Source organism: Phaseolus vulgaris, chromosome 4 (genome assembly GCF_051622355.1).
Source record: "Phaseolus vulgaris cultivar YP4 chromosome 4, ASM5162235v1, whole genome shotgun sequence".
Taxonomy (NCBI): Eukaryota; Viridiplantae; Streptophyta; class Magnoliopsida; order Fabales; family Fabaceae; genus Phaseolus; species Phaseolus vulgaris.
The window spans coordinates 48,245,585-48,388,422 of NC_143501.1; the positions used below are offsets into that span (position 1 = coordinate 48,245,585).

At 31.6% G+C, this 142,838-nt stretch overlaps 14 protein-coding genes and 2 pseudogenes across 20 annotated transcripts in view; 1 reads left to right on the forward strand and 15 right to left on the reverse strand.

Moving 5' to 3' along the window:
- Positions 1 to 248, reverse strand: part of LOC137837996 (rust resistance kinase Lr10) — a 6,668-nt gene extending 6,420 nt beyond the window's left edge. Inside the window, 1 exon segment of the mRNA XM_068647192.2 lies at positions 1 to 248. This exon segment is cut by the window's left edge and continues 18 nt beyond it. Within this exon segment, the coding sequence (XP_068503293.2) occupies positions 1 to 82 (82 nt within the window). The 5' untranslated portion in view covers positions 83 to 248.
- A 14,073-nt stretch (positions 249 to 14,321) lies between these two features.
- Positions 14,322 to 15,422, reverse strand: LOC137838905 (uncharacterized). The gene has a single exon (XM_068648115.2). The coding sequence runs from the start codon at positions 15,420 to 15,422 to the stop codon at positions 14,322 to 14,324; it is 1,101 nt and encodes a 366-aa protein (XP_068504216.2).
- A 3,492-nt stretch (positions 15,423 to 18,914) lies between these two features.
- On the reverse strand, positions 18,915 to 20,084 carry LOC150028142 (LEAF RUST 10 DISEASE-RESISTANCE LOCUS RECEPTOR-LIKE PROTEIN KINASE-like 2.5 pseudogene; annotated as a pseudogene).
- Positions 20,085 to 22,099: 2,015 nt separating this feature from the next.
- Positions 22,100 to 25,102, reverse strand: LOC150028143 (LEAF RUST 10 DISEASE-RESISTANCE LOCUS RECEPTOR-LIKE PROTEIN KINASE-like 2.5). The gene is made up of 3 exons (XM_090301619.1): positions 24,322 to 25,102; positions 23,763 to 23,795; positions 22,100 to 23,379 (listed from the first exon to the last, which is right to left on the reverse strand). Exons 1-3 carry the CDS (start codon positions 25,076 to 25,078, stop codon positions 22,289 to 22,291), a joined length of 1,881 nt encoding a protein of 626 aa, XP_090157745.1. The 5' UTR covers positions 25,079 to 25,102; the 3' UTR covers positions 22,100 to 22,288.
- A 1,585-nt stretch (positions 25,103 to 26,687) lies between these two features.
- On the forward strand, positions 26,688 to 29,410 carry LOC137836508 (triacylglycerol lipase 2). The gene is made up of 9 exons (XM_090301625.1): positions 26,688 to 27,157; positions 27,271 to 27,325; positions 27,408 to 27,446; positions 27,532 to 27,610; positions 27,710 to 27,805; positions 27,887 to 28,229; positions 28,315 to 28,452; positions 28,552 to 28,591; positions 29,275 to 29,410. Exons 6-8 carry the CDS (start codon positions 27,948 to 27,950, stop codon positions 28,585 to 28,587), a joined length of 456 nt encoding a protein of 151 aa, XP_090157751.1. The 5' UTR covers positions 26,688 to 27,157; positions 27,271 to 27,325; positions 27,408 to 27,446; positions 27,532 to 27,610; positions 27,710 to 27,805; positions 27,887 to 27,947; the 3' UTR covers positions 28,588 to 28,591; positions 29,275 to 29,410.
- A 1,817-nt stretch (positions 29,411 to 31,227) lies between these two features.
- Positions 31,228 to 35,988, reverse strand: LOC137837997 (LEAF RUST 10 DISEASE-RESISTANCE LOCUS RECEPTOR-LIKE PROTEIN KINASE-like 2.5). The gene is made up of 3 exons (XM_068647194.2): positions 34,904 to 35,988; positions 32,989 to 33,024; positions 31,228 to 32,626 (listed from the first exon to the last, which is right to left on the reverse strand). Exons 1-3 carry the CDS (start codon positions 35,670 to 35,672, stop codon positions 31,527 to 31,529), a joined length of 1,905 nt encoding a protein of 634 aa, XP_068503295.2. The 5' UTR covers positions 35,673 to 35,988; the 3' UTR covers positions 31,228 to 31,526.
- A 2,449-nt stretch (positions 35,989 to 38,437) lies between these two features.
- Positions 38,438 to 43,829, reverse strand: LOC150028144 (LEAF RUST 10 DISEASE-RESISTANCE LOCUS RECEPTOR-LIKE PROTEIN KINASE-like 2.5 pseudogene; annotated as a pseudogene). The gene is made up of 3 exons (XR_016520530.1): positions 43,358 to 43,829; positions 40,738 to 40,773; positions 38,438 to 40,362 (listed from the first exon to the last, which is right to left on the reverse strand). The product of XR_016520530.1 is annotated as an LEAF RUST 10 DISEASE-RESISTANCE LOCUS RECEPTOR-LIKE PROTEIN KINASE-like 2.5 pseudogene (transcript).
- A 2,661-nt stretch (positions 43,830 to 46,490) lies between these two features.
- Positions 46,491 to 50,806, reverse strand: LOC150028145 (LEAF RUST 10 DISEASE-RESISTANCE LOCUS RECEPTOR-LIKE PROTEIN KINASE-like 2.5). 2 transcript variants are annotated; one of them, XM_090301617.1, is made up of 3 exons: positions 49,872 to 50,806; positions 48,151 to 48,186; positions 46,491 to 47,691 (listed from the first exon to the last, which is right to left on the reverse strand). In XM_090301617.1, exons 1-3 carry the CDS (start codon positions 50,617 to 50,619, stop codon positions 46,592 to 46,594), a joined length of 1,884 nt encoding a protein of 627 aa, XP_090157743.1. In that variant the 5' UTR covers positions 50,620 to 50,806; the 3' UTR covers positions 46,491 to 46,591. The 2 variants fall into 2 exon arrangements, with proteins under 2 accessions (XP_090157743.1, XP_090157744.1); XM_090301618.1 differs by having other exon boundaries at positions 46,491 to 47,515; positions 49,872 to 50,632.
- A 4,857-nt stretch (positions 50,807 to 55,663) lies between these two features.
- LOC150028146 (LEAF RUST 10 DISEASE-RESISTANCE LOCUS RECEPTOR-LIKE PROTEIN KINASE-like 2.3) lies at positions 55,664 to 59,725 on the reverse strand. Of its 2 annotated transcripts, none has more exons than XM_090301613.1 (3): positions 58,755 to 59,725; positions 57,355 to 57,390; positions 55,664 to 56,993 (listed from the first exon to the last, which is right to left on the reverse strand). In XM_090301613.1, the coding sequence occupies exons 1-3, from the start codon at positions 59,563 to 59,565 to the stop codon at positions 55,894 to 55,896; spliced, it is 1,947 nt and encodes a 648-aa protein (XP_090157739.1). In that variant the 5' UTR covers positions 59,566 to 59,725; the 3' UTR covers positions 55,664 to 55,893. The 2 variants fall into 2 exon arrangements, with proteins under 2 accessions (XP_090157739.1, XP_090157738.1); XM_090301612.1 differs by having other exon boundaries at positions 55,664 to 56,984; positions 58,755 to 59,706.
- A 2,344-nt stretch (positions 59,726 to 62,069) lies between these two features.
- Positions 62,070 to 67,580, reverse strand: LOC150028147 (LEAF RUST 10 DISEASE-RESISTANCE LOCUS RECEPTOR-LIKE PROTEIN KINASE-like 2.4). The gene is made up of 3 exons (XM_090301614.1): positions 66,808 to 67,580; positions 64,695 to 64,727; positions 62,070 to 63,237 (listed from the first exon to the last, which is right to left on the reverse strand). Exons 1-3 carry the CDS (start codon positions 67,574 to 67,576, stop codon positions 62,129 to 62,131), a joined length of 1,911 nt encoding a protein of 636 aa, XP_090157740.1. The 5' UTR covers positions 67,577 to 67,580; the 3' UTR covers positions 62,070 to 62,128.
- A 13,116-nt stretch (positions 67,581 to 80,696) lies between these two features.
- On the reverse strand, positions 80,697 to 84,791 carry LOC150028148 (LEAF RUST 10 DISEASE-RESISTANCE LOCUS RECEPTOR-LIKE PROTEIN KINASE-like 2.5). The gene is made up of 3 exons (XM_090301629.1): positions 83,848 to 84,791; positions 82,294 to 82,329; positions 80,697 to 81,917 (listed from the first exon to the last, which is right to left on the reverse strand). The coding sequence occupies exons 1-3, from the start codon at positions 84,644 to 84,646 to the stop codon at positions 80,818 to 80,820; spliced, it is 1,935 nt and encodes a 644-aa protein (XP_090157755.1). The 5' UTR covers positions 84,647 to 84,791; the 3' UTR covers positions 80,697 to 80,817.
- A 3,529-nt stretch (positions 84,792 to 88,320) lies between these two features.
- Positions 88,321 to 98,542, reverse strand: LOC150028149 (LEAF RUST 10 DISEASE-RESISTANCE LOCUS RECEPTOR-LIKE PROTEIN KINASE-like 2.1). Of its 3 annotated transcripts, none has more exons than XM_090301627.1 (3): positions 97,662 to 98,542; positions 89,977 to 90,009; positions 88,321 to 89,521 (listed from the first exon to the last, which is right to left on the reverse strand). In XM_090301627.1, exons 1-3 carry the CDS (start codon positions 98,431 to 98,433, stop codon positions 88,416 to 88,418), a joined length of 1,911 nt encoding a protein of 636 aa, XP_090157753.1. In that variant the 5' UTR covers positions 98,434 to 98,542; the 3' UTR covers positions 88,321 to 88,415. The 3 variants fall into 3 exon arrangements, with proteins under 3 accessions (XP_090157753.1, XP_090157752.1, XP_090157754.1); XM_090301626.1 differs by lacking the exon at positions 97,662 to 98,542 and adding an exon at positions 94,566 to 95,808; XM_090301628.1 differs by lacking the exon at positions 97,662 to 98,542 and adding an exon at positions 91,809 to 93,543.
- A 1,351-nt stretch (positions 98,543 to 99,893) lies between these two features.
- LOC137837998 (26S proteasome non-ATPase regulatory subunit 13 homolog A) lies at positions 99,894 to 107,024 on the reverse strand. The gene is made up of 6 exons (XM_068647196.2): positions 106,759 to 107,024; positions 103,667 to 104,113; positions 102,318 to 102,398; positions 102,015 to 102,211; positions 101,805 to 101,904; positions 99,894 to 100,504 (listed from the first exon to the last, which is right to left on the reverse strand). Exons 1-6 carry the CDS (start codon positions 106,906 to 106,908, stop codon positions 100,319 to 100,321), a joined length of 1,161 nt encoding a protein of 386 aa, XP_068503297.2. The 5' UTR covers positions 106,909 to 107,024; the 3' UTR covers positions 99,894 to 100,318.
- Positions 107,025 to 110,490: 3,466 nt separating this feature from the next.
- On the reverse strand, positions 110,491 to 115,446 carry LOC137838907 (LEAF RUST 10 DISEASE-RESISTANCE LOCUS RECEPTOR-LIKE PROTEIN KINASE-like 2.3). Its single transcript, XM_090301215.1, has 3 exons — positions 114,603 to 115,446; positions 111,860 to 111,916; positions 110,491 to 111,566 (listed from the first exon to the last, which is right to left on the reverse strand). The coding sequence occupies exons 1-3, from the start codon at positions 115,387 to 115,389 to the stop codon at positions 110,491 to 110,493; spliced, it is 1,920 nt and encodes a 639-aa protein (XP_090157341.1). The 5' UTR covers positions 115,390 to 115,446.
- Positions 115,447 to 123,694: 8,248 nt separating this feature from the next.
- Positions 123,695 to 128,279, reverse strand: LOC137837999 (protein SAR DEFICIENT 1). Of its 2 annotated transcripts, XM_068647197.2 has the most exons (7): positions 128,058 to 128,279; positions 127,809 to 127,884; positions 127,173 to 127,722; positions 125,338 to 125,498; positions 125,040 to 125,237; positions 124,845 to 124,944; positions 123,695 to 124,254 (listed from the first exon to the last, which is right to left on the reverse strand). In XM_068647197.2, the coding sequence occupies exons 1-7, from the start codon at positions 128,156 to 128,158 to the stop codon at positions 124,007 to 124,009; spliced, it is 1,434 nt and encodes a 477-aa protein (XP_068503298.2). In that variant the 5' UTR covers positions 128,159 to 128,279; the 3' UTR covers positions 123,695 to 124,006. The 2 variants fall into 2 exon arrangements, with proteins under 2 accessions (XP_068503298.2, XP_090157234.1); XM_090301108.1 differs by lacking the exons at positions 123,695 to 124,254; positions 124,845 to 124,944; positions 125,338 to 125,498 and having other exon boundaries at positions 125,046 to 125,237; positions 128,058 to 128,231.
- A 6,304-nt stretch (positions 128,280 to 134,583) lies between these two features.
- Positions 134,584 to 138,141, reverse strand: LOC137838000 (glycosyltransferase BC10). The gene is made up of 2 exons (XM_068647198.2): positions 137,347 to 138,141; positions 134,584 to 135,491 (listed from the first exon to the last, which is right to left on the reverse strand). Exons 1-2 carry the CDS (start codon positions 138,052 to 138,054, stop codon positions 134,850 to 134,852), a joined length of 1,350 nt encoding a protein of 449 aa, XP_068503299.2. The 5' UTR covers positions 138,055 to 138,141; the 3' UTR covers positions 134,584 to 134,849.
- Positions 138,142 to 142,838: the final 4,697 nt, after the last annotated feature.

Here is a 142,838-nt window from a genome sequence, read left to right on the forward strand (position 1 = left end):
TGTTGCTGTTACTGCTACCAGCTGGAAGAATAAGTGTTGCAGTTAAAGAGAAGAGGAGGAGTAGATGGATGTGGAAAACCATGAGTTTCAATGCACATGGAAATGGTAAAACTTGAGGTAGCTACTTCTTAAACTTAAAGGAGTAGGATGTGGGAAAAGTGAAATAAAATCACAATTTAAATAAGATAAAAGGTCATAAAAGATTAACTTTATTTATTTGTTCTCATCTTTGCTTTCTTTTCAGTTTATAAACAGCAAGAAAGGAATCACCCTAGCAAGAGTCTTTGTAATTAAGGGAAATGACATATTTTATTATGCCATTTAGAACATTAAACCTATAACATTGTGTAGAGAACAATGTGTTTTTTTATTATAAATTACATTGTATATAAAAAAATTTATGTGCGTGTAATTAATATTTTAGTTAATAAAATAGTTAATATGAGTATTGTGAAGCAGTGTGGAAAGTGATATATGCTTTTTTGACGTGGTTGTTAGAGGTTTATGGGAGACAATGATAGTCCCCACACGTTCTTTTTTTGACCACTAAAGCAATGCAATTATAGTGAAGGAAGACTTGTAAAATAAATAGTAAAGGAAGAAATTTCCTCACTTTTAATTACATTAATTTTATTTTATTTTTTGTCCTGTGATTTAGATAATTTTATAAAGGAAAAAACAATCTAGATAGTGTTTCAAGGAAAAAATAATATATTTAAAAAAAATGATAAAAACATATTTAACCTAATTTTTAAAAAAGGTAGAAATTTAGCCATAAATAAATCACAATATCAGTTTAAAATATGATAATATAATAAGTTTATAAAAAAAAATCTGATATCATACTCTTCTTACTTTTCTATTATCAAATTTTAATTTATAATTACTCCAATAATGTCTTTCTTGCATATTGTAAAACAACTTCTTTAATATACTAATTATCTTCTAATGCTATGTCGATGAAAGTGTGTTTTCTTTTTCTCTTTACCACTCTTGTATGATGTATAATTTTCTCTTATTTGAAACGACATATTTTAATTAAATATCAAAGCTTCTTAGCAAATCTTTTACTTTATGTTTGTAAATGTACATATTATTCGCAGACAATAGAAAGAAAAGTGAAAATGTAATATATAAAATATTTTGAATTATCTTTATTTTATAAAGTAATTTATGTTAACATATTTTTATTCGGAAATATAAATTTTTATTTATTAAGATTTGATAAGATATTTTTTATTTTAATTTAAAATTTATTTTAAATATATTGACTTATTCTCTCCACACAAGCTGCAATTTTGCATCTCGTAAAGATAAAGATAGAAAACTGAGATATGTGTGCGTGTATGTATATAATAAAGGTTTCAATACTAAAACTGAGACAAGGTTGTCTCGCGTCTAAAAAGTGTTTCGCGTCTAAACCGTGTTCGAGATCACAATTTATTATACATGATTCAGAGCAAATCTCACCTCATCGAGTAATTAAAGTCTATTATTTAATATAGTATCAGAGTCATTTTGAGTCTATTTTAACGAGTGTTTGTTGAGCTTATCAGGCTACCCGCTATCGGACTGTTATCGGACCGCCCATAATATGTTATCTCACGCACGAGCTATCATTCTTGACGTGAGGGGTGTGTTGGAGATCCCACATCGTCCTAGAGATGAGGACAATTCATTATATATAAGTGTGTAAACTTCACCTCATCAGTCGATTTTATGGAGTTAAGTTAAGCTTTTGAAATAAACTGAATCAAAAGAAATTGAAAAATGGAAAGCTAGATAAATGGATCATATTACATCATATCTTTTTTTTTATCAAAAAAAAAATATAATAAAGGAGGTACTTCAGGGTTACCTCAACCCGTATAAAAAAAAAACCATAGAAGCCAATACTACATCCGACTCATATATCATAACCATGAAGCCAACTCCAACACCTACACAACAATCTCAGACCCAACTATGCCAATGGAACAAAGATAGCATCTACACATTCTCATTCTTCGGTGCCTATTCAAAACTAGGTGCAAACTAAGTGATTGTGGCCACATAGCATTATATACACCAATAAGCATTCAGAAATAATGATTCAGAGACCACGTGCATTTTCCTAGATGTTCCAGCACAACATCAGCTTATATAGGCATAGAGATTGCCACATGTCGATCTGCAAACCGCTTCATGCCTTCATTTCCCCCCCTCCACCGAATTCTTTACCCACACTAACCGAACAAGCTTATCCAAGTTTCCACTCTTCATTGCTCTGCTTACCTTGCGGGCTGACTCTCTAAAGCTGCATATAAAGTTGTTATCCAAGAAGTAACGCAGCTGCCTTAGTATATATTAGCATCTACTCCCCCTGCTCCTTCATTCACCAGTTCTGACCCCAATCAAGATGCCCCTTAAACTTTCTAGCAGCTCCTCTACCTGTGCTAACTTCCTTGTAGTTACCCTGCTACGCACACCCATCCAACACCACCTCTTATTTATCCATATTAACAGCTCAATTCTAGCATAGGGTCTCCCTTCCACATGCTAGTTTGCTAATAAGCAATGTCTAGACATTGTTCATCTTCCCTGGACCAGCAACGGCCTTAGACGTCTACACCTTACAGGTCCACCTACAGAATTCATTTGACCACGTTCCACTCCTTACTTCATCTACATACCTAACACCAAACTCCCTATACCCTTACTAGCCTTCCTTCACCCATCCTAACCAACCAATTCCTATCATTCTGCTTCCAATATGCCTTATGTAGCATGTTTCAGCAACATACCACAAATGATTTATGTACTTCTTCATTTCAGCGTACATGCGTCACCCGAATAAAAGGTTGACTTCCGATATGATCGTGCATGCCACTCTACTCTGCTCCATACACACAACCTCAAAAAGAACTTATGACAGATGCTACTTCCCCCAGCTCTACTCCCTCCACTAGACATATCTCCCCTTTTTATGTGGCATGCATAGCCCACACTTTTCAGCATATGCTTACAAGTCTAAAGACTATAGCAGCCCAATATTACCGCATCACCACAGCAAAACTTAACCTGCATACCCCAAGTAGTCTACCTCCTGATAATTAGCAGCAGCTTTTAATACAGATGACAGGATTCAGATGCCAATCAGAGAAAGCATAATTGAAGGACCAGCCCTATGCTTCAGCCACAACCATGATCTCAATTGAACCAATAAGAAAATTTCTTCTGCATCCGCAATCTTTTGTTTAAAAATGATTGAGTTCTTTGCTCCCATATACACCTTATAACTACCGCCTATATACCTTTCCAAACTTGATTCAAACTTGATTCTGCTTGGTAGTCATAAAGGATAAGTGAAAAACTCTCAAAGTGGTGCTTCAAATCCTTATCTTGGACAAAGAGAATTCCTATTCACTTAAGGCACTGGGACCATACTCGTTGGGTAAGGGGACATTCTACAAACAGGTGTTGAGCTGCCTCTTCAGAAGCCTGACAAAACACACAAGTCAGAGAACTCACTTGCACCCCTCTTGCAGCAATCTGTCCCATAGTCCCTTCCAGGCAGTAAATAACACATTACGTAGGGCTTTACTTTGCCACACAGTTTGAAAACACCATCAACCATACTACTATCAGAATCAGCTAAGCATACATAAGCAGATTTGATATGAGTTGGATTGATCATAGACACTTTTAAACTCTTGAAAACAACATTATAGGAGAAGGATAGCAACAATTTAAGGATCAAAGAGTGCTTAAAACAAAGGAAACGAAATTCAAACCACAAAACAACAAGCTGAAAACAGAAATGGAATCAAGGAAGCTTAAGGAGTCATCAATGGAGTCATAGCCTTCCAAAATGATGATCCAAACTCATTAAGAGTGCTATTTCCTTGTACACAACCATGGAACAAGATATAAAACGCAATTGAATACAGAAAACACAAGAACCGAACAGAAATTGAAGAACAAGCTAAGAAATACAAAACCAAACGGTGAAAAGGATGAAGAACACTAAAACAAACCAAACTACCGATTGAAATTGCAAGAGATGAAAGAATGAACACTTATTGGATGAAGCTTGCTGGATTTGAGAATTTGGAACTGCATCACGCCACTTGGAGTCTTGTTCCAAGATAAGTGAAAGGTTGCTGCCACTTGAAGCTCTCCATTGGCACACAAGATAAGGCAAAGGAAGAAGGAGACAACAAAACTCACAATTTCTCTCTAAACTTGAGTATAGTTTCTCTACATCTAATTTCCAATTCTGAATTTTACAAGAGCCCACACCTCTATTTATAGTGTGAGGGTGCTGAAAAATAGGTGGGAAAATTCAAATGAAACTCATTTGAAATTCCCACAAAAAACGAAGTCACATGGGAGGTGTGACCTTTTTCTACTATGACACCTCCTAAAAACTACACCTACACCTACTCTCCTAAGTCACATGGACAATGTGACTTTATTTTACATATTCACACTCCTTTATTTAATATCCACACCTCCTACAACTATACAAGAGTAATTCAAATGATTCTCTTTTATTTAATGCTTGGCCTTGCCCCTCATGGGATGGACTTGGGCTTTTTGGGCTTTGGCCTTCTTGGGCTTGGGCTTTGGGCTTGGGCCCCATCTTTTGCAAAGACTAATAAGAAGAACTTTAAATGCTTTGGCCCTTGTCCATTTCTTCTATTGATAACATCTTTTTGATTCTCATCAAGATTTAACTGAGAAACCCCCCAATACATCCTCTCCCCACACCAGCAAGTCTGGTTCCTCCCTATCCACATGGCCTCTGGAAACATAACTCAGCAGCTCCTGTTCTAAGACAGATTCCCACTCGTACCTTACCCTCCTCCACCTCAGCCTCCATTACCACACCGACTCTTCCCATCCACCAACCTCGCCTATTGTCATCCCCTGATCCAGCGACAAAGAAAAGAGCCTAGGATACATGTTAGCTAGGTTATTGGTGCCAACCCAAATATCTTCCCAGAATCTAACTCTATTTCCAGAGCCAACTTTCCATCGAATTGCTTTTTGGAACCAACCCCCTTCTTCTCCATCTCCACATACACAATAGAGATCTCGCCACCACCGTGAATGAAATTTCACAGCGTTTTGACTCCGATTAAAGTCCATCCCATATTTGGCAACCAGAATGTCTTTCCACTTACCTTGTTACCATTCGCCACCTCCATTTTGCCAACAGAGCACTATTAAAGTTTCTGGGATCTCTTATCCCCAATCCACCTCCATCCATGGGTTTACATACATTCTCCCAACTAACCCATCATATTGATGTGTGATCTCTTTCCCAAGCCCACAAAAACTTCCTCTGGATACTAATGATACTATTACACACCGCCACCGGAGCTCTGTAGAAAGAGAAGTAAAACAGAGGAAGGGCAGAAAACACAGATTTGATGAGACAAATTCTTCTCGCAAAAGATAAAAAGCGTCCCTTCCAAGTACTTAAACGAGCACTTATCTTATTCAGGATTGACTCCCAAAACTCCTTCTTCCTTGGGTTACCACCTACTTCTAAACCCAAATATATGAACGGTATCCTCATTATAGTACAATTTAGAGTTTTTGCATAGCATTGAAGGGAGTTTCTCTCAACATTTATTCCTGCTAACTTAGACTTGTAAAAGTTGATCTTCAGACCAGAGACAACCTCAAACCACCTGAGAATAGCTTTAATAGTAATAACATTCTGGAAAGTATCTTCACACATGATAAGAGTGTCATCCGCGAACAGTAACAAACAGAATTCAGCCTCATTCCTCCCCACTTTAAGACCTTTAAGCATATTCTCCTTTAACCCTTGTCTAACTAGCCCAGCCAATCCTTCAACAACAATGAGGAATAGGAACGAGGCTAAGGGATCACCCTGTCTCAACCCTCTAGATGGTACAAATTCCGTCGTAGTGTTAGAATATATGGCCTTAAACGAGAGGGGGGTGAATTGTTTAAGAGGGATTTTCGCAAACTTTGAAGGCATAATGAAAATCAATGCTGAATTACAAAGAAAGAAATCAAAGAAACAAAGAACCAAAACTGTTTCAAGATGATATCAGAAAAACAATCGGTTGTTTCTTCGAAACAATCGGTTGTTTTTATCAGCAGTTTATAAAAACAACTTAAAAACAGAATTTAAAGAGTTAAGGGTAAAAGATAAGCAAGCAATTTATACTGGTTCACTCTTACACCAAGAGCTACATCTAGTCCCCAAAAACCACTGGGTATTCCACTATGCAATCAAAACCAGATTACAAACACCATACACCAAAGTAGTGACCTTGAACCCCTCAAGAAACACACTACCTTTGGCAAACCACACCAAGAATGTTGATCTTGAACCCCTCAAGAACACACAACACTCCTTGGCAACACAATTACAGAAATACAGTAATCAAGGAAGAAGGGAATAGAATACACTTGGGTATTACAAAGCTTAAAGATCAGAATTACAACCCAATCCTATTCCACACACTTAAGAATGATCCAAAGCTCTTTCAAATCTTGGAAAAACTGTTTTGATAAACTCTTTCTGTTACTTTAAGATTAGGAGCGTAAAACCACCTTTATATAGACCCACCAAGTGGTCAAAAACATTTAATAAAGGAGCCAAGTTAGTTAGGATCATTTAAAACATATTAAAACCGCTTAACAGAATTCTGTTAAGGTTTTCAGGAAAACAATCGGTTGTTTTGTCGAAACAATCGATTGTTTTGGTTTGACAGTAAAGTCAACCAAGTTTTTCAAAAACAGCTAAGGTAAAACAACCTTTTGTTAGGTAAAACAACCTGTTGAATTTTTGACAGCTTTTTAGAAAACACATCTTTTCAAAAGGTTAAAGATTCAAATGAACTTGGATCATCTTAAGGAGTGAATTAACAAGTTTCAAACAACTAGACAACACACACACACCCAGCAGCAAGGTCTTGAAGCTTTCCTCTTGGATTTGGAGACATCAAAGCATCTTGTTCAACAATCTCCCCCTATTTGATGAAGACAAATCCCTCGTTTGTTTGTGTTGTTGTTTTTGAACTTGAAAGGTCATGCAAAACAGAATTTGTGCATATACAAAGCAAGTATACCAGCAGGATACCAAGGCACATAAAACTAGTTTTCTGCATAAGCCTTTAAGCAGAAAAACCAGTGCCAAAAATGAGACTTGTGTGCAGCAGAAACAATGGTGAATAATAACATGGCAGCAGCAGAATTTAAACCATGATAAAACCAGATAACACCAGAGTGTATCAGTAGCACCACAACACATAAAACCACACCATTCTCCCCCTATTTGTCTTCTCAAATAGAATGAAAGAAGGGATGCAGACAACAGAATTTCTAGCATTGAAAACCAGCATATAGCAGCAACATGATAAACTAGAAAACCTGTGTGTTGTAGCAACACCATTGCAGCAACAAATCTTTGATACCATATCAGAATTGCAGCAAAATCTATGGTGTATCAGAGCTATGACAGCAGCAAAATCAAAGTACCATAGACCCCATAAATTTCAGCAAGGAGACCACAATTTCTCCCCCTATCTTATCTTCATCCAGCAATTCAAGTTGGTCAAATGATTGCTCAAGAGGTGGATTTGGTAGAAATATTCTTTCTTCTGTTAAGAGCAAACCTTCCAGATAATCCAAAGATACATTCACAAATATTCATCAACCCCTTGATCACCAATGTGGTTGCCATTCATAAAAAGCTTTGAATTTCAAGGATGACAAAGAAAATATCTCTTTATGATCTAATTCAGAGTCACAAAGAATGCATATTTGACTCATAATGAGTTATGAAAGAAAATAAACAGTTGTAATCATGCATAAGAAATCATAACAGCTTTATTCAAATGTTCCAGAGGTAAAACAATCAGTTGTTTCGTGAAAACAATCGGTTGTTTTTCTGAGACAGCAAGAAAATGTTATTTTTCAAAGCAAATCATCTTTCAAAGTGATGGGAAATGCATAATGAAATACATTCATACCTTTGCATTACCTTAAGCATGTTTAGAATCTCATTTGGTCTTATGAAGCCAAAAGCATAGGATGAACATATACAACTTACTTTACAAAGGATGAACATATACAAGTTACTAAGCCTCTCATACCACACTGCCTTGGAGCTTGCTTAAGCCCATACAAGGCTTTTTTCAGCTTGTATACATGGTTAGGATGTTGATGATCTTCAAAGCCCGATGGTTGTTCAACATAGACTTCCTCATTGATGATTCCATTGAGGAAAACACTCTTAACATCCATTTGAAACAATTTGAATCCCCTCAAACAAGCAAAAGCCAGCAACAACCTTACAGCTTCTAATCTTGCAACTGGAGCAAAGATTTCACCATAATCTATGCCTTGTTCTTGATTATAACCTTTAGCCACAAGCCTTGCCTTGTTCCTTGTGATTACTCCAGATTCATCCAGCTTGTTTCTGAAAACCATTTGCATCCAATGATGTTCTCCACTGAAAGATCCCTTGGAATTCTCCATTCCTTTGGTAGCTCTTCCTGTTGCAGAATTTCAATCGGTTGTTTCGCAAAATCAATCGGTTGTTTTTCTGGACAGGATTTCAGCTTCTCCAAGGTGATGTTCTGCTCATCTTCTTCTGGATAAACCTTTGAAGAACTTTGATCATTCTTCATCATAGCACCTGTACTTGAAAGGTCCTGTAACACATAATTGATGCATATACAAGCAAGTATAGCAACAAGATAACAAGACACACACAAACCAGTTTTCTGCATATACAATATTAGCAGAAAAACCAGAAAAATTGAAGTAATCAAGTGTTTTCAAGTGCAGAGAAGCAACAACATAATGCATCAGTTTTAAAGCTATCTATACAACCAAATCAAGCATAAACAGCTCCCCCTATTTGATCTACAAATAGACAATGAGAAGTGTTGTACAAAGCAGAAACCAGAATGATAATATAGTAGACCAGCAGTACAAACAATGTTGACATTTCAAGAATAGAATATGTCATAGAGCTTTCAAGAAAACAAGTAGATATAATCTTTTATTATCAGAAGCAACAACATAATGCATCAGTTTTAAAGCTATCTATACAACCAAATCAAGCATAAACAGCTCCCCCTATTTGATCTACAAATAGACAATGAGAAGGGTTGTACAAAGCAGAAACCAGAATGATAATATAGTAGACCAACAGTACAAACAATGTTGACATTTGATGAGCATATATTTATTCACACTCATTAGCCTAATTCATAGATTATTGGACTATAATAATAAATAAATCCATTGTTTTAATTAATATTCTTATAATTGGGTTTATTTGGGCCTTAACTATTATTATTGTTAATTTTGTGTTTTTAGAGTAAATTATCCGGAGGAAGCATCTACCTTTGTGAATGGGCCAAATATGCAAAAGTCCAAGTTGCTTCTTGAACCAAAACAGAAAAAATATTATGAGGAGAAGAAAGAGAAAATAAAAGCTACAAGATTCTAGAAACAGAATTGGAAGCAAATCTTCTGCAAAATAAAAAGAATTATGGAAAGATAGAAACTTGGAAACGGTTAACAAAATATAAACTACAATATTCTCTCAAGATCCTTGGAGCAGAAAAGCCTATAAAAGGACACAAGCATCAAGGAGAAAAAGGGAGAGCTTCATAGGGTTTTCTTAGTTTATTTTCTTCTTAGTAATTCTTTTGTTTTGCCTCCGCATGGAAGGCTAAACCTTTTTGGTTGGTTCTTTTGTAATTCCCCATTGAGTTCTGAGGTTTTGTTCCAATAAAAGTTTCGATTTTTAATTCTCTATAGCAGTTGTTTTTATTGTCTAATCTCCTGGAAAACTGGTTTTTGTGAGAGGTTGTACTTGAACGCATGATTGAGAGTCTTCCTTATCTTAAACTTTGGTTTCTTAGTTAGTTCGCATTGTTCTTAGTAATTTCTTGGGCGCATGATTCAAGGGAGAGGAGGTAAGCATTCCCATGGAGTATACGCATGGAACAAAGTGGGTATTGATTAAACTAGTAGACGCATGCTTTACTAGTGAGTTTCAGTTGAATCAGATCGGCGCATGTTCAATCTGGTTTAGCTCTGTTGGAGGATTGAGAAAAGATTAATCTTTAGAGAACCTGTGAAGAATTCAATGGTGGAAGAACTTGGGATCAACCGCTTTTTATTTGCTATTTTAATTTCTTTTATATTTTTTGCACAACTATCTCAAACCCCCTTTTTCATCTTTATTGTTATTGCTAACTTTTATTGCTTGCAGATAGATTTTAAACCCTGATCAACTGATTTTACTATTGGATTCGTTGGGAGACGACTTGGGGACATTTGTCCACAATTATACTATTATCTCTCTAGTGTTAGACAAGTCTACGCTAGAATCATATTAATTTGACAGCAAAATGACAGCTATCAACATTTCAAGAATAGAACATGTCATAGAGCTTTCAAGAAAACAAGTAGATATAATCTTTTATTATCAGATTCCGAGGCACACTCAATGTATATTTGTCCAAAAGCAAGATTTAAAAAAGAGAAATAGTTTAATCATGCATAAGCAAACTTGGCAGCATTATACAAAGGTGCTAGAGGAAAAACAATCGGTTGTTTCGTGAAAACAATCGGTTGTTTTTCTGTGACAGCAATTTAAGCATTTCACATATTCAGAATTGACAGGTAAAGATGAATCAGAAGGATAGACTTCGTATTCACATTACATAGATGAAAGATAAAGAAATCAATCAATATTTTTCATACTACAGAATTAAAGAAAAATTCAAGAGAAGAAAATAAAAACAAGGAAAGTCTTATCCTTTTGACAATGTAGTTCTTTCAATGAGTCATTGTCCATAATCAAGTAACTTCTCTTGGCATTCAAGAAAACTAGGATTTGTACTCAACAGTAATTGGAAGTCCATAAAGAATCTTTTCCCTTTAGCAGTCATTCTTCAAGTCCAAAGAAGGTTTAGGGTTTAGGGATTTGTACTCAACAGTAATTGGAAGTCCATAAAGAATCTTTTCCCTTTAGCAGTCATTCTTCAAGTCCAAAGATGATTCTTGGCTGCCAAAGATCCCTACAAGAAAAGATTAAGAAGCAAGATTTGGTCCCCTTATGAATTTGGGTCCTATGATGTTAGTAGGAGTCTTAAGAACCTTAGAAACCTTAGGAACCCATTTCAAAATACCTTTAGGAACAAAAAACCTTCTTACTCAGCAGAATCTAATAGTGTGGCCCCTTTTCATGCAGTAATGACAAATTTCAACCAGTTGTTTCGATAAAACAACAGGTTGTTTTTCAAAGAAACTTGAAAAGGGTTTTGAAACAGATTTGTTCTTGCTGTTTGGATTAAACCCCAACCCCAACCCAGCCTTGCCAAAAACACATTTTTGAGAAGCAAGAACAGTTTCAAGATTGGATTGGCCTTTGGAAAACTTGTCCATGGTTTTCAAAAGATATACAACCTTCTTTTGAAGAGATTCACAATTTTCACAAAAACTTGAATCAACACACTTACAAGAAGAGTTTTGGTAAATCATTTCCAAATTTTTAAAATCAGTTTTTGAATTGTTCAACTCTTCTTCCAAGATCTTGACTCTATTTTCCAATGAGTTGTTCAAATCTTTCAACCGTTTATTCAAAAGGGCCAACCTATTAGCTTCTTCATGAGTCTCATTGAAGGCCTCAAGAAGTTGGCTATAGTTTTCAACATTAATGGAAGAGCTTGAACTTACACTGCTTGTGTCACTTTCTTGTCTTGTCATTTGACATAAGATTGCTTCTTCTTCATCACTTGAAGAGGAGCTTGATGAGTCATCATTATAAGCTCTTTTTGATTTTTCTTTCTTCTCATGCTTCTTGAAGTTTTTCCTTTTTTTGTTGGGACATTCAGTTTTAATATGACCCTGTTCACCACATCCAAAGCATGTATATTTGTTAGTGTTAAACTCAGTAGGTTTCTTGTTATCATACTTGTTGAATGAGTCACTTTTGTTGTTTCTCTTCTTTAGGGACTTGCTGAATTTCTTAAACAACAACCTAAATGTTTCCTCTTCACTCTCATCACTTGAGTATTGATAGTTTTTGTTCCCAGCAGATTGACTTGATCCAAATTCTTCTTTTGTCATAAGACAAACCTCTTTTCTGGATTCTGAAGAGAAAGATTCAACAAAAGATTCTTCTTTGTCCATCAAGGCACTTCTTGGATTCTTGTGATACTGTTCAAGGGTATTCCACATTTCTTTGGCAAAACTACATTCTAAAACCTTGAGCGATTCATTAGAATCAAGTGCAGATACAATGATGTTCATAGCTACACAATCAAGATGTTCTCTTCCAGAAAAAAACATTTTCAGATATAGGCATGAGATAGTTATTTGTAATAACATTCCAGATTTTTCTATCTATAGATTCAACAAAGAATTTCATTCTTATGCACCACAATTCATATTTCATACCACAGAACAAAGGTGGTTTGCTTAAACAGGCACCTTCCCCAAAAAGAAAACTTTTCAGCCATTTAAAAAAGATTTAGGATCAAAACTGAATATCTTTCAAGAACCAAGCTCTGATACCAATTGTTAGAATATATGGCCTTAAACGAGAGGGGGGTGAATTGTTTAAGAGGGATTTTCGCAAACTTTGAAGGTATAATGAAAATCAATGCTGAATTACAGAGAAAGAAATCAAAGAAACAAAGAACCAAAACTGTTTCAAGATGATATCAGAAAAACAATCGGTTGTTTCTTCGAAACAATCGGTTGTTTTTATCAGCAGTTTATAAAAACAACTTAAAAACAGAATTTAAAGAGTTAAGGGTAAGAGATAAGCACGCAAGCAATTTATATTGGTTCACTCTTACACCAAGAGCTACATCCAGTCCCCAGAAACCACTGGGTATTCCACTATGCAATCAAAACCAGATTACAAACACCATACACCAAAGTAGTGACCTTGAACCCCTCAAGAAACACACTACCTTTGGCAAACCACACCAAGAATGTTGATCTTGAACCCCTCAAGAACACACAATACTCCTTGGCAACACAATTACAGAAATACAGTAATCAAGGAAGAAGGGAATAGAATACACCTGGGTATTACAAAGCTTAAAGATCAGAATTACAACCTAATCCTATTCCACATACTTAAGAATGATCCAAAGCTCTTTCAAATCTTGGAAAAACTGTTTTGATAAACTCTTTCTGTTACTTTAAGATTAGGAGCGTAAAACCACCTTTATATAGACCCACCAAGTGGTCAAAAACATTTAATAAAGGATCCAAGTTAGTTAGGATCATTTAAAACATATTAAAACCGCTTAACAGAATTATGTTAAGGTTTTCAGGAAAACAATCGGTTGTTTTGTCGAAACAATCGATTGTTTTGGTTTGACAGCAAAGTCAACCAAGTTTTTCAAAAACAGTTAAGGTAAAACAACCTTTTGTTAGGTAAAACAACCTGTTGAATTTTTGACAGCATTTTAGAAAACACATCTTTTCAAAAGGTTAAAGATTCAAATGAACTTGGATCATCTTAAGGAGTGAATTAACAAGTTTCAAACAACTAGACAACACACACACACCCAGCAGCAAGGTCTTGAAGCTTTCCTCTTGGATTTGGAGACATCAAAGCATCTTGTTTAACACGTAGGACTCCCATTAACAAGAACTGACACAAAAGCAGACTCTAAGCAACCCCTAACCCACTCAATCCATTTGTTATGGAAGCCCAACTTGTGTAGCATATCATATAAAAAATTCCACTTTACCGAGTCGTACGCTTTCTCATAATCCACCTTTAAACATAACCCACTTTTCTTGTGCCTCCTTATCTCCTCAACAACCTCATTAGCAACCAAGACACTTTCGAGCATTCCTCTGTCCTTCAAGAACGCTGATTAAGTGTCGTCAATGACCAATGGGAGTACTTTCTTGATTCGACAAGATAACACCTTGGTAACAATTTTGTATATAGCACCTACTAGTGAAATAGGTCTATACTGATCTAGGCTTGTTGGATCTCTGATTTTTGGTACCAAGGTTATAAAAGACGCATTACACCCCTTTGGGAAGCACCCCATCTCCTGAAAACATAGGACTGCTTCCATGATGTCATCCTTAACCGTGTCCCAGTTAAACTTTATGAAGTTAAAGTTGAAACCGTCCGGTCCTGGACTCTTAGAGCCCTCACATTGCCACATTGCTTCCTTCACTTCTTCCTCCGTAACATCAGCAATCATGCTTAAACTAACCTCCACAGGTAGAGTTTTAAAAGGAAACACACCCAATGTAACCGCAACCTGATGTGACGCCTTAAACCTCTCTTAAAACAAAGATTTTGCTTCCCTTCTAACAACAAGAGGATCCTCACACCACGTACTACCTACCATAACCCCTTTGACCGAGTTTCTCATCCGCCTCCATCTTATAACAGAATGAAAGTATTTGGAGTTGATGTCCCCATACTTAGCCCAATTTGCTCTGGCTTTTTGCCTGGATAGGGACTCCAACTTTTTATCAACCTCCCTCAAATGGCTTATAAGCTCCATTCTCAACCTCTTATCACATTCATCAAGATCCAAAACATTATCTTGGACGTCTAAATCTTCTATTTCCTTTAACAGCCTCTTCCTATTGGTATTCAAACATCCAAACACCTCCCTGTTCCAAACTCTGAGATCGGCCTTCAGAATTTTGAGCTTATCTTTGATTTTGGTCAAGCTATTTCCCTGCACGGTATAAGAGCACCATTTTTCCTTCACCATCTCCTTGAACCCAGGCTCCATCTGCCACGCATCAATAGTCCTAAACGGGCTAGGACCCCAATCTTTCAGCACAGATTTAACCACAATCGCACAATGATCTGACACCACCCTCGGTTGGACGTATTGTTTGCACTCTGGCCATTTTTGAAGCCATTCCTCCGACACAAAAATTCTATCAAGTCTGCTCTTGGCTGATCCATTTGCTTTGTACCAAGTGTACTTCTTTCCAACAATTGTTATTTCGAAAAGTAGATTCCTCTCAATGAAACTGTTGAAGCCAATAATTTCACTTTTTTTACTGCTACCTCCCCTAATACCTTTCCTCTCACCTTCACTTCTTACAGCATTAAAATCACCACATAACCCCCAAACCATATCTTGATAAGAAGATTTTATACTTGTCAATTCCTCCCATAAGGCAACTTTATCAACCATGTTACAAGCAGCGTAAATATTGACTACAACACAATTTGTTTTCGACTTTAGATGCTGCCCAAAGATAACTATAAAGCCCTTGCCGACTACCTGATTAACATAGCTAAATGTATCTTTGTGCCACATTGATAAGGTACTCCCTGCTCTGTCATCACCTTCATTATGTATCCACCCAACATTACAATCCCCCCATAACGCAAAACATCTAGCATCCGATAAAACCATGGTTTTTATTTCTTGCAAACATATAAACTCCACACCCTCCTTTGCAATTAATTGTTTGATATAGCTAGCTTTAGTCCCCCCTCCCCGCCCTAAACCTCTTATATTCAGGCTGAGAATAATCATAAACAGCCATTAGTATGCCCCTCCTCAGATTTCTTTACAATTTGAAGATCCCTTTCCTCCATACGTTTAAATTCAGTAACCAACGCATCCTGTTCCTCTAAGCATTCCATTCCAAGTCGTTTCCCCGCTTCCCACAGTACGATTGTCTCATCTGATTTCTCTTCCATCCTAATACGGTTATTACATTTCAAAATTTCACTATCGGATACGTCTTTAAGATTCATACATACCGTCGATGACGAGCTATTCCCGTAGTGCACCGCCCCTGCTCCCCCTTTAGATCTCCATTGTGGCTGCCTACTTGTTTCCCCCATTTCCCACATCGATCGTAACTTGCAGACCTGCGATGGAGTTCTATAGCTTCCCCAGTCCATGCCCTTTCGCATCCTCAATTCCCACATTAGCACGGTCATTGCGATTGATGATACTTGTCTGTGGTCCCTCTTTCATATGTGTTGAATTAAGAACACCATGGCACCCATCAAGATTGTTTTGCAGTCCAACCGCTACCTCCCCCTCCATTGGGATTTTTCTTCTTGCACATGGTTCCCTTCTGCCGCCCTTACTCATGTTGCTTCCCTGTGGTTCGAGATCTTCGAAATATTCTGCTCCACACCTTTCGTCATTGGAATGGGCTCCAGGAATTGGCGTTTGGGCCTTGTCCATATTGGGCCTAACACTAATCGCACCCAAGGCCCCAACTACTTCAACTAGGTTTTGCACCGCACTTTGGATCTCTGGGCATGCAAAGTTGACCTGTTGCAGACCCGAAAAGCCTGCCCCACCTTTAGATATCGTCTGCACACGTTTTACCTTTTTTTTATAAGGAGGTCCACTTTTCATCTGTTTATCATTCCTATACCCGGAACATTCTTCTAAAAAGTGACCGTTTGACTCCTGCTTTGACCTTTCCTTTCCCTCCCATGACCTCCCTTTTTCCTCTCCCTCGAACTCCGATGCCCACCGTGGCTCCCCTTCTCCGCACCTCCCATCGGCATCATTGCTCCTCATAGACAACACAATCTCTTCGACAAAAGACTCTATTGTTGAAACACTCTCGGACGACAGATAATGATTGTAGGTGCATCGACAAATAGCATCCCCATTACTAGGTGTTTCCTCCAATATACTGATATTGTATCTCTCCCATTGACCCAAAAACCTTTTGATATTCTTACAACACTGGTATTAGGCACACGGACCTGGAGCCTTGCAAACTCGAGGTTGCTCCACGCCTCATCTACATATACGAGTTCGACTTCTTCCCCTACCACTTTCGAGAAACAGTCCTTATTCCACAAAGGCAAAGGAATACCAAAACATCTCACCCACACAATTTTATGGCTTGGTACATATGACTCCGACCAGGGTTCAATGGACTCAAGGATGCTTTCGAACCACTCTTTATTTAGCTGAATTAAGTCATCCATTCTTTCTTCCTTAGGCGTTAACAGAACCGAGTTATCACCCAAGTACCTTAGCTTGATCATTTTCATCCCTTTAATAAATTCCTCACACAATAAGTCAAAGGTGAAATCTTGAGACATATGACCAACGACACTGCTTATCATCCATTGATGGACTTGTATCTTAGTTTCAACCGTTGGGCCTTTCCATGGTCCAAGTGAAGTTTTCCTTACAGCATTTGCGTATGAGTGTTTTCCTCTCTGAAACCTCCCTTCCTCCATAGCTTTCTTCTCCTTCCATACCGCCTTACTTCTGTTCTTCACTGGGTTAGAGGCAATAAAATTCCTCCTCTCACTACTGTGTCTTCCTTTCTCCTCAAACCCGTCTCTTCTATATCTTGGTATATTAACAAAGAGTTTCATATTGCCAATACGGATCGAATCCAGCTTCTTCTCCAGCCTAGCTGCATTTTCAACATCAAAAAATCTCACAAACCCAAATCTTCTTCCCCACCTATTCAGTCTTCTTGATATGAATATATCTTTCACCCTTGCCCACCTCTGAAAAATCTTAGTCATATCATATTCCCCGTGACTACCAGGAAAATTTGAAAAGAAGAACGTAGTGTGATTACCATTACTAGCCTGACCCTCCTTCCACCTTTCCTCCCTGAACCTCTCCGTTCGACCTCTCATTGTGTTTTTTCATATAAGTATTTAGTTGGAATTACATCATATCTTGTTATTTCTGATTGATGACAACTTTCACTTTTCAACTATATCTGTATCTTGTTCTTTGTTGGCAACTTCATAGGATCTTCATGGGGTTTCCTCCATATGTTCTGCATTGTCCCAAGATGCCTGAAACTATATCATGGGTCATGGTTTAGGGTTTTTTTATCCCTCAACCCTTGTGCTCCTCTTTTTATTAAATTTATTTTTTATCAAAAAAAAATTATTCTTCCTCTACTGCCCTCGAGAGCATCTCCTCATAGTCCTTCTCTTCAAGAATCCATCAACCAGTTTATCATAGTTTAAATTCATATAAATACGTTACTTGATATAATATATCAAAAAATCATTAAATAAAAGTTAAATTTTTTAAAATTGTGTACTATTTTTTTAAAAAATAAAATCTAATTTTAAAGAAAAAATATAATTAATTTTTATATTAATTAAATTAAATACTATTTTAAAGATAAAAAATTATTGATATCTAAATTAGTTTTTATTATTAATAAGTTTTTAAATTAGTATTTATTTAGTTACCAATATTTTTTTTAAATAATATCTAATTTAATTAATATAATAATTAATTACTTTTTTTTATTTAAAATTAATTTTTATTTAATAATCTACATCATACCAATAGTGGATTCTAAATAAAATGTGTCGCACAAACAAAAACAAATGCGTAAGAGTACCCCAAATTATCTCAAACTGTAAATATTTGCAAAGAAAAACCGCATTATTTATTAAAAAGAAAAACGGTTATATGTGACAAGTAAGAGCTAGATCTAATGCACTTAATAGAAAGGGAAAAAAAAACATTGATTTTTTATTACAAAAGAGAGAGAAAACATGACTAATCCTCTGTCATAATAATATGAATCAACTTGTTATCATGTCTATATATATATATATTTGGATAGAGAACTCCTCAAGATTCTCATCAGCATCTCCTCATACTCCTCCCCCACTATAATAGGATTAAACTCAAGAAAGAGAAATAGAATTCACACATTATGTTTTTACTTCTTCCTTCTCTTTAAGTCGTGAATCCATAAACCAACAAGCATCTACTAAAAGCTTATCATCATTTAAAGTGATATAAATATGTCACTTGACATTAGAGTTAGTCATTTTAATTGTTCATTACAAAATATTTATCTAACTCAGGTCAATTGTAGCTAGCTTTTACATTCTTTTATAACTATTACATGACATTGTAGATGACTGGAAATAACCAACAATTATGTAGAACGATTCATTTTACAGCATAAATTGGAAAATTTAAAAGATATGCAGTATACTTAATTTCAGGAAATAGAGTATTTTGGAACTGATCTAGTGGGAGAAGAAAGCAAAGGTTTGGGTGGGATTTGTAGAGAATCCACGGTGTCTTCCAACATATTTATCACGTTGCTCATTGTAGGTCTGTCATTAGGAAATGTTTGAGTGCACCATAAGCCCACTATGGCCAACCTCTTTGCAATCTTATTTTCTTCTGTTGTCATCACCATATTTGGTACCAAATCATTGTCCAACTCAAGCTTATTGTATGCCCAGTGCGGGAAGTATATCTCACTTGTACGACTAGCTTCGGCATTAATGTTCTTCCTTCCTCCCACCATCTCTAACAGCATCATTCCATAACTATAAACATCAGACTTATGTGAAGCTCTTCCAAGATTTCTACTCCACATTTCTGGAGCTACATACCCCATTGTTCCTCTAGCATCTGACAAGGAAACAATACTTTCATTCCTAGGACACAGTTTTGCCAATCCAAAATCCGATATCTTTGCATAAAAATTCTCATCCAAAAGAATGTTATGTGGTTTTATGTCAAAGTGAACAATTCGAGTATTGCATCCCATGTGTAAGTATTCTAACCCTTGAGCTATGTCCCTTGCAATTTGATATATAATATCCCAACTCAAAGGTGGAACTACTTCACAACTTTTTCTATAAATGAATTTGTCAAGTGAACCATTGGACATAAATTCATAGATGAGAGCTCTGTTGCGACCTTCCGAACAGAATCCAAGAAGCGAGACCACATTAACGTGAGAAGTTCTACTAATACTAGCAACCTCATTGATAAATTCTTCACCATTTTCTTTCGATGCACTCAACATCTTTACAGCAATAGGACTACCATTGAATAACTTACCTTTGTAGACAGTACCAAAACCACCTTGTCCCAGCTTCTCTTTGAAGTTCTTGGTCATTTCTTTTAAATGTGATAATTTATATCTTTTTAGAGCCAGAGAGCCGTGAATTTTAAGGAATGCTTCAATATTTTGATTACATTTTGAAGTGAGCCCAAAACTCGCTAGCCAGGTTGATGACTTGTATCTTGCATATAGAATTGAAATTAATATTAAGACTCCTGCAATTGCTGAACCTAGAACACCTGTTAGCAGATGAGAAATTAATGTTGACATTTCATTCTCTAATCTACTTTTATCTTCAAATATAAATAAAAGAAGAGTTACGAATAGTGAATTTAAATTTAAACAAACTTTAATTTTTCCAACTCTATGGAAATTTATTAGAGATCAGTAACAAATATTTTTTGAAAACTATTAAGCACTTTAAATTGATCAGACACTACAAGAAAAATCATGAAATAGAAATCAAAATAATTAGTTGTAATAGTAACTAAATTAGAGACCATTTTAGAAACTAAAAAATAAAATGGTTTCTATATTAGTTTCTATTATTGTTAAATAGTTTCTAAATTGGTATCTAATTAGCAACCATGATTTTAGAGATCAAATTTAGAAACTAAATAATTGGTAGTTAAAAGCTTGGTTGATAATTATATACCACTTTAGAAACTATTTAACAATAATAGAAACTAATTTAGAAACCAATTATTTTTTAGTTTTTAAAATGGTCTCTAATTTAGTTACTATTGTAACTAATTATTTTAGTCTCTAAAAATTAAAAATTAGTTTCTCGGTATGTTTGTCTTTAATGTAGAATTAGACATTTAGGAATCTGGAATTCCTTAATATTTACGAAAATTAGAAAACTGATACATGGAAATAGTTATACAACAATGTGTACTTTTGTATATCTTCCATGATTATGACATGCATAGAATCATGAAGAGATAAGATAGAAGCACAAAACAATAGTATAATATTTCATGAATATTCAAGGAAGTAGGATTATGGGAAAGTATAAAAGAAAATTTAGATTTATTACCTAAAATCAGCTTCATCCTGTTTTCGAATATGCCTGCAAAAGTAGATGAGCAAAGAGGAAATCAGCAAAATGATTTTGCAGTTGTTATTTAATGTTTCTGCCCTATAGAGCATCTCCTCATAATCCTTCTCTTCAAGAATTCATCAACCAATAATGTTATCATAGTTTAAATTCATATAAATCACTACAAGAAAAACATGAAATAGAAACCAATTTTAGAGACAAAAAATAATTAGTTGATATAGTAACTAAATTAAAAATTATTTTAGAAACTAAAAAAAAAAGTGGTTTCTAAATTAATTTCTATTATTGTTAAATGGTTTCTAGTATCAATTAGCTACCAAAGTTTTAATTACCAATTATTTAGTTTTTAAATTTGGTAGAAATCATTTAAAAATAATAGGAACTAATTTAAAAACCAAATTTTTTTTATCTCTAAAACGGTTTCTAATTTAGTCATTATAGCAACTGATTATTTTTTGTCTCTAAAAATTGATTTTTATTTTATAATTTTCTTGTAGTGGATACGTTACTTGATATAATATATTATAAAATCATTAAATAAAAGTTAAATTTATTAAAAGAGTGTACTAATTTTTTTAAAATAAAATCTAAAGAAAAAATATAATTAATTTTTATATTAATTAAATTAAATACTATTTTAAAGATAAAAAATTATTGATATCTAAATTATTTTTTATTTAAATTAATATTTAATTAGTTACCAATATTTTTATTAAAATAATATATAATATAATTAATATAATAATTAATTATTGTTTTATCTAAAATTAATTTTTATTTAATAATCTAAATAAAATGCGTCGCACAAATGCATAACAGTACCCCAAATGATCTCAAACTGTAAATATTTGCAAAGAAAAACCGCATTATTTATTAAAAAGAAAAATTGTTATACGTGACAAGTAAGAGCTAGATCTAATGCACTTAATAGAAAGGAAAAAAAACATTGAATTTTTTTGACAAAAGAGAGAGAAAACATGACTAATCCTCTCTCAAAATAATATGAATCAACTTGTTATCATGTCTATATATTTGAATAAAGAACTCCTAAATATCCATACGAGCAACTCCTCATAGCACTTCTCGACTATAATAGGATTCAAACTCAAGAAAGAGAAATAAAATTCACACATTATGTTTTTACTTCCTCTTTCTATTCAAGTCGTGAATTCATCGATCAACAACATCTACTAAGGGCTTATCATCATTTAAAGTCATATTTATCTAACTCGGGTCAATTGGTAGCTAACTTTTACATTCTCTTGTAACTATTACATGACATTGTAGATGACCGGAAATAACCAACAATTATGTAGAATGATTAATTTAACAGTATACACTAGGAAATTTTAAAAATATGTAGTAAACTTAATTTCAAGAAATAGAGTATTCTGGAACTGATCTAGTGGGAGAAGAAAGCAAAGGTTTGGGTGGGATTTGTAAAGAATCCATATTCCCTTCCAACATATTTATCACGTTGCTCATTGTAGGTCTATCATTAGGAAATGTTTGAGTGCACCATAAGCCCACTATGGCCAACCTCTTTGCAATCTCATTTTCTTCTGTTGTCATCACCATATTTGGTACCAAATCATTGTCCAACTCAAGCTTATTGTATGCCCAGTGCGGGAAGTATATCTCACTTGTACGACTAGCTTCAGCATTAATGTTCTTCCTTCCTCCCACCATCTCTAACAACATCATTCCATAACTATAAACATCAGACTTGTGCGAAACATTTCCAAGATTTCTACTCCACATTTCTGGAGCTACATATCCCATTGTTCCTCTAGCATCTGACATGGAAATAATACTTTCATTCTTGGGACACAGTTTTGCCAACCCAAAATCCGATATCTTTGCATAGAAATTCTCATCCAGAAGAATGTTGTGTGGTTTTATGTCAAAGTGAACAATTCGAGTGTTGCATCCTTTATGCAAGTATTCTAACCCTCGAGCTATATCCCTTGCAATTTGATATATAATATCCCAATTTAAGGGAGAAATCACTTCACATCTTTTTTTATAAATAAATTTATCAAGAGAACCATTGGACATAAATTCATAGATGAGAGCTCTTTTCGGACCTTCCAAACAAAATCCAAGAAGCGAGACCACATTGATATGAGAAGTTCTACTAATGCTAGAAACCTCGTTCATAAATTCTTCACCATTTTTTTTCGATGCACTCAACATCTTTACAGCAACGAGACTGCCATTGGATAGCTTACCTTCATACACAGTACCAAAACCACCTTGTCCCAGCTTCAATTTAAAGTTCATGGTCATTTGTTTTACCTGTGATAATGTATATCTTTTTAGAGCTAGAGAGTCGTGAATTTTAAGGAATGCTTCAATATTTTTGTTACTTCTTGGAGCCAGCCCTAGCCAGGTTGGTGACTTGTATCTTACACACAGAATTGAAATTATTATTAAAACTCCTGCAATTGCTGAACCTGCAACACCTGTTATCAGATGAAAAATGTTGACATTTCATTCTCTAATCTTCTTCTGTTCTCAAATATAAATAAAATAAGAGTTATGGATAGTGAATTTAAATTTAAACAAACTTTAATTTTTCCAACTTTATGAAAATTTATTACAGATCAGTAACAAATATTTTGTGGAAACTATTAAGCACTTTAAATTGATCAGAGAACTGATACATGGAAATAGTTATACAACAATGTGTATAGCATTACTTTTGTGTATATCTTTTCCAAGATTATGACATGCATAGAATCATGAAGAGATTAGAGAGAAGCACAAAATAATAGTATATATATTGCATGAATATTCAAGGAAGTAGGATTATGGGAAAGTATAAAAGAAAATTTAGATTTATTACCTAAAATCAGCTTCATCCTGTTTTCGAATATGCCTGCAAAAGTAGATGAGCAAAGAGGAAATTAACGGATTCCTAGAGTGTTACGTTGAAGAATTATTCCGAGTTGGTGATGTTGATTTAAAATAATTCAAGATAACATTTGTTAATGAATAAAAAAATACAATATATTTTATAATGACAAAAAATAAATGTAATTTTACAAACACAATAGTCAAAAGAAAATAAAACAAATAATCAAGAAGAGGTAATGAATTATTTGCGAGAAATTGAGAGTGATATATGTAATTTTGTTAAATGAGAAAAAGAAGGAAAATTAATTTTAAAGATGAGGAAACGTACTTCTTTGTCAATTTTTTTATCAAATCATTCAGATTATATAACTTTTAAAATATCTTTTATTCTTTTATATATTTTTACTGTACCAAATAATTAAATATTTAACTTCATTTCTTATCCATTTTTAATTTTTTCAATTTATTTGACTTAATTAATTTTTAAATATTTTATAAATTTAAATGTCTTCAATTGAATTCTTATTTAAAGAAGATTCAACACATACCATTAGTTTTGTTACTTTTGGCAGCAGAACAGTGTTGATCTGAGCAATAGTATTGGCATGAAACTACATCTTCATCATCACCACCGCTCCTGCAACTTCCGTTACTTTCGTTGCATCTTCTGCAATCTCGTGGAACGCCATAGTAGACCCCAAACCCATCATTCAAAGCTTGTTGCAGAACTCCAGCTCCATCATCACTATCATCATAATGATTCAGAAGAGCCGCAGTGGGCAGCCACAGACGCTCCTTGCAATCCTTAAGCAGTGGGTATTCCTTCACCAGATCATCCTCCCATCCCTCCTCAAAATAATACATAGCATCCCCGCACGTCAAGTTGCGTTTTGAAGGGAATTTCGGGATTTCAAGAGGACAACCCTCGAAGAACACGGTGACGTTGTGCACTGAACCGTAATACTCTAACACAGTCTTGTTCAAGTTGACGTAACTCGGGAAAAAATCAGGAGAACAAACATCGTTGACGGTGTCTGCTAGCACCACCGTCATGGTGTGAGTGGCGTTGTCGACATGCTTCACCGTGAAATTTTGATATTCATGACGAGCGTAGCAGCTGAGCATAGCAGCTGAGCCGTTACATTGAGACGGTGGACTCTCTTCCCAGAAAGGATCCAGGATGGCGGGCACGCTTTTGCTGCAGTTGTATGACTGTTGAGCACAAGGCAGTGGCGATGATTGAGAGTGTGGGAAAGCGATGAAGAGGAAGAAAGAGATGGTGAGTGTGGTGTGGATATGATTCATTCTCACACTTCTTCTCGTTTCCCTCTCTCACACAAATCAAAGCTATAATAGAAGATCTTCTCAGCACACTCCTTCCACGAAACTACCTTCTTCTTTCCTCATACTTTCTTCACTCCCAAACAAAATACATTTCAATTTTCCCCAAACACGACCCGGTCTACTAATCCAAAATCTGATCTCTTGGGACAAAGATTATCATCGAAGAGAAAATTTTATGTTGTTTTATATAAAAGTCAAAAATTAGAGTGTTACATCTTATATATGCAAGTATTCTAATCCTCTAGCTATATCCATTGTGATTTGCAATACATTGTCTCAACTTAAAAGGGTGTAATTGTTTCAGGTCCTTTTCTATGAATGAGCTTGTCGAGAGAACCATTGTGACCTTCCAAACAGAACCCCAAAAGAGTGACAACATTAATATGACAAGTTTTACTAATGCTTGCAGCCTCACTCATGAACTCTTCCCTATGTTTTTTTGGATGTATTAACTATCTTAATAGCCACATCAAATAGTTTTCCTTTGCACACGCACCAAAACCACCTTGTCCCACACTACAAGAAAATCATAAAATAGAAACCAATTTTTAGAAACCAAAATAATTAGTTGCAATAGTAACTAAATTAGAGACCATTTTAGAAACTAAAAAGAAATTTAGTTTCTAAATTAGTTTCTATTATTTTCTATTATTGTTAAATAGTTTCTAAATTGGTATCTAATTAGCAACCAAGGTTTTAGAGACTAAATTTAGAAACTAAATAATTGGTATCTAAAACCTTAGTTGCATAATTAGATACCAATTTAGAAACTATTTAACAATAATAGAAAATAATAGAAACTAATTTAGAAACCAATTTTTTTTTAGTTTCTAAAATGGTCTCTATTTTAGTTCCTATTGTAACTAATTATTTTGGTCTCTAAAAATTGGTTTCTATTTGATGATTTTCTTGTAGTGCCAACTCTTAAGTTGTTGGTCATTTTCTTCAAATTTGACAATCTATATCCTTTTAGGATCAGAGCACCATAATATTGCAGGAACACTTCAATATTTTTGCTACTCTTTGTAGTCAACCTTAAACCTCCTTGCAAGTGGAAGATAATTGCAACACATATCCACAATTCTACTATTGTCGCACTTACACTCTACAAGATAATGTTTTGATACTAATCAATTTAGAAAAAAAAATAATAGTTTCTATAATAACTAATTTAGATACTATTTTATAAACTAAAAATTATTAGTTACTAAAAAGATATCTATTATTAATAAATTTTTTAATATAATTAGATACTATAATTTTGATAGTTAATAATAATAAAAAAAATAAAAATTTAGAGACATTTTTTCAGTCTCTAAGATGTAATTAGAAACCAATTTTTTAAGTCATTTTAGAAACTAATTTTTAGTTTATAAAAATAATAAAATTAAAAACTAATTTTTTAGTTTCTAATCATTATTTAATTAGTTACTTAAATTTTTAGTCACTATTATTTTTTAATTTAGATACCAATTTTAAATTTAGATACTAATTTGAAAGTAATTACTTGTATTTATTTCTTTGTCTGTCATTTTTTCCTTACTTTGTTTTTTCTTTCTTAAACCCTAAATTTCCTTTCCCTCCTTCTCTTCTCAGAATCCCTAATTCTAACTCTCCCACCGCATTGCACCATCGTACCGCTCCACCGCACTGCACCATCGTACCGCACCTCATCTTCCTCTCTATCTACCGCTACCACTCTGGTGGCCCCATCACAGTTCCCGCAGACTCTGGCTGGGCTCCGGGCGCGGTTGGAGGAGGAATCACTGTCGCTGTTGGACTTCATCTCGCTGAGATCGAAGATCACGTATTCGATAGAGGTCGAGACGAAGAAGAAGCTGCTTTCGAAGTCAAAATGGATGAAGGAGGTCGTTCCCGACAGTGAGAAGTATGTGCAGATCAAGAAGAAGCTCCGCGAATTGAAGTTTCACACTGTTTGCGAGGAGGCTCGATGCCCTAAATTGCAGGAGTGCTAGTCCGGCGGTGAGACCGACACTACTACAAGAACTATCATGATTCTCGGTGACACTTGTACTCAAGGTTGTACGTTATAATCCAATTATTTCACCTTCTTTTCTCTGTTTAATTATATGTTTATTTGGTGATTGGAATATTATAATTATTATGTAAAAATAATTTTTATATTTTCGTAGAACTTGATTGGAGTCAAAGGTCAATAAGATTTATGAGGCTGCTGAGAAGATTATGGTAAGATATCATAGCATATGAAATTTAAGTTTTCCAATATACTATTTTAGCTTTTCATAATTTGATCATTCCTGCTATGCAGAGTTTTGGATATATTATTGGAAGTGACTTGCATTTTAAAGTAAGTTGTTTACTGTTTTTGGAATTGATTCCATTTCTTAGTATATTATAATTATAATTACATAGAATCGATGGCCTCTTCTTAGAATAAGGTGACAGGGAGATCCACATTGTGAAGTGAAGTTTATGCTGACGACACAAGGCTATACTTGCGAAGAACACTTGGTAACTACTGTGTTTACATTTGTTTCTGTTTCTGGTCAAAATTCAACAAAATTTAGAGCCGCTGGTAGCTACTAACTTGCTTATTATGTAATGTTTTAGGTGACAACATAAGATGATTATATTCTTAACTTGCCAAGAATTAGAGTGGGAGAATTAAGGGGGCCACCTGCTCTTTTACAACATGGGCTTTACATGGTTACTAAAACTTTCATAAGCAACTATATGTCATCGATTTTGTTGTTGATGTTGACAATTAATGTGATGTTGTGGTTGCAGGATAACATAACATGGTTATTACTACCTTCAAAGCAGTCTCTTGCGTTTCTTTTGGCGGATAATGGGTTTGATGTTTGGGTTGTTAACACATGTGGAACCAAATATAGCAGACAACATACAACTTTACCACCTAATAGCTCAATTAGTTTTGTCTACTAAAATGTTAATGCATTTCTATGGTCAACAATTTTGTTTGGTTTTATTGATTATATCAGATTTATTCTTTAAGATTATTGATTGGAACTGGTCATGGGATGAACTAGTTGCATATGATCTTCCAGTCATATTCAAGTATGTGCATGATCTAGCTGGACAAAAACTACACTATGTTGGTCACGCACAGGTGAATTTTACATTCTACGTTTCCCATTCTTGTTTTTGACTTCTTCAATGTGATGCTCACTGCAGAGTGCTGGATTCCTTTGTAGGGAACTTTGATTGCATTGGCTGATTTTTCCCAAGACCAATTATTTAACATATTGAGATCAACTGTCTTGCTTAGCCCCATTGCTTATCAGATGACTTCATCCCTAGCTAAAAATGCAGCTGAAAACATCATTTTTGAGGTATTAGTTATAAAAATGCTTTGATTGTTTACCAAAAGAAAAAATTCCTTTTAAAATTAAAAAAATTAACATTGAAATTCTGTGTTTTCCTTTTTACAGTCGCCATACAATTTTGGATCTTTGAATTTAATATGAGAGGGTAAGTAAATCATTATCTATATCATTGTCATTCGTTTCTTTGCTCTGTGGCTAGGAATAAGAAGGCTGCAATGTTCCTTCCTCATAGTGTAGCCTCTTTCTTGTCCCATTACCTGATGTTTATCGAATGGAATAAACAAATAAAAAGAATAAAGTGTAGCCTCTTTCTTTGTTTTTTATCTTTTTTATTCCTTGAATGTACTACTTACAGTTAAAATTTCTTAAAAAGTTTGAAATCATGAATGAATAGCATTAAACAAGATTGAATAGCATTAAACAAGATGTGTGACTCAAAATTGTGATTTACAACATTTTTCTACCAGTAACGAAAATTGTGTTCAAAGAATTGTTTTAGAAAATGTGTTCCTAACCTTTCACGTAGAAATAATATTATCTTGAAATGGGAGATACTTTATTATCTTCAATTCAACTCTAGTATTGCTTTTAGGCTTCTGGTAAGTGAGAATTAAATTTTAATCTTTAGTTTGTCTTCCACTTGATTTGGTTTTGAAATGTTAACACTAATGGTTTAATGCTATTGTGTATTGGAATATGTTGAAGATCCTTGTTTTTAGTTTTATTCTCAAGTATACTCTTTAACACTATTATGTGGGTTACTTTTTATATGAACAATCTTTAAAATTTCAATCGTGCTAATAAATTTTATTTTATATTTTTTGACAGGTAGATGGTTATTATTATAGGTAGCATCAAAAGCTCCCTGGAGTGGCTCTTCTTGGAAATAAGTTTAAAAAAAATGATAGATAAAACTTTTTACTTAATTGTTGACTTTGTAGGGTTTGATAGACCAATAATTGTTGTTTTCTTTTACTTATTGTCTTTTCTAAAATTATATAAAAGAAGAAAAGTATAAAGTTTATCTATTGTTGTTTATTTCTTTTTTCTCTACCTGATAGTAATTTGTGATATTATTTTGTCCATGATATCTCGTGACACATCTAAGCTATTTTGATTTCCATTTAAACAATAATAGTCACACTAGAAATAATGCATAAGTCATGTAGAGAAAATGGTCTATTAATTGAAGAATATTAAATCTTTTCAATAACTCACTTATTATTATATTTTTCTATTTCTAAGAAGCATAAGTAATAGTTGGTGGCACTAAGCATAAGCTATAAATAAATATAAAATATAAAAGATTTAAGTTGACGAATTTTATAAAATTATTTTAAAATTAATGAATTTAAATATATAAATAAATATAAAATATTAAAGAGTAAGTAGGTAAATAAAATAATATTTTATAATAAAATTAAATTATTTAGAGATCAATATAGTGACCATTTTTTTGGTATTTATATATTTGGTTACTAAATGAGTTTCTATATATTTTGGTCACTAAATTAGTTTCAATGAAATTGGTTGTTAATTTGGTTTCTATATAATTGGTCACTAAATTAGTTTTTATATATTTGGTCACTAAATTGGTTTTTATTTAATGGTAACTAAATTGGTTTCTAAATTAGAATCTAAATTGGTATCTAAAATTAGCGACCATGATTTTAGTCACTTAAGACTATTAGTTTCTAATTAAGTTAGTGACTAATTTTATCATTTTAGAAACAAAAATTTAGTTTCTAAAAGCACTTCTTGTAGTGTTAGTTAGGAGATGCATAGGAACATTAACAAACATGTTATATGCTATATATGATATATGTTTTGGTTGGTCAATGTTAGTGTGATATAATCCTCTTTTCTAAAAAAACATGACAGAATCCTTTTGTGTTTGTACATAGTATCACATAGCAGCAAAATTAGAAGATTGGAAAAATAGTTAAAATACAAATACTGATATCCTAAGTAACTAAGTAAAAATGAGAATATGAATTTGTTTGTTGTTAAAATTTAATGAGGTTTTTCCTACAATGGAGCCAAAAAAATATATGTGGCATCCGGAGTGACATTATTGAAGACCAAATGATTTCTATGTTTCAATAATGTTAAATCCATACCCCTTTAATAATTGGATTATTATGGACAACATTTGCAATTCCCATGAAAAATTATCCTCAAACTTATCTTTCCACCTCTAGAGAGACCAAAGTTCCTTCAAATTTTTTCACCAAAGAGAATTTGAACTACTGTTTCTTTGACTCAGATCCCTCCAACCTCCATATTTAGAATCCAACACTTATATCCACAAACTCTGCTTTTAATAACCTAATTGTCATATTCACTTTCCAAACAAAACCCTATCATGTGCCAACACCTACACTCCAAAAAAAAACATATGTTACATAAGGCCCTAACATTCCTTATTCCTTAAAGGAATCCACATGAAAGTCCTTCATAGGAATCTTCATGCGGTTTTCTTCTATGTTTTTCTCTGTCAGAAGATGTTTGTAACTAGATCCTGGGATCATCATCGTTTGTTTCAATATTATTCACAAGATGTTCTTCTTTACTATATAGAGAACTCCTTAAGATCCACTCAAGCATCTCCTCATAGCCCTCCCCCACTATAACAGGTTCAAACTTAAGAAAGAGATATAATTCACTCTTCATGTTTATAATAAAATAAGAATATTTTAAATTAAACAATAAAATAAAAATGAATAAAACATTAATTTATTAAAGTGTGAAATATATGTTTTTAGTGTTTATGTCAACACCCTTTTACTTCCTCATTCTCTTCAAGTCGTGAATCCATCACCAACAAGCATCTATCAAGCAACAAGCATCTACTCAGCGCTTATCATCGTTTAAAGTAATAAATATGTCATTCGACATTAGAGTTAGTATTTTTGATTGTTCATTACAAAATATTTTTCTAACTCAGGTCAATTGGTAGCTAGCTTTTACACTCTCTTGTAACTATCACATGAGATTGTAGATGACTGAAAACAACCAATAATTATGTAGAACAGTTCATTTTACAGTATAAACTGGAAAATACACAAGTGAACTTAATTTCAGGAAATAGAATATTCTAGAACTGATCTAGTGGGAGAAGAAAGCAAAGGTTTGGGTGGGAATTGTAGGGAATCCACGGTGTCTTCCAACATATCTATCACGTTGCTCATTGTAGGTCTATCATTAGGAAATGTTTGAGTGCACCATAAACCCACTATGGCCAACCTCTTTGCAATCTCATTTTCCTTTGTTGTCATCACCATATCTGGTCTCAAATCATTGTCCAACTCAAGCCTATTGTATGCCCAGTGTGGAAAGTATATCTCACTTGTATGACTAGCTTCACCATTAATGTTCTTCCTTCCTCCCACCATCTCTAACAACATCATTCCATAACTATAAACATCAGACTTATGTGAAGCTCTTCCAAGATTTCTACTCCACATTTCTGGAGCTACATACCCCATTGTTCCTCTAGCATCTGACAAGGAAACAATACTTTCATTTCTAGGACACAGTTTTGCCAATCCAAAATCCGATATCTTTGCATAGAAATTCTCATCCAAAAGAATGTTATGTGGTTTTATGTCAAAGTGAACAATTCGAGTATTGCATCCCTTGTGCAAGTATTCTAACCCTCGAGCTATGTCCTTGGCAATTTGATATATAATATCCCAACTCAAAGGTGGAACGACTTCACAACTTTTTCTATAAATGAATTTGTCAAGTGAACCATTGGGCATAAATTCATAGATGAGAGCCCTCTTGCGACCTTCCAAACAGAATCCAAGAAGCGAGACCACATTAACATGAGAAGTTCTACTAATGCTAGCAACCTCATTGATAAATTCTTCACCATTTTCTTTCGATGCACTCAACATCTTTACAGCAATAGGACTGCCATTGAATAACTTACCTTTGTAGACAGTACCAAAACCACCTTGTCCCAGCTTGTCTTTGAAGTTCTTGGTCATTTGTTTTAAATGTGATAATTTATATCTTTTTAGAGCCAGAGAGCCGTCAATTTTAAGGAATGCTTCAATATTTTGATTACATTTTGAAGTCAGCCCAAAACTCGCTAGCCAGGTTGATGACTTGTATCTTGCACATAGAATTGAAATTAGTATTAAGACTCCTGCAATTGCTGAACCTAGAACACCTGTTAGCAGATGAGAAATTAATGTTGACATTTCATTCTCTAATCTACTTTTATCTTCAAATATAAATAAAAGAAGAGTTACCAATAGTGAATTTAAATTTAAACAAACTTTAATTTTTCCAACTCTATGAAAATTTATTAGAGATCAGTATGAAATATTTTGTGGAAACTATGAAGCACTTTAAATTGATCAGAGAACTGATACATGGAAATAGTTATACAACAATGTGTACTTTTGTGTATATCTTCCATAGAATCATGAAGAGATAAGATAGAAGCACAAAACAATAGTATATATATTTCATGAATATTCAAGGAAGTAGGATTATGGGAAAGTATAAAAGAAAATTTATATTTATTACCTAAAATAATGAGCTTCTTCCTGTTTTCCAATATGCCTGCAAAAGTAGATGAGCAAAGAGGAAATCAAAGGATTCCTAGAGTGTTACGTTGAAGAATTATTTCGAGTGGATGACTGATGTGGACTTAAAATAATTCAAGATAAATTTGTAATGGATAAAAAACACAATATATTTTATAATAACGTATTTAAATATATTTCGCTAAAGTTTAAAATCAATTTTAATACAAAAAAGACAAACACAATTGTCAAACGAAAATAACACAAATAATCAAGAAGATATGATGAATGAATTATTTGCGAGAAATTGAGAGTGATATATGTAATTTTGTTAAATGAGAAAAGAAGGAATATTAATTTTAAAGACGATGAGACGTACTTCTTTGTCAAATCATTCAAATTTATAACTTTTAAAATATTTTTTATTCTTTTATATATTTTTACTGTACCAAATAATTAAATATTTAACTTTATTTCTTATCTATTTTTAATTTTTTCTATTTATTTGACTTAAATTAAATTTTTAAATATTTTATAAATTTATATGTTTTTAATTGAATTCTTATTTAATAATGGTTTTATTAAGTTTTTAATTATTTTTTAAAACACCTTGTTGTGATTAGTAATTAGTAATTGCTAATTTGCTTATTGAGTGGGTCAAGTGAGAACATAAAGAAGCAAGTACCTAATAATTGTAGGGACCAAGAGAGAGAGACACAGCAAGACGAGCAAAAATGTGAAGTCAACCAAAGTCTGGTCAACAAAGGAAAGTAACTGAAACCTTCCAGTTATTTTTTGAGTAAATATGTGTAAGCTAGCAATATATATAATAATTAATGTTTAAATTTTATTTTTTAATTAAAATATCCTAAAATTTAATTTGTATCCTCATTTATCTTAAAATTTATCCCATATATAAATAGATATTCTGAATTTTAATTTTTTTATAATTAATGTTTAAATTCTTATTTTTCTTAATAAATACCTAAAATTTTAATTTTGCTATAATTAGTATTTAAAAGTAAGTAATTTTTTGTAAATAATATTCTGACAACTTTGAGTGAATTACTAATAATAATAATCGTGGTAGTAATAATAATAATAATAATAGTATCTTAATAAAAAATATTTATTATAAAGAAGTATATTTATAAAAAATATATATATACTTTAAGAAACGACTACAGTAAATCTAAATTTTGAGGTGTGTATTTATAAAAAAAGATAAAAAAAATAAGAATTAACTTGAGCAAAATCAAAACTAAAGATATTTATTTATAGATTGAATAAAATTGAAAATCAATTACGACAATTAAATTTTGATGCCAGAATTTATAGAAAATGGTAAAAGAAAAAAAAATATTTGACACGTAAAAACATTAATTTGACAATCCATTATAAAAATATACATTAGTATTTAAATTAAGTTGTTTGATAGGTGTAGTAAGTTTATTTTAGTGTCATGTAATTCATAGAAAATAATTTTGTATGCAAAATACTCTTTCTTATGATTTTTAATTAAAGAAACCTCTTTTAAATTGTTTTCATAATGTCCCAGGAGACTGATAAACAAGAATCGAAGTGAAATTGATGTGATTGGAGTGTGTTGTGGTTTTTGGGTGTATGAAGCGAAGGTAGAACAATAGGAAAACCCAAGCTTTATGGGACTTGGTGTGGAAAGAAACTGTGGGAGGAAGGATATAAGTCATTGTAAAAGAAAGCAAAGGAGTTTTTTTAAGAAAATGAAAAATGAAGTGTGGATTGGTAAGTGGTTAGTGGACATGGTGTAATTGCAGGTGTTCCAAGACTGCACTCAATTTGCTGTGGTTATTGTTGCATCAAAGTGGGAAGTGAGTTGCTAAAAAGATGAATTTGTATGTAAGATATGAGAGGAATAGAGAAGATAGAAGACATACTTTTACTGGGAGGAGAACAGTGTTGATCTGGGCAATAGTATTCGCATGGAACTACATATTCATCATAACCATCGATCCCGCAGTTACTTTCGGTGCATCTTGTGCAATGTTGAGGAACATCATAGTAGACCCCAAACCCATCATTCAAGGCTTGTTCCAGAACTGCAGCTCCATCATCACTATCATCATAATGAACCAGAGGAGCGGCACTGGGCAGCCACAAACGCCCATTGCATTCCTTAAGCAGTGGGTATTCCTTGAGCAGATCAACCTCCTTGTATGCCTCCTCAAAATAATACACACCACCCCCGCACTTAAACTTGCGTTTTGAAGGGAATTTCGGGATGTCAGAAGGACAACCATCCAAGAATACGGTCACGTTGTGCACTGAAGTGTAATACTCTAACAGACTCTTGGACATGTTCTCGTAACTCCTCAAAATACCAGGAAAACAAACATCGTTGACAGTGTCTATTGGCCCCAGTGTCATGGTGTGAGTGGTGTAGTTCACCTTCTTCACCGTCAAATTTTGATCATAACCAGCATAGCAGATGAGCTGGGAAGATGGGTGGGCGCCGTTACATTGACGCGTTGGACTCTGTTCCCAGAAAGGATCGAAGATGGCGAGCACGTTTATGTTGCACATGTATGACTGTTGAGCACAAGGCGGTGGCGGTGGTTGAGAGTGGGAGTGTGGGAAAGCGATGAAGAGGAAGAAAGAGAGGGTGACTGTGCTGTGGATCTCATTCATCATCGTAGTTCTTCTCATTTCCCTCTCTCAGAGAAATGAAAGGTATAGAAGAAGCAGTTCTTCACACCGTCATACATACCAATTATCCAAACACTCCTCCCACGAAACTACCTTCTTCTTTCTTCTTACTTTCTTCTTACTTTCTTCACTCCCAAACAAAATACATTTCACTATTCCCCAAACACGACCCGGTCTCTCCCTCTCTCCCTCATTCAAAGAATTCGGTCAACGCTTATTCGAATAATTTCTACTCAATTTTTTTATTACATTTCTCTATAAATTTCTATACTATCATCTCATCTTAATATTTTCTGTTCCAAAGAGTATGAATTACACATCATCAACGCGTAATTTTTGTTTGTTACTTTAGTTCTAACCTAAGTTAGGAAATTAGGTTTTTCTTCGTAAATTCATTTGTAGTAAATTCGTTTGTTCTAGGTCTCTGCTCTGTTTTCAAGTTTTCCAATTTTCTCAGAATTTGTGACGTTTTACTAAAGCTGTGATCCACACCCTCTATCAAGACGATTCTAATTTTGTTTATTCGTATAAATATAAATGCATGAGATATAAGCAATGTGATGCATGTGAAAGGGCATGGTCCTTCTTTATGATGGAAACTTTACATTAAGAGGTCATTGATCATCAACCAATCTCTCAAATCTCAACCTTTATACACGCAATGAAGAAACATTTACCAAGAAGAAACATTTGCACGCCTATTGAAGAGCAGTTGTAGGAAAATCAGAATCAGAACACACCATTTCATCAAATTCAGAGCATCATGCTTCTTCACTTTTCAGAGTCAACCTCAAGGCTCAAACCCATAATTTTCATAAGAAGAATCCACCTCTGGGATTAAGAGAAACAACCCATGTGGTGTTGGCAACTAAGATTTTGCAGTTGTTATTTAATGTTTCTGCTTTTTTTTTTTTTCTATTTTGCTTATAAGATGTAGGTATATAAACACATCAGCGTTCATCATAAAGGGAAGAATTACATGTTGCAAAAATTTGTGTTAGTTGTTAGTGAAGTAGCTGCATGAGCTGTTGCAGATGATTTACAATGCCCCACTTCTCTGTTGATGCTGCCCCCACAATGGATCATCCAAATTTATATGGGACAAAGCAATGGAATCACTTATTTGGAATCACCTATTTAGGGTTTAGGGTTTATATTTCTGTGGAGCTAAAGAAAAAAATGCAAACACATTTTGTAAATCTATTGTATGTTTTAATTTTTTGTTATAAATTAGATGCAGAAATTTTTTTACTTCAACACCCCACTTTCAACATTCTTCCATTCTCTAATAATTTTTAACACACTATAATTGATGGCCCTCAAAAAAGACTTCTTAAAGGAAAATGTTTTGAATTGAAGACTCCTTCTCTCGAATAAATCTTCAAGATCAGTAAACTTAATGGTTTTAGGGAACCCACTAGACCTGTATCAGTGCACAAAGAGGACATGAGAAGAAAAAATAATAAATATTTACTATAATATTATAAAAGATGGATAATGATATAGAATGATCAATATTTTTTTTATCCAAAAAAAACCAAAAAAATCAATTCAATATAAACAATCACTTGCATGACAATACAACATACCTCTAATAACACATAATATTTTTGCACTAAATATCTAACAATAATGTAAATTTATTTTGCAAATTGTTTACTATATCTAAATTAATGATTATTTTTTTAATAATACAACACGCCATATCATACTAAACAACCTCATTTAGAACCTAGAACCTATTTAGAACCTCTTTATTGTAGATTTTTTCAAATTTTGAACAACATTATTAATGTGAGTGTTGATTTACAATGTCCCACTTACAAATACACTGGACATCCAAATTTAATGCAATGCAGTTAGTTGTTTGGGGTCAAGGCAATCAATGACCTATGTTTTTTTTTCTTTTCCAATTATAATCTTAGGTAACAATTGCTGTCACATTTATTTCCACAAATATTCAATATCTAATGTGTGGTCAAACTCAAAGATCAGGGAAGAAAAGTAAGAGTAACTGAAACCTCCCTATTATTATTGAGTAAATATGTGTTAGCTAGAAATATGAACTAATAATTATTTCATTATAGTTACCATATTCAATTGTTATTAATTCTTATTTTTATGTTTTACTTTGTTTAAACACTACACGTTTATTTTGTATGAGAAACACAATTAAGTTTAGTCAAAAACATCTCTAACACAAATCAAGCAACAGGAAATAAACTTTATAAGGAAGAACGATCATAACTGAACTTATAAGAAATTTGACGTAATTTCTAAACAAAAATTTTAAAACAATAAACTTTTTAGATCTTTTGCGAATCACATACAACACACTATAAGAGTAAAGATTATTACAAATATCTGAGCATTAGAATTACTCCATCAAAATGATATAAGAGTGAATCTAGACTCAATAGTGAGTGAGACTATACCACTAATAAAAAATTATTAAATAAAAATTAATTTTGAAAATTAAAAATAATTAGTTGTTATAATAATTAAATTATATACTATTTCAGTGACTAAAAAAGTTATTGGTTTCTAAATTAATTTCTATTATTGATAAATAGTTTCTAAATTGTTATCTAATTAGCTATCAAGGTTTTAGCTACCAATTATTTAAATTCTAAATTTGGTAGCTAATTAGATACCCATTTAAAAACTATTTATCAATAATAGAAACTAATTTAGAAATCAATAATTTTTTTAGTATGTAAAATAATATTTAATTTAGTTAATATAACAACTAATTAATTTTAGTTTCTAAAATTGGTTTCTATTAAATAATTTTCTAATAATATACCTATCTTGTGCCAACACCTACACTCAAAAAAACATGTTACAGAAGGCCCTAACAAACATATGTTACAGAAGGTCCAAAGGTTCCTTATTTCTTAGAGGAATCCACGTGAAAGTCCTTTGTAGGAATCTTCATGCGGGTTTCTTCTATGTTTTTCTCTATCAGAAGATGTTTGTAACTAGATCCTAGGATCTTCATCGTTAGTCTCAATATCATTCACAAGATGCTCTCCTAGTGCATTAAGAACTCCTCAAGATCCACCTGAGCATCTCCTCATAGCCCTCCCCCATTATAACAGGGTAGATTACTGGAAACAACCAACAATTATGTAGAACGATTCATTTTATAGTATAAACTGGAAAATTTAAAAAAATATGCAGTGAACTTAATTTCAAGAAATAGAATTGTTGGGTCATGGGCCTGGCCCGATGTTTGGTCATTTATGAATCCTTTCCCGACCTGTGTATCTAACATTATGAGAGAGTACAAGTCAAGGAATCTCAATCAATCAGACTTAATCATCCTTAATTACTCAATTAAGACAGAATCATGGCTAAAGGTGAAGAGGTTACAATTTAGTCTATATATACCTGATTATGCTCTACAGAAAAACAGATCATCTAAACATATAATAAACAACACAGGGAGTACTCTTAACTCCTATTTCATATTATACTCATTATATTTACGCTCTTAATGACTTGAGCGTCGAAGTGTCATCGTAGGAGGAGCTCCCTCTCGTTTCCACAAGGCCTTGCTCATCCAGATTCTGACCGACCTTAAGTTGGCTAGAATAAGAATATTCTGGAACTGATCTAGTGGGAGAAGAAAGCAAAGGTTTGGGTGGGATTTGTAGGGAATCCATGTTGCCTCCCAACATATCTATCACGCTGCTCATTGTAGGTCTATCATTAGGAAATGTTTGAGTGCACCATAAACCCACTATGGCCAACCTCTTTGCAATCTCATTTTCTTCTGTTGTCATCATCATATCTGGTGTCAAATCATTGTTCGACTCAAGCTTATTGTATGCCCAGTGTGGAAAGTATATCTCACTTGTATGACTAGCTTCACCATTAATGTTCTTCCTTCCTCCCACCATCTCTAACAACATCATTCCATAACTATAAACATCAGACTTATGTGAAGCTCTTCCAAGATTTCTACTCCACATTTCTGGAGCTACATACCCCATTGTTCCTCTAGCATCTGACAAGGAAACAATACTTTCATTCCTAGGACACAGTTTTGCCAATCCAAAATCCGATATCTTTGCATGAAAATTCTCATCAAGAAGAATGTTATGAGGTTTTATGTCAAAGTGAACAATTCGAGTATTGCATCCCTTGTGCAAGTATTCTAACCCTCGAGCTATGTCCCTTGCAATTTGATATATAATATCCCAACTCAAAGGTGAAACGACTTCACAACTTTTTCTATAAATGAACTTGTCAAGAGAACCATTGGGCATAAATTCATAGATGAGAGCTCTCTTACGACCTTCCAAACAGAATCCAAGGAGTGAGACCACATTAACATGAGAAGTTCTACTAATGCTAGCAACCTCATTGATAAAGTCTTCACCATTTTTTTTCGATGCACTCAACATCTTTACAGCAATAGAACTACCATTGGATAGCTTACCTTTGTACACAGTACCAAAACCACCTTGTCCCAGCTTCTTTTTGAAGTTCATGGTCATTTGTTTTACTTGTGATAATGTATATCTTTTTAGAGCTAGAGAGCCATGAATTTTAAGGAACGCTTCAATATTTTGATTACTTTTTGGAGCTAGCCCAAATTTCGCTAGCCAGGTTGGTGACTTGTATTTTAAACACAGAATTGAAATTATTATTAAAACTCCTGGAATTGCTGAACCTGCAACACCTGTTAGCCGATGAGAAATGTTAACATTTCATTCTCTATTCTAATCTCAAATATAAATAAAAGAAGAGTTATGGATAGTGAATTTAAATTTAAACAAACATTAATTTTCCAACTCTATGAAAATTTATTAGAGATCAGAACAAATATTTTGTGGAAACTATTAAGCAATAGTTTAAATTGATTAGAGTACTGATACAGGTAAACAGTTATACAACAATGTGTACAACATTACTTTTGTGCATATCTTTTCCATGACTCTGACATGCATAGAATCATGAAGAGATAAGAGAGAAGCACAAGACAATAGTATATATTCCATAAATATTCAAGGAAGTAGTGGATGGGAAAGTATAAAAGGAAATTTAGATGTATTACCTAGAATAATGAGCTTCTTCTTTTTTTCCCATTTTCCTGCAAAAGTAGATGATCAAAGAGGAATTCAGCGGATTCCTTGAGTGTTGGTACAAATTTTGTTGGAATGTTGTTCAGATAGAAAGAAAACATTTGATCTACTTTTACAACCCCTTAACTTTTGGAAGAGGAATTACAAATATGACACCATCATATTTCAGTCACCATATGTTTCTACTTCACTTTGCACTGCACTCTAAAAATTTATGCAGAGGAAAGAAGCTTTTGCGTTTAATTTTCTACCTTAGTGTTTAATTTTCTTATTATTAATACAGTACATTTTAAATCTTATATTATACATTGCATTTCAACATTGAAACTGATTGTAATTCTACAGTATTCAAATGCTTCTTCTAGATTATAAAATTCTGTTCAAACTAAAGAACTAAATCCAAGGGAATCATTATATCAAATTTGAGAACTTATTTTCTTAACAGAAAAATCAAAACTCTTTGTTATTGATATTGTTATTATATAAGAAATTTTCCCCTCGTTTACCTACAAAACTGAATATAACTCTATATTATCGGCAGCACCACACTAGAGGACTGTACAATTTAACTATGAACCAAACAGTTTGGTAGTTAGGGTTTGGTTTCATAATAAAATTTTACAGTCACATGATTTTGGATTAATTAGTTTAATTTTTCAAAAAAAAAAAAACATTACAAGAAAAACGTAAATTATATATAAATTATTACATACGATCAAAATCCGTATATATATCAAAGATAATTACATAAGGATTTTTCCGTATGTAAACGAAGATAATTACATACGGATTTTTTTTATATAACTTTGACACCTTGAAGTGCAAAGTAAAATAAAATTCAATAGGGTTAAAAAATAATATCTAATTTAATTACTATAGCAACTAATTATTTTTTATTTTTAAAATTGATTTTTATTTTATGATTTTCTTTTAATAATTACTCCGATCCGATTTGATAGCTAAAATAATTCAAGATAACATTTGTAATGGATAAAAAAATACAATATATTTCATAACATGTTTAAATATATTTGACTAAAGCTTAAAATCAATTTTAATATTAAAAAATCTAATTTTACAAAACACAAGTTTTCATACGAAAATAACACAAACAATCAAGAAGAGATGATGAATGAATTATTTGCGAGAAGAGGAGAAAGACGGTGGAGATACATGTAATTTTGTTAAATGAGAAAAGAAGTAAAATAAATTTTAAAGATGATGAGACATACTTCTTTGTCAATTTTTTATCAAATCATTCAGATTATATAACTTTTACAATATTTTTTTTATTCTTTTATATATTTACTAAATAATTAAATATTTAACTTTATTTCTTATCTATTTTAAAAAATTTCTATTTATATTTTTATATTTATTTGACTTAATTAAATTTTAAATATTTTATAAATTTAAATATTTTGAATTAAATTTTTATTAACTAATTGTTTTATTAAGTGTTTAATTATTATTTTAAAATACCCTGTTGTGGTTTATTTGCTATCAAATGATAGCAATATTTCATCTTCTTCTTTCATTCATTTTTTTTTTTCATTTCCTCTAATTTACGAGTCAAATTGTTTAAAAATGAATAATTTAGTCCACAAGTTTGGAAAGGTAAAAAGCAAGTTATGATAGAGGAGTTAAAGAAGGAACTACAAAATCAAATAAAAAAATATTTAAAAAGGTAATTTATAAGATAATTAAAAGAATTAAAAATTTAATAGATATTTATAAGATAATTAAAATTGAAGTAATCCAATTTCTTATATCAAAATCACGGGTAATTTGCAAATTTACTTTGAAGATCTCACATGGATTAAAAATAAGACTAAACAAGTTTTTGTAAGATTGAATTAAATTTGAAGTTGATTTCTTAAAGATGATATCAGTGTGATACTAATAAATGTTTATATTGGATCTATCGTAACACTCATAAAAGGTCGTTACTGAATTATTCATAAATATATGCAATTTTTTTCTTGTACCTCCATGTCTTTCCCATATACCTCCATACTCTCTTTTTTTAATTCCAACAACACCCTTATGAATGCAGTAAAAAGTGTGGTGTCTTCTTTATTTTCAAATGAGATGATTGTTAATGGTGACTATTGGTGAATCTTAGTAATTAAAATAAATTTTGTGTTTTATTTGCTTTTTTTTTTTTCAGCTTTTTAAAACTCACAAACCTCAAAAGTAAAAAAATCATTGAAGTGAAAAAAAATAAAAAATAGTCAACCCTCTTACACGCTTAGATAAAGAAATTGTTCTAAACGAATTTAAGTATTTTCGGATAAATTCAAGGATTTTAGGATTTCATAGTAGAAGCTTTTGGCTAGTTTGTTTTCTTAACCCTAATCAGTAATTATACTTTTTATCTCTTAAAATTGTGTTAACTTTGTTAAAAAAATTGAAGTATGAGAAGTATGATGATAAAAAGATTCCTTAAATATTCCATTTTTGCAAAGAGGAAAAAGATGGTTGATATGAATTCTTATATAAAAACAGTTTTTTTAAGGTATGGATAAAAGAAGAGAAACTTTGACAGAATAATAAGCTGGGGAAATGGAGAGAGAAGGAAGGAAGACGTACTCTTGGAAGAACAGTGGAGGGCATTAGATCCATCGGGGCAATGATAGCATGGTTTTCTGAAGGAGGTCGATCGTCTTCACTGTGAAATTCTGTGAGCCAATTAGAATTGTGGTGTTAGCATGATGGCAGCTGAGCTGGAACGGTTCGCCGCCGCCACACTCGGGGGCTCGGATCTTCCCCCAGAAAGGGTAGAAGATTTCCGAGAGTTCTCCGCAATTGAATGGAAGTTCACAATTCGAGTAATTGAAATGATGAGAGTGGGAGTGTGGCAAAGTGATTAGCAATAAGGAACACAGGGCGAGCAGGGACGTAAGGAGCATCTGGGTGTGATTATGTTCATCAATGTCATCCATTTTCATCTTCTTATCCTCCCATTTATCATCGTAATATCTTTTTCTGTGCCAAAATGGTCTTAATCTTTGAAAATAAGGATTATGAATTTTTAGTCTCTTTTGCTTATCTGTAAAGTTATAGGACTCTAAAGTCATGGATCGAGTTTATTTATATGACGAAACGGTATTAATATTGATATATATGAAGTTAATGATGAGAAAAAAATTTATTTACTTCACATAAACAGTTAATTATGAAAATGGATTGAACATATTAAGTAAAGATTAATTATGAAATAGAATCAGAAAAAATACTAAATAAAAAAAAACACTCGTTATAAAAGAAGAAGAAAATAAGTAATAAAAAGATAGATTACTTAGACTGAAAATCACTTTTGACTAAACTGATTTTTTTAATTTGGGATACATATCCTATCACTAGAATACTTCTATTATTTATATGTTTTTATGTGAATTTTAGTGTTAGTTTATGTTCTCAAACAGAATTTGAATCGAGAGATTAATTTTCTTTTTTCTCGATCGGTCAGTCTTCTCTTTCTCTTTCTTTCTATGTGTGAATTCCTCGTATTCTTCTTCTTTCTTTATCTCTCGTTCTCGTGAACTTCAAGTTTGGATGATACCTACAAAAAGTACTTTGACGTTTAAGTAAGATTTCAGTATTCGGCACTCGATGTATTCAATGTATAATAATGACGTATCTAATTCTCAGAATCTATGTCTATTTATATGATTATCATTGACTATTTGTTATTAAGTTGAATTAATGATATAAATTGTAATTAAGAACATATTACTTTATATTTAGTTATTTTTAATTTTCTTAAAATATAGTCGTGTCTATCGAGCATTCGATTTTTTTTATTTTTTTTTTTATCAGCACTCAATGCACTCAGTTGTTAAGTTCAACGCGAATAAATGGCCAAAGATTTTTCTTTGTTCTTTTCAATTATAACACGGCAATGTGACTCGTTAGGTAACAATTGTTGTCACATTTCTTTCCTCCAAAATCCTCACTTTTAACGTTTAATCACCAAAGCCACTGCTTGTTAATGTGCTTATTCACTCACTCAAAAACTGAAACAGCGAAGAAGCAACTACTTAAAGGTTTCACAGAATTCATTAATTAATTGAACCTAAACTAAATTTTAAAACTAAGTTGACAAAATTAAATTCAATTATATAACAGTTTAAATTCATTGAACTAAATGGTAATATATATTTATTTTAAATTATTTAAACTATCAAAATTATTTTAATTATTATTACTAAAGTACATATATATATATATATATATATATATATTTTAAAATCTAATTATAATATAATTTAATTCAATGTCAGTTTCATTTAGATCAAAGTCCTACCTAATAAATGTAGGCAAAAAAGAAGAAGACAGCAGGAGCTGAAAAAATGTGCAGTCAACCGCAAGGACTAGTGAGAGTAACTGAAACCTCCCCGTTATTAATGAGTAAGTATGTGTTAGCTAGAAATATGAATTAATAATTATTTTCATTTTAATTACCATATTCAATTGTTATTAATTCTAATTTATATGGTTTACTTCTTTTCCATGATATCAGTAAGAATCAAGATAATGATAAAAATGATGATTGAAAATCCAAGAAATTACAAGTACAACATAATTATGTTGAGAAAATAAATTTTAAGATCTAGCCGGATGACAAAGAATTAGAAGATCATTCTGGCATCAATCTAGTGGTGGGAGAAGAAAGAACAGGTTTTGGTAGTATTTCTTAAGAATTGATATTGTCTTTTAACATATTTATTACTCTACACATAGTAGGTATATCTTTTGAAAACGTTTGAATGCACACAAACTAATTGTAATCATTCTTCTTTCTATTTCTTTTTCTTCTCTGATTATTACACCACTTCTCAAATCTTGGTGTTCTCCAACTTTTGGTATATCTCGTATAGAGAAAGACACAAAGCTGATATATGTGTAGTACGTGTATGAATATAATAAAGGTTTCAATACTAAAACTCGAAATCAGAAAAAGGCTGTGTCGCTTCTAAACAACATATGTTCCTCATGAATATGGCTTCAACATATGTTCTTCTTCCTCCTTTTTGGCATAGTGATATATCATGATAATATCTTCTATATATGTTTTGCTTTTATTTTAATAAATTATTAATTTCAGTATTATTTTCCAAAATTATATGTTAACATTCCTTATTTCTTAGAGGAATTACCACATATAAGTCCTTTATAGGATCTTCATGCGGGTTTCCTCCATATGTTTTGCAGTGTCAGAAGATGCCTTGGAACTATATCATGGATCATCATCATTATAAACCCTCTCTTCAAGCCTTGAATCCATCTACCAACAATCATCTACTCATCGTTTATCATAGTTTAAATACATATAAATATTCCATTTGATATTTTATTTAATTAACACTATTAAAAAATTATTAAATAAAAACTAATTTAAAGATAAAAAATAATTAACTGTTATATTGATTAAATTAAATATTATTTTAAAAATAAAAAAATTATTAATATTTAAATGAGTTGAGTTTTTATTATTAGTAAATCGTTTCTAAATTGATATGTAATTAACTATCAATATTTAGTTAAAATAATATATAATTTAATTAATATAGAAACTAATTATAATTTATCTCAAAAATTAGTTTTTATTTAAAGATTTTTTTTAGTGTAAAGTTAATTTTTTTATTGTTCATTAAAAAAGAATGATCTAACTCAGATGTCAATTGAGGTCTAACTTTTACACTTTATTGCAATTGTCACATGAGATTATTCTTGTTCTTCTAGATTATTGGAAACAACCAACAATTATGTAGAGTGATCCATTTTACACTATAATTTGGAAAATTTACAATGAATTTAATTTTAGGAAATGGAATTTTCTAACACTGATTTAGTAGGAGAAGAAAGCAAAGGTTTGGGTGGGATTTGCAAGGAATCCATGTTGCCTTCCAACATCTCTATCACTGTGCTCATTATAGGTCTATCATTAGGAAACGTTTGAGTGCACCAAAAGCCCACTATTGCCAACTTCTTTGCAATCTCAGTTTCTTCTGTTGTCATCACCATATCTGGTCTCAAATCATTATCCAACTCAAGTTTATTGTATGCCCAATGTGGGAAGTATATCTCACTTGTATGACTAGCTTCAGCATTAATGTTCTTCCTTCCTCCCACCATCTCTAGAAGCATCATTCCATAACTATAAACATCAGATTTGTGCGAAACACATCCAAGATTTCTACTCCACATTTCTGGAGCTACATACCCCATTGTTCCTCTAGCATCTGATAAGGAAATAATACTTTCATTCCTAGGACACAATTTTGCCAACCCGAAATCCGATATCTTTGCGTAGAAATTCTCATCCAGAAGAATGTTATGTGGTTTTATGTCAAAATGAACAATTCGAGTGTTGCATCCTTTATGCAAGTATTCTAACCCTCGAGCTATATCCCTTGCAATTTGATATATAATATCCCAACTCAAAGGCGAAATGACTTCAGATATTTTTCTATAAATGAATTTGTCAAGGGAACCATTGGGCATAAATTCATATATGAGAGCTCTCTTGCGACCTTCCAAACAAAAACCAAGTAACGAGACCACATTAACATGAGAAGTTCTGCTAATGCTAGCAACCTCATTGATAAATTCTTCACCATTTTTTTTCGATGCACTCAACATCTTTACAGCAATAGGACTACCATTGAATAACTTACCTTTATACACAGTACCAAAACCACCTTCTCCCAACTTCTCTTTGAAGTTGTTGGTCATTTGTTTTACCTGTGATAATTTATATCTTTTTAGAGATAGAGAGCCATGAATTTTAAGAAATGTTTCAATATTTTGATTACTTTTTGGAGCCAACCCAAAATTCGCTAGCCAAATTGGTGACTTGTATCTTACACACAAAATTGAAATTATTATTAAAACTCCTGCAATTGCTGAACCTGTTCCACCTGTTAGCAGATGAGAAATGTGGATATTTCATTCTCTAATTTTAATTTAATCTCAAATATAAATAAAGGAAGAGTTATGGATAGTGATACAAATATTAAGCTCTAATATAAATAAAGGAAGAGATATAAATAAAGGAAAGTTTGTTTAAATTTAAACAAATACTCTAATTTTTTCAACTGTGTGAAAATTTATTAGAGATCAGTAACAAATATTTAGTGCAAACTATTAAGCATTAGTTTAAATTGATTAGAGAACTAATACACGTAATAGTTATACAACAATGTGTACATTACTTTCGTGTATATCTTTTCCATGATTATGACATGCATAGAATCATGAAGAGAGAAGCACAAAACAATATATATATCTATATATATATATATATATATATATATTGTATAAAATTATTTAAGAAAGTAGTGGATGGGAAAGTATAAAAGGAAATTTAGATTTATTACCTAAAATAATGAGCTTCTTCCTTCTTTCCCATTTGCCTGCAAAATTAGATGAGCAAAGAGGAAATCAGCGTATTCCTAGAGTGTTGGTGATTTTTTTTTACATCTTTAGTTATACGTTGAAGAATTATTACAAGTTGATAACTGATGTTGAGTTAAAATAATTCAAGATAACATTTCTAATGGATAAAAAATACAATATATTTTAGAATAACATATTTAAATATATTTCACTAAAGTTTAAAATCAATCTTAATACAAAAAATATATAATTTTACAAACACAAAAAATAACACAAATAATCAAGAAGAGTTAATGAATGAATTATTTGCGAGAAATTGAGAAAGACGGTGGAGTGATATATGTAATTTTGTTAAAAGAGAAAAGAAGGAAAATTAATTTTAAAGATGATGAGATGTACTTCTTTGTCAATTTTTTTATCAAATCATTCAGATTATATAACTTTTAAAATACTTTTTATTCTTTTATATATTTTTACTGTACCAAATAATTAAATATTTAACTTCATTTCTTATCTATTTTTAATTTTTTTCTATTTATTTGACTTAATTAACTTTTTAAATATTTTATAAATTTAAATGTTTTCAATTGAATTCTTTTTTTAAAAAAATGTTTTATTAAGTTTTTAATTATTTTTTAAAACACCTTGTTGTGATTAGTAATTAGTAATTGCTAATTTGCTTATTGACTGGTCAAGTGAGAACATAAAGAAGCAACTACCTAACAATTGTAGGGACCAAGAGAGAAAGACACAGCAAGACCAGCAAGAATGTGAAGTCAACCAAAGTCTCTGGTCAACAAAGACAAGTAACTGAAACCTCCCAGTTATTTTGTGAGTAAATATGTGCAAGCTAGCAATATATCAACTAATAATTATTTACATTATAATTACCATAGTTTTTATTAATTAATTCATACTTATGTTTTCTTTCGTCCGAAGATCATATTACGAAATAAACTTTAAGTCTAACTCAATGTCATAAAATCTGTTCATGAGGAGAGATTTGTGGACTTTAAGCTTAACTCAATTCTATAAAACCGGCTCAGCTCATGTGTGGAATAACATATGATGGGTGGTTCGATAACGGTCCGATAGTGGATGACTTGATAAGCCCAACAAATACTCGTTAAAATAGACTTAAAATGGTTTTGATACCATATTACGAAATGGACTTTAAACCTAACTCAGCCCTTTAAAACTTGCTCATGAGGTGAGTTTACTAAAAAAAAATCACAGAGGATTAGCAAGGTACCTATTATGCAATCTAAAGAGAAATATTTTAAAATCCAGTAATATTTTGTGAGTATATATGAGGGGGGAAACCAGAATAAGTGAATGAATAAGTTGGAAGCCATAGCAGGGGGAAAACATTTCAGTTTATAAACTTTACTTTTTTTTAAAAATAAAAATATCCTAAAATTTAATTTTGTCTGATCTTAAAACTTTATTAACTACAAATAATTAGTTTTAATTTTGTTTTTATTGATCTTAAAACTTTATTAACTACAAATAATTAGTTGATATAATAACTAAATTAGATATTATTTTATTATTTTAGAAATTAAAAAAAATTGATTTTTAAATTAATTTTTATTAATGATAAATAGTTGTTAAATTGGTATGAAATTAGTTAAAAAAACATATAAATATCTGAGAATATAATATGTAAGATATGAGAGGAATGGAGAAGATAGAGACATACTTCTCTCGGGAGAACAGTGTTGATCTGGGCAATAGTGTTTGCATGAAACTAATTCTTCATCATAAGCATCGCTCCAGCAACTTCCGTCACTTTCGCTGCATCGTGTGCAATATGTTGACCCATAGTTGACCCCAAAGCCATCATTCAAAGCTTGTTTCAGAACTCCAGCTCCATCATCACTATCATCGTAATCATCCAGAGGAGCGGCAGAGGGTAGGAGCAAACTTCTATTGCACTGGTTAAGCAGTGGGTATCTGTAGAACAGACCAGATATCTCGTATTCGTCCCCAAAATAATACACAGCATCCCCGCACGTCAAGTTGCGTTTTGGAGGGAAATCCGGGATGTGAGGAGGACAATCGAATAATACGAGGACGTTATGCACTGTAGCGTAATACTGTAACAGTTTGTTCAAGTTCTCGTAACTCTGAAAAAAATCAGGAGAACAAACTTCGTTGACAGTGTTTGTTGGCAGCACTGTCATGGTGTGAGAGGTGTAGTTCACCTTCTTGACAGTGAAATTTTGATATTCATGACGACTATGGCAGATGAGCTGGGATGATGCGTCGGTGCCGTTACATTGAGACGGTGGACTCTGTTCCCAGAAAGGATCGAAGATGGCGGGCACGCTTATGCTGCAGCTGTATAACTGTTGAGCACAAAGCGGTGGCGATGGTTGAGAGTGGGAGTGTGGGAAAGCGAGGAAGAGGAAGAAAGAGAGGGTGAGTGTGCTGTGGATATCATTCATTCTCACACTTCTTACTTTCTTCTTAATTTCTTCACTCCCATAAATGAAAGGTATAATAGAAGGAGTTATGAACACACTCCTCCCACGTAACTACCTTCTTCTTTCCTCCTCCTTTCTTCACTCTTCTACTTTCAAAATACGACTCGGTCTCTCCCTCATTCAAAGAAGGGTCCGGATATTTTGACGACGTGTGAGCCTATGTACCTATAGAGAGATATGTTAGAAAATCTTTCTTAATTTTTTTGTCTAGTTTTTATTTTGGGTTATTTTTTCCCTTTTTAGTTTTATATTTATTTGCAAATTTTTCTTTCTGCATTGTAAGCTTTATTTTTTCTTCTATGTTATTTTGTATTTGATTCCGATTTTAGTTTATTATTAATAATAATAACAATAAATATTAATAATAATTTAAATAATATTATCAACAATAATAATGTTAATATTAATAATATTAATTGTAATTATAATAAAAAAAATTAACTTAGTTAGTTGTTATCTATTTATTTTTATATTTTTCAATTCCAATTTAGTCTAGTTAAATTTTTGAATAAAATAAATATTTATCACAAGCTTGCATGCCTACCTTTCAATTTGACTTCATTGACATAATTGTTATAATTTTATTCAAAATGGTCAATTGGACTCGAGTATGGTTGAGATTAATATGTTGGTCATTAAAAAAACGGTTTAGGAAGTGATGTCTCGGTGTAAGTTTTTTCACAGTGATCACGGAAGATGATGAATAAGGTGAATTAAATTTATTTATCACACGTAAAATTTATTTATCAAATGAAAATGAAATCGATTACTTTAAACATTTTGAACAATGTAACATTGGTAACACAAACCTAGTAACTGATAAAATTGTCTAACATAAATCATAAATTATAAATATTGTACACAACTAAGTTCGATTAGTCCATTACTATAACTGTACACTGGTAGGAGTGACATTAGACAAAATACCAACCATATCCACATTCCATAGTGGAGGCGCCATGATAAGTGCCATTATTTTAGTAAAATTTCATGTATAGAGTTAGACATTTATTGATTTTAATGGTTGATTAAGCTATGACTCAACTCTAATCTGAAAAATTAGAATTTAATAATATATTTTGGAGTTATGATATTAATAGAATTATTTATTCCAATTGTGTTATTTTTTTGGAATTTAAAAAGAGATGAAGCAAATGAATATATTATGAATAGAGATGTCATTTAGCCCAAGTCCAATTACGTTAAATAAAGGCGCAAGGGAGAGAGAAAGGAGAGAAAGAAAACTTTAGATGGCATCCATTAAGGAAAAACGCTATATATCTTCTTTTTTTTGCTTTTCATCATCTTTTAGTGCATGTAATAACTATCATGAGTGGATAATTTCTTTCCTTTGAAATTGGATATAATCGATTCAAATCCTTATATACTAAGGTGATATTTATTTATAACATTATATTCTTATTTGATATTGTTATTTTTATTTAATTAGCTAGCACACAGTTCATTTAATGTATATATTATTATTAACCTGACTTGAATTACGTATCAAATCATAATTAGAGTTCAACTCTATTTGGCATGTATGTTTCATGCTTTGGACCACATAATTGAATTTAATCAAAACAAAATCAGATATTGCAAGTTATTTTGTAGTGTTGTGTTTGAGATTGAATTACATGCATTTATTATTAAACCATTAAGGGGTGAAAATATTGTTACAAGCCTTGATTTTCCACTTGCGAAAAGCTTCTTCTTCTTTTTTTCTACTCAAATTATAAACTTTTATGTTACTATACACTTTTAGCACACTGGTTTTTATGTTTAACATAATTATTGTTTTATGGTAGATGGTCTTGGGCAATGGAAAAGACAAACACAACTATTAGTCAAATACATAACACATTTGATCACCTTCAAACGAAAAATGTTCTTCATGAAACCGTTGACGAACTTATACATTTTCACATAATTTTCCACTTAATTCATGTTAACGACATTTCTTTGCAATTTTTGCGGACTCCATTGGCAGAATGAAGTTACTTCTCCCACTATTATTAATGTTTCTCCAGAAAGTTAAACGGTGTTGTTGATCTTATCTCTTTTGCAATAGTAGAATTTTATCAAATTGATCGAGTCATGCAACAATTTGAGTTTTGATAAAACATTTCAACTGATCTATTGAACTTATATCAGATACACACAAAAAAAATAAAAAAAAAATATTAACTATAATACTATAAAAGGTGAATAATGATCAACATAATAAAAAATTAAAAAACAATGCCCATTATGACTTCACAGCATACATATAGTATATGGACAACACATTTTGTTACATAATATCTAATAAATATCTAACAATGATGTAAATACTCATTTTTGCAAATTGTTTACTGTTCCTAAATTAATGATTATTTTTCTAATAATATTGACACGTCAAATCATACTAAACAACCTCTTTTAGATTTTTTCAGATTTTGAACAACATTATTAATGTGAGTGTTGATTTACAATGTCCCACTTACAAATAGAGTGGACCTCCAAATTTAATCTTAGGTAACAATTGCTGTCACATTTATTTCCACAAAAATTTAATATCTAAGGACCAAAGCCACACCTACCTCGCTAAGTGGTCTTGAAAGCTTACCATCTTATTATTAATTTTTAATATAAAAAATGGAGATAACATCATAAAATCAAACAGATCACAGGCAACTTGCTAATGTGCTGCTTATTCACTCTGTCAAACTGAAACAGGAAAGAAGCAACTACCTATAGGTTTGACCGAATACATTAATTAGTTGAACCTAAAATAATTTCATAAAATTAAATTAAATTGAATTATTTTAAACTATTTAAACTATCAAAATTATTTTAATTATTATTACTAATGTACATATATTTTAAAATATTTTTCCTAATTATAAACTGTTTAAACTATCAAAGTCGAACCTAATAATTGCAGGGGAAGAAAGAAGTATACGCAGCAAGACCTGCAAAAATGTGTAGTCAAACTCAAAGATCAGGGAAGAAAAGTAAGACTATCTGAAACCTCCTATTATTATTGAGTAAATATGTATTAACTAGAAATATGAACTAATAATTATTTCATTATAGTTACCATATTCAATTGTTATTAATTCTTATTTTTATGTTTTACTTTGTTTAAACACTACACGTTTATTTTGTATGAGAAACAAAATTAAGTTTAGTCAAAAACATCTGTAACACAAATCAAGCAACAGGAAATAAACTTTATACGGAAGAACGATCATGACTGAACTTATAAGAAATTTGACGTAATTTCTAAACAAAATTTTTAAAACAATAAATTTTTTAATCTTTTGCGAATCACATACAACACAGTATAAGAGTAAAGATTACAAATACATACAAAATATCTGAGAATAGATTTACTCTTCCAAAATGATATAAGATTGGATCGTAGACAAATAGTAGTGAGTGTGAGTATACTCTATCATGTTTTTTTTTATAAGTAAAAAATAATGAATAAATAAGAGGTATTTTTGAGATACCTCAACCCCTATATAAAAGATCTATTTGAAGCTTTTTCCCTTTAACCACTTTACAAAAACTAAAATACATTAATCCTTACCATTGATACAAACACTTTTTACTCATGATATAGATCTCTTCTGAAAGTCCTCTTGTTCCTATGTTTCCACAATTCTCTTATAACTGCTATCCACACACTTCCCCAAATCTGATTAACAATTTCCTTAACACCACCCATCATGAAACTTAAATAATGTTTTTTTGGCTCCTATGATCCATTGATGTCATCCCCATCCTCTCATAGCACTTACACCACACAAGCCAGACAACTCTGCATGTACAAAAAAGATGAAACGTAGTTTTCTCTTCCTTCCCGCACATACAACAAATATTGGTAGTCATACATATCCCCCTTCGTATAAAATTTGCTTTAGGCGCTTTTTTTTCTTCCAAACCCTCTATAATGTGAGATGTGAAGATGGTTGTGCCTTTAACCTCCAAAAACCCATAAACAAATCCCTCTCAACCCCGTGAGCATCTTTTTTAAGAATATTGTATGTTGATTTGACCGTGAATATTGTTGTCTCTCTATCTTTACAAACCCAAGAGTCCTCCTTATCCATCATTACCCTCAGCTCCCCCAGAAGTTGTATCAGCTGTTGTTCTTGATTTCGTTCCCATTCGAACATGTTCCTTCTCCATTCGATCTTCCAATCTACTCTGAATTTTCCGACCCCTCCCATTATGTCATATAGAAGATTCTTTAAAAGAACAAATGGTGAAAAGTATAAAAAAGGATTCCTTGAAAGTCGTGTTGCCCACCCATCTATCCTCCCATAACTTATCTCCCTCCCATGAAAAATTATCCTGATTAAACTTATCTTTCCACCCTTGAGAGACCAAACTTCCTTCAAATCCCTCCACCAAAGAGAATCGCAACTGCTACTTCTTTGACTCCATAGATACCTCCAACCTCCATATTTAGAATCCAAAACTTCTTTTCACAAACTTCATTTTTCATAACCTAAGCGTCATATTCACTTTCCTAACAACACCCTACCATGTGCCAACACCTACACTCTAAAAAGACATATGTTACAGAAGGCCTGAACATTTCTTATTCCTTAGAAGAATCCACATGAAAGTCCTTCACAGGAATCTTCATGCGGGTTTCCTCTACGTTTTTCTCTGTCAAAAGATGTCTGTAACTAGATCCTGAGATCATCATCGTTAGTCTCAATATTATTCACAAGATGTTCTTCTTTACTACATATAAAACTCCTTAAGATCCACCCGAGCATATCCTCATAGCCCTCCCCCAAGTATAACAGGGTTCAAACTTAAGAAAGAGATAACTACATGTTTATAATAAAATAATAATATTTTAAATTAAAAAATAAAATAAAAATGAATAAAATATTAATTTATTAAAGTGTGAATATATTTTTTAGTGTTTATGTCAACACTCTTTTACTTTCTCCTTCTCTTCAAGCCATGAATCCATCACCAACAAGCATCTACTCAGTGTTTATCATCGTTTAAAGTCATATACATATGCCACTTGACATTAGAGTTAGTACTTTTGATTGTTCATTACAAAATATTTATCTAACTCGGGTCAATTGGTAGCTAGCTTTTACACTCTCTTGCAACTATAACATGAGATTGTAGATGGCTGGAAACAACCAACAATTACGTAGAACCATTCATTTACAGTATAAACTGGAAAATTTTGAAAATATGCAAGTGAACTTAATTTCAGGAAATAGAATATTCTGGAACTGATCTAGTGGGAGAAGAAAGCAAAGGTTTGGGTGGGATTTGTAGGGAATCCATGGTGCCTTCCAACATATCTATTACGCTGCTCATTGTAGGTCTATCATTAGGAAATGTTTGAATGCACCATAAACCCACTATGGCCAACCTCTTTGCAATCTCATTTTCTTTTGTTGTCGTCACCATATCTGGTCTCAAATCATTGTCCAACTCAAGCTTATAGTATGCCCAGTGTGGAAAGTATATCTCACTTGTATGACTAGCTTCAACATTAATGTTCTTCCTTCCTCCCACCATCTCTAACAACATCATTCCATAACTATAAACATCAGACTTATGTGAAGCTCTTCCAAGATTTCTACTCCACATTTCTGGAGCTACATACCCCATCGTTCCTCTAGCATCTGACAAGGAAACAATACTTTCATTCCTAGGACACAGTTTTGCCAATCCAAAATCCGATATCTTTGCATAGAAATTCTCATCCAAAAGAATGTTATGTGGTTTTATGTCAAAGTGAACAATTCGAGTATTGCATCCCTTATGCAAGTATTCTAACCCTCGAGCTATGTCCTTTGCAATTTGATATATAATATTCCAACTCAAAGATGAAACGACTTCACAACTTTTTCTATAAATGAATTTTTCAAGGGAACCATTAGGCATAAATTCATATATGAGAACTCTCTTGCGACCTTCCAAACAAAATCCAAGAAGCGAGACCACGTTAACATGAGAAGTTCTACTAATGCTAGCAACCTCATTAATAAATTCTTCACCATTTTCTTTCGATCCACTCAACATCTTTACAGCAATAGGACTACCATTGAATAACTTACCTTTGTACACAGTTCCAAAACCACCTTGTCCCAGCTTCTCTTTGAAGTTCTTGGTCATTTGTTTTATCTGTGATAATTTATATCTTTTTAGAGCTAGAGAGCCGTGAGTTTTAAGGAATGCTTCAATATTTTGATTACTTTTTGGAATTAGAGCAAAATTCGCTAGCCAGGTTGATGACTTATATCTTGCACATAAAATTGAAATTGATATTAAAACTCCTGCAATTGCTGAACCTGCAACACCTGTTAGCAAATGAGAAATGTTGACATTTCATTCTCTAATCTTCTTGTATTCTCAAGTATAAATAAAAGAAGAGTCATGAATAGTGAATTTAAATTTAAACAAACTTTTAGTTTTCAAACTATGTGAAAATTTATTAGAAATCAGTAACAAATATTTTGTGTAAACTATATTTAAATTGATCAGATAACTGATACATGGAAATAGTTATACAGCAATGTGTACTTTTGTGTATATCTTTTCCATGATTATGATATGCATAGAATCATGAAGAGATAAGAGAGAAGCACAAAACATATATTGCATGAATATTCAAGGAAGTAGGATTATGGGAAAGTATAAAAGAAAATTTAGATTTATTACCTAAAATAATGAGCTTCTTCCTTTTTTCCAATTTGCCTGCAAAAGTAGATGAGCACAAGTAGATAAGCAAAGAGCGGATTCCTAGAGGGTTACGTTGAAGAATTATTCCGAGTTATAACTGATGTTGACTTAAAATAATTGAAGATAACATTTAATGGATAAAAAATACAATATATTTTATATTGACATATTTAAATATATTTCACTAAAGTTTAAAATAAATCTTAATATAAAAATATCTAATTTTACAATCACAAATAATCAAGAAGAGATAACGAATGAATTATTTACTAGAAATTGAGAAAGACGGTGGAGTGATATATGTAATTTTGTTAAATGAGAAAAAAAGGAAAATTAATTTTAAAGATGATAAGACGTATTCTTTGTCAATTTTTTATCAAATCATTCAGATTATATAAGTTTTAAAATATTTTTTATTCTTTTACATATTTTTACTGTACCAAATAATTAAATATTTAGCTTGATTTCTTATCTATTTTTAATTTTTTCTATTTATTTGACTTAATTAATTTTTAAAATATTTTATAAATTTAAATGTTTTCAATTGAATTCTTACTTAAAAAATTGTTTTATTAGGTTTTTAATTATCTTTTATAACACCTTTTTTGTGATTAGTAATTAGTAATTTCTAATTTACTTATTCACTGGGTCAAGTGAAAACATAAAGAAGCAACTACCTAATAATTGTAGGGACCAAGAGAGAAGACGAGCAAGACCAGCAAAAATGTGAACTCAACCAATGTCTGGTCAACAAAGGCAAGTAACTGAAACCTCCCAGTTACTTTGAGTAAATATGTGTAAGCTAGCAATATATAATAATTAATGTTTAAATTTTATTATTTTAATAAAAAAATCCTAAAATTTATTTTTTATCCTGGTTTATCTTAAACTTTATCCTATATATAAATAGATATTCTGAATTTTAATCTTGTTCCAATTAATGTTTAATTTTTTGTTTTTTTAATAAAGGAAAATGAAACTGTCAATTTTTACCCTAAAAGTCATATACATATTGTGATGTGATAGGAAAGTTATATTGAATTCCTGATGTGATGTGATAGGTTGAGGTTTAAAGTTTAGAGTTGTAATTCTTTAATAAATAGCTATAATTTTAATTTTGCTATAATTAATGATTGGTGAGTGGGTTTGATGAGATGAAAAAAATTGAGAAAAATGATAGTTTGAAAATTCATGGAGTTGTTTTATATGATGGATTTAAAAATATATATATAATAAAGAGTAAATTTAAAATTAAAATAATAATATTAAAAGTTGTAATTTAATTAATAAAAAATATGAATTATTATTATAAAAAAAATTGAATATGGGAGTAAGAGTCTAGTCCAATTGAGTAAGAATATAGAAGATCTAAGACATACCATTAGTTTTGTTAGTTTTGGGAGCAGAACAGTCTTCATCTGAGCAATAGTATTCGCATGAAACTACATCTTCCTCATAACCACCGCTCTTGCAACTTCCATTACTTTCGTTGCATCTTTTGCAATCTTGGGGAACGCCATAGTAAACCCCAAACCCATCCCTGATAGCTTGTTGCAGAACTCCAGCTCCATCATCAGTATCATCATAATGATCCAGAGGAGCCGCAGTGGGCACCCTCAAACGCCACTCGCAATCCTTAAGCAGTGGGTATTCCTTCACCAGATCATCCTCCTTGTATGTGTCCTCAAAATAATAATACATAGCATCCCCGCACCTCAAGTTGCGTTTTGAAGGGAATTTCGGGATGTGAAGAGGACAACGACTGAGGAATACGGTGACGTTGTGCACTGGAGCGTAAAGCTGTAACAGATTCGTTTTCAAGTTCTCGTAACTATTCAAAAAATCAAGAGAACAAACATCGTTGACAGTGTCTGTTGGCACCACTGTCATGGTGTGAGTGGTGTTGTCCATATCCTTCACCGTGAAATTTTGATGTGCATGACGACCATAGCAGCTGAGCATGAATGATTGGTGGGCGCCGTTACATTGAGACGCTGGACTCTCTTCCCAGAAAGGATCCAGGATGGTGGCGGCCACGTTTATGTTGCACAAGTATGACTGTTGAGCACAAGGCGGTTGCGGTGGTTGAGAGTGGGAGTGTGGGAAAGCGATGAAGAGGAAGAAAGAGAGGGTGAGTATGGTGTGGATGTCATCCATTATCCTACTTCTTCTCATTTCCCTCTCTCCCATAAATCAAACCTATAATAGAACCACTTCTCAACACACTCCTCCCACCAAACTACCTTCTTCTCTCCTCTTACTTTCTTCCCTCCCAAACAAAAATACATTTCAATTTTCTCCAAACACGACTCGGTCTCTCCCTCATTTAAAGGATCATTCCTTACGATATTTTGATATCCTTCTCTAATCTAATATTTATAATAAAAAAAAAGAAAAAAAACCTTTTTATGAAAATAAAAAAAAAAAAATTAAATATTTCAAAATTATAAATTTTTATAAATAATTAAAATATTAATATTTATTGGGTTGTAATGGCTGTGAAATAAACAATTTTATTCAAAGAATTAAGAACAAACTCTGTTTAATTTTGAAATAAAAGATATAAAAAAAGTGTAAAATGTAGATGCAAAATCTTAAAATTGAATTTCACCGATTAATCTAGAATATAAAAGTCAATATTAAAAGGTTTATTTGAGATATTAAGATAAATTTATAATGCTAATTAGAGAATAGCCACGAAAATAAGTAAAGAGATCAAATATAAATATAAATAAATATATATATATAAATAAATAAATATATATATATATACATATATATACATATATATTGAATGTGGAAAAGAAAAAATGTTCATTCCGATTAAGTTTTGAATTCTAGTACAAAAATAATATTTACTTTTTGATGTAAAACTGCTCAAAACAAACCTAGTAAATGAATTGTACAAAGAACTAAAAACTAAAACTCTCTACCAACCCCTCTTTATCATTTCTATTTTTTTTTCTCGTTTTACTAAGAAACTATATAATCAACTGAGTTAGAGACAAGGAAATGAGAGTATATTAAGTAGGAAAAGATTTTGTTGACAATAAAAATAAAAATAAAAACCTTACCCTTGACATTATATTGTAATAATATAATAATATTTTTAATTAAAAATAAATTAAATATAATTAAAATATTAATTATTTGGTATGTGAAATGAATGTTTGACACTGTATATGCTGTTAACGTATCATCACTGTTATTGATAGGAGTTCGGTTGATACACGTTTATATATGTTCTACTCCAAACTCTAATTATACAAAGATAGGATAAGAGGATTTTACAAAATAGCATTTTTTGTATCTACTTTCATTTATATTTCTGTGGAACTAAAGAAAAAAATGCAGACAAACAGCATTTTTTAAAATCTATTTTATGTTTTTAATTTTTGTGATAAATTAGATGCAGACAATTTTTTACTTCAAAAGCCCCACTTTCAACAATTTTTTCTCAATGCTTCCATTTCCTCTATTTGCGTTCTCTACTATCGATTTAATTGATATTTTCTTACGGTTCATATTTCTGATTGGACTTATCAACGTAATAATCGTATTTGAAATGAAATAGTAAAACCTCTATGGATTCATTCTTTCTTTGACAAATATTTTTTTCATACAAATGACCTTAATCAGACCGCAAAGCAGTTCAACCAAATGTTTCCATGAGCATTGCTAGTAACACACTATGATAGTAAGAATTCATACAACTTTAATTTCTATTAAACTTTATCCTATAAGAAACTAAGTATGTTCAACAATGCGTTAAAACATTTAGCATCTCTATCACCGTCAATTCATCATTTTATTTCTATTATAAGTCTTTGTATCTATTTATATGATTATCATTTTTATTATTAAAATTATAATTAAGAACATATTATATAATTTTATTATTAAAATTATAATTATAATTAATTATTTGATTAATCTTACTAATTTTTTTAGAATATGTCGAACATTGATAATGTCCCACTTCACTTAACTACATACTTGAACCATATCCAATTTACGTGGAAGAATGCAATTCACTCAGTTGTTAAGTTCAACGCAATAAATGGCCAAAGATTTTTCTTTGTTCTTTTCAATTATCACACGGCAATGTGACTCGTTAGGTAACAATTGTTAATCACCAAAGCAACTGCTTGTTAATGTGCTTATTCAGTCACTCAAACTGAAACAGCAAAGAAGCAACTACTTAAAAGGTTTCACAGAATTCATTAATTAATTGAACCTAAACTAAATTTTAAAAATAAGTTGACAAAATTAAATTTAATTATATAATAGTTTAAATTCATTGAACTAAATGGTAATATATATTTATTTTAAATTATTTAAACTATCAAAATTATTTTAATTATTATTACTAAAGTACATATATATTTTAAAATCTAATTATAATATAATTTAATTCAATGTCAGTTTCATTTAGATCAAAGTCCTACCTTATCAATGTAGGCAAAGAAAGAAGAAGACAACAGGAGCTGAAAAAATGTGCAGTCAACCACAAGGACTAGGGAAAGTAACTGAAACCTCCCCGTTATTAATGAGCAAGTATGTGTTAGCTAGAAATATGAATTAATAATTATTTTCATTATAATTACCATATTCAATTGTCATTAGTTCTAATTTATGTGGTTTACTTCGTTTCCACTATATCAGTAATAATCAGGATAATGATAAAAATGATGATTGAAAATCCAAGAATTACAAGTATACATAATTATGTTGAGAAAATAAATTTTAAGATCTAGCTGGATGACAAAGAATTAGAAGACCATTCTGGCATCAATCTAGTGGTAGGAGAAGAAAGAACAGGTTTTGGTGGTATTTCTTGAGAATTCACGTTGCCTTCTAACATATCTATTACTCTACTCATATTAGGTCTATCCTTTGGAAACGTTTGAATGCACCACAAACTAATTGTAATCATTCTCCTTTCTATTTCTTTTTCTTCTCTAGTTATTACACCACTTCTCAAATCTTGGTCTTGCTCCAACTTTTGGTATATCCAATCTGGGAAGTATTCACTTGTTTGAGTGGCTTCCGCATTAATATTTGTCCTCACTCCCACTATTTCTAGTAGCATCATTCCATAGCTGTACACATCAGATTTTTGTGAAACTCCACCAAAATGTTTGTTGCACATTTCTGGAGCTACATATCCTATTGTTCCTCTAGCATCTGAAATCAAAACTGTGCTCTCTTTCCCAGGACAAAGTTTTGCAAGCCCAAAATCTGATATCTTGGGACAAAAGTTTTCATCCAAAAGAATGTTATGTGGTTTTATATCAAAATGTAAAATTCGAGTGTTGCATCCCCTGTGCAAGTACTCTAGTCCTCTGGCTATACCTTTTGCAATTTGCAATAGATTATCCCAACTCAACGAAGGAGTACTTTCTAGTCCCTTATTACTAATAAACTTGTCAAGGGAACCATTAGGCATGAATTCATAAATAAGAGCTTTCTTATTTCCTTCCAAAGAGAACCCAAGAAGTTGGACAACATTAACATGGGAAGTTCTACTAATGCTGGCAACTTCATTGATAAAGTCTTTTCCATTTCCGTTTGATGCCCTTAATATCTTCACAGCCACATGGTACCCATTGCGTGTCTCTCCTTTGTATACAACACCAAACCCACCTTCACCTAGTTTAACGGTGAAGTTGTTGGTCATTTTCTTGACTTCTGCAAATTTATATTTCTTTTGTACTAGAGTTCCATGATCTTTTAAGAATAGTTCAATATCTTGCTCATTAGTCATCCAAAATTTTACCTTTCCTGTTGATGACATACATTTTCTACCCCCTATTACGATGAGGCATACCATGAATACTCCCATTGATGAACTTGTAAGACCTGCTAACAAATATATATAAGAAGAGTTAGGAATTAAGAAACGTTTAAATTCCCTTCTAGGAGTTAATATTTACTAGTTAATAAAGAGTATGATAAACAAAAGTCTTGGGAAATTTCGATTAACTAAAGTGGGATGGATTTGATGTGCTCAAAGCTCGACCTTAAAGTCTACAAAGTTGTGGATGTGAGTGCATTTAAGTAGATTTTGTTGTATATTTTTCACTAAGTATTATGATTCAATAAATCTCCAAGAAAATATTTTAAAGTATTATGATTCAGGGTTTTAATCGGTTTAAAATCACTTCAACTGAAACCTTGTGATTTTAGTAAAGTATTTTAACAGGTTGATTTATCATATCAACTGAAAATACTAAAGTCTTTTTTAATGATTTAAAAGTCTAAATTTTGTATAGTTGATCTTAAGACTTTAATATTAAATTTTTTTTGTCTTTTCTGTTTAATGACATCAACTATTCGATAAATAAACCAAGTGTTTTAAGTTGATTTCTTTTGTTAAATGGAAAGAGTCAATTATTTCAAAGAATCAATTAAATGTTTTTAACATATTTCTATTATGTTTACCAATTTGATTTTCATTAATTGGAAAAAAATGTTTTGGCAATCATTGTAGCCTACAAAAAGGTGATTTATGAACATTTTAAGGTAACACAATTCTTAAGAAAACATATAGAGTCTTTTGAGTTCTTGGTGTTAATTTTTCATCTTGGGATATTTTTCTATGTGAAGAAGTTTTTCATGAGTTTGTAATTTTCTGCTTTCATATTTTGTAAAAGACTCAGGTGCTTTCGTTTCATACTTTCTTGTATTATGTTCTTAAGCAGATCCATATAGGGTTTTGGGGTTTTATGTTGTGTTGGTGAGAATTTGTTTTTCTTGAAGGGTTCAAGTGTAATTCTTGTGCAATCTTTGACTAATTGTTTAGACTAAAGGTTGGTTGTGTGAACCCGAATAGGGTAGCTTTCTTTTGAGGTTTGGTTTGAAGGTATGTAGAGCTTGATTGGTCAGGTGCTCATCACGTTGGTTTTTGTCACTTTGCGAATAAGGGTTGAGACACTTATGACGTGTGACTGTTCATTGTTCTCGTACTAAGGATGAATACATGATTTTTTATTGGTAAAGGTTTTATGGTTTAATTTATTAAATATAATATTAAAAAAAAAACTAACCAAACTAATATAACTTCTTGTTCAACCAGTTTTTTTCTTACTCAACTAATTTTGAACTATAAAATAATAAATGTTTTGAAGACTCGAATCTTGTCTTTCAAGAGTTTAATCTTGCCCAACAACCTTTGCAAGCAAAGAACATGAATTTAATACTCTTACTTATTTTTAAACTACTAATAAATAGTGTGTTTTCACGAAGTCAACAATATATATGTATATATGAAACATAATAAAATAATAAGTATGAAAGGAAATTTGGTTATTAATTACCTATGATGAGTTTCCTCGATAAATTTGATTTACCTACAACATTGAGTGAAAGTATAAAGCGAATTGTTAAAGAGAAATATTATACAAAGAAGAACAATAAAATGGAATGGTTAATAAGACCTGATTTTTTATTCAGTTAGCACAAAATTATATGTGCAAGGTATCAGAATCAACAGTGGAATTTAAAGGAATTTTAGGGAAGAAAAATGAAAAAAAAAAAAAACAAAACAAAAAAACAAACAAACCCGACAGTGGAAATGTAGTGAGACCACACCACCATTTTTGTTTTTGTGGCTAAGCAATACCAATTCATAAAACATACAAATTTAAGGGTTTTTTTATGAAATATTGTATAAGTAAAAATAAAAAGTAAATTTTAAATAAATAAAAAAACATGTTTGGAATTTTTTTTTTATTTTGACTAATTACTTTTAAAATATTTTCAATTTGAATGGATTAAAGAGACAACAAACATATATAGTAATTATAAACCGAAAAAAGGAAATTCATTGTACAAATGATGAAAGAGAGTGAAAATTAGAATTGGAAATCTGTAAACAATGAGTAGAAATTAATAAGATCGATGAGAAATACTTAAAAGATAAAACATAAATTATATAAGTGTACCTGAAAAATATTACTCGAATAATTTAAATGAAGCGAGAAATGAAAAAAAAAATATTAAGAAAATAATAGTGATTCTCATATTAGTTTAAATGTTCCCTTCATAACGAATTATACAAATTTAATAGGATAATTGTTGGAGCAAATTCATAGGAAAGATCGAGTTACCAACCATGAAGACTTTTTTTTATACTTTTTATCTATTTATATTTAATGTTGGAATTCAACTCACATTTTCTCGCCAATATAAAATTCAATGTTGTCAATTGTTTGGAGATTACCTGTGATGTTTTCTTAAAAATTATAATAAAGAGAGTAATTTCTTAGGTAAAGATTGTTGTCACAATTATTTTCACAATAGTGCTACAAAAATACACCAAAAATAAAATCATCAAATAGAAACTAATTTTATAAACAAAAAATAATTAGTTGTTATATTAACTAAATTAATATCATTTTAAAAAATAAAAATAAATAGTTTCTAAATTAGTTTATATTATTGTTAATAGTTTTTAAATTGATATTTAATTAGCTATCAAGGTTTTAACTACCAATTATTTAGATTCTAAATTTGGTAGCAAAACCTTTGGTTGTTAATTAGACACTAATTTAGAAATCATTTAAAAATAATAAGAACTATTTTATAAACCAAACCTATTTTTAGTCTCTAAAATGGTCTATTTTTTGTCTCTACAATTGGTTTTTATTTCATAATTTTCTTGTAGTGATACTTCGTTGTAAATTCCAAAATTTGACAATATTGATATTGGTTGAATTTTGAAGTGGAAATGTTTGGTTGTTGTTGTAAATAGAGGAATCTGGATCCTATAATTGAAAAGTTATGAAAAAAAGTCTAAAGAGAAATATGTTAATATTGACTAATATTTTGTGACTAACAGGGGAAGTCTGAAAGACTAAAACACTTATTGAAAGGAACATTTATAATTTGACTAGAATTATATAAGTTGTGACAATTTCAAAAAAAAATGTAAATTTACAAACACAGTTTTGCTAACAAAATAACACAAATAATGAAGAAGAGATAATGAAAGAATTTTGGCAGAATAGGAGAAAGAAGGTGGAGTGATATCTGTAATTTTGTTAAATGAGAAAAGAATATGTCTCGAAGAAGTTGCATCTTCAGGTAGAGAATCCTGTTTGAGGTACAACTCGACCTCGAATATGAACTTCTCGTTGGTTTCGTAAAGAATATTGTTGTTTTGTTGTTAAAATATAACAAGACGCTTCTCCAATCAGAAAGAAGCCATGAATGTTTATTGTTGATCTATGATGGAGATCCTTGTGAAGAAGATATTAGTAGGTGCAAACCTCAACTTATAAATCGGTTTTATGAGAATTTTAAAGTCTATTATGGTATCAGAATTATTTCGAGCATATCTTCACCTCAACTCTACGAGCCAGTTTTATGGGATTGATTTAGGTTTAAAGTTAATAACCTAGTAAACTAAAAATGGACATGGAGACATACCTCTGCATGAAGCAGAACGGGATCCATCAACGCAGAAACATTGGAATTCTCCATCTCCCACATCAACCCCACACTCTCCACCAGAATCACTGCATTTCTCGCACTCCCCGTAATCTCCCACCCATTTCAACCTAAAACCATACCGTAACGCTTCGCTTGTTTTGTTCTCACTTACAAGGGAAGCCCTGGTTAGAAATATCGGAATCACCACAACCTTGCAATTCCCCGTGTACGAAGATACAGGTACGATAGTGGAGTAGACATATTCAGCACCACATGTATCAATACCAATCTCCGTCGTCGGTAGTATAGAGAGAGGTGAATCGGAAGGGCAGTAAAACAGCGTGACGTCACCAAGATCATTATCTTGATGATCATATTGAAACCGAGTGTTATCAAACGTGTTGTTCTTGTAGTCACTCACACAGATACCATCCCAATAATCATCCCTGGCCATTATTACTGTCTGTGTTGTATTATTCCAATCAAGAATACGGTACTTGATTCCATTGATGCTTATCTTGGGGACTCCTCCTTCGCATGTCAGCTTCTCTTCTCCACAATAACTATCTCTGTTTCCTCCCGAGAAGGGGTACCTGAGGTCTAGGTTGGTATTTCCGCATGTAAAAGCGTTATTGCAGTTGGTGTAGTGAGCATCATCTTCAGAAAGACACGTTGGAGAATTGGTTGAGATGAGGAAGAAAATGAAGATAAAAGAAGAGTGAAGAGTTAGCTTAGGTTTCATTGTTGCAGGTGAAAAGAGGTTCATGGAGGGAGAGCAAAAGGAAGAGGAGGATTGAAGGAGTAAGTAGCGCGTTGATTATTATATAATATTTGGTGTTTAATTTTCAATGCATGCAAATTTCAAAGGTTCATATTTCTAAGCTTCTAAGAAACCCAAGAGAAACTGCAACTAGGAAATTATCACGTAAGAATATTTGTTTTTTAATTATTTATTTTGAGTGTGATTAAGTAACCTTAGCTTATGTTAGATGCAGTTGTGGAATATTTGACTGACTAACAGCTTTTTAATTTTAATTTCATTTCCATTGCATTACTAATATATATTTGTATTCGTTATGCACATATTTTACTTAAATATAGAGTCTGTTAATTAATAAAAACCACTAATTAAATTTTTTCATAAATAAATTAATTTTCTTAATTCATCCATTATAATCTTAAATCTTCCATACATACGTCATAATTGTGCAATATTGAAAATATAACCTCTAATTAAAAAAAATATTTGTAAACCAGAAAAAAAATGCTCTCTTTATTTTTGTATAAGTTAAGTTGTTTTGGATTAGCCAAGAAATAGATTAATTTTTCTTGAATTTAATAAAATATTTATAAGATTTTATATTTTATTATTTTTATTTCTACATCATAATAAATACATATATGTAAATTAATTAAATATTAAGGGAGTGAAAAAGATATAAATGATAAAAGAATATTTAATGTTGTCTTAAACTTTCAAAATATGAGTCAAACAGAAATAAAAATATTCGAAATGTGACATTAAAAAGGAACATATAAAATATGTTATTTACTCTTTATTATAGAGAGAAGAATATTGACATTGCAAATATGAATAGAAAATATCACATGCAGTACTTCTAAATAATTTGATATCTTAATATTTTAGATTATGTATGATAGATCATTCATATTATTAATTCTTTGAAGTGAAATATAAAAACCCCTTATATTGAAAGTATTTCAAAATATGTAAAGGTTTAATGGTGTGATGCATAAACATATATTTAGAATATATTATAGAAATTTAATGTTTTAAGATTCTAAGTAAAATGCGATATTAAATTCATGATTGAGTTTTGACTGATAAGGAAAAAGTTTTGTTAATACTACGCACGCTAAATAACACTATTCAACAACCCTTTATAATAATATTATAATTTTTTTAATTAATTTTTTTTTTCAGAATAAATTAAAATAATTAAATGAGACTTTTTAGGAAAGTCTCATCCCAAATACAAAAACTTCTTCTAGATTAAAATGAAAATAATTAAAATATTATTTTATTTATATATTAAGAGTGTGTTTTTACTGTGTGCAGAGTCACCTATTGATAGATCTTTCTAATATATCTATCACTTTCTTATCTTTAACAAAGAACATTTCTTTCTTTATACAACCCATAAATAATAAATAAGGATGAAAAGAATCTTCTAACATCCACAAATTAAATTAAGAAATGTGACAAATGTTATTGATTTTAATAAAAAAATTATAAAACTTTTATTTTATTTTTTCTTTTTGTACATAATAATAATTGTATATATTTAAATTAATAAAATATTACATGAAAATTATAAGAATAAGGATATAAATAAGAAAGAGTAATTAACGTGGTATTGAAATTTAAAAATGAAAAACTATATAGAAATAAAAATCTTGAAAACTACGACATTTAAAAAAAAATAAAGAGAATACAAGAATTTAAAAGAAAACAATCTAAATACATAATCATCAATTTTGACTTTACAACTACAAAAAAGATTATATTACCTAGATGAAGAATTTTAAGTTTAATTATCAATTTTTAAAAAAAGGCTAAGTCTAACTATTATTAGTTTTTTTGGTCATATGCTAGTTCAGACTTCCAAGTAGCATAATTAGTCAAGATGCATACTTTAAAAAATTGATATAACTTATCAGATTTTGAGGAAATGTATATAGTAAATTAATAGAATAGTAATAGTCAACACAAGAATTAGTGGCAGATCATTCATTTTTAATGTTTTCTCAATCTGGTGATACAAGAATTAGTCAACACAAGATATATCTTTTCCATTCCCTCTCATACCTTCCTCTTTCCTTTCATTTTCTCTACAATTTTCAAATACGTCAATTTGGAACTTTATTCCCCTAACGGCCTCAAGATGAGTGTGAAACAATACATTACCTACGACTAAGGGGTAAGATTAGGAATCCTCCTTATTTTATTCTAATGCACTAGATAATTGTTGCATTAAATATATTTTTATTATTATTTCAAAAGTTTTGAAATTATAATTTTTTTTTAAAATGTAATGAGTATTAATTATTCACTATTTCTTTATAAAGAAGTTTTTTTCATTTTTTTATTTTAAGAGAATTTCTGATGAAGAGACAAACAAGCAACTGGGAAACAGAGAGAATTGATATCTACATTAGTACGAGATTAGAAATCCTAGTGAAAGGTTAGAAAGAAGTTGTATTTCATCTTTGTTAGGTGAGATTGAGTATTATCCACACAAAATAACAGAAACAACTATTGTAATAATGGAGACATTGTCTGGACTAGGTCCCATGAGATTTTATTTCTTAAGTTGAGAAGGTTTTTCCATGATAAAAATTCTCGGTATCATTATTCTATTTTGTTCAATTTTTTTTATCTGCTTATTATTTTCGCAGGTGTTGATTTTGTATCTATAAGAAAGAGGAAGAATTTGTTCTATTTTTCCAACATCATTAAACCAAACATATCTCGGTCTGGGACTTACTACGCCTTACTCCTTGAGTATTTTGGTCTGAAATTTTTATCAGACATTCGTCACTGTGTCTATTGAGTTTTGGTTGAGATTTGAGTCCTAGATTTTTCCCACAAGATTGACAATAAATTTTTTTATTCATCACCTGTTTGACCTTAAACCTGTCGCGTTTTGTCCCAAATTTAGTGGAGATTCTTGGGTGGAATTTCAGAAAAAACTATTCTGGAAGAATTTTTCAGAAATTTTGTGTAAACCAAGGATACCGAAACTTGTGAAATTATGGCCTAATTTCTGCAATTTCATTCCGGGTTCGTATTGCGCTGAAAAAATTCACACAAGTACTTTCATATGTTGTTTGCACCCAGGTAAGGTGTCACATCCATTAACAAATCACAAAAGAAGATACGGGGAAGAAAAGTCAGGACGTTTTGTTTTCGGAAAACCAGTTTTGTTCACTCTCGCTCTGGGACTTACTACGCCTTACTCCTTGGGTATTTTGGTATGAAATTTTTAGCAGACATTCGTCACTGTGTCTATTGAATTTTGGCTGAGATTAGAGCCCCAGATTCGTCCCACAAGATTGGCAATAAATTTTTTATTCATCACTGCCAGGGCTTAAAGAAATGTTCGTTTGTGTGTGAAGCTGTTCAATTTTTTTCGTGGGTGAATACTCACCCATTTGACCTGAAACCTGTCGCGTTTAGTCCCAAATTCAGTGGAGATTCTTGGGTGGAATTTAAGGAAAAAACTATTCTGGTAGAATTTTTCAGAAATTTCGTGCAAACCAAGACTATCCTCTACCGAAACTTGTGAAATTCCGGCCTAATTTCTGCAATTTCATTCCAGGTCCGTATTTAGCTTAAACAATTCACACAAGTACTTTAATATGTTGTTTGCACCCAGGTAAGGAGGCACGTCCATAAACAAATCACAAAAAGAAGATACGGGGAAGAAAAGCCAGGACGTTTTGTTTTCGGAAATCCAGTTTTGTTCACTCTCGGTCTAGGACTTACTACGCCTTACTCCTTGGGTATTTTGGTTTGAACTTTTTCCCCGACATTCTTCACTGTGTCTATTGAGTTTTGGCTGAGATTTGAGCCCCAGATTCATCCCACAAGATTTGCAATAAATTTTTTATTCATCACTGCCAGGGCTGAATGGAATGTTCGTTTGTGTGTGAAGTTGTTTGATTTTTTTCGTGGGTGAATACTCACCCGTTTGACCTGAAACCTGTCGCATTTTGTCCCAAATTCAGTAGAGATTCTTGGGTGGAATTTCAGGAAAAAACTATTGTGGGAGAATTTTTCAGAAATTTTGTGCAAACCAAGACTGAAACATGTGAAATTCCAGTCTAATTTCTGCAATTTCATTTCGGGTCCGTATTGAGATGAAAAAATCCACACAAGTACTTTCATATGTTGTTTGCACCCAGGTAAGGAGGCACGTCCATAAATAAATAACAAAAAGAAGATACGGGGAAGAAAATCCAAGACGTTTTGTTTACGGAAATCCAGTTTTGTTCACTCTCAATCTGGTACTAACTGCGCCTTACTCCTAGGTTATTTTGGTATGAAATTTTTACCAGACATTCGTCACTGTGTCTATTGAGTTTTGGCTGATATTTGAGCCCCATATTCGTTGCATAAGATTGACAATAAATTTTTTATTCATCACTGTCAGGGCTGAAAGGAATGTTCGTTTGTGTGTGAAGCTGTTTGATTTTTTTTCGTGGGTGAATACTCACCCGTTTGACATGAAACCTGTCGGGTTTTGTCCCAAATTCAGTGGATATTCTTGGGTGTAATTTAAGGAAAAAACTATTCTGGTAGAATTTTTCAGAAATTTTGTGCAAACCAAGGCTATCCTCTACCGAAACTTGTGAAATTCTGGCCTAATTTCTGCAATTTCATTCCAGGTCCGTATTTAGCTGAAAAAATTCACACAAGTACTTTAATACGTTGTTTGCACCCAGGTAAAGAGGCACGTCCATAAACAAATCACAAAAAGAAGATACGGGGAAGTAAAGCCCGGACTTTTTGTTTTCAGAAATCCAGTTTTGTTCACTCTCGGTTTGGGACTTACTACACCTTACTCCTTGGGTATTTTGGTCTGAAATTTTTACCAGACATTCGTCACTGTGTCTATTGAGTTTTGGCTGAAATTTTAGCCCCAGATTCGTCCCACAAGATTGGCAATAAATTTTTTATTCATCACTGGTAGGGCTCAAAGGAATGTTCGTTTGTGTGTGAAGCTGTTTGATTTTTTTCGTGGGTGAATACTCACCCGTTTGACCTGAAACCTGTCGCGTTTTGTCCCAAATTCAGAGCAGATTCTTGGGAGGAATTTATGGAAAAAATATTATGGGAGAATTTTCCAGAAATATTTTGCAAACCAAGACCGAAACATGTTAAATTCCGACCTAATTTCTGCAATTTCATTCTGGGTCTGTATTGCGCTGAAAAAATTCACACAAGTACTTTCATATGTTGTTTGCACCCAGGTAAGGAGGCACGTCCATAAACAAATCACAAAAAGAAGATACGGGGAAGAAAAGTCAGGACGTTTTGTTTTTGGAAATCCAGTTTTGTTCACTCTCGGTCTTAGAGTTACTACGCCTTACTCCTTGTGTATTTTGGTTTGAAATTTTTACCAGACATTCGTCACTGTGTCTTTTGAGTTTTTCCTGAGATTTGAGCCCCAGATTCGTCCCACAAGATTGGAAATAATGTTTTTATTCATCACTACCAAGGATGAAGGAAGGTTCGTTTGTGTGTGAAGCTTTTTCATTTTTTTCGTGGGTGAATACTCACCCGTATGACTTGAAACCTTTCGCATTTTGTCCTAAATTCAGTGGAAATTGATGGGTGAAATTTCAAGAAAAAACTATTCTAGGAGAATTTCTCAGAAATTTTGGGCAAACCAAGGCTATTCTTTACCGAAACTTGTGAAATTCCGGCCTCATTTCTGCGAATTAATGCCGGATCCGTTTTGCACTAAAAAAATTCACACAAGTACTTTCATATGTTTTTTGCACTCATGGAAGGAGGCACATCCATAAACAAATCACAAAAAGAAGATATGGGGAAGAAAAGCCAGAATGTTTTGTTTTCAGAAATCCAGTTTTGTTCAGTCTCGGTTTGGGATGTACTACACCTTACTCCTTGGGTATTTTGGTATGAAATTTTTACCAGACATTCGTCACTGTTTCTATCGAGTTTTGGCTGAGATTTAAGCTCCAGATTCGACCCACAAGATTGACAATAAATTTTTTATTCATCACTGCCAGGGCTAAAAGGAAGTTTCGTTTGTGTATGAAGCTGTTTGATTTTTTTCGTGGGTGAAGACTCACCGGTTTGTCCTAAAACATGTCGCGTTTATTCCCAAATTAAGTGGATATTCTTGGGTGTAATTTAAGGAAAAAACTATTTCGGGAGAATTTTTCAGAAATTTTGTGCAAACCAAGGCGAAACTTGTGAAATTCCAGCCTAATTTCTGCATTTTCTTTCCGGGTCCGTATTAAGCTGAAAAAATTCACACAAGTACTTTCATAAGTTGTTTGCACCCAGGTTTGGAGGTTCGTCCATAAAAAAATCACAAAAAGAAGATACGGGGAAGAAAAGCCAGGATGTTTTGTTTTCGGAAAACCAGTTTTGTTCACTCTCGGTCTGGGACTTACTACGCCTTACTCCTTGGGTATTTTGGTATGAAATTTTTACCAGACATTCGTCACTGTGTCTATTGAGTTTTGGCTGAGATTTGAGCTCCAGATTCGTCCCGCAAGATTAACAATAAAGTTATTATTCATCACTGTCAGGGCTAAAAGGAAGGTTCTTTATGATGCGAAGCTGTTTGATTTTTTTCGTGGGTGAATATTCATACGTTTGATATGAAACCTGTTGCGTTTTGTCCCAAATTAAGGGAGATTCTTGGGTGGAATTTTAGGAAAAAAACGATTGTGTTTTAGTTGAGATTTGAGACCCAGATTCGTCCCACAAGATGGGCAATAAATTTATTATTCATCACTTCAAGGGCTGAAAGGAAGGTTCGTTTGTGTGTGAAGCTGTTTGATTTTTTTAGTGTGTGAATACTCATCCGTTTGACCTGAAACTTGTCACATTTTGTCCTAAATTCAGTGGAGATACTTTAGAGGAATTTCAGGAAAAAACCATTTCGGTAGAATTTTTCAGAAATTTTGTGCAAACCAAGGCTATACTCTACCGAAACTTGTGAAATTCCGGCCTAATTTTTGCAATTTCATTCCAGGTCCATATTATGCTGAAAAAATACACACAAGTACTTTCATATGTTTTTTCAACCAAGGTAACGAGGCACATCCACAAACAAAATACAAAAAGAAGATACGGGGAAGAAAAGCCAGGACGTTTTGTTTTTGGAAAACCAGTCTTGTTCACTCTCGGTCTGGAACTTACTACGCCTTACTCCTTGAGTATTTTGATCCGAAATTTTTACCAGAAATTCGTCACTGTGTCTATTGAGTTTTGGCTGAGATTTGAGTCCCAGATTCGTCTCACAAGATTGACAATAAATTTTTTATTCATCGATGCCAGGGCTGAAAGGAAGGTTCGTTTGTGTGTGAAGCAGTTTGATTTTTTTCGTGGGTGAATACTCATCCGTTTGACCTGAAATCTGTCGTGTTTTGTCCCAAATTCAGTGGAGATTCTTGGGTGGGATTTTAGGAAAAAACTATTCTGGGAGAATTTTTTTCAAAACTAACCTCTTCCAGAACTTGTGAAAATTCGGCCTAATTTTTGCAATTTCATTCCTGGTTCGTATCGCGCTGAAAAAAAATTCACACAAGTACTTTCGTATGTTGTTTGAACCCAGGTAAGGAGGCATGTCCATAAACAAATCACAAAATGAAGATACGGGGAAGAAAAGCCAGGACGTTTTGTTTTCGGAAAACAAGTTTTTTCACTCTAGGTCTAAGACTTACTACGCCTTACTCCTTGGGTATTTTGATCTGAAATTGTTACCAACATTCGTCACTATCTCTATTGACTTTTGGCTGAGATTTGAGCTCCAAATTTCACCCACAAGATTAGAAATAAATTTTTTATTCATCACTGCCAGAGCTGAAAGGAAGGTTCGTTTGTGTGTGAAGCTTTCTGATTTTTTTCGTGGGTGAATACTCATCCGTTTGACCTGAAAACTGTCGCATTTTGTCCGAAATTTAGTGAAGATTCTTGGGTGGAATTTCAGGAAAAAACTATTCTGGGAGAATTTTTCAAAAATTTTGTGCAAACCAAGGTTATACTCTACCGAAACTTCTGAGAATTCGGCCTAATTTCTGCAATTTCATTACGGGTCCGTATTGCGTTGAAAAAGTGCACACAAATACTTTCATATGTTGTTTGCACCCAGGTAAGGAGCCACGTCCATAAACAAATCACAAAAAGAAGATATGAGGAAGAAATGCCAGGACGTTTTGTTTTCGGAAAACCACTTTTCTTCACTCTCAGTCTGGGACTTACTACACCTTACTGCTTGGGTATTTTGATCTGAAATTTTTACCAGACATTTGTCACTATGTCTATTGAGTTTTGGCTGAGATTGGAGCCCCAGATTCGTCCCACAAAATAGGAAATAATTTTTTTATTCATCAATGTCAGGGCTGAAAGGAAGGTTTGTTTGTGTGTGCTGCTGTTTGATTTTTTTCGTGGGTGAAAACTCATCCGTTTGACCTGAACCTGTCGCGTTTTGTCCCAAATTCAGTGGAGATTCCTTGGTGGAATTTCAGGAAAAAAACTATTCTAGAAGAATTTTTCAGAAGTTTTGTGCAAACCAAGGCTATCCTCTACCGAAACTTGTGAAATTCCTGCCTAATTTTTTAAATTTCATTCCAGGTCCGTATTGCGCGGAAAAAGTCACACAAGTGCTTTCATATGTTGTTTTCACCCAGGTAAGGAGGCACATCCATAAACAAATCACAAAAAGAAGATACGGGGAAAAAAAAGCTAGGACGTTTTTTTTTTGGAAAACCAGTTTTGTTCACTCTCAGTCTGGGACTTACTACGCCTTACTCCTTGGGTATTTTGGTATGCTTTTACCAGACATTCATCACTGTTTCTATTGAGTTTTGGCTAAGATTTGAGATCCAGATTTTTCCCACAAGATTGGAAATAAATTTTTTATTCATCACTGCCATGATTGAAAGGAAGGTTCGCTTGTGTGTGAAGCTGTTTGATTTTTTTAGTAGGTGAATACTCATCCGTTTGACCTGAAACCTGTCGCGTTTTGTCCCAAATTCAGTGGAGATTTTCTACTGGAATATCAGGAAAAAACTATTCCGGGAGAATTTTTCAGAAATTTTGTGCAAACCAAGGCTATCCTCTACCGAAACTTGTGAAATTACGGCCTAATTTTTGCAATTTCATTCCGGGTCCGTATTGTGCTGAAAAATTCACACAAGCACTTTCATATGTTGTTTGCACCCAGGTAAGGTGTCACATCCATTAACAAATCACAAAAAGAAGATACGGGGAAGAAAAGTCAGGATGTTTTGTTTTCGGAAAACCAGTTTTGTTCACTCTCGCTCTAGGACTTACTACGCCTTACTCCTTGGGTATTTTGGTCTGAAATTTTTACTAGACATTTGTCACTGTGTCTATTGAGTTTTTGCTTTGAGCCCCTTATTCGTCTCACAAGATTGGCAATAAATTTTTTATTTTTCACTGCCAGGGCTGAAAAGATGGTTTTTTTGTATGTGAAGCTGTTTCATTTTTTCGTGGGTGAATACTCATCCGTTTGACCTGAAACCTGTCGCGTTTTGTCCCAAATTCAGTGGATATTTTTTGGTGGAATTTAAGGAAAAAACTATTCCCGGAGAATTTTTCAGAAATTTTGTGCAAACCAAGGCTCCTCTATCGAAACTTGTGAAATTACGGCCTAATTTTTGCAATTTCATTCCGGGTCCGTATTGTGCTGAAAAAATTCACACAAGCACTTTCATATGTTGTTTGCACCCAGGTAAGGTGTCACATCAATTAACAAATCACAAAAAGAAGATACGGGGAAGAAAAGCCAGGACGTTTTGTTTTCGGAAAACCAGTTTTGTTCACTCTCGCTCTGGGACTTACTACGCCTTACTCCTTGGGTAATTTGGTCATAATTTTTTACCAGACATTTGTCACTGTGACTATTGAGATTTGGCTGAGATTTTAGCCCCAGATTCGTCCCACAAGATTGACAATAAATTTTTTATTCATCACTACCAAGGGCACAAAGGAAGGTTCGTTTGTGTGTGAAGTTGTTTGATTTTTTTCGTGGGTGAATACTAATCCGTTTGACATGAAACCTGTCGCGTTTTGTCCCAATTCAGTGGAGATTCTTGGGTGGAATTTCAAGATAAAAACTATTCTGGGAGAATTTTTCAGAAAATTTTGTGCAAACCAAGGCTATCCTCTACCGAAACTTGTGAAATTTCGGCCTAATTTCTGTAATTTCATTCCGAGGCCGTATCACGCTGAAAAAAATTCACATAACTACTTTCATATGTTGTTTGCACCCAGGTAAGGAGACACATCCATAAACAAATTACAAAAAGAAGATACGGGAAGAAAAGCCAGGACGTTTTGTTTTCGGAAAACAAGTTTTGTTCACTCTCGCTCTGGAACTTACTATACCTTACTCCTTGGGTATTTTGGTCTGAAATTTTTACCAGTCATTCGTCACTGTTTCTATTGAGTTTTGGCTGATATTTAAGCCCCATATTCGTCTCACAAGTTTGGCAAAAAAAGTTTTAATTCATCACTGCAGCGTTGAAAGGAATGTTTGTTTGTGTGTGAAGCTGTTTAATTTTTTTCGTGGGTGAATACTCATCCGTTTGACCTGAAACCTGTCGCGTTTTGTCCCAAATTCAGTTGAGATTATTAGGTCGTATTTCAGGAAAAAACTATTTTGGGAGAATTATTCAGAAATTTTGTGCAAACCAGGTTATCCTCTACCGAAACTTGTGAAATTACGGCCTAATTTTTGCAATTTCATTCCGCGTCCGTATTGTGCTGAAAAAATTCACACAAGCACTTTCATATGTTGTTTGCACCCAGGTAAGGAGGCACGTCCATAAACAAATCACACAAAGAAGATACGGGGAAGAAAAGCCAAGACGTTTTGTTTTCGGAAAACCAGTTTTGTTCCCTCTCGGTCTGGGACGTACTACGCCTTACTCCTTGGGTATTTTGGTCTGAAATTTTTACCAGACATTCGTCACTGTGTCTATTGAGTTTTGGCTGAGATTTGAGCCCTTGATTCGTCCCACAAGATTGGCAATAAATTTTTTATTCATCACTGCGAGGGCTGAAAGGAAGGTTCGTTTGTGTGTGAAGCTGTTTGATTTTTTTTCGTGGGTAAATACTCATCCGTTTGACCTGAAACCTAGCTCGTTTTGTCCTAAATTCAGTGGAGATTCTTGGGTGGAATTTCAGGAAAAAACTATTACAGAATCATTTTTCAGAAATTTTGTGCAAATCAAGACTATACTCACATGATAAAATAAACTTCATATTAGGCTGATGATTGTACTGGAACTAAATCACAGTTCAAACTTCAAAGGATATGTATTAAGACAAAATTAAGTGACATGTTCTCAATAGATGAACATTTGATCCCAAAATTAACTTAATTTCCTCGTCAAACACAGCAGAAAAGTTAATTCGGAATGAACTTAGACGTACCTGAAGATGCTTGGATATCTGGTGAGAAATTAGGACAAGGTCCATCTCTGCAGTAACATTTTGTTTGCTGTGAAGACTCTTCAATACGGCATACTCCACCTGATCTTTTACACTTCTCACATTCTTCAACACCTTCTATCCATCTCACCACAAGTAATCTTCTCTAGTGATTTTCAAAGTATGGGTTTCTGGGTTGGCTTCCAAAACCTCGTACTGGACATCCTTAATGGTTATGAAGATTTTCTCATTTTCGCATGAGTTGCATCAGAGAGTGGCAACACTCTTTTGGGCAGTTCTTTCCCCAGAATGGAAAACCGATGTTTGTTATTTGGCCACAACTTATCAGATTATTGGCCTCCTGTTTTTAAACTGTCCAATTTTCTTAAATTTGTGACTCACCTATGTCAAGACAACTATTAGGCAGGATTCGAACCCAAATCCTTTTGGTAACTAAAAATGTATTAACCACTAGAATAAATTTATTATTTAATAAATTTTGATTTAACTTGAGTGTAATGTTGAACTTTGTAAGGTTATCAAGATTAAGATTAAGGTTTAAAAAAATTGGATCAACAAACAATGTCAATGCAAATATCCATTATTAATTTTTTTACAATATCTTTGGTGGCTTGATTGATCACTAAGATTTCGAAGAACACTACTAAATACATAAATCTGACATGAAAACAAAATAACTTGCCAAAAATAATTCAGGATCCAACAAATTCATATAAAAGAAAAAAAAAACTCAAAAATCTTTCATTGCTTTGTTAGGTGTGTACTTTTGGAGTGCAGTGTCAAGGAAATCGGTCAAATTAAACCAAAATTGAGAGAGAATTGAATGGTAAATAAAAACTTAAATCTTCCTTGAATAAACATTTTCATACAAAAATATAAAAAAAAAAATTAAGAAAGCAATAGAACTTGCAACCACTTGTTCCCGTAGTTCCTCTCTCTTTGGGTTCTCCTTTATCTTTAACTTTAGGTGTTCTCTGACTCCGAGGGACACTGTTGAACTCTTTGGTGAGTATTTGTGGTTTCAATTTGATTGCTTTCATGTCGAACTCGCGGTGCCTCCTTGCGTCCTGAATCTCTCATTGGCTTCCTCTCCTCTTAGTTGCCTTATAAAATGAGACGCGTCTCTGCTTCGAACTTGGGAAGTGTAAGAATGAGGAAGTAATGGTGGTTGTTGTTGCTGTTGTACAGTGGTGATTAAAGAGGAACTGAGACAGGTGAGAGTAGGAGAAGAACATGGAACGTGAAGGAAGAGGGTTCAAGATGTGTCAAAATTTATGAGCATTTTTTTTTCTTTGGACGTAAATGGTGAAAACTACTCCTTATAAGGAAGTGGATATAACTGCTGAAAACCACTCCTCTGTAACCGCTCAGTAATAATGGAAAATGAAAATATACTCAAGAATTTTCAAAAATGACTGAAATATCCAAAATAATATAATAAAATAAATATTAAAATGAGGGTAAAATAGAGAAACAATTTATGTAAAAAGAAAAAAAAGTTAAGAGGGGAATTCCCTTTATATATAGTTATAGATTATTCATATTATTCATATTAGTAATAATAATAATAATAATAATAATAATAATAATAATAATAAGTATAATAAAAATCATAATAATACTAAAGAATTTGTTTGGTGTAGTGGATAAAGTTTCTTTCGTTATTGAGGGAACTTGGTTTTGAATCCCATCCATTATAAATTTTATTTTACTTCATGGTGCCAAAGTTACATACGAACTATCCGTATGGTCAAACTTATAAATTGGAAATTTTTGAAAATATGCAAGTGAACTTAATTTCAGGAAATAGAATATTCTGAAATTGATCTAGTGGGAGAAGAAAGCAAAGGTTTGGGTGGGATTTGTAGGGAATCTATGGTGCCTTCCAACATATCTATCACGTTGCTCATTGTAGGTCTATCATTAGGAAATGTTTGAATGCACCATAAACCCACTATGGTCAACCTCTTTGCAATCTCATTTTCTTCTGTTGTCATCACCATATCTGGTCTCAAATCATTCTCCAACTCAAGCTTATTGTATGCCCAGTGTGGAAAGTATATCTCACTTGTATGACTAGCTTCAGCATTAATGTTCTTCCTTCCTCCCACCATCTCTAACAACATCATTCCATAACTATAAACATCAGACTTATGTGAAGCTCTTCCAAGATTTCTACTCCACATTTCTGGAGCTACATACCCCATTGTTCCTCTAGCATCTGACAAGGAAACAATACTTTCATTCCTAGGACACAGTTTTGCCAATCCAAAATCTGATATCTTTGCATAGAAATTCTCATCCAGAAGAATGTTATGTGGTTTTATGTCAAAGTGAACAATTCGAGTATTGCATCCCTTGTGCAAGTATTCTAACCCTCGAGCTATGTCCCTTGCAATTTGATATATAATATCCCAACTCAAAGATGAAACGACTTCACAACTTTTTCTATAAATGAATTTGTCAAGGGAACCATTGGACATAAATTCATAGATGAGAGCTCTCTTACGACCTTCCAAACAAAATCCAAGAAGCGAGACCACGTTAACATGAGAAGTTCTAATAATGCTAGCAACCTCATTGATAAATTCTTCACCATTTTCTTTCGATGCACTCAACATCTTTACAGCAATAGGACTACCATTGAATAACTTACCTTTGTAGACAGTACCAAAGCCACCTTGTCCCAACTTCTCTTTGAAGTTCTTGGTCATTTGTTTTATCTGTGATAATTTATATCTTTTTAGAGCTAGAGAGTCGTGAATTTTAAGAAATGCTTCAATATTTTGATTACTTTTTGGAATTAGACCAAAACTCGCTAGCCAGGTTGATGACTTATATCTTGCACATAGAATTGAAACTGATATTAAAACTCCTGCAATTGCTGAACCTGCAACACCTGTTAGCATATGAGAAACGTTAACATTTCATTCTCTAATCTTCTTGTATTCTCAAGTATAAATAAAAGAAGAGTCATGAATAGTGAATTTAAATTTAAACAAACTTTTAGTTTTCCAACTACGTGAAAATTTATTAGAAATCAGTAAAAAAATATTTTGTGGAAACTATTAAACACTTTAAATTGATCAGATAACTGATACATGAAAATAGTTTTACAGCAATGTGTACTTTTGTGTATATCTTTTCCATGATTATGACATGCATAAAATCATGAAGAGATAAGAGAGAAGCACAAAACAATAGTATATATATTGCATGAATATTCAAGGAAGTAGGATTATGGGAAAGTATGAAAGAAAATTTATATTTATTACCTAAAATAATGAGCTTCTTCCTTTTTTCCAATTTGCCTGCAAAAGTAGATGAGCAAAGAGCGAATTCTTAGAGGGTTACGTTGAAGAATTATTCTGAGTTATAACAGATGTTGACTTAAAATAATTGAAGATAACATTTAATGGATAAAAAATACAATATATTTTATAATAACATATTTAAATATATTTCACTAAAGTTTAAAATCAATCTTAATACAAAAAATATCTAATTTTGCAAACACACAAAAATAACACAAATAATCAAGAAGAGATAATGAATGAATTATTTGCTAGAAATTGAGAAAGACGGTGGAGTGATATATTTAATTTTGTTAAATGAGAAAAAGAAGGAAAATTAATGTTAAAGATGATGAGACGTATTCTTTGTCAATTTTTTTATCAAATCATTCAGATTATATAACTTTTAAAATATTTTTTATTCTTTTATATATTTTTACTGCACCAAATAATTAAATATTTAGCTTTATTTCTTATCTATTTTTAATTTTTTCTATTTATTTGACTTAATTAATTTTTAAAATATTTTATAAATTTAAATTTTTTCAATTGAGTTCTAATTTAAGAAATGGTTTTATTAAGTTTTTAATTATTTTTTAAAACACCTTGTTGTGATAAGTGAGAACATAAAGAAGCAAGTACCTAATAGTTGTAGGGACCAAGAGAGAGAAACATCAAGACCAGCAAAAATGTGAAGTCAACAAAGTCTGGTCAACAAAGGCAAGTAACTGAAACCTCCCAGTTATTTTCTTCAGTAAATATGTGTAAGCTAGCCATAGCAGGGGGGAAAACATTAATTTAAGTTTATAGACTTTACTTTTTTATAAATAAAAATGTCCTAAAACTTAATTTTGTCTTGATTGATCTTAACTTTATCCCATATATAAATAAATATTCCAAATTTTAATTTTGAACCAATTAATGCTTAAATATTTAACATAAAGGAGTTTGTTTATAAAAAAAAATTATATACTTTAAGAAACAACTACTGTAAAATTAAATTTTTAGGTGTGTGTTTATAAAAAAATAAAAATAAGAATTAACTTGAGCAAAATGAAAACTAAAGATGTTAATTTATAGATTGGATAAAATTGAAAATCAATTAAGACAATTAAATTTGATGCCAGAATTTATAGAAAATGGTAAAAGAAAAAAAAAATACTTTGACACGTAAAAACATTAATTTGACAATCCATTATAAAAATATACATTAGTATTTTAAATTAAAATGTTAATTTATTAAGTTATTTGATAGGTGTAGTAATTTTTTTTTAGTGTGAAGTAATTGTTTTCATAAGTGTCCCAGGACACTAATAAACAAGAATCCAACTGAAATTGACGTGATTGGAGTGTGTTGTGGTTTTTGGGTGTATGAAGCGAAGGTAAAAGAAAATGGTAAAAGGAAGATGATGACTTGTAAAAGAAAAGGAATTGCTATAAGAAAATGAAAAATGAAGTGTTGATTGGTAAGTGGGTGGTGGAGATGGAAATATATATTGAGGATGGGAGTAAGAATAGAGAAGATAGAAGACATACCATTAGTTTTGTTAGTTTTGGGAGCAGAACAGTGGTGTTGATCTGAGCAATAGTATTCGCATGAAACTACATCTTTACCATAACCATCGGTCCAGCAACTTCCGTTACTTTCGTTGCATCTTCTGCAAAATGGAGGAACGCCATAGTGGACCCGAAACCCATGATTCAAAGCTTGTTGCAGAACTCCAGCTCCATCATCACTATCATCATATTGATCCAGAGGAGCCGCCGTGGGCAGGCTCAAACGCTCCTTGCAATCCTTAAGCAGTGGGTATTCCTTCACCAGATCATCCTCCCATCCCTCCTCAAAATAACGCATACTATTCCAGCACTTAAAGTTGCGTTTTGAAGGGAAATTCGGGATGTGATGAGGACAATCGGAGAATAAGGTCACGTGGTGTACTGAAGCGTAATACTGTAACAGAGTGTTGTTCAAGTAATCGTAAATAAAATAATCACAAACATAGACAGTGTCTGTTGGCACCACTGTCATGGTGTAAGAGGTGTAGTCGATATCCTTCACCGTGAAATTTTGATATGCATAACTAGCATAGCAGCTGAGCAGGGATGATTGGTGGCCGCCGTTACACTGAGACGCTGGACTCTCTTCCCAGAAATAATCCAGGATGGCGGACACGCTTATTTTGCATTCGTATGACTGTTGAGCACAAAGCGGTGGCGGTGGTGGTAGCGGTGGCCGTGGCGGTAGTTGAGAGTGGGAGTGTGGGAAAGCGATGAAAAGGAAGAAAGAGAGGGTGAGTGTGGTGTGGATGTTATCCATTATCCTACTTCTTCTCATTTCCCTCTCTCCCACAAATCAAAGCTATAATAGAAGATCTTCTCAACACACTCCTCCCACGAAACAACTTCCTTCTTCTTTCCTCTTACTTTCTTCACTCCCAAACAAAATACCTTTCTCTTTTCCCCAAACACGACCCGGGTCTCTCCATCATTCAAAGAATCATGGAACAAACTATGTTGGTTACTTTTGCTTCTTTTCCTTATAGGTTAAAGATGTAGGAAATAAAGCTTTAAAACAAGAATAATGTTAATTTCTATTCCTAAAGATTTATGTGTATTATATAAGTCCTCCAAGATACAATAAGAGGTAAATTCCTCTTAGAGTAAGAATCCAAAACCCAAAAAAATATAAAGTAAAAGAAAAGAATAAAAGAGTGAAGAGAAAGAGGGGAAGCCATGAATGATATGTGATTTTGGAGCAAAGGGGAGCACATGTTTATAGATAAAGGAAAAGCAACAGTCCACAACAAAAATATAAAACTACTCCATATCCAACGGCCAAGAAAACGGAATTGTCCCAAATGTTGACCTTTGGAAACGAAAGAGACCATCGAAAATGTGGGAAAGATCGCAGGAAAGAAGGAACACAAAGAAAAGGAATAGCATGAACCTTCCGGGTTGTGCAGCCATGATTCTAGGTGGAGAAGGGCAACATCACACGTCAACCTCAGAGCAGATCCAGTATTCGCTGCATGTTCCGATATCCCCTCCAATGACACTAGAAAAATCGATGATTTCCAAGGTTTTCTTAGCACAACCTATTTTCCTTTTGCAATATCCGTTCATACAGTTTTACTACAATCCCCCACATATTGCAAAAGATAAATCATAGAGACAAAGAAATAAAGAAGAAAATCTCGAGTTCATATAAGATGTAATGCATCAGAGTTGGCATTACAAGTTATATGAACCAATCTTAGATAGATGAACTTAACATACATTGTAGTTGGAATAGCAAGCTATATGAACTAAAAGACTTAGCACATGTTAGCGGTTTATCAATCACAATACACCTCCATTATACTTGTTGTTATTGTTGTGTTGCGCTTACTAGGTCATGCGCGTGCCCTAAAATCCATGGTATTTTATGAAAGTTTCGAAACCTATGGTATTTTGTCGATGTTTTGAAACCCAAGGTATTTTACAAAAGTTCTTAAGCTTGTAGTATTTAACGATGGTTTTGAAAGACTTTTCTTGAAGTTTAAAAAAACCTTAAAAAACACATTCCTCGGAAATGGTTTAGCTGGAGATACTACAATTCTAAATAAATTATTTAACAAAGGTTTTATCTCTTGGTAAAATTATTTTTTCTTGTAATGGAAGAGGAAGTTGAACTGTGTGGGAAGCCATTGGAGAGTTGAAAGAAAAAGTCAGGTCAAATTTACTAGGGAAAATGCTAGCACTCGGTTGTTTGAGTTCAACGCTATAAATGATGACCTATTATTTTCCTTGTTTCTTTTCAATTATAACACGGCAATGGTATCAACGAAAATCCTCAGTTTTAGCATATAATTACCAAAGCACTACTCGTTAATGTGCTTATTCACTCTCTCAAACTGAAACAGGAAATAATCAACTATTAAAAATAAGGAAAATGATTTTTTGACACTCATTGCTCCACCCTACACTCCACTAAATATTAATATTTTAATTTTTTTTAATTATTTTAATTTTAAAAATTGTTTTAATATTTTACATTTTATTTATATTTTCATTAAGAACATTGTTTTATTTTTTTAAAATTTTTTTATTACAAATATTAATATTTTGTTGTGGGTGTAAAGTGGAGTAGGATATCAAAATATCATTACCCTAAAAATAATTTGAGAAAATTCAATTTAATTATATAATAGTTTAAATTCATTGAACGAAATGGTAATATATATTTATTTTAAATTATTTAAACTATCCAAATTATTTTAATTACTATTACTAATGTACATATATTTTAAAATATTTTTCCTAATTATAATCTAATTTATTTCAACTTCAGTCTGATTTTGATCAAAGTCCTACCTAATAATTGCAGGGGAAGACAGCGAGACCTGGAAAATGGTGCAGTCAAACTCAAAGATCAGTAAATAATAGTTAGAGTAACTTCCCATTATTAGTCAGTAAAATATGTGTTAATATTACTACAAGAAAATTATAAAATAAAAAATAATTTTTAGAGATCAAAATAATTAGTTGCAATAGTAATTAAATTAGATACTATTTTAGAAACTAAAACAAAAAATTAGTTTCTAAATTAGTTTCTATTATTGTTAAATAGTTTTTAAATTAGTATTTAATTAATAACCAAGGTTTTAGAGACCAAATTTAGAAACTAAATAATTGGTAGTTAAAACCTTGGTTGCTAATTAGATACTAATTTAGAAACTATTTAACAATAATATAAACTCATTTAGAAACCAATTTTTGTTTTACTTTCTAAAATGGTCTCTAATTTAGTTATTATTGCAACTAATTATTTTGATCTCTAAAAATTGATTTCTATCTTATGATTTTCTTGAAACTATTTAACAATAATAGAAACTAATTTAGAAATTAATTTTTGTTTTAATTTCTAAAATGATTTCTAATTTAGTTACTATGGCAATTAATTATTTTGGTATCTAAAAATTGGTTTCTATTTCATGGTTTTCTGGTATCGTATGAATTAAGAATAGTTTTCATTGTAATTACCATATTCAATTGTTCTTAATTCTTATTTTGTGGTTTACTTTGTTTAGATGCTACACGTGAATTTTGTATGAGAAACAAAATTAATTGAGTCAAATTGATATTTGACGTTCAATGTAAAATCGGGTTGTAGTTTATAACAAGACTCCATGATATGAGTAAGAATCATGATAATGATAAAAACGATGATCGAAAATCCAAGAAAAAAATATTTCCTAATACAATGTGAGAATATGCCTGGAACTAGATACAGAATCATCATCATCACGAGTCTTAATATCATTCACAAGATGCTAATCAAAGCTATAGAAGCACTTCTTCACACATACCATACCTTCTCACACTTTCTCCAATTCCAAACAAAATACATTTCAATATTCACAAAACTCACTCTCTCTCCATTTATTTCACCAAATACTATATAATTAACAAAACATTCATCACATTTCTCAATAATTAATCTCACTCCAAAATCTTAATTTCTCACCACCAATCAATTCGATTGGTTACTTTTGTTTTTCTTCTTTTCCCTCGTAGTTCAATGCTTATTTGAATAATTTGTACTCAATTCTTTTATTATATTTCTCTATACATTTGCATAATATCATATCATGTTTATTTTTTCTGTTCCAAAGAGTATGAATTACACATTAGGGACACCTAATTTCTTTTTGTTACTTAAGTTCTAACCTAAGTTAAAATCTAAGGAAATTAGGCTTTTCTTCATAAATTCATTTGTTGTAATTTGTTAGTTTTAATATTATCTTGTTTTAGGCCTCTCTGTTTTTAAGCTGTCCAATTTTCTCAAATTTGTGACATTTTATTAAAGTTGTGACTCACCCTATGTCAAGACAACTATTAGAAATACTTTGATCATTCTCATTTTGTTTATTTATATATCTATTTACACAAATTTAAAATTGGATGTTGATTTCTAATCATTGTGATACATATGTAGATAAAATCAATATTCACATTGATTAATCTACATTATAGAAGTCAACATTAAACTCTGATTTGAGATATTATAAGTGCAACACATAATTATGTTGAGTATTTTTTCTAAAACATAAAACAGGTAAGATCTATCCAGAGTACAAAGAACTAGTGGTCCATTCTGGCACCAATCTAGTGGTGGGAGAAGAAAGAATAGGTTTTGGGGGCATTTCCTCGAAATTCATGTGTCCTTCTAACATTTCTATTACTCTACTCATAGTAGGTCTATCCTTTGGAAACGTCTGAATGCACCACAAACTAACTGTAATCATTCTCCTTTCTATCTCTTTTTCTTCTGTGGTTATTATTCCAAATCTCAAATCTTGGTCTTGCTCCAACTTGCGGTAAATCCAATCTGGGAAGTATTCACTTGTTTGAGTGGCTTCTGCATTAATATTGGTCCTCACTCCCACTATTTCTAGTAGCATCATTCCATAACTGTACACATCAGATTTTTGTGAAACTCCACCAAAATGTTTGTTGCACACTTCTGGAGCTACATATCCTATTGTTCCTCTAGCATCTGAAACCAAAATTGTGCTCTCTTTCCCAGGACAAAGTTTTGCAAGCCCAAAATCTGATATCTTGGGACAAAAGTTTTCATCCAAAAGAATGTTATGTGGTTTTATATCAAAATGTAAAATTCGAGTGTTGCATCCCTTATGTAAGTAGTCTAGTCCTTTGGCTATCCCTTTTGCAATCTGTAACAGATTATCCCAACTCAATGACAAAGTGTTTTCTAGTCCCTTATTACCAATAAACTTGTCGAGGGAACCATTAGGCATGAATTCATAAATAAGGGCTTTCTTCTTTCCTTCCAAACAAAACCCAAGAAGTTGAACAACATTAACATGAGAAGTTCTACTGATGCTAGCAACCTCATTGATAAAGTCTTTGCCATTTCCTTTTGATGTCCTTAATATCTTTACAGCCACATGGTAACCGTTGCGTATCTCTCCTTTGTATACAACACCAAACCCACCTTCACCCAGTTTAACTTTGAAGTTATTGGTCATTTTCTTGACTTCTGAAAATTTATATTTCTTTTGTGCTAGAGTTCCGTGATCCTTTAAGAATACTTCAACATCTTGCTCATTAGTCATCCGAAATTTTACCTTTCCTATTAATGACATACATTTTCTACAGCATATTATGCCTATCATTAGGCATATCGTGAGTACTCCAACTGTTGCACCTGTAAAAGTTGTTAATCTTTAAACCCTTTGTTGGATTTGTGAAAAAAAAAGTTAAAAGAACAAAGGTCAAGGCAAGGAATATAAAAATAAGATAAACAAGGATATTGACTTACCATATAAACAAGTTCTTATTTTGCTTTACCCAGATTTTTAAGAGAAAACCGTGAAAATATTAAAAAAGAAAAACTAACCTAACTAGTATAATTTCCTGTTCAACCAGTCTTTTTTCTTACCCAACTAATTTTCAACTATAAAATAATATATGTTTTGAAGGCTCTTGTCTCTATTAAGAGTTAATCTTGCCGAACCACCTTTGCAAGCTAAGAGCATGAATTTAATATTCTTACTTATTTTTAAACTACTAATAAATAGTGTGTTTTCAAGAAATCAACAATATATATGTATATATGAAACATAACAAAACAATAAGTATGAAAGGGAATTTGATTATTACCTATGCTGATTTTCCTCGTGATATTTAATCGACCTACAACATTTGAGAGAAAGTTAAAGAGAAATATTATACAAAGAAGAACAATAAAATGGAAAGACTAATATGACGTGATTTTTTATTCAGTTAGCACAAAATTATATGTGCAAGATACTAGAATCAACAGTGGAATTTAAAGGAATTTTAGGGAAGAGAAATAAAAAAAACAAAAAAAAAAAACAACAACAATGGAAATGTAGTGAAGGGACAACAACACCATTTTTGTTTCTGTGGGTAAGCAATAACAATTTATAAACACATACTTGACAAATTTAAGGAGTTTTTTTTAATGAAATATTGTATGAGTGAAAATAAAAAGTAAATAAAAAATAAACATATTTGGAATTTTTTTATTTAGACTATTAACTTTAAAAATATTTTTCAATTTGAACTGGATTAAAGAGACAACAAACGTATATAGTAATTATAAACCGAAAAAAAAGAAATTCATGGTAAAGAGAAATGATGAAAGAAAGTGAAAATTATAATTGGAAATCCGTAAACAATGAGTAGAAATTAATAAAATCAAGGAGAAATGCTTAAAAGATTAAACATAAATTATATAAGTATGCCTAAAAAATATTAATCGAATAATACGAAAAAAAATAGTGATTCTCGTATTAGTTTAAATGTTGGGACTACCCTTCAAAACGAATTATACAAATTTAATAGGATAATTGTTGGAGCAAATCCATAGAAAAGATCGGAGTTACAAACCTTGAATCTAAAATTTTAAGACCTTTTTTTTGTACTTTTTATCTATTTATATTTAATGTTGGAATTCAACTCAGATTTGACGCCAATAAATAAAATACAATGTTGTCAATTGTTTGGGATGAATTCAAATGCAATAAATCAATCACCTATGATGTTTTTTTTTAATTATAATAAAGGGAGTGATTTGTTAGGCAAAAGTTGTTGTCAGAATTATTTTGACGAAAGTCCTAAATTTAGCAATATTGATACTGTGATAAAAAAAGAAGACATTGGTTGAATTTTGAAGGTCTCATGTGGAAATGTTTGAACAAGTTGTTGTCGTAAATATTTTTAATAAGTAGAGGAACCGGATCCTATGATTGGAAAGGTATGAAAAGTATAAAGAGAAATATTTTAACAAGCTAATACAAATAAGAATACAAAAATATAGATAATCTTATCTCTCTTCGATCTCACATCACATCAACTATCACATCGATTAAAGATGAAAATATTTCGTAATATTTAAATAGGTGTAAACCTCATTTCATTAAGTCGGTTTTTTTGGATTAAATTAGTCTTAAAGTCTACTTCTGAAAATATGAAATTATAATCATTTTCGAGTCTATCAGTTATCACTCTCAGCGTGAAGGTATGAGTCGACTTTACGGAGTTGACTTAGACTTAAAGTTTACCTCTTAATAATCTAAAATGATACAGAAATATAATCTATATATTATATAATTATATTTAATAATAAAAAATGATATCTAATAAAAGGGTGTAACAACAAACAATAATTTAAGATCCTTATCCTAGGTCCGTAGCTAGCAGGGGAAAGACCTGAATAAGTGGATGATTTGGTTTTGGCACCAATTTTGTAAGGGAAAAAAACTGAGATTGACAAACAATGTAACTGTTGAGGATGATGGGAGTAAGAGCGGGTTGGTCCAATTGCAGCTGTTCACAGACTGCACACAATTTGTTGTGCTAATTTTGTGCTTATTGTTGCATCAAAGTGGGAAGTGAGTAGCTAAAAAGAGGATTTTGTTGGAATAATATGTAAGATATGAGAGGAATAGAAAAGATTTAAGACGTACCGTTACTTTGGGGAGAAGAACAGTGTTGATCTGGGCAATAGTATTCGCATGAAACTACATAATCATCGCTCCCGCAACTTCCATTACTTTGGTTGCATCTTCTGCAATCTGGAAGAAGACCATAGTAGACTTCAAACCCATCATTCAGAGCTTCCTTCAGAATTTCCTCTGTTTGATTATAGTGATCCAGAGGAGCAGCAGTGGGAAGGCTCAAACGCCCCTTGCAATCCTTAAGCAGTGGGTATTCCTTGAGCATCTTATCCTCCTTGTATCCCTCCTCAAAATAATACACACCATCCCCGCACGTCAAGCTGCGTTCTGAAGGAAAATTCGGGATGTCAGAAGGACAACCATCGAAGAACACGGTGACGTTGTGCACTGTAGCGTAATACTGTAACAGAGTCCTGTTGAAGTTCTCGTAAACCGTAATAAAATCAGGAGAACAAACATCGTCGACGGTGTGTGTCGGCACCACTGTGATGGTGTGAGTGGTGTTGTCCATATCCTTCACCGTGTAATTTTGAGGTCCGTAACGACCATAGCAGATGAGCTGGGAAGATGCGTCGGCGCCGTTGCATTGAGACGGTGGAATCTGCCCCAATAAAGGATCGAAGATGGCGGAAACGTCTATGCCGCACATGTACGAGTGGTGAGAACAAAGCGGTGGCGACGGTTGGGAGTGGGAGTGTGGGAAAGCGATGAAGAGGAAGAAAGAGAGGGTGAGTGTGGTGTGGATCTCATTCATTATCCTACTTCTTCTCATTTCCCTCTCTCAGAGAAATGAAAGGTATAGAAGAAGCAGTTCTTCACACCGTCATACATACCAATTATCCAAACACTCCTCTCACCAAACTACCTTCTTCTTTCTTCTTACTTTCTTCTTACTTTCTTCACCCCCAAACACGACCCGGTCTCTCCCTCTCTCCCTCAATCAAAGAATTGGGTCAACGGTTATTGGAATAATTTCTACTCAATTTTTTTATTACATTTCTCTATAAATTTCTACACTATCATCTCATCTTAATATTTTCTGTTCCAAACAGTACGAATTACACATCACCCACGCCTAATTTCTGTTTCTTACTTTAGTTCTAACCTCAGTTAGAAAATTAGGTTTTTCTTCGTAAATTCCTTTGTTCTAGGTCTCTGCTCTGTTTTGAAGTTGTCCAATTTTCTCAAATTTGTGACGTTTTATAAAATTTGTGACCCACACCCTCTGTCAAGACGATTCTAATTTTGTTTATTCGTATAGATATAAATGCATGAGATGGTGTTTATAAGCAGCCTGAAGCATGTGAAAGGAAATATGGTCGTTCTTTATGATGGAAACTTTACGTTAAGAGGTCATTCATCAACCAATCTCTCAAATCTCAACCATTATACACGCAATGAAGAAAAACATATATAGGTCATTGACCAAGAAGGAACATTTACACGCCTATTGAAGAACAGTTGTAGGAAAATCAGAATCAGAACACACCATTTCATCAAATTCAGACCATCATGCTGCTTCACTTTTCATACTCAACCTCAAGGCTCAAACCCATAATTTTCAACTCACTCCTTTCATACGAAGAATCCACCTCTGGGATTAAGAGAAACACCCACATGTAGGAGTTGGCAACTAAGAATTTTCAGTTGTTATTTAATGTTTCTGCAGTTTTTTTTTTCTATTTTGCTTGTAAGATGTAGGTATATAAACACATCAGCGTTCATCATCAAGGGAAGAGTTACATGTTGCAAAAATTTGTGTTAGTTGTTAGTCAAGTAGCTGCATGAGCTGTTGCAGATAAGAAAACACATTGTGTATCATTCTTCACACTTAACAAATTATTAATTTGGGTGTTGATTTACAATGCCCCACTTCTCTGCTGATGCTGCCCCCACAATGGATCATCCAAATTTATATGGGACAAAGCAATGGAATCACTTATTTGGAATCAAGCATTCAACTGCAAAGAAGTGGTTCATTGGAGAAATATAATAAAAAAGTAGTACAGCTTGTTAGGTAACTGTGCCTGTAATCTTTCCATGAAAATACTGAGTTTTAACATCTAATCACCAAAATGCCACATTCCATTACCATACTCTTATGAGAAAAGTTTCTTTAGATGACATATACTTAACAAACACTTATAATAATAAAATAATATTTTGAATTAAAAAATAAAATAAAATATTAATTTATTGGAATGTAAAGTGTATTGTTTTCACTGTTTACACTGTGAGCACCCTACTGTTATATGCAGACTTTTAACTCATTATCATCACATTGTTAATATTTAAAAGTCAGCGTAAGCCAAACACGCCCTTAGGGAACCGAAATATGACATTATAAAATTTGACACGTTATCTCATAACGCAGTCTTCAATAGTTCGATCTATGTTATAAAATTTTGAACAGAATGAAGGAAAAAAAAATCTAAGGGAACTATTCTGACCAAACAACTCTTCCTAACACAAACCAAATTAACAGATCCATTCCATGTCTAGAATGTGAAGCTCTATCTGCCTAAACCAGAGTGGATGAATAACTTGTTTGATTCCACGTTACGTTTCAGTTATGATTTTATTTAAGAAGCTGATATTTATAACTCTATGGCCTTTCACATCCTAAACGCAATTTTTCAGTTCTCAACTTGTTTCTATACAAGCATGTAAGGTTTTGGATCCTAAAAAAAGTTGAATACCACCATCTAAAAGAAAATGATTATAGTAGGAGTATTTAATCAAAACAAGAGAAGGAAGAAAGCATACTCGGATCTGGTGTTAGTCTTGGTGTTGCTTCTGGAGACCTTGCTAGGATTTTGTTACAAGAATCACCATCAGGTTGATGATTAAGGCAGAGACACATAAATCCACCCATAGATGCATTGTGTCCACATCTCCCACCAGATCTTGAGCAACCATCACATTGATTTTCATTCACACCACTCCATTCAACCTCAAATCCTTTTTGCAGAACATTTCCCACAAGCGAAACACCCTTCACAGCCTCTCTTAGAACAGAAACAGTGACGCTGTTCTTGCACCCCAGACTCGATAACTTAGCCACTTCAGTACTCAACACAAAGTATGAAGCTCGAAGATCACCATCTATGAGGCAATTAAATTCTAATGCTCCTTCAATATCCACACTACCAGACGTATATCCAAGAGAACCGCAGTCATAAAACAAAGTGTACACATCATCATTAGAAGTGTACCTAAAGAAACCAGGATCCAACTTCACATTGACATAATCATTAGTACAAGGGTCAGCCCATAAATCCAACCTTGCAATCTCCAAAACCTTAGATGTTTGATCCATGTCAATGACTTGGAATGTCTGTGACATGATGTCAATTGTCACGTTGTCTTGTTGGCAATCAAGCTTGAACTTTGGATGCCCACAATACTCCTGCTGGTCCTTACTCCAAAATGGGTAGCTAATATCGTTGAATTTCCCACAGCTAAAAGGTTCACATGCTGTGTACCCTTCAGCATCACTAGACACATATGTTGGGAGCAAGAGTGAGAAGAATAAAAGGGTGCTGATGAGGGAAGAAGGAGGTGGAACAAGAGGATGAGGCATGATAGAAATCTCAGAGGGGTCTTAATTTGCAGGGGAACTTGTGAGAGACCTAGTTTATCAGTGATGAAAAAGATGAAGCACAAAACAACAATCTCTTTATAAGTCAAACTAACTGAAGTTTTTAACTACACTGATGGCTATTAAAATAAAACATTGGTGTTTACTATAAGGAAGCAAACTTTGAAAAGTCTGACTATTCAATTTTGAAATAAAGGATATAAACGTGTATCAACCGTTTATATAAAGAAAGAGAGGGCAAGTGTGGTGTGGATCTCATTCATTCTCACACTTCTTCTCATTTCCCTCTCTTCCATGAATGAAAGCTATAGAAGCACTTATGAACACACATCTCTCACACGTAACTACCTTCTTCTTTCCTCTTTCTTCTTTCTTTCTTCACTCCCAAACAAAATACGTTTCAATTTTCCCCAAACACGACCCGGTCTCCCCGTCTCTCCCTCATTCAAATAATTAGGTCAACGATTATTTGAATAATTTGTAGTCAATTTTTTATTACATTTCTCTATATAAATTTTTATACTATCATCTCCTGTTAATATTTTCTGTTCCAAAGAGTATGAATTACACATCAACGACGCCTAATTTCTGTTCGTTAGTTTAATGTTAAAATTTAATGAGTTTTTTTTCTTACAAGCCATTTACTTTTTTTTTTCGATTCATGATTGATTATAATAAGCATATTTTTATTTCAGCTCATAATTAATTATAATAACTAAAATTCTATTACTATCTTAATTGTCTTGAAGTTAAGTTTGGGAAAACAAAAATATGAGAAAGAAAATGAGAGCCCTATAACCACTTTGAGTTGTGCCCCTTCTCCTCCTTCTCACAAATGAAAACGAGCTTTGTTTATTTGGTAACGGAGAATCAAGCCAATGTCTAACCCTGAACTTTACCTAACCACCATATCTGGTCATGGCCTCACGCAAGAACCATCACTGCTCTATTCCGGAAGACGTCGACCGATCCTCGAAGCGCTACCGCCATGGAAGCAGAAACACGCCGAAGAAAGTGAACGTCATTGCCAAAACGCCAATTGCGAAATTGATTCGGTGACTTCTTTTCCAATGATGACGATGTCGAGGAGAGAGAAATTCTTGAAGATCGAAATGTTCAATCGACCAACACAAATCTAGTATATCTCCTAGTATATTAGTTCAAATATTGTAGAATTTATTTATTTTAAGTTAATTGGAGTGTGTTGTTTTGTTAGGGAAAAAAACATCATTATATATAAAGCTGCATACGATTACTTTTTATTAAGTTTTATTTTTTCTTTAAAATAACAAATTTTATATATTAATTATATATGAATTATTAATGTATAAAAAGATATAAATTAATTTGTATAGATACTACATAAACCAGTTGGCTATTTGGATGAAGCATTACATAATTTTTTTTCTAAACAAACACTGCTAGACATTAAAAAATCATAGAATTTTACTTCATTACATTTCACGCTCCCCAATTTTTTTATGTTTATGATTGAGTCATTCTCTTTTGGGGTGAAAGAGGGGATATCTCGATCGGGAATCCCATATAACTTACTTGGCACTATATATCAACCCAAGATGCATCACGGTCCGGGGGTTTGAAAGGGTACTCTTCGAACACCAATGGGTATAAAATGGACAAATAATAAAGTCATTTATCTCACTTTCTAAACAAACACTGCTAGACAGAATCCTGTTATCCTAAATAACAAAGCTCATATATGTTTTATCCAACCCAATCCAATAATCTGTATTTGCAGGAAGCAACACAAGTTTAACAGCATAATATTATGATATTAAAATGACAAACGATTTAGAAAATAATAATAATGTAAGCAAAATACTCTTTCTTATAATTTTTAATTAAAAAAACCTCTTTTAAATTGTTTTCATAAGTGTCCCAGGAGACTGATAAACAAGAATCGAAGTGAAATTGATGTGATTGGAGTGTGTTGTGGTTTTTGGGTGTATGAAGCGAAGGTAGAACAATAGGAAAACCCAAGCTTTATGGGAGTTGGTGTGGAAAGAAACTGTGGGAGGAAGGATATAAGTCATTGTAAAAGAAAGAAAAGGAATTGTTTTAAGAAAATGAAAAATGAAGTGTTGATAGTTAAGTGGGTGGTGGACATGGTGTAATTGTAGGTGTTCCCAGACTGCACTCAATTTGCTGTGCTTATTGTTGCATCAAAGTGGGAACTGAGTTGCTAAAAACATGATTTTGTATGAAAGATATGAGAGGAATAGAGAAGATAGAAGACATACTTCTTTGGGGAGAAGAACAGTGTTGATCTGGGCAATAGTATTCGCATGAAACTACATGTTCATAGGAACCATCGATCCCGCAGTTACTTTCGCTGCATCTTGAGCAAGGTTGAGGAAGATGATAGTAGACCCGAAACCCATCATTCAAAGCTTGTTCCAGAACTCCAGCTCCATCATAATGATCCAGAGGAGCCGCAGTGGGCAGGCTCAAACGCTCCTTGCAATCCTTAAGCAGTGGGTATTCCTTCACCAGATCATCCTCCTTGTATCCCTCCTCAAAATAATACACAGCATCATCCCCGCACTTCAACTTGCGTTTTGAAGGGAATTTCGGGATGTGAAGAGGACAACCATCCAAGAATACGGTGACGTTGTGCACTGAAGTGTAATACTGTAACAGAGTGTTGTTCAACTTCTCGTAACTCGGAAAAAAATCATAAGAACAAACATCTTTGACAGTGTCTGTTGGCACCACTGTCATGGTGTGAGTGGTGTTGTCGATATCCTTCACCGTCAAATTTTGATGTTCATAACCTGCAGCATAGCAGATGAGCTGGGATGATGGGTGGGCGCCGTTACATTGAGACGCTGGACTCTCTTCCCAGAAAGGATTCAGGATGGCGGTGGCGGCCACGTTTATGTTGCACATGTATGACTGTTGAGCACAAGGCGGTGGCGGTGATTGAGAGTGGGAGTATGGGAAAGCGATGAAGAGGAAGAAAGAGAGGGTGAATGTGCTGTGGATATCATTCATTCTCACAATTCTTCTCATTTTGCTCTCTCCCAAAAATGAAAGGTATAGAAGAAGCAGTTCTTCACAGCGTCATACATACCAATTATCCACACACTCCTCCCACGAAACTACCTTCTTCTTTCTTCTTACTTTCTTCTTACTTTCTTCACTTCCAAACAAAATACATTTCACTATTCCCCAAACACGACCCGGTCTCTCCCTCTCTCCCTCATTCAAAGAATTACGGAACAAACTCTGTTTAATTTTGAAATACAAGATATAAAAAAAAGTGTAAAATGTAGATGCAAAATCTTAAAATTAAATTCCACCGTTAATCTAGATTATAAAAGTCAATAAAAGGTTTATTTGAGATATTAAGATAAATTTATAATGCTAATTAGAGAATAGCCACGAAAATAAGTAAAGAGATCAAATATAAATATAAATATATATATATATATATATATATTGAATGTGGAAAAGAAAAAATGTTCATTCCGATTAAGTTTTGAATTCTAGTACAAAAATAATATTTACTTTTTGATGTAAAACTGCTCAAAACAAACCTAGTAAATGAATTGTACAAAGAACTAAAAACTAAAACTCTCTACCAACCCCTCTTTATCATTTCTATTTTTTTTTTCTCGTTTTACTAAGAAACTATATAATCAACTGAGTTAGAGACAAGGAAATGAGAGTATATTAAGTTGGAAAAGATTTTGTTGACAAAAAAATAAAAATAAAAACCTTACCCTTGACATTATATTGTAATAATATAATAATATTTTTAATTAAAAATAAATTAAATATAATTAAAATATTAATTATTTGGTATGTGAAATGAATGTTTGACACTGTATATGCTGTTAACGTATCATCACTGTTATTGATAGGAGTTCGGTTGATACACGTTTATATATGTTCTACTCCAAACTCTAATTATACAAAGATAGCCTAAGAGGATTTTACAAAATAGCATTCTTTGTATCTACTTTCATTTATATTTCTGTGGAGCTAAAGAAAAAAATGCAGACAAACAGCATTTTTTTTAAATCTATTTTATGTTTTTAATTTTTGTGATAAATTAGATGCAGACAATTTTTTACTTCAAAAGCCCCACTTTCAACAATTTTTTCTCAATGCTTCCATTTCCTCTATTTGCGTTCTCTACTATCGATTTAATTGATATTTTCTCACGGTTCATATTTCTGATTGGACTTATCAACGTAATAATCGTATTTGAAATGAAATAGTAAAACCTCTATGGATTCATTCTTTCTTTGACAAATATTTTTTTCATACAAATGACCTTAATCAGACCGCAAAGCAGTTCAACCAAATGTTTCCATGAGCATTGTGCTAGTAACACACTAAAACAGACTCTTCATACTATGATAGTAAGAATCCACACAACTTTAATTTCTATTAAACTTTATCCTATAAGAAAAAAAGTATGTTCAAGAATGTGTTAAAACATTTAGAATCTCTGTCACCAGTCGTGTCAATTCATCATTTTATTGCTGTTACAAGAAAACAGCCTCACACAAATAACACAAAAGATTCAGAGTGGATGAAAAATTGGGCAAAAGAACGTGAATGCTTGGGACTGTTCAATGAAAATTACTTCTAAAAGTCAATAAAAATGGTCGTATCAAAGAAAATTCCAGATACATAGTCTGTCATCACACTAATGCGTAAAAACAGCCTGGGTGGAAACGAGTTACCATGTCTGTAAGTTTGCAAGCACAGAACCAACAGTTTCTAAGCCAAGTACAAGGGGCTGCTCTTGCCAGCAGTGACTCAGAAAGCAGCAGGCAAACCAGGCTCCATGTAACTTGGAAGTCTCCTCATCTTTTGTCGCCTTAGGATGTGTTCTCTTTAACCTAAGAAATTGTTACAAGGGCAGAAAACAAATAAAGAAAAATCACGATCCGATTAGATCAGGTGTTTCTGCCTCGATGGACAACAATGCAGTGTGTACTTTCCCTGTCCAACTGTCAAGTCTATCCCTTAAGGATTTGATCTGTTGAATACCCAAAACTCTTGGTTGCACCCAGGAGACGTGCACTGTGCCCTCAACTTGATCAATTATACCCTCAATTAGATGAACCTGCAAATAAAGAAATTTACTTTCAAGCTCTAAATTTTAAAACGTTATTTGCCGAAACCTCTATATGATAATAATAAAGTTCTCAATTAAAGAAACTTCCAATTGCTTTGCTTAGAACAATTCATGGACAACTAAAAATTCTTTGAAACAAGTACACAATGCAATAAATACATTCAAAATGAAGTTGTCTTCTGTACTCGTTGTAATAAACATTAAGTTAAGGAGCAAAGTAAGTATTTCAAAACCATAGCCACAATATTCAATAAGACCCTCTGCTTAATCACAGAAAAGGTGTAGATATACAAGTAAAACAACATATTTGTTTGAATGGGAAAAAAGATCCCAAGTCTAAAGCAAGCTTCAGGAGGTAATGAAAGGACAAGATGAAAGCAAGACTAAAAAGTTAACACAACACCAATTCCAAACAGTCAAAAAAGCATTTCAACTTTAAACCTAGGACAAACCCTTTGGACTTAATATTGCAAATAATCGGCTCAAAGTTCTAACATCAGATAAAAGATGCAAATATGCTCAACAAAATTTTAACCAAATACACTTCTTCACTTTATGTCAATTAAACTCTCAAAATCAACCAATTCACTTGTCCCATTTTAACCCACTTCTTAGTAATGGATGTAGTTATTTTCAGGTGATAAAAATAGAGTTAATTGCCAATGAAAACTACAAAGAATTATCTAATAGAAAATCAAAGTCAAAACAGATTATTTGCATTGCAATACTACCAACAGTAGGCAAGAAATTTGCCTTAAATGAAATCAAGCATCAAAAGCACTTCTGGAGATGTTTGAACAGGCAGATCATACCACTCACTTTGACAAATCTGGCACAAGATGGGAGGTCATTTTCAGCATGGCAAAAGTATATCATTAGGTATTGCTTATGTATCACGGTTAATAACTAGAACTCAATAAGCAACTATATATTTTATAAGCAATAATCAACACAACATAATTCTTCAACTGAGTAGGGACATGTCAACTGCTCAAGACTCAAAAACTTAATAAAATACCAGTTAGATTATAGTTTGTATCTCCATTCCCAAACAGAATATAAGCTTAAAACACTATGATCACACTATAATTAATTGTCATCATAGGTCAAGCCTTGGTAGAAAATAATATACACTAATAAAAACGAGAAGAAAACAGAAAACATCATAAGCTATTTCACATTTACAGAAATGCATGGGTTGAAAGAAAGTGTACTACTTTAAATGGTTGCAAAGAAAAACAAACAAATTTTCTACATTGCTTTCCTTATAACTTCTAATACAACTTACAGATAAGCTCTTCATCAGAAGATGTTCCACATTTTCTATAGAAAGTTTTGTACGCTCAGCAATTACACTTAAGGGAATAGTTCGATCTTCTGAAGGCCGACTGCAAGAAATGGAAATCAGTTTGAATTGGGAATGAAAAAAATAAAACAGGTTATTAAATACATATACACCTCAACATGTGACAAAAATGCAATCTAATTAACTATACACCTGAATATAATCTCCATCAGGCAGAGAATGTTGATTTTTTCCAACAACTTCTGTTCATTTTGAACCAGTGCTGGTTGGGCTCTTAAAGCAGCATTATGCACCCGGCACAATTCTTGATATCGTACTAAATCACCAGAATTGAATGCCTGCAGAATATAGTAAAGCCATTCCACTTTTGTCCCTAGAAGGCTCTTGATCTGTTTAACATATTATAGGCTGTGTGAACTAACATAGTAAAAAGATAGATGAAACAAAGAAATTTCAGAAAATAGGTGCTCCAAATATTTTGGTGTAATTACTCACTATAGGATGGGCAAGTAGCTCTCCAAAGTTGTAGATGTTGTCCCCAAGAAGGGCAGAGAGGGACAAATCAAATGCTAAATCCTAAAAATAAAAAATAGCACATTAATTCATATAAAATCTGCAGAGAAATAGAAACAAACCATAAATGAGATATAGACTACTATGAACTCTGCTATAACCTCTTCCCATCCCTTATACAACACAGTGCACCTAAATGTATTTATAAGCCTCTGATAAGGTTTCCATTTTACTAAAGAAAAATGCATCAATTTATCTTCAAACTCCTCCACATTAATCTTTCTAAGGTTGACACAATGACATTTGCAATGTCGGGACGAAGCAGCAAAATAAAAGTAAAACAAGCTAAAATTTTAACACATAATATATAAATATTACATAGATGAAGCACAGTTAGACTTAGACACATCAACTAGCTTTAATTACCACAGGGACAACATAAAATTGGACTGCAGCTGCCATGAGCTTTGAGCTCCTGTGTCATATATATATAACTCTATAGGAGAAAAATGTGATTCAAGAGAATAAATATCACTCCTTGATACCAACAATTGGATGTGTCATTATCACACACTGTAAATTAATAAACAGTCTTAGCCATATGCTTTTGGAAAGTATCACCAATTATGGAGCTCCTTATCGTTGTCATCTTCCTTCTTCCCCTCCCTTACAGATTTTGTTGGAGAGAAAATACAATTTGCATAATTCAGAAAGAATTGCCATATATGCAATAGTCACAACCAGTGTTGTCTAATTCCAAAAGTTTTGGCACCCATCGTCATCCACTATTTGTAGATAAGGAGCTTGATGGATAACAAAAGGAAGCAAGTTGAAAATGGAGAGGGTCAAGATGGAACATCATCTCAAGGAGTTTCTATAAAAGGAAAAGGAGGAGCTTCTGAAACTAGAAAGGAGTTCTGGTTGAAGAATTGGAGAAAATAGTAGTTATGAAGGAGATGCCTCTTTTGATGATGAGGATGAGGATTTGTTTTGCAATGAGTCAATGTGTCTTTAGTATTGCCATATTGTTATGTGATGACAATCACATGACATTGAGACTTAGATAAATGTTATGAGTTTTAGTTTTATGTTGTTTTTAATATATTTGTCACTTTTTAAATTTGTATGTGTGTATATATAAACACATTGTCAGCCATGACTTCCGCCATAAGCCATTGTTCCAACCGCTCTATTTATATGGCAGATTTTTTTGGCTTTCTATCTCCCCTTGAAATACAAAGCACAAATTTATTCAAAAGTAACCATTTTAAGTAAATAGCCATAAATTGAGACAACAGAAAAGGAGATTTGCAACAATTGTGATGACACACCAGCTTAAATGATTCTGAGAGAGACTCCACTGATGTGTATGCCAAATAGAGAAGGGCACTTTTGTAGAACTCTGCAAATTCTTGGCGGGTCTTGTGAAATTGAGATGATACCCAGTAATAATTGGCATATACAGATGGATCAATATCCGTCATGCTGTCAAGTGTAGTCTTCCCATCTTCTAGGAGTTTCTTGCTTTCCTTCTGGTCACCTTGCTCAAGCTTGAATATTGCTATTTGCATCTTAATGTAAAGGATAGGTTCTTCTATGCGCTGTTCTCTGGTGGCTTGCAGTTTCTCAATGACTGCTCCAAGATAACCAATTGCCGCTTCTTTTTCAGAATACTGCCGAGAAACTATAACAGCAAAATGCGCAAGCTTCAGAAGGTTGATTTTAGTCTCAAAGTCTGTGATGAAATTGTGATATAATTGAATCAACGCATCACCAGCCTGAAATTTTTTGCAATAACCAATTATAAAACAAAAGAAACTATGAACTATAATGAGAATACATGCTAGAAAGTGAATTTATTTCAATAAAAAGTAAAGAAATATTATATTAGAATCAAAAGGAAATAGCAATATCCACAAACTGTACAACATAATAAACGAAATCAAACATAATAATTAATAGTTGAGTACAAGAATGAGTGACATGACTAACATAATGGAATCAAACATGTGCAATAGTTAAGTACAGGCATTACTGGGCAATAAAGTGGTCAGGAAAGTTCTACTTCGGGTTAATTAACAACCAATGTCGTTAAATAGTGGCCATGGTAGCGGTATGCAGAAATCAGTCAGGCACCAGAAAATGGCGATAGGGTGGCTGGTTTTTATGGTGAGTTGTGGCGGCCACAAAATGCAAGGCAGACATGGCATCTGAAATGGCCATGGCAAAATGCCTGTCAAGAACAAAGAGATGAATGAGTTGGGTCATGACACCCAGCCCCAAAAAAATCTGAAACCCTAAAACAACAAAAGAAATGGTCTGGGCCAAGCAACCCAACCCAAACCATGTCTAAAAAAGATTGAAAACCTTTTAAAAGTATAGAATACAGGTTGGACTGCATGACCCGACCCCAAAACTATTTTTAAAAAATAGGGCCCTGACCTGACCCAAACCACAGCCAAAAGAATTAATGAAACACCCCACTAGTTAGAAAACCTTAAACCAAAAGAAAAGAAAGGCATCAACAGTACGTTGCAAAATCGCATGGAGCTGGACAACCACCCAAGCCACTGTCACAGGCATCTCCAGAAACCACTGCACCTGAGATGGATCAGCACCGCACTACCCTAACACCCAGCAACTATTACAGCCATCTCTCGCAACCACCACAACAGAGCTGGACAATCACAACACTAGAGTTGTACTATAGAGAACCACCCCAGCAACTGTCACAGCCATCTCCAACTACCAACCAGCAACATATTTCTATGGACTTCATTGAAGAATTACCCCAATCCCAGGGTAAGCAATGCATTTTTGTTGTAGTGGACAGGCTTAGTAAGGCTGCTCATTTTATAACCCTCACTCATCTTTACACTGCACCCGTAGTGGCTCAATCCTTCTTAGACAATGTATTCAGATTGCATGGCTTTCCTGAATCTATAATTAGTGTCAGGGATCTGTTATCATCAGTAAATTCGGGCAAGAACTGATGCATGTCAAGGTGTACACCATTGAGGATTCTAGTGCTTATCATCCACAAACAGATGGTCAAACTGAAGTTTTGAATAAATGCTTAGAAACTTACTTAAGGTGCATGCTGTCATAAAACCCTCAACAATGGGTTAAATGGATTCCTTTGGCAGAATCGTGGTAAAATACCACATATCACACAGCAATAGATGCCACTCATGAGATTGTGTATGGCCAACCTTCCACCAACTTCATTACCCTATTTACCTGGTGGTGAGTCTACTGTGGTGTTATTAGACAGAAGTCTTACAAAAAGGGGAGAGATGTTAAGTTCGAAATTTGGTTTATTTGAAACTTCATTCCTATAGACAAGGCTCAGCAGCAACTAGAAGTAATGAGAAACTGGCTCCTATGTACTATGGTCCTTTTCCTGTGATTGATAAGGTCGGGGCAGTGGCTTAAGTGTTACAGTTACCCAGAACTTCTCAAATTCACAATCTATTCCTTGTTTCTCAGTTAATGAAATACATTGGCGATGCTACAAATTCCTCAGTTTTGCCTCGCCATATAACTGATATTTCTGATGTAAAGGAACCAGAAGCCATTCATGACAGAACCTTTGTCAAAAAGAGAGGACAGGCAGTGACAAAGTACTGGTGCAGAGAAAAATCAGTGTCCTGAAGATGCAACTTGGTAATATTACTCTGATCTTCTCAGAAAATTTCCACATTTTTATAATCGTTCAGGACAAGGATTTTCTTAAGAGGGGGAAATTGTTAGAGTCTGCATTTTTAGTAGTTATAACAAAATTAGTTTAGCTGATGACAGCTAACGACTTGTTAACTAACTCTATAAATAGTTAGTGTGAACATGAATGAAAGCTCTCTTGCTTTTGATAGACAACTATATATAAAGAAAGTCTTGATGTTCTTTATATTATAGAACTTCCTGAAATTTGAAATTCTTCGAGCTCTCTAGTTCCTAGTATCTTGTGTTCTATTAGTTACCGTATCACACATGTTCCACACTTTATCCCATAACATACCAGGTCGCTAAAAATCTTCACTCATCACTCCCCTCCAAAGCTAAATAACTAAAAATGTAAAACCCAACTCCAAATCAGGTGCCCAAACATGTATCCTCAGCAAAAACCTAATTACAATCCTTTAACTTCCCAATCCACATTTCCCACCCAACATCTTCGGATCCCTAACGAAAATCAAACGCTATCCTAGTGAAAAAAATGTTCCCATATTTCCCACCGTTCCAAACACAACAAAACCCTAACGGCAGCACAATCACTCTCTCACTACACCTCCCCTAACTCCCAAATCGAGCTCACACCAACAATGACATAAAAACTGACAAATTAAAACCCTAAACTACCAATTTCCGAAACAAAACAAACATAAATACAGTACAGCTCGAGTGTAAAGAAGAAGAGTGGAACCTGAAAAACAGCGAGTGCGACAAACTGCTCGAGTTTGAGGGTGAGCTGATGCCATAGCTTCTTCTGATACAGATCCGCGAGCGAATTGTACCATTCAGCCAACTCAGGTTGCGAATTGCGCAGCGATTCCAAGTATTGCAGAGCAGCCATAGCGATTGAAACCAGAGAAAACCCCCAAACTATGAAATTGAGAACCTTTGTACTCTCTCTTATTTCTTCTCGACGTGTTATAATAAAATATATTGTATTTTACAATATAATCAATTATGTTATAATATAATTAGTTGTTGTTATATTTGACAACATAATTTACTTTTATAGATGCATATGCCAATTATTTTTGGTTTTTTTTATTATGATGGGGTTATTTTTTTTTTTTATTAAAATCGGGTCCGTTTAAAAAAAATTACAAATTTAGGCAACTCGTGCCAATTCTGTATGACTTCATATGCAGAAGTCGTCCCAATTAGGCACGACTTCTGCCATGTCATACTAAAGTCGTGTCAACTTGGCACGACTTCTACCATGTCATACTAAAGTCGTGCCAACTTGGCACGACTTCTGCCCCGTGTGCCAACTTGGCACGACTTCTGCCACGTCATAATTGTTCGCACAAACAAGCTTAATAATAAAATTCAATTCAAGTTTGATTATTAATTTCCTCATTTTCTTTATCTATGTATTTATTCATTCATAACACTCTTAGAACATTCATTTTCTTTATCTATGTATTTATTCATTCAATTCAAACATGATCCATACATAATTATCCAATTTTTTGTTCCTTAAAACTAACACTCTTAGAAAATTATGTATCAAATTAATTTTTAACATTACATAACTTACTACCCAATATATAAACAATAAAATTAAAAATAAATAAAAAATTATGACGTGGCAGAAGTCGTGTCAAGTTGGCACGACTTCAGTATGACAAGGCAGAAGTCGTGCCTAATTGGAACGACTTTTACATATGAAATCGTGTTGAATTGGCACGACTTGCCTAAATTTGTAATTTTTTTTAAACGAACCCCATTTTGGTAAAAACCAAAAAAAAATAATCCCATCATGGTCAAAAAACCATTATTTTTATTTATAAAATATATTATTATCAACCTTTATTTTTATTTAAAATTAACTAAATCGTGTCAAAATCGGATCAATAAACTCTTTTACTTTGTTGAATCATCAATTCAAATAAATAAATGACAAAATTTATCTTTGATCTCTATTTAAATTTGTATAGATGTGATTGATGTTTATGATGATAACTTTTTTAAAATATTTTATAATTGCAAATAAATAGAGTTAACTTTGATAACATCTTCATCATAAAAAAAAAATAAAGAATTAAATATGTTATATATAAAAATAAATGAAATAAATCCGTGAAATTTCACTTTATCAATATTTTAAAACTAATAAAACAAAACTAATAAAACAAGAGTAAATTTTGAGAAAAAAACTAACAATATGCATACTAAGAGTATTCTTTTATTTTTGAAAATTATTTTATCTGTTTTAAATAACAAAAATTGTTTAATTAGATATTTTTTGGAAAACTGTTTCAAAAAATAATATCTCGTTTTAAATTTGAAAATAAAATAAGAAAAAGAGCATCTTAAATTATTTTATATTTTTACTTTTTAATTACCCGTTATTCTTATACTATATTTCATATTTGATTTCTATTTGTAACAATGGCTGCACGTGGAGTAGGTTTACATGAGTTTCTAATAAAATTACCAAGCTATAATTTTCTTCTTTTTGCAAAAAAAAAAAAAATCCATCGTTTTTTTATTTCTATAAAATTTTAAATAATTTTTTAATGATTACAAAATAAATAAATTTTCACTTTGTTTTCTTTAAAATATCTTTTTATTTTCAAAACATTATTTGTTTCAGACATTGTTTATTAGAGTTTTCAGCATAACGTGTGAGGAGGATAATGGACAATGTCAAAGAGAGGTTTTGATGAGTGTAGTTGGTGTTTTAAGCTAATAGTAATTTGGGTATTCACTTGTAAAATAATAATAATTCCATGTAAGAGTAAATCACCTAAAGCTTGATATTGTGACTTAAATCATTGTCGCAAACTGCTTTCACCGTCAAGACAAATACATAACATAAATGAAAAAGAAAGACAAATACATAACATAAATGAAAAAGAAAACTTGTTAGTTACTAAAAATCATGATTAATGAATATTGGTAATTGATTTATTAAATATATTTAATGATGGACATTTTAAATGTATCTTAAAAATGTGATAAACATTAATTATTTATTATATCTTTATGAAGAAGTTTTTTTCTTATTCTCTATATAAAGGAACATATGAAAAAAAGAAAGTGAAACAAGTGAAAAAATAAATAGATATTCATTATATAATATGATATTAGAAAAATGTATAACATAAACATTAATGAAATATAGTTAAAAGTAAGAAGATAGAGATGGGGAGGAGGGAAATGACATGGTGATCCATTCCTAAGAGTTAATGTTTAGTATACTTTTGCAAATAAAACCCACACACAAACTAAGGAAAATTAGCCCCATTTCTTTGAAAAGTAAGTTGAACAAAGAAAATTTGGGGGTTTGCCTTCAAAGCAAAGAAATTATTAGCTAGGAACCAATACTGATAGAGTCAACTTTTGTAATAGTGTTTTTTATATATATATTTTTTGGACAATGTACTTCTTTAGATGAAAAGATATATTTAGAATTTTCTATAAATGTACTGTAAATATATATTTAAATACCATGCATATTTTATTAAAATTAATTATTTTAGTTGACAACTTTTAATGAGATTATGATTTAAAAATAAAATATATGAAAAAATTTAATTTATATATGAAACATTTTTGTAGATTTCATTTATTTATGGATGGAAACTTACAAAAGGATAATTTCATGGGTTATAAATTCATATGTAAGATTAATAAGTCTGAGGGTGAATTAAGAAAAATAAAACCAGAAATATGTTTTTTAAATTAGCAAGCATTGAGTCCAGATGCCAAGATTGAAAGATGGTGGTGTGCCCTATAGCATTAATTAATATTCGATCTTGAAACTAAAAGAAGTGTTTGGTGAAAAAGTAACATTTTATACTGTTTTATTTATATAGAGTGCAATGCTATTATAAGGTGACAATGGAATTGATATTAAAATGGAATGATACAGAAACTCAGTCATAAAAGAAAGAAAGAACTAGAAAAAAATTGAAAAAATTATGTTGAACCCATAGACAAAATAACAAAGTCAATAACATCGTTTAAGAATGAATACAATATATACAACACCAGAAATAGAAATAACTACAAGGGAAGGAAAAGAAGTTGAAGTAGAGAAAGAAATTTAAAGAGAGAGTTACATTTATCACTTGTCTATCAATTACAATGTGTAATTCATATGATCATAACAAACTAATTTGATCTTACTTATATTAACAATTTTATTTGACCAAAAACTTTTAGTTATATACATAACACAATTTTATCTAACATAAGCATTTGTATAATATGTTGGTACAAGTATGAAACCTGTTATGTTGAACGATTTATTTTGTAAAAGTATGGAATATCAACTTAAATTTGTCTCTTGTCTATCAATTACAAGTTGTAACTGATTAGAGCAAATTACTTTGATATTACCTATAGTAACAACTTTATCTGACATCTCACTTTACAAAAGTAGGGAATATCAACCCAAATTGTATAGAAAATCACTTCAACTAATGGGAGAAGAAATATCAGGTTTTGGAGGCATTTCCAAGGAATCCATGTTGCCTTCTAGCATATCTATCACTCTAGTCATTGTAGGTCTATCATGTGGAATTGTTTGAACACACCATAATCCCACTATAGTCATTATCCTTGCTATTTCATGTTCTTTTGTGGTTATGACACCATCAGGTCTTAATTCTCCACCCTGCTTTAGCTTGTTGTATGCCCAGTGTGGGAAGTATATCTCACTTGTGTGATTGGCTTTTGCATTAATAATTTTTCTCCCTCCCACCATTTCTAACAACATCATTCCATAACTATAAACATCAGATTTGTGTGAAACTCCACCAAGATGTCTATTCCATACTTCAGGAGCTTTATACCCTATTGTTCCTCTTTGATCTGACATGAAAATAGTGCTCTCTTTCACGGGGCAAAGTTTTGCTAGTCCAAAATCTGATATTTTGGGACAAAAAAATTCATCCAAAAGTATGTTGTGTGGTTTTATGTCAAAATGTAAAATGCGAGTGTTGCATCCTTTGTGCAAGTATGCTAGTCCTTGAGCTATCCCTTTAGCAATTTGCCACAAATTATCCCAACTCAACGATGGAATGACTTTGAGTCCCTTATTGTAAATAAACTTATCAAGAGAACCATTAGACATAAATTCATAAATGAGAACTTTATTGTTGCCTTCCAAACAGAATCCAAGAAGTTGAACAACATTAACATGAGAAGTTTTACTAATACTAGCAACTTCGTTGATAAAGTTTTCACCATTTCCTTTTTTTGCATTCAATTTCTTTATGGCCACAGGGCAACCATTCAATGTCTCTCCTTTGTATACAGCACCAAAACCACCTTCACCTAGTTTAACTTTGAAGGAGTTGGTCATTTTCTTCACTTCTGAAAATTTGTATCTTTTTAGAGTTTGAGCTCCATGATTTTTAAGGAATGCTTCAATATTTCCATTAATTTTTGAAGTCAACCCAAGTTGTCTTTGCAAGATTGGTGACTTGTATCTTAGACAAAAAATTGTTATACATATCAACACAATTGCAACGGCTGCACCTGTAACACCTGTTAGCAGATACAATATAATAGGAGCAACAATGAACATTTGCTATACTAGGAAGTTGTCAATTCACTCTAACTACCTCTTTCTATCACATTTTTCTTTATTGTTGACTTAAATTTACTGTAAACTAAAATTTTTTAATTCAAAACTTAACACAACTTTTTGTTTCCCAATAAATTTAAACTTTTGCCAATATAATGAGCAACAATGACTCCTTCAACACGATCAAATCCTAAAGGTGCATTTCATCATAAGTATTAAGAGAGTTGAGAAAAGTACAAGAAGCATTTATTACCTATAATAATGAATTTCTCTTTTTTGTTCCCTTTTTTGCCTGCAACTACGACAGTACCTAGTGAGAGCAAAGAGTACGTTAGACACTTAAAGTGTTAATGAAAATCTTGTTATTCAGATAGAAGAAGAAAACGTTCTACTTTTCACAACCATTTTTTGGAAGAGGAATTGTAAATACGACATGATCATATTTCAGTACCCTATATTTTGTTGTAAAACCATATATATTGCAAAATGGAAAAAAACATAGTGTGTGCAGAAATGAAAAATAGAGTGTGTGAGAAAACCCTAGTCATTTTCGGTACCATTGGAAGAGATCGCGAAAGTGGATGCTGGATCTATTCCAAGTTTGACACGTATCATTGCCCTCTGCATCTAGGATCGTAGCCGCACGTCCAGGGAAGGTTCACGCCCTTCACTTTCGTTGTGTTCCTTCTTCTCCACGGTCTTCCCCACTCTTCCGTCTGTTTTCGGCAGCCAGTCAATTGAACGTGCCACATTTCAGTTGTGAAGATTCCAAAGATCCTTGTTTCTCTTCCTATATAAAGAGGGGTTTTCGTTCTCATTTTTCACACATCTCTCATTCACCCTCTCCATCTTCCTCAACCCACCACCGTGCACCTTTCTTCTTCCTCTCACCTTTTCACTTTTTTCTCGTTCTCTCTCTTTATTTATTATTTTATTTTATTATAAATATTTTTCTTGATTTATTAGGTTCTTATGTTCTTATGAGTAACTTGCTAGTTTTAATCCTCGAAAATTCTGATAATATCATGTTTTATCCTGGGAGATTCCGCATATAAGTCTTTGAAATTAATTTTTTACGTATTTTAAAGCTCACTTAGTACATATTTTTCTGCATTACTTCTACAGTGCAGCCGTAAAATCTATGACAGAGGAAGAAGCATTTGAGTCTGCTTGATAATCTCAAATAAATTTCAACGTTATTTGTAATTTTCTCACTGTCAGAGTATATTTTATAAATAGTATTGGATTTAAACCTCGAAACATGTTATCATATTATACAGACTTCAAATGCTTAACCCATTATTTTCAGACTTCTTTTTAACAGAAAAATTTTCTATAGTGGAGAGAAAGTGAGAGAGAACAGAACATGTTCCTCAGTGTTTTTCATGCATATTAAATATACCAATAGAGAGAAAAGAAAAGAAAAAACTCAGAACGGAAACAAACAGCATATGATGAATAGCTGGAGTGAAAAAATGGTTATTGACAAGGTCAGAGGTGGACACTGGGTCTAACCAAAAATGAAACAGCGTAGAGAAGAAACAACGTCAAATACTTGTAGGGACCATCACAGAATCAAACGCAGAAAGACTTGGAAAAATATGCAGTCAACAACCCTAGCTTTTCTCAATGTCAGGTAAACGTAACTGTCACACAAAACTCTCAAAGATTTGTATAGTAAATGTGTACAGATATAAAATTGTTAAAAATATACATAAAGTTATTAATAATTATTTTGACTTATATTCTCAACTTAGATATTAGCTTCTGAAAGTGTTAAAATTATAACACTTGGTACACTAATCTTTGGAAGTCAATTTCAACATATCCATTAAACATGTCTTGATGCAATAACTTAATCAATCTTTGTTTGGTTATCATTCTTCTTCCACATGTGAAACACATCACAAACACCAACACATAGTGTTCATAGTGTCAAAGCAGAGATTTAATTCAAAACTAGTCTTGTCTACAATTAACAGGTTCTCATTATGTGAAGAAAAAAAATGTGGTGGACTTGCTTATTATCGAAATGTCCAAGTGCAACTGCCGCCAATAACAATTACTTGCCCTTGGTCCCATGTAAACCCTTGACCCAACTATCTTATTAAATTGGATGTGTCTCCCATGGGGACATTTGAATGAAAAAGGTACGACTTTTAAGGTAGAGAGGTTAAGTTTTTTTGAGAAAAATAAGAAGAAAAAATAAAATTATAATCTATATAAGTTAAAAACAAGTTTTTGCAGAAGTTATACGTAACCGAATAAATTATAAAAGTAAAAACTTAAAAAAATGATATGATTAATGTTGCTTTGATGCTTTGTAATGGATGAAATATTTGTCTCAACTACTGTAGAAAAATCAAGTTTAGAATTTCTTACATTTTTTTGGGGAGAATGCATATGCTAATAAGTTTACTAACTTATGTTTTATTCATAAAAAGTATTTTTATTGGTATAATAGGTTTTCATCTAGTCTTTTCGTAAAGTTTTTTATTAATTTGTATAGATTAACTATGTACGGTTTTGTTAATATATAGGTTTTGATCTAATCTTCCATATTTTCTTGTTTTTTTTTTAATAATATTTGTTTCATATTATTGTTACTTGAGGTGTCAGTCTAACTGAGATGTCAAGTTTAATATTAATGTTTAATATAAGAGTTTTTATTAAAAAAAAACTTATAAATTAGCTTGTATACCTTAATTTTAATTTATAGATAAAATTAATTTTTTTATTTTTTATTTTTTTAGAAATTCTTGATGATGTGATTGTCTAAAATGTATGTGAGAACTCTGCAAATTAACTTACATATGGAAAAATTAAATTAAATTTCTATTTCTTTGTATCGCTTTAGTTTGTTGAATTGGATGGAGGGTTAGATTCAAAGACATGGTTCATCTTCATTTCTTGCATCAAAATCTATTGTTTAAATGGTTAAAGAGTATGAACATAGTGAGCAGAATATTCAAAAGTTGAGAGGCAAAGAGACATACTATTTGTAATGGTTTTGGGAGAACAGTGCATGCCATGAGATCCATTGGTGCAATAGTAGCATGAATTCACTGCATGTTTCTTTATACCATCTCTCCAGCAACGCCCTTCCCTTCCCAAGCATCTTGCGCAAGTTTCAGAAACATTATACTTCACCACAAACCCTTCATTCAGTTTTTTTTCCAAAGCAAGAGCTCCACCAGAAAAATCCATTTGAGCATCACTCCATGTGTGTAAACTTTGCTTGCACCTTTCAAGTTGTGGATAATCAATGAACAACCTATCATATTCCAGTGCAAAATAAGTGATAGCATCTTCTCCACACATAAAGTGTCCATAAGGGAAATTTTTGATGCGGGGACAGTAGTAGAATATGGTAATCTTTTGCACTGAAGGAGAATCCTGGAACAAACCAGTGTGGCTCTCACTCCCGTTCTCAGATAGTGGAGAACAGATATTTGCAACAGTTTCTGCTGGCACCAGTTTCATGGTGTGAGCAGTGGTGTTGATCTCCTTCACTGTGAAGTTTTGTGAGGCAATTAGAATTGAAGTAGTGTTGTGGTGATCATTGCAGGTGAGTTTGAAAGGATCGCCACTGCCACATTCAGGAGAACGATTGTGACCCCAGAAAGGATAGAAGATGTTGGAGAGATTTCCACAGTTGTAAGACTGATTCTTACAAACTGAATAATCAAAAGTGGGAGATGATTGAGAGTGAGAGTGTGGCAAAGTGATTAACAATAGCCAACACATATTGTAAATATGGATATGATGATGATCATCATCCATTGTATAGATTTCTTTGCCAAACTGTTCAACTTCTTTTGACAGTGAATCCAAAACAGATTCTCCCTGTTACTTTTGGTTTATATGATAAATGGATGTTGAAACGTGAAGACAAATACACATTTTATAATGTCCTTTTAGAACGATCCTTGGAAAATGATGACCACTTATGTTATGGTCAAATAAGTTAAGTTTGACACACGAAATAGAAGAATATTTTTGACATTTTATATGCCCTATAAAGGTGTAGAAAGAAGCTATGAGTCTGTAAAACGAAAGATAGGCTCATAGGAAAGATAATATATATATATATAGTCTACCAAAATTTGTGAAATTTCGTCTTACTTTTTTGAAATTTTGTTCTAGGCCCGTATTACACTGAAAAAATTCACACAAGTACTTTCATTTGTTGTTTGCATCCAGGTAAGGAAGCACGTCCATAAACAAATCACAAAAAGAAGATACCGCGAAGAAAAGTCAGGACGTTTTGTTTTCAGAAAACCAGTTTTGTTCACTCTCGGTCTGCGACTTACTCCGCCTTACTCCTTGCGTATTTTGGTATGAAATTTTTACCACAAGTTCTTCACTGTGTCTACTGAATTTTGGCTGAGATTTGAGCCCAAGATTCGTCCCACAAGATTGACAATAAATTTTTAATTCATTAATGTCAGGGCTGAAAGGAAGGTTCGTTTATGTGTAAAACTTTTTTATTTTTTTCGTGGGCGAATACTCATTTGTTTGACCTGAAAATTATTGCGTTTTGTCCCATATTCAGTGGAGATTCTTTCGTGTAATTTCAGGAAAAAACTATTTCAGAAGAATTTTTCAGAAATTTTGTGCAAACCAAGGTTATATCCTCTACCAAAACTTGTGAAATTTCGCCCTACTTTCTGAAATTTTATTCTGGATCCAAATTGTGCTTAAAAAATTCACATAAGTACTTTCATATGTTGTTTTCACCCAGGTAAGGTGACACGTCCATAAACAAATCACAAAAAGAAGATACCGGGGAGAAAAGTCATGACGTTTTGTTTTTGGAAAACCAGTTTTGTTCCCTCTCGGTCCGAGACTTACTACGCCTTACTCCTTGGATATTTTTGTCTGAAATTTTTACCACACGTTCATCACTGTGTCTACTGAATTTTGGCTGAGATTTGAGCCCCAGATTCGTCCCACAAGATTGACTATAAATTTTGTATTCATCATTGTTAAGGCTGAAAGGAAGATTCGTTTGTGTGTGAAACTGTTTGATTTTTTTCGTGCGCGAATACTCATTCGTTTAACATGAAATTTGTCGCGTTTTCTCCCAAATTCAGTAGAGATTCTTACGTGGAATTTCTGGAAAAAAACTATTTCGGAAGAATTTTTCAGAAATTTTGTGCAAACCAAGGTCATCCTCTACCAAAACTTGTTAAATTTCACCCTACTTTTTGAAATTTTATTTTGGGTCCGTATTGCGCTGAAAAAATTCACACAAGTACTTTTTTTGCATCCAGGTAAGGTGGCACGTCCATAAAAAAATCTCAAAAAGAAGATACGGCTGAGAAAAGCAAGGACGTTTTGTTTTCGGAAAACCAGTTTTGTTCACTCTCGGTCTACGACTTACTACGCCTTACTCCTTTAATATTTTAGTCTGAATTTTTTACTAGACGTTCATCATTGTGTCTACTACGTTTTGGCTGAGATTTGAGTCCCAGATCCGTCCCACAAGATTAGAAATAAATTTTTTATTCATCACTGTCAGGGCTAAAAGGAAGGTTCGTTTGTGTGTGAAATTGTTTGATTTTTTTCATAGGTGAATACTCATTCGTTTGACCTGACATTTGTCGCGTTTTGTCCCAAATTCAATGGAGATTCTTACGTGGAATTTCAGGCGAAAACTATTTCGGGATAATATTTCAGAAGTTTTGTGCAAACCAAGGCTATCCTCTACAAAAACTTATGAAGTTTCGCCCTACTTTCTGAAATTTTATTCTCGGTCCGAATTGCGCTGAAAAAATTCACATAAGTACTTTCATATGTTGTTTGCACCCAGGTAAGGAAGCACATCCATAAACAAATCACAAAAAGAAGATACAGGGGAGAAAAGCAAGAACGTTTTGTTTTCGGAAAATCAGTTTTGTTCACTCTCTGTCTGGGACTTACTACTCCTTACTCCTTTAGTATTTTGATATGAAGTTTTTACCAGACATTCGTCACTTTTTCTACTAAGTTTTGGCTAACATTTGAGCCCCAGATTTGTCCCACAAAATTGGCAATAAACTTTTTATTCATCACTACCAGGGTGAAAGGTAGGTTCGTTTGTGTGTGAAACTGTTTGATTTTTTTCGTGGGCGAATATTCATCCGTTTGACCTGAAATTTGTTGCGTTTTGTCTCAAATTCAGTGGAGATTCTTACGTGGAATTTCAAGAAAAAAATAAATATTTCGGGAGAATTTTTCAGAAATTTTGAGCAAACCGAGGCTATCCTCTACCAAAACTTGTGAAATTTCGCCCTACTTTCTGAAATTTTATTCTAGGTCCGTATTGCGCTGAAAAAATTCACACAAGTACTTTCATATGTTGTTTGCACCCAGGTAAGGAGGCACGCCCATAAACAAATGACAAAAAGAAGATACGGGGGAGAAAAGTCAGAACGATTTGTTTTCGGAAAATCATTTTTGTTCACTCTCGGTTTGGAACTTACTACTCCTTACTCCTTGAGTATTTTGATCTGAAGATTTTATCAGACGTTTTTCACTGTGTCTACTGAGTTTTGGCTGACATTTGAGCCCCAGATTCATTCCACAAAATTGGCAATAAACTTTTTTTTTTCATCACTGTCAGGGTGAAAGGTAGGTTCGTTTGTGTGCGAAACTGTTTGATTTTTTGTGTGGGCGAATACTCATCCGTTTTACATGAAATTTGTCGTGTTTTGTCTCAAATTCAGTGGAGATCCTTACGTGAAATTTTAGGAAAAAACTATTTTGGGAAAATTTCTAAGAAATTTTGTCCAAACCAAGGCTATCCTCTACCAAAACTTTTGAAATTTCGTCATAATTTCTTAAATTTTATTTTGGGTTCGTATTGCACTGGAAAAATTCACACAAGTACTATCATATGTTGTTTGCACCCAGGTAAGGAAGCACGTCCATAAACAAATCACAAAAAGAAGATACAAGGGTGAAAAACCAGGACGTTCTGTTTTCGGAAAACCTGTTTTTGTCACTCTCGGTTTGGGACTTACTACGCCTTACTCCTTGAGTATTCTGGTCTGAAATTTTTACCAGACATTCGTCACTGTGTCTACTGAGTTTTGGTTGAGATTTGAGCCTCAGATTAGTCCCACAAGATTGGAAATAATTTTTTTATACATTACTACCACGGCTGAAAAAAAGGTTCATTTGTGTGTGAAACTGTTTGATTTTTTTCATTGGCGATTACTCATCCGTTTGACCTGAAATTTGTCAGGTTTTGTCCCAAATTTAGTGGAGATTCTAACGTGGAATTTCAGGAAAAAAACTATTTTGGGAGAATTGTTCAGACATTTTTTGCAAACCAAGGCTTTCATCTACCAAAACTTGTGAAATTTCGCCCTACTTTGTGAAATTTTATTCTGGGTCCGAATTGCTCTGAAAAAATTAACACAAGTACTTTCATAAGTTGTTTGCACCCAGGTAAGGAGGAACGTCCATAAACAAATCACAAAAAGAAGATACGGGGGAGAAAAGTCAGGACGTTTTGTTTTTGGAAAACCAGTTTTGTTCACTCTCGGTCTGGGACTTACTATGCCTTACTCTCTGGGTATTTTGGTCTGAAATTTTTACCATACGTTTGTCACTGTGTCTACTGAGTTTTGGCTGAGTTTTGAACCCCAAATTCATCCAACAAGATTGAAAATAAATTTTTTATTCATCACTGTCAAGGCTAAAAGGAAGGTTCGTTTGTGTGTGAACTTGTTTTAATTTTTTCTTGGGCGAATACTCATCCGTTTGGCCTGAAATTTGTCATGTTTTGTCCCAAATTCAGTGGAGATTCTTACGTGAAATTTCAGAAAAAACTATTCCGTGAAAATTTTTCAGAAATTTTGTGCAAACCAAGGCTATCCTCTACCAAAATTTGTGAAATTTCGTCCTACTTTCTGAAATTTTATTCTAGGTCTGTATTGCGCTGGAAAAATTCACATAAGTACTTTCATATGTTGTTTACACCCAGGTAAGGAAACATGTCCATAAAGAAATCACAAAAAGAAGATACAAGGGAGAAAAGCCAGGATGTTCTGTTTTTGGAAAACTTGCTTTTGTCACTCTCGGTCTGGGACTTACTATGCCTTACTCCTTGAGTATTCTGGTGTGAAATTTTTACCACACGTTTGTCACTGTGTCTACTGAGTTTTGGGTGAGATTTGAGCCCCGGATTCATCCCACAAAATTGAAAATAATTTTTTATTCATCACTGTCATGGCTATAAGAAAGGTTCGTTTGTGTGTGAAACTGTTTGATTTTTTTTCGTGAGTGAATACTCATCCTTTTGACCTGAAATTTGTCGCATTTTGTCCCAAATTCAGTGGAGATCCTTACATGGAATTTCAGGAAAAAACTATTTCGGGAAAAATTTTCATTAATTTTGTCCAAACCAAGACTATCCTCTACCAAAATTGTGAAATTTCGTCCCACTTTCTTAAATTTTATTATAGGTCCGTATTGCGCTGGAAAAATTCACACAAGTACTTTCATATGTTGTTTGCACTCAGGTAAGGAAGCAAATTCATAAACAAATCACAAAAAATAGATACAAGGGAGAAAAGCTAGGACGTTTTGTTTTCGGAAAACCAGTTTTGTGCACTCTTGGTCTGAGACTTACTATGCCTTACTCCTTGAGTATTTTGGTCTGAAATTTTTACCACACGTTCGTCACTGTGTCTACTGGATTTTGGCTGAGATTTGAGTCCCGGATTAGTTCCACAAGATTGGAAATAAATTTTTTATTCATCACTGCCAAGGCTGATTAGAAGGTTCGTTTGTGTTTGAAACTGTTTGATTTTTTTGGTTGGCGAATACTCATCCATTTAACCTGAAATTTGTCGCTTTTTGTCCCAAATTTAGTGGAGATTCTTACATGAAATTTCAGGAAAAAACTATTTCGGAAGAATTTTTCAGAAATTTGTGCAAACCAAGGTTATCCTCTACCAAAACTTGTTAAATTTCACCCTACTTTCCGAAATTTTATTCTGGGTCCGTATTGCGCTGAAAAAATTTACACAGGTACTTTTATATGTTGTTTGCACCCAGGTAAGGAGGCACGTCCATAAAAAAATCACAAAAAGAAGATAAGGGGAGAAAGGCAGGACGTTTTATTTTCGAAAAACCAGTTTTGTGTTCTCTCGATCTAAGACTTACTACGCCTTACTCCTAGGATATTTTGGTGTGATATTTTTACCACACGTTCGTCACTGTGTCTACTGAGTTTTGAATGAGATTTGAGCCCTAGATTCGTCCCCATGATTTGAAGTTGTACGCCATAGAGGTGGTTAAATGTCAGAAATACCCCCAGTTTAGATTTATAAAACAACTCTATTTTGGATTACACCATTTAAGATATATTTTGAAATTTTTATATTCATTCTGAAATGCTGAACTGTATACTTCGAAATGCACGTTCAAAATTGTATTTTTATATTAGAAAATACATTATATAATACATTAATACATTTTAGAATATATAATCTAAAATATATTAATGCATTCTAAAATTTATATTTTGAAAATGTATTTCTAAGAAATATGTATTTTAAAATTTATTTCTAGAAAATGCATATTCTAGATTGTACTCCTAAAAAATAAATATTCTGAAACGTATTTCTAAAAGATGTATATTTTATAATGTATTTTCAAATCTATGAATACATTTCAAAATATACAATCTAAAATATATTAATACATTCTATAATATGTAATTTAAAATATATTAATATATATTTTAAAATGTATCTCTAGATTCATGTTAGAATATATATTCTAAAATGTGTGATTTATAGAATCTTAATACATTCTAGAATTAACAATATGAAAAACATATTTTTGAAATATAATATTGAAAATTTAATTTTCTTGGAGGTGCACCATCAATATATGGGGGTGCAGAATGAAATGGCGAGGTTTTGATCCATGTAAATGTTTGGACCCTAAATGTTGAACACTTCTCTATTTTGTGGGCCGCTGGGCCGCACAGTGATTATTTGGTTTCTTCTTGCAGTGGAATCGAGGCACGTGATTAACAACAATAAGAGAAAAAGAGTTTAATATTATTCAGACTTTTCCAAGTATGCTAAATCTGAAAAAAAAAATGAAATATCTAATTATCTTTGATTTTATATTTTGGTGAACTTTACAAAACAAATTGTTCATCTTTTTCTCTTAACCTATCGTTTTTTAAAGACAAAATTGTAATAAATTTCAAAAATTTAAAAACAGAAAATATTTTAAATAAGATAATTGATCATAATGATATTATCTCTTCATACTTAATTTTAGTAAAAAATAAACAATTCGATAAAAAAAACCTAACCCATTTTAAAAAATCTTATATAGTATGACTTCACTTTTTCAATACTTCTAAACTTTAAATTGAAGGTATAGTGAATTCCATATAACTTTAATAAGAAAAAATGATATGAAAGTCGTTTTACATTAATATTATATTTTGATTAAGCAGTTGAATATAATTAACTAATTTAACCTTTAAATGATGTTGTGATATAATACGATGACTTCAATCTAAAAGGAATATAAATAGGTATATGACAATAAAGATTTTTCTTTATTTATGTGTATTTTATTTACAATGAAGTCATCATATCCTATAACGATTTGAATTCATTAATTTTTGTTTGTATTAAATTATGATATAACTTTTTTCTTAAAATAAAAAGACTTTATGTACTAAATTTTCAATTATTTTAATTTCTCCGTTGACATTAACTTAAAGATTTTGTTTCGTAAAGATTTATTTATGTATATAATTTCAAATTTCAGTAAACTTTTCTTTAACAACATCAATCAAAATCACCTAAAAAAGTCATTAATATGAATATTTTTAAATTATTAATTATATTTAGTAATTTAAATGACTTATATAAATGAGATGGTTAAATTTCAATAAATTTAAATTGTCTTCATAAACAAAATTTTAAAAAATAAAATTATTTCAAATTAAGTTTTTTTCAAATATCTTAAAAATGATAAAATTCTTCATCAACACAAAAATACAAAAGGTAAAAAAGAAATAATCTGAAGCAAATTTTGAACTTTTCTTTCCTTGGAACTACCATTGGAAATGCTTTAAAAATTCTCTCTTCAAAACATGTTATTACAGTGCTCTAGAAACAGGAAGATATTAATTTTCAATGGAGAATTTTCTTAATGTTTTGTTCTATGGTGCAATGCATAATTCCTAAACATTCGTTTTCAAAGTGGTAACGTCATTCGTTTTCAAAGTAAGAAATTGTTTCCAAACCAAAATATACCAATCAATCAATAAGGAAAAGTTTTCATTTGACACTACTATTTATCTACTGCAATTGTTTTTATAATAAAATATTCTTATAATAATAAAAATAAAATTATGAAGTTGTAATGTAAGAGAAAAAATGGAGTTTCAAAGTATCATTACTGAATATTTCTACATCTAACTTTTTTTCTAAATATTATTATATTATTATAATAGGTGGTTAAGATGTTATTTATTTATTTTGTCAAATCAATATTTTCCAAAAATATATATAATAAAAAATAATTTTTAATTGAATGATATAAAAAAAATTTAAAATAATAATACTATTGATTACAAAGTTTACATAGAAAAATCTTCTCCAATTAAAAGTATTGGATTATCTCCAAAGTTTTTTCATTCTTTTTCATTCTTTTTTCTTATCAGATGTCTTGATTCTCTTTATCAGATTGATGTTTTGATCTTTGGTATGTATATTTTCGATTAAAAATAAGTAATTTGTTTTAGATTGATCAGATGTTTATTTTGCTTTTTATGAAAAAATGTCGTATTTTTTAGGTGCCCAAAATGTATAAAAATTGAATATTTTTTAAATGATTCATATTTATTTATTTTTTCTTAGTGATAAAAAAAATAAAAAAAATATCACCATCATGTATAAATAGTTGTACCAAGTTCTTAACAAATACAATCAGTTTCAGCTTCCTTTCTCAATAGCTCTTATAGTTCATCAGAATTGGTTCCCAGAAAAACTTCTCTTGATCAATTTCTTTTATTATCTAACGAATCTGAAAGGCTTGAGATTGAAAAAGAAAAGAAAAAGAAGGCATCCAAACCAAAACCAAACAAGGTATATTACGTACACTATAGATGTTATTTTACAACACATCATTCTGCTTTATCTAAGCCAGATTTTGATTCCTCCACATTGCTTATGCTATTGTATATAATATATATATACATATGCAGCAGAAACTAAAATATACTTTACTACTATTTCTATTTAGACCTTTTTGTTGCATGAACACATCATTCAGGATCATTACTTACAAGCATGTATAAGTTTCGTGGATTACAGAAATATCTTATACATATTTGTAAGTAGGGTATGTGCTGCAACTTCTGATGCACCTAGTTGTGCCTTGTTGTGGCTCCATCAACATCCACAGAGCTAGAACCTGAAGCTGTCATGTCTCCATCTGTCTGTGTTGCTGAGAAACTAAAAGGAAACTCATTACCAAACGCTTCTGTGCTGTAGGGTTGATTCAGTGACCACTCGCATCCCATTTGTGTGTTGTTATTTGCAACATAGCTGCCAGATTTCTCACTGTAATAATGATTCTGATCATATGTCACTACTGATGCAGAAGGTTGATCACCTGCAGTTATTAGTTATGTTCACATAAACGTCACTTACTGATGTTCTTGCATAAGAACTGGGTTCTTACTATTAAAAAAAGCATTTATTTGTCCAAAAAATATAGAGAATAGGGTTTATTGTCTGTGGAACCTGTTTTAAGTTCTTCAATTAAAGATCTAAAAATTCATAAATAAATGTTCTACCAGGTTTTTTAAAAATAGATTTTAAACCTAATTCAATCTTACAAAATTGATTTATAAGGTGATATTTGCATCAACTTATATACTATGATAAACAGTAATGACTAATCGATGTGAAATCTTCAACAGACTAATTCACGTCAAGACTGTCAACTTTTGTATGACTATATATTATCAGTGTCCGATAGCGGGTGACCTAATACGTCTAACAAACTTTCGCTAAGATAGACTCAAAATAACTCTAATATCATATTAAGAAATTAATTTTAAGTTTAACTTACCTTTATAAATTTAATTCAATCTTATAAAATCGACTAATTTAACCTTATAAAATCGACTTATAAAGTAGTTACTTATACCTAACATTTCTCTAATTATATATAATTCAGCATAGGTTAAAGGAAGATACCTTGGGCTAACACAGAAATGTGATCGTTCAGAACCCCATCTATCTCCTCCAAGTTAGGCCATTTTGCATATGCTTCTCTCACCAATTTGTCTATAAAAGGCTGCATGTGTAAAAAATTCTAACATAAGGGTGTAATCCAGATATAAATCAAGGGGACAAATTGAGTCCATGATAGCAGATGATTCATCATGGTACCTTGTTCAAATGGGGAATCTGATCTCTGTTTGAAAATGTCTGTCCATTGACCTCTGCTCTAATTAATTTGCAAATTGGATCCAGAAAAATAGTGAAGTGTGGTCCATGATAAATGTACAACTTGCTCCCCATCTCACAACTCATTGCATGTTTGATTGCCACTTCCCACATTTTGTCTGACATCGACACGCCCAAAATCTGGTTGCAGAAACATTTAATTAACAAAATATCATTAATTTCATATAGTTACTTCAATAATGAAAAATGTCCTTGACTATTATGATGCAAAGATAGATACATTTCTTAGCTTAAGAACATCAACAACTGCTAGTTTAAGAAATTCTTGGACTGTTTTTATGCCCTCAGAAGACAACTTTCTGTGGAAAGGTCCATCTTTACCGATCTTTTCCAGGCGCCACACTTCGTCATGAAGCAATGGAGGGTAGTGTTTTTTGTACACTTCAAAAGTATAAAAACGAAGTTAATCACAATTAAGAGGGAAATTTTTGTACTATATAAAATATGATTTTTTTATAATAAATAAATAAATATGGATCACGACAAGAATGAATGAACTCTTATACAATTCATTAAATATAGTCAACCAATAAAATCCTGACTAAACTACTCTAATACCAACCAAATTAAGAATCCAAATTAAGAATCCTTAAACCAGAAAACCAGAAGCTAGAATCAAATCAAATCTAAATTAAATTTAGATAACTATAGTTCAAAACATCAATCTAAATAATAAAAAAAAAACAGAAATGATAAATTTTTTTCGAAGTTTCTAAGAATGGAAATTAGGTTAAGTTAGACTAATACAAATAATACAAGAAAAAACCCCACTTAAGAAATTAACCATCAGGCTTTTGTGCTTGATTGGTTTCTCTTAAAGTTGAAACCATTGACTTGAGATTCATTTATGACCACGATTTGAAAATTAGAAAGTAGAACCAAAAGATATTATACGTAACAATTATTTTGAAATCAATAACGTGCTCTTGATTTCACACCAATGGTGGGACCCTTTGAGAATCTGACAACTATTAGATGTTGGATGCTGCAGAAGGTTTTTGGCTTTCTATTTGACTAACTGTCACTCTTCGGTTGTCACAAAAGAACATCCAGACAAAACAGAAGAAACATAAGTACTGGATTGACCATAACTTGATAACATGTTACTACAAATTTTATATTTCGTTTATTTATAAAAATGCAAAGAATGGTTAATATCAGTTATATGTGGTAATGGAATTTATGGTATAAAACAAATTTTCTTTGTGATAATATAAGATCTGTCAAAGTCAGCTATGTCATTTTTTTAAGGCACATGCATGGACTAGAATTTTTTGATTCTTCTGATAATCAAGGCAACAGCGATTGAATAAAGAGACTTTTCCTTTAGATATAGACTTTCCTTTGAGACTAGTAGTTATCAACAACCCATGAGTCGAAGAAAAGAAGAAGAATATTGCAGAATAATTATTATAACACCAACTAACTAGCAATAGCAGTTATTGCTAGCTAATATGAACTACTAATATATTAAAGTGAAACAAACGGTCAAAGCTTATCAAGCACCAAATAGGTTGGTTAAAATTATTGTGAGTTCGACAAGAACATTTGGTAAAATCAACTAAAGTACTTCGTCATCATGTTCACACAAACAACAATCATACAAAATAAAACGTCACCAAGTTGGTTACAATGACAAATAATGCAAAGTGGTAAATAATTAAAGACAAGGTTTTGAAAGAAATTGTTGACACTCTTTAATTTTGATGTATCTTAATCTCTCATCAATTAATTCTTCTTTTAATTGGCAAGCAAATTAATTTTCAGGGTACAAAGAGTACACACAAATGAAGTTGCAATTCATAACTATACATGAGGAGGAAATTGTGGGAAGCACCAAAGATAGGTGGTAACTTTGGGTAAAAGGAAGATGTGATTGACAAAACTTTCATCACACCTATAGAATGAGTGATAAGTAATAGTCTTGTTCTTAATTAGCACATTCTAGTAGAAAAATAACTTGGAATATGGTTGTGTAGATCATGGTTGAACTACCACTGAGTAATAAAAAACAGTATATTAACAAAACAAAAAAATATGAATAGTGTAACTTACATTCTCCACGGTGATCCTTGACAACAAATGCTTCAGTCATTCCTTCACGAATCCGAACTCCTTGAGTACTTCCTGGTGCTACTCTCACTGCAACTCTGAACTTTCTGCAGCGAATCCAGCTAGAGTTATCTGTGAATTCCATGTCCCCAGTTGGTGCAATTCCATCTCGCATGATCAAGTTCAATTCTCCTGCAAGTAAAGGTCTCTTCCCCGGTCTCTCTTTCAATATGTGTCTGTTAAATTCATCACTCGTCCAACCCTCGTTTTCAGAAGGAGTAAAATCTCCATCAAGAGCCACAATCTCTAGCTTGATGGCATGTGGGAGACTTGTGGGTACCATTTGGTTATTGTTGCTTTTTTCCATCAGAACTATGCTGATGGGGTTCTCTTCAAAGTCAAGAATCCTGCTACCTGTGAAAATTGGAAGGCAAAGCCTCTTGCTGAACCCTAGTTGCAAGCTTGATGGCTGCTCCATTGCTCGAAGTCTCAATGAAGGAGACCTATGGGAGAGTGACCACTGTCTCAAACCTCGCTCAACTTCCTCATTCACCTGATAAAATAGTGATAAAATTTAGTAAAATAAATTTTCATAATTAATTAGATAACAATTTAGAAACGAGCTTCTTAAAATCCTACCACTCTTCTAAGCACAGGTTCCAAGGCAGTGAAAAGATGCTCCAAGTTATTTACCATGACCACATCTCCAATTACACTGTCCAAAAATAGATGAATGAGAAGAGTGAAAAGTTAAGTTGAGACACAAGACATATAACATAGTGAAGTAAGCATTATAAAGGGATCAAACAAAGTAGAGAAAAGAGGAAGTAGATTGAAGCATGATGAGATAAACCCTAGCGCTATATGAAGTGTATAAAAAGTACATACGAAGCAAAAGACGGTCTAGCAGTGTTATTTCTCATCCGTTTGTCGTCTGGCTTATCATCAGGGTCTCGTTGAGAATCATTGAACAATCTTTTCGCCGCCATTTTCGGTGAAGAATCTGATGAGAGTGAAACTGTTTGGTGTGTTTGAGGTTAATTGAAGTGATGAAGCAGGAGGGGGGGGGAGCAAAAGAAAGGGGTTCGTTCGCATTTTATAGCTCTTCATACACATATTGCGTGTTGTTATTATTATAAGAATAAACACTACAGCGAAGGTTCATGGAATATTGGAGGAAATAGCGTAGCACTTAGCCCGATCATAACGTTGTGTACAATGGTGCGTACGAATGATGCAACCACTTGGGAGTCAAGATTTCAAGAATCGAAGGGCCATTAAAAGTCTACCAATCTCTTTCACTTCTCTCCAAAGCTAAATCACCATGGACCTTCTCTATTTAAGGAATACAAAGGTATTAGAAAAAAAATATTCAAGACGTGGCATTCTTCATTTGGTTAGTACACTAATTTGTATCATTAAACTACTCTTTAAACATACTGTAAACATAATTAAAATTACTTTGTATATAAACTAAAATTTTGATTTTTTAAACAAAATTATAAAAGTTAATCTATATATACTATGATTTAAATATATAAAAAGTTTTTTTTTTCTTAAAATGATTTATAAAGAGAAATTATGGGTTATGTGACAACATCAAGAAATGCTACAAGGATTTCAAGGAAAATGGTGGAAAACTTATAAATAATCATTAATTAAAATCATATGGCTATAACGTTCAAATCTAGAATTCTAAATATGTGAATTTTAAGTGTAACTAAATTTACAAAACTTTTCTCAGACTTAGAGTTATTTAACTCGGTTTTAGATTATGTTATGGATAGTTTGACAGGATTTTGAAGGCGAAAGATTTTTTAAGTTCAATAAATTTTTGTTATAATAAATTCTGACTATAATGATTTTCTTGAAATATAAATCAATTTTTTTTGTTATAATAAATTCTGATTATAAGAATTTTCTTAAAATAGAAATCAATTTTAAAGAAAAAAAATAATTAGTTGCTATAATGACTAAATTAGAAACTATTTTGGGGACTAAATAAGTTTTTGGTTTCTATATTAGTTTTTATTATTGTTAGATGGTTTCTAAACTAGTATCTAATTAGAAACTAAGATTTTTGCTACCAAATCTAAAATCTAAATAACGGGTAGTTAAAACTTTGGTTGTTAATTAGATACCAATTTAAAAACCATTTAATAATAATAGAAACTAATCTCAAAACCAACTTTTTTTTAACTTCTAAAATGATTTCCAATTTAGATACTATTACAACTAATTATTTTATGATTTCTAAACACTATGTGTGATATTCCACAAGAACTTTTAATCAGAGTTCAAATAATTACCTTTGTAGCAAAAACTACAATTAATTCATCATTTATACATTGAATTCTGTTTTTTTTTTCCTATAATTTGCTTTCTTGTTGTGTTTGGGTTCTGTTTTGATCTCAAGGGTGAGTGCTGTTACAGGACATTTTCTGGGAAGGATCGACGATGTGGATGCGTGTTGTGGGTGTACCGCGTTCTCTGAGGAAACTGATGTACGAGAACAAAGAAACTGTCTGGTAATTACTTGAACCGCAGCAAAAAGACAAAAATTATTATTCTCACACTCTGTTTTATTTGAAGACAAAATTTAACTTTCTTCTGAATGGACCAGAGTCCTGTACGGTTTCAACTTCCACACAAGTGTTTCAATGGCTAACTCCATTTAAGCTGCGTTCTTCTTTCTAGCTTTTAATCATGGCAGCCACACACATCATTGGAACATCATTTTTTTTTATGTCAAGTTTTATAATTCATACCAACTCACCATATTCAATAATTATTTCAACTTAGTTTAATTAAAAAGCTTGTTTTTTTTTTCATAAAGCAAGTATAATTATATGTAACATAGGTACAAGATACCTAACTCTTATATAGAAATGTAAAGTTCACTATTTTAATGAGCACATATTAAAATATAAATGAGAAACAAAATCCTTTTAACTTTTATTGGTAATCACACTTTAGATTTAAATTTAATAATTTGTGTACTATAAAGAAATTTAACTCATTGTTGACTAAAAATAATATTATTCTTATGTGATCAAATAGATTATATAGTTGCAAACCATCAAAAAACTTATTCAACAAAGACAAGTGAAAGATGTATAGGTATTTTTGTTGTACTTGTTATTTATTTATTTTTCATTGTGTGCAGCTTAATCTTGATGAGGGATGTTTGTTTTTGTTTATTGTTTAGGAGATTTTCATTCGTTGATGGTATAGCACTACAAGAAAATCATGAAATAAAAACTAATTTTTAGAGATCAAAATAATTAGTTGCAATAGTAACTAAATTAGAGATCATTTTAGAAACTAATAAAAATTTTGGTTTCTAAATTAGTTTCTATTATTGTTAAATAGTTTCTAAATTGGTATCTAATTAGCAACCAAAGTTTTAACTACCAATTATTTAGTTTCTAAATTTGGTAGCAAAAACTTTGGTTGTTAATTAGATACCAATTTAGAAACTATTTAACAATAATAGAAACTAATTTAGAAACCAATTTTTTTTTAGTTTCTAAAATGGTATCTAATTTAGTTACTATTGTAACTAATTATTTTGGTATCTAAAAATTGGTTTCTATTTCATGATTTTCTTGTAGTGTAGTTGGGAATTGAGTTTTGAAGGGCACGGACACCAATTGTTTTAGTGTTAATAATTAATAAATATTCTCAATTCAAATTATTTTTATAAATAAAATAATAGATTAATTTGTTTATTCTTATAAAAAAAATGCATAATTGTTAATTTGGAATTAATAAATTACCTTCCTTACTAATGGTTACAAAATTTAACTCCCCTACACAAAATGAAAGACTTGGACAACGTATATTTCAAGGTATGTTGCATTGTGAGAATATTATGTATTCCCGTGAATATTTGGTTGGTAATTTATCAACTTTAAAGAGATATTGAAGTGGAATTTTTTGGTTTTTTTTGGAAAGTATTTGTATGTTCCATACTAACACTTAGGCATAGCAATGAAAGTGATGTGTGTTTTATTATCCACATCCTCATTTCAAAAGTAAATGTTTATGTGAATGAATATGAAATTTTTTATATCAATAAATAATAAATATACTCATATCCACTCTTTACAATTTTAAATATTATCACTTGAAGTCATATTATAAGAGGAAGAGTGGTATGTGAAAAAATGGAGAATAGTCACTTAAAGTAAACTCATACTCTTTAAATAAGGTATGATACACTATAAAAAAAATTATAAAATAAAAATTAATTCTAAAGACAAAAAATATTAGTTGTTATAGTGACTAAATTAGAGACAATTTTAGAGACTAAAAAAAATTAGTTTTCATTATTGTTAAATAGTTTCTAAATTGGTGGTACCTAATTAACTATTAAGGTTTTAATTACCAATTATTTAGATTCTAAATTTGGTAGCAAAAACCTTGGTAGCTAATTAGATACCAATTTAAAAAAATCATTTAATAATAATATAAACTAATTTAGAAATCAAATTTTTTTTTAGTTTCTAAAATATATGTAATTTAATCAGTATAGTAACTAATTATTTTTTTTTTCCAAAATTGATTTCTATTTAATGATTTTTTTTTTTAATAATATTACAGATAGGAAAAAAAAGTAATTAATAAAAAAAACTCTATTAAAATAGTCCACCATATTTTTCAGTGAAAATTGTTATCTAACAAAATGGATTAAAAACATTGAATTGTAAAAGTTCATTTATTTGTTTTTGGGAATAGGAAGCTTCGTGGCTCCTTCCTTCTTCCTACGTCCATGTCTCTCATGAGCTTGGACTTCCCAATCAAATCTAGTGGAATAAGAAAGTTGCCGGCCATTAAATTTTGTCAAAACAGCATGCAAATGTGATAGAACAGACAGATTATAGGTACAAGTGTCCTTCAATTTGACTAGAAAAAAACACACACACAAAACTTAATTAATTCCATTTCTAAATTCTAGGGTAATTACTCGATGATAAACACGTTTTCTGTTAGTGTTGCCTCTACTTTTAGGTCCATAAATGCCCTAAGAGGTTTCCCAGAAAATATGAAGCAACATGGTGTGGAAGAATTTGCAGCATAATGACCATTGATGTTGATGTGTTTCAAATTGCTCTGAGGAATTTGAAGATGCTTTCAAGTACTTTCGTCGTAACGTACTTTCGTCGTAACGTTGTAGAACTTTTGTGGCTTATAAAACATTGTCAAACTATGCATTAATCTATGTCTTGTAGTCTTTGAGTTTGGACTTGTTGAATATGTTGTAATAAACCTACCTCTGTAACGCGGCATGGTTAATTTTCTTACGTGTTGTGTGAATTGCTGATTAATAATTAATGTAAGAATAATTTCATTGTAAACCTTGATTAAATTATTAAACTCTTTAGGGGTTGACCATTTGTGGAACCATGTATAATTAACTGAGGGTTTGACCATTTATTAAACTTTGATTAATTTGTCAAATCAATTATGTGTGTGAACTAGAATTGATCAAATTTGATCATTGGTATAAGTTTGATTGTAAACATGTTCAAACTCCATTTAACTTTAATTTTTTAAACTTTGCTCTCAAGTTACTTCAAAATGTGTGCAGTAGATTTTAAAACCCTTATTAAAACTTGTAGTGCGATTTCTACGTTTTTGTTGGTTTAATTTTTAACTATAGTTGTTAATACAAAGGATTTAATGTGTTTTTAGTTTGGCGAGTGAGATTTGATTTTAATCTCTCTAAAATGAAATTTTTTTTTATCAATTTTAGTCTTTATGGTATTGTGTTACACTAATTTAATTACTTATTTATGTTGAAAAAAAGAGTAAAAGATTATTTATTTTTAATGCGAAATATTAATATTGTAATATAACGTTGACATGTGACACCTGAAGTTCTTAAAATTTGTATAATTTATTATCTATCTTAAAAGAAATATTAAGAACTAAAAATAGTCATCTAACAATCTTTAGATATCAAAATCAAAGAAAAATATGATACAAAATAATTCATGCCTTTTATTACAAGGGCTAAACAACTATTTCAAAAGCAACATAAGTAAAATCAAAACTTAATGAATTTTATAAAGATTCAAAATTCAAAATATATTTAAGCCTGATATAAATCATCATAAGAATAAAATAAAATAAAATCATATTTATAAAATACAATCACCTTCTATTAATTTTTTTTTAATAATTACACTAATTTAATAATTTTAAAAGAAAATCAATAATAAGAAAAGCTAGATTAGGGTATTTAGTAAATAAACAAAGTAAAAAGTTTGAAGATTATAAAAAAGAGCTTAAAAAAAGTTAGAGTACTAATAAAACTTGAAAGTTGAATATATATAACTATAGAGATAATACTTTTATACAAGGATTTTTAATAATTGAAGGTTGTGCCTCTTTTCTTCAAAGATATTCTTTATATATATAAAGTAAACAAAAAAGAATGCTACACTCCTTAAAAAAATCCACTTAACAACCAAATACTAATAATATAATAATTATATTAAAATTTAAAATCTCATAAAAGTAAATTACATTATTGATGTAGAGTACAATGGTGGACATTGACCTACAAACTTCTAACTTATTGGAAATCTTTACTATTCGGTTGCCAAACTTTTCTTACTTGTTGAATCTTTTGTCTTTATTTGATTTATTGATAATTTTTATTAGTTTAGTTGCTTCTTTAATTAATCAAACATGTCTTTATGTGATTAGGGATGCGGATAAAAAAAATACTTCTGAATCCCTTTTCTAAAATATAATTTTAAATTTAAATGTTTGAAACATATTTTTGAATTCTGGAAATTCTTTTTCAAAATATATTTTAGGATTTAGGATTTAGTTTGTCTTTTAGAATTTTTTTTCCAAACTGTATGTTTTGTATTCCAGATTTATTTTTTAAATTTTCGAATTATATTTTTTGAATTTTAAATTTTCAAATCTACGATAGAAGGTCATTTTTGAAAATTTGAAAGATGATAGAATGCAGATTCGAATTGGTACAAAAGAAGTGTTGTTTTAATAAGTGGACTGTCCCAGATTTTGGCCCAAAACTTTACTACAAAGATCTGGTCAAATACAATTTTTTCTTCATGCACCCTCAAATTTCTAACTGTAACTCTATAATTTTTAAAATAACAATTTTACCTTTCAGATGCTAATAATGTAGGGTATTATAATTATAATTTACTACATTTTTATGTCTAAACATAAGGCACATGTATTCTTAAGAACATTTTTCATTTTCATATGGTAGTTTACTTTTCACTTAATATCTATTATATATACGATCAGAGCTTTAATATTCAATTTAATAAATTCATTTAATTTTCATATTATACATATATATATATATATGTATATTGATATCATATATCCAATTTTTAATCTTATAACACTTAAGAATTTGTAGTAGCATATAAAATTAATCAATTCAATGGTTTTATTGCAAATTAGTATACAGTAGATTAAGTTTACAAAACTTTATTGGGAAAAAAATCAGTAATATGTGAAGAAATATAAAATAACATTAATGAATAGAAGAAAAGAAAGGGTCAAATTCTTGGTACCCCTGAATTGAGTACTTGAATGTGAGTATGTGTATGTTCAACCCAAAAAATATATAAGAAAACAGAAATGAATATGAACAGACAAAAAAGAAGAATATGGAGAGAGAAATCAATTGAATTGCATGAGCTTTGGAGCAAATCTGAGCAATCTATCCAAAGCATGAGTGGTGAATTTCCTTGCAAACAAATGACAAATGTTGGTGGTGTGACCATTGTAGTCACATGATGTTCCAAACCTCAGCTTGTTCAAAAACTCATTGTTCACATCATTTCTGTAATACCTTGAAGGATGAGCACCACCCTTTGCCCAATCAACCCATGTCAAGGTCCTATTGGAGTTCCTCTTCCAAAACTTGATGCTGACAAATGTGGGCAAGTAGTGTTCATCACTGTAGCAATTGGGGTTGCAGTACTTTAAGAACACTGGGAAGTAGTGGTAGTCAGAGACTGTTTGAAGGGCAAGAAAACGGTCTATTTGGAACCATTGAGACCCTTTTCTCCATTGGGAGAGCCTAATCTGAGGCCTCATTTGGGTCCTGTACCTGCCACGCCCCACTTCCCCTGGCAGATCATAGGCCTCCACAAAGGTCTTTGTTGAGTTCATTAGATAAGTGTAGATGGTGGAGAAGTTGAACAAAGGGATGCATGACTCTGAGAGTAGTACAAAACGTTGGTTGCTGAAATCAAGGAGTGCATTGGCTAATAAGCGTCTCTCTGCTTCTATCATGCTGTTCTCACCCCACCTCACTTCCTGCATCATTTTCACAGCACAGTATCATATCAGATTATGAATTTTGGGACATGCTTTAAGTCCAATGATTGAAATTCTCAGTCCACCAAACAAAAGGGTTGCTAATGCATGTTTTGTCTTCATAAATTTGGTTTTCAAATTCAAAAAGTATATAAATTTGTCATTTCTAACTTTTTCTAACTTTTAGAATGAATTCTTAGAGATGAAGGGTTAAATCTGCATGTTTTGCAAAGCTTAAAGATCAAATTCTTCTGCATGAAAGTAGATAATAGTGTATATGGGTTTTCTAAAGTTGTTCATGTTGTGTTTACCATCTAAACATAAATGAAATAGCAGAAAGGTGCATTTATTCTGAGCTCAGATTCTTTTTCTCATGCTAGAGACTGGGTACATGAAGAAAGGAATTGTGAAAAGAAAAGTCTGATGGGGGGTTGAATAATTGGTTCTTGAAATAGAAAAGAATAGAATTTTCTTGGAAGTGCAAAAGGAGTGGAATCAAAGAAAAGTATGACCAGTTTGTATTGACTGTCCAATTCAGGAAGCAACCAAAAAACAGAAACAAAAATGAACATTCAACAGATTCAGTGGACCTTATACACTGTTCAGTTTTGTAAAATTTATTTACCTCCCATGTTATATAGTATTGATACAAAATACAGACAAAAAACATGGATAACTAGCTAACCATGAAGAAATTGGAATTGTTAAAGAGTTTGAACTTAAACATTGAAGTTCATTGGAAAAAATAATGTGCTGAAAAAAGCATAAGATGTCTCAAAAGATCTTATTTAAAGGTATTGGTAGTGATCTTTTCAGCCTTTTAGCTGAAGTTTTGTTCTTTCATCAAAACTCTTCTTACAAGCAATCTTGCAGAAAATTCATAATAATGTGTGCAACTATAGAAACTTAATCACACGTTACAAAGTGTCCACTTGTTCATGCAGACAAGTGTTTCACAAGTTAGCAGTTTCCTAAAATAATTTGTAACAGGTATTTCCCTAAAAGATCAAGTGCACTAGTAGCTAAATACAAGTAACCTTGTCAAGATAATAACACAAGTGTGTGGACAAATACTAAATTTGATATTTTAGAAAATTTTAAAATGATTAAAAAAGCTAAAATTATAAATCATTCTTAATTTTATTATGAACTCGAGTAATTGAGTAACTTAAAATTTGTAAAAGTCAGCAATGGAATCCGAAAAGGTGATATGGTGAATGAAACTGGAAAAGTTGCATCTTTTACTGCTTTTGGGAAAAATCAATTATAGGATTATGGTTCTTGCAGAAATGGTAAATATCATTTAAGAACCATTTTAGGATGAGAAAATTAATTATCTATTTAATTGTTTTGCTAATTTCAAAACTCTACTTGATCACATATAGCTGGAAAACACGGATTCTTAATGAAATAGGAATAAAAAGGGGAAATAACTAAGAAAGATAAAAGAAAAGTTCATGCCAATCTTGATACATTGTTGAATTAATCTTCCTTACTTGTTTTAAACTATAATCACCATATAATGTTAATACAACTATTAAAAAAATAATGTTAATTTCTCTTTCACTTTAACAATTCTTTGTCATTTTTGTTCAGTAGAAATGTGAAGAGACTGCAAGAAAAACAAAAACAGACAACCAGGTACTAGTTAAGAATGATACATTAACAAATCCATCAGATAACAACTTCATCCTACACAATCTCTGATTCATAGAAAAAGTGTATTTTCATCATTTCATAAAAAAAACTGAAATTTTAGATAAGAAAAATGGAGTTGTAGACTGTAGAAATTGTCAATATATCATAAAACTTTTCATCTCTTAACAGTTATAAAAGGTGGAATGCAGAAACTGACCTTGCTAGGGACATTGCGGCCATGAAAGACAGAGTTTTTAGGCACTGTTTCATTGGAAGAAGGGTAGGAATGGACATAGATGGAATACAACCCTTCATTTCCTTTGAAGAATCTCTCCCACAGAGGAGCCAACAGCACAGACCCTTTTGTCAAAAACATGAATGCAACCTTTGGGGTCTGTTTGAATGGGAGTTTGTGAATCATGGGAACCATGGAGGCTTTCCACAACAACTCTTCATCACTCATGTCATGCATGGCCATGGGGGGCTTCAAGAACTCACTCAATCCAACCCTGGTGAAATTCACCACCTTTGTGACCAAGGTGGAATTAGAAGAAGGTATGGTTTGGTTATCCTTCTGGGATGAAGATGAGGTGTTTTTCTTTCCAGAATCAATGACTAATCCTTCAAAACAGTGAGATTCATTCTTTGTTTTGATGTCTGGTATTGGCAATGAGATGTTGGAGGAGATTGGAGAGAAAGGTGGTGGTTTGAGGGTGTTGGATGGGAGGGAGAATTGCTGGATTTGAAAGTTGATGAAGGAGAAATTCTTCACAAAGAAAGTGAGTGTGATTCCAATGAGTAAACCAATGCCAAAAACTAGAACATGACCAAAGAAGTTGAGAAGGTCTAGTTGAGCAAAAAAAAGGTTCAGATATGATCCTGCACCTTTGCCATCACCTTTGCCCTGTTGCTCCTTGTTCTTCATTGTGATGAGACAAATTCAGAATAAGCTTGGAACAGTTCAGAACAACCAAGAATGTTAACTCTGAGAGTTTTTATACAGTGAGAGAGATTGAAGAAGAATCCATGAAGCTTGATTCTGGACTCAAAGAGATACTTGAATTGATCCAAAAACAATACCTATATATATTCTGTTGTTTACATGAAGTGGGGGCAGAAAAGGTGTATTCTTTTGCACAGTTTGTGAAGGGTTATGAACTGTACACAGCAATGGAACATTAAATTATATATATAAGAAAAAAGGGAAACGTTTTATTTGGCTGAATACAAGAAACTCTAATGAAACATGCATTAAAGTTTGTGTACCTCAGTAAATATTAATTTAATGCTTTAATTATAAGTATAATGATAATGTTTGTTTTATATAAATATCATGATGCTATCTAATTAATTCTATGAGCTAAAAATAATTTTTTTTTCACAATTTAAAGACTAAAAAACTGTTTTTTTTTTAATTTGAATACCAAAATAGTTACATGTAAATTTGAATTTAATGGGCTAGATAAAAACAATTTCTTAATTCGTTTTTATATGTTAAAATTGATTAAAAATTATCCATTTAATAAAACATTAATTGATTTAATAAAATTCATTTACTAAAGAGGGAAATTCATAATTTCTAAGACATTTAAATACATTGTATTTAAATTTATCTCATTTGAAACTGATTTTTTTTTAATCTTTTATTTGAATCAAGTAATTCAAATTCACTAAAAATTTTAATTTTTTTTTTGCATGTGTTTCAATCATTTTCAAATGTAAAGAAAATATCAAAAAATAATAAAATTTTAAAAAAAAAATGTTGATATTGATGATGTTTTTAGTTGACCTTAGTTTATATTATTTTTAACTAAACTTCTTCTTGATTTTTTTTCGACTTTTCGATTGGCTAAAAAGAAATTCCAATTGGAAATGATAAATAAATAATCTTAATTAATGTTAGTTAAAAAAGTTTTTAATCAACCATGGAAAGAAAATTCTAGCAAATTATTCACAAAAATAACATTTTTGTTGATGATATAATGATGAATATTGTAAAAAAAATAATTAATCACTATATTAGAATTATTAAATAAAATAATTATGTCATAATCATTATTAAAAAATTATTAAATTAAAATTAATTTTTTAAAAAATAATTAATTTTTATATTATCTAAATTAGATACTATTTTTGAGACACAGTATTTAAATTAATTTAAATTATGAACAAATAATTTATAAATTAATATTTAATTACCATTACATAGATTTTAAAAGTTATCTAATAATAAAAATTAATCTAATTATTCTAATTTTAAAATTTCTTACCTAAATAACATACTTTGGCATAAATCATTTAAAATTCTTAGAAAAATTATCTTTCTTAATTTTTTTATCAAACACATTATATATGTAATGATGTTGATGATTTAAGATGCTAATATATTAAAATTATGAAGAGAATCATCACAAACAAAAAAGCTATATATTATTAATGTAATTAATTTGTTTAGAATATTTAGTTTTAAATATTTTATAACAAAATTACTTGTATATATTTATTTGATGAGGTTAATTTTTTAATTATCTTCTTTTTTTTGTCACTTAGTTATAGTATGTTCTTGTTGTCATCCAATTATAATATGTAATAATAATACTATTAATTTTATAATAATTACATCAAAATATTTATTAATGATTTTTACACAGTGCATTGATATTAAACTTTTCTCCTTGGGATCATATCGTATATTGTTTTATGATTTTTTTTGTTTTTTCATAATTTTTAATATTTGCATATGTTGCATTAATGTTTTAAAAACTTAATCTTAATTATTTTAAGATTCTTTATAGTGTCCTTTTAGGTTGATTAGAGAAAATAGGAAAATGTAATATTTTTCTTGGTTTTAATAAAATATTTATATTTTACCATTTTCATTTTTACCTCACAATGCATATACATATATGTAAACTAATTAAAAGTTAAATGAATGATAAAACTATAAATAACAAGACAATAATTAATGTTGTCTTGAAATTTAAAAATAACAGTTAAACAAACAAAAAATATCACTAAAAAGTATTTATATATATATATATATATAAAACTAATTAAAAAGTAGATAAAAGATAAGAATATAAATTTTAAAAACATAATTAATATTATCTTCAACTTTAGAAATATAGTTAAATAATTTATTTATTTTTAAAAGTAACGTTTAAAAAAGAAACGAGAAAAGTACACGGAATAGAAGTATCAAATTTTTTAAAAAAATGTGGGTTTTACTTGGTAACTATTACAATTTAATATAAAATAAAATAAATATAAATTGATTAAAAAATTATAATTAATTAAAAAATAAATAGGAATTGAAGAAGAAAATTAATATTTTATTTCAGTGTCTTTATGGTAACTATATTCAATTCAACTCATTAAATATTCTTTATTAGTTTTTTTTAAAATAAATTTATTCTCGATATTTAAATGTTAAGTTTCTCCTAAATACAAAAATAACTCAAATATAGCTATTAAACATTATAAAGGAAACATAAAATAAACAAGTACTAAATAGAAGAGAAGATGATATGAAGTTTCACACGTTTATTTCAGTCGTTATTTTCCTCTTAGGCTAAGAATATATAATTTAGTGTAAAAAGTATTTAATCAAAGTTATGAACTCATAACATTAGATCAGAAAAAAATTCAAAAATATATATATATATATATGATAATAAATAATTATGATCTAAATCGAAAATATGCATTTCATTTTAATTCATAGATAACAAATTATATGAATAAGTTTGAATAATTAAAGTTTTACTCTCCATGCATTGATTGATTATTTAGGATAAATTTTCATTTTTTTACAATTATAAACAAATTTATCCCAGTTAACTAAATCAACTATCCTTATTTTTTTTAATTGACACAATTTTTTTATTTTTTAACTGCCTTTTTTAAATTAAAAATAATATTAGCTCTTAATTATATTATTACTTTTCATGCATTTTTAATTAATTTTCATATATGCTTTTATTCTGATGTAATTTTTTTTTTATACTTACTTTACTAAAGTAATACAAAATTATTATATTTAAAAAAAACTTAAATAAAACATAAAAAAGAGTATAACTTTCTCAATAATTGTTTGTGAGTTAATGGTGGCCAAAATCTTATATTTATAACTATGAAAGCATTTGATTTTACCAAAGCCATTTTTTTCTTGCAAACTTATTATACAATAATTATAAATCGTTATTATATGCTATGGAAGCTAAAAATTTATTTCATAACAAAGAAGAAACTAATTTGTTTTGCCCTAGAATATGCATAACAGGGGATATATTTATTATACTATCGAGAATAATAAGTTTTTTTTATTGAACAATATTTATTAAATTAGAAATAGTTTAATTAAATATAAGTATCACTTAAACTATTTATTTTATGAGTGTATTTAAAATAAAAATTAAATTTACTTTATTATTAATTAATACTAACTAGTTTAACTACTTTTACAAATGTTTATAATTACATATTTATTTTTACAAAAAAATTGAGACATTTTGCGGATAGATATTAACAGTGTGTTATAGATAGAAAAATTTAATGGATAATTCATTTTTACAGAGAATTTGAAATACTTTTTAATAATTTATTTGGATAAAAAATTGAAATTCTAAATTTATTTTGAGTAATTAGATTATTTAAAATAAGATAATTTTAAATTTTATTTATAAAATAAAAATAAAAATTGTTTATATTCTCAAAGTGTCTTTTTTTATTTATTTCATAAGGTTCATCTTTTTTAAATCGTTATAAACTTTGTAAATCCGACACATAATTGAAATCACTGATTATTTTTAGTTGATATCGATTACAAATTATTTTTGTATTGATGTTATTATAAATTATTTTTATTTAAATTTTTATGATTATATTTTTTATTTTTGTAAATCACTATTTTTTTCTTGATATTAGAAACTTTTTTTTCGGTCAATGCTGAGAGAGTTTTTTTCTCGGTAAATATGAACTATTTATTTTTCAATTGACGTCAATGATGATTATTTTTGTTTTATTTGCAATGATTTTTTTATTATCGATAAAAATAATATATTTGTCAATAAGTTTTTATAACTTTTTGTAGTGTTGATTGGAAAAACTTTTATCCAACGTTAACTAAAATTACTTTTGCTATATTAAAATATGTTGTTTACAAAAAAATAAAAAGTATATTTTACAGTATGTAAAATAGAATATCACCAACTACTTTTACAATAAAATAATTACATACTTTATAAAAATGATAAAATAAATAATACTTAATTAATCAAAGACCTACTAAAATTAATAACTCGAACAGATAAAAATGTATTTTTGAATTTTAAAATTATAAAAAATAGGGAGACAAACCCCACTCAAACCCATAAATAATTATACCAAAATCCTACAAATTATTTGTTAAATAGACACTTATTTTGCATATAGTTCAATCCAATATTGCTAAGTACTGTCCAGAATGGGCTGATATTTTTCTCAGCCTTTTCTTCATGCACCCCATAATTTTTAACTATACTCCTATAAATTTTTAAATAATCATTTTAATTCTTGTAAAAGTAATTTTTGGATTATCTGTTTTGTTTTAGAACATGTTCTCTAAAGTTTCCAGAAAATCATTTCCTTAACAAAATTTTCAAAATAAGATTTTTAGAGTAAATTTTCCTTCCATAATGAGCTTTCGAGAATATATATAATACATTCCAA

Excerpts from the sequence above, each read along its gene's own strand:
- LOC150028149 (XM_090301626.1), bottom strand. The coding sequence starts at position 95,382 with ATGCCTCATCCTCTTGTTCCACCTCCTTCTTCCCTCATCAGCACCCTT. Across the intron at positions 90,010-94,565 it reads AAGACTAACACCAGATCCGA|GTCGATTAAATATCACGAGG; the intron begins GTATGCTTTCTT and ends CAAATGTTGTAG. Across the intron at positions 89,522-89,976 it reads CACGAGGAAAATCAGCATAG|GTGCAACAGTTGGAGTACTC; the intron begins GTAATAATCAAA and ends CAACTTTTACAG.
- LOC150028148 (XM_090301629.1), bottom strand. The coding sequence starts at position 84,646 with ATGAGAAGAAGTAGGATAATGGATAACATCCACACCACACTCACCCTC. Across the intron at positions 82,330-83,847 it reads CAAAACTAACAAAACTAATG|GCAAATTGGAAAAAAGGAAG; the intron begins GTATGTCTTCTA and ends CTACTTTTGCAG. Across the intron at positions 81,918-82,293 it reads GAAGAAGCTCATTATTTTAG|GTGTTGCAGGTTCAGCAATT; the intron begins GTAATAAATATA and ends ATATGCTAACAG.
- LOC150028147 (XM_090301614.1), bottom strand. The coding sequence starts at position 67,576 with ATGAACCTCTTTTCACCTGCAACAATGAAACCTAAGCTAACTCTTCAC. Across the intron at positions 64,728-66,807 it reads CCGTTCTGCTTCATGCAGAG|GTAAATCAAATTTATCGAGG; the intron begins GTATGTCTCCAT and ends TCAATGTTGTAG. Across the intron at positions 63,238-64,694 it reads ATCGAGGAAACTCATCATAG|GTCTTACAAGTTCATCAATG; the intron begins GTAATTAATAAC and ends ATTTGTTAGCAG.
- LOC137838907 (XM_090301215.1), bottom strand. The coding sequence starts at position 115,389 with ATGGATGATGATCATCATCATATCCATATTTACAATATGTGTTGGCTA. Across the intron at positions 111,917-114,602 it reads TCCCAAAACCATTACAAATA|GTACTGTCGTAGTTGCAGGC; the intron begins GTATGTCTCTTT and ends TGCTCTCACTAG. Across the intron at positions 111,567-111,859 it reads AGAGAAATTCATTATTATAG|GTGTTACAGGTGCAGCCGTT; the intron begins GTAATAAATGCT and ends ATCTGCTAACAG.
- LOC137838000 (XM_068647198.2), bottom strand. The coding sequence starts at position 138,054 with ATGAAGAACAAGGAGCAACAGGGCAAAGGTGATGGCAAAGGTGCAGGA. Across the intron at positions 135,492-137,346 it reads GCCGCAATGTCCCTAGCAAG|GAAGTGAGGTGGGGTGAGAA; the intron begins GTCAGTTTCTGC and ends AAAATGATGCAG.
- LOC137838905 (XM_068648115.2), bottom strand. The coding sequence starts at position 15,422 with ATGGTTTTATCGGATGCTAGATGTTTTGCGTTATGGGGGGATTGTAAT.
- LOC137836508 (XM_090301625.1), top strand. The coding sequence starts at position 27,948 with ATGGGTTTGATGTTTGGGTTGTTAACACATGTGGAACCAAATATAGCA. Across the intron at positions 28,230-28,314 it reads ACTATGTTGGTCACGCACAG|GGAACTTTGATTGCATTGGC; the intron begins GTGAATTTTACA and ends ATTCCTTTGTAG. Across the intron at positions 28,453-28,551 it reads CTGAAAACATCATTTTTGAG|TCGCCATACAATTTTGGATC; the intron begins GTATTAGTTATA and ends TCCTTTTTACAG.
- LOC150028143 (XM_090301619.1), bottom strand. The coding sequence starts at position 25,078 with ATGAATCATATCCACACCACACTCACCATCTCTTTCTTCCTCTTCATC. Across the intron at positions 23,796-24,321 it reads CAAAAGTAACAAAACTAATG|GCATATTCGAAAACAGGATG; the intron begins GTATGTGTTGAA and ends CTACTTTTGCAG. Across the intron at positions 23,380-23,762 it reads CAGGATGAAGCTGATTTTAG|GTGTTGCAGGTTCAGCAATT; the intron begins GTAATAAATCTA and ends ATCTGATAACAG.
- LOC137837997 (XM_068647194.2), bottom strand. The coding sequence starts at position 35,672 with ATGAGAAGAACTACGATGATGAATGAGATCCACAGCACAGTCACCCTC. Across the intron at positions 33,025-34,903 it reads CTGTTCTCCTCCCAGTAAAA|GCATATTGGAAAACAGGAAG; the intron begins GTATGTCTTCTA and ends CTACTTTTGCAG. Across the intron at positions 32,627-32,988 it reads GAAGAAGCTCATTATTTTAG|GTGTTCTAGGTTCAGCAATT; the intron begins GTAATAAATATA and ends ATCTGCTAACAG.
- LOC150028146 (XM_090301613.1), bottom strand. The coding sequence starts at position 59,565 with ATGGGAGAGAGGGAAATGAGAAGAAGTAGGATAATGGATGACATCCAC. Across the intron at positions 57,391-58,754 it reads CAAAACTAACAAAACTAATG|GCAAATTGGAAAAAAGGAAG; the intron begins GTATGTCTTAGA and ends CTACTTTTGCAG. Across the intron at positions 56,994-57,354 it reads GAAGAAGCTCATTATTTTAG|GTGTTGCAGGTTCAGCAATT; the intron begins GTAATAAATCTA and ends ATTTGCTAACAG.
- LOC150028145 (XM_090301617.1), bottom strand. The coding sequence starts at position 50,619 with ATGAATGATATCCACAGCACACTCACCCTCTCTTTCTTCCTCTTCCTC. Across the intron at positions 48,187-49,871 it reads ACACTGTTCTCCCGAGAGAA|GCAAATGGGAAAGAAGGAAG; the intron begins GTATGTCTCTAT and ends CTAATTTTGCAG. Across the intron at positions 47,692-48,150 it reads GAAGAAGCTCATTATTTTAG|GTGGAACAGGTTCAGCAATT; the intron begins GTAATAAATCTA and ends ATCTGCTAACAG.
- LOC137837998 (XM_068647196.2), bottom strand. The coding sequence starts at position 106,908 with ATGGCTGCTCTGCAATACTTGGAATCGCTGCGCAATTCGCAACCTGAG. Across the intron at positions 104,114-106,758 it reads TCGCACTCGCTGTTTTTCAG|GCTGGTGATGCGTTGATTCA; the intron begins GTTCCACTCTTC and ends AAAAAATTTCAG. Across the intron at positions 101,905-102,014 it reads CTGATGGAGATTATATTCAG|TCGGCCTTCAGAAGATCGAA; the intron begins GTGTATAGTTAA and ends CATTTCTTGCAG.
- LOC137837999 (XM_068647197.2), bottom strand. The coding sequence starts at position 128,158 with ATGGCGGCGAAAAGATTGTTCAATGATTCTCAACGAGACCCTGATGAT. Across the intron at positions 127,885-128,057 it reads GCTAGACCGTCTTTTGCTTC|TGTAATTGGAGATGTGGTCA; the intron begins GTATGTACTTTT and ends ATTTTTGGACAG. Across the intron at positions 125,238-125,337 it reads ATGTTCTTAAGCTAAGAAAT|ATTTTGGGCGTGTCGATGTC; the intron begins GTATCTATCTTT and ends TTCTGCAACCAG.